At 49.3% G+C, this 140,763-nt stretch overlaps 2 protein-coding genes and 4 long non-coding RNA genes across 14 annotated transcripts; 1 reads left to right on the forward strand and 5 right to left on the reverse strand.

The window, feature by feature from the left end:
• Positions 1-7,091: 7,091 nt before the first annotated feature.
• Positions 7,092-32,722, reverse strand: LOC135278266 (uncharacterized). The gene is made up of 3 exons (XR_010345811.1): positions 32,500-32,722; positions 8,031-8,166; positions 7,092-7,306 (listed from the first exon to the last, which is right to left on the reverse strand). It is a non-coding gene; the product is annotated as an uncharacterized LOC135278266 (long non-coding RNA).
• A 6,862-nt stretch (positions 32,723-39,584) lies between these two features.
• On the forward strand, positions 39,585-110,849 carry LOC135278267 (hydrocephalus-inducing protein-like). 9 transcript variants are annotated; one of them, XM_064384818.1, is made up of 18 exons: positions 80,329-82,310; positions 83,845-83,964; positions 85,968-86,087; positions 87,872-88,005; positions 89,596-89,795; positions 93,392-93,575; positions 94,656-94,755; positions 95,986-96,104; positions 97,233-97,456; positions 99,383-99,450; positions 101,581-101,813; positions 102,611-102,711; positions 103,957-104,092; positions 104,539-104,703; positions 105,581-105,672; positions 106,185-106,347; positions 107,641-107,867; positions 109,730-110,849. In XM_064384818.1, exons 6-18 carry the CDS (start codon positions 93,441-93,443, stop codon positions 110,661-110,663), a joined length of 2,697 nt encoding a protein of 898 aa, XP_064240888.1. In that variant the 5' UTR covers positions 80,329-82,310; positions 83,845-83,964; positions 85,968-86,087; positions 87,872-88,005; positions 89,596-89,795; positions 93,392-93,440; the 3' UTR covers positions 110,664-110,849. The 9 variants fall into 9 exon arrangements, with proteins under 9 accessions (XP_064240885.1, XP_064240888.1, XP_064240891.1 ...); XM_064384821.1 differs by lacking the exon at positions 85,968-86,087; XM_064384817.1 differs by lacking the exon at positions 80,329-82,310 and having other exon boundaries at positions 82,524-83,964.
• LOC135278994 (uncharacterized) lies at positions 47,287-48,238 on the reverse strand. Its single transcript, XR_010346364.1, has 3 exons — positions 48,115-48,238; positions 47,815-48,004; positions 47,287-47,540 (listed from the first exon to the last, which is right to left on the reverse strand). It is a non-coding gene; the product is annotated as an uncharacterized LOC135278994 (long non-coding RNA).
• On the reverse strand, positions 56,830-57,781 carry LOC135309559 (uncharacterized). The gene is made up of 3 exons (XR_010369789.1): positions 57,658-57,781; positions 57,358-57,547; positions 56,830-57,083 (listed from the first exon to the last, which is right to left on the reverse strand). It is a non-coding gene; the product is annotated as an uncharacterized LOC135309559 (long non-coding RNA).
• LOC135278520 (uncharacterized) lies at positions 61,283-62,214 on the reverse strand. The gene is made up of 3 exons (XR_010346002.1): positions 62,101-62,214; positions 61,801-61,990; positions 61,283-61,526 (listed from the first exon to the last, which is right to left on the reverse strand). It is a non-coding gene; the product is annotated as an uncharacterized LOC135278520 (long non-coding RNA).
• Positions 110,850-118,939: 8,090 nt separating the features above from the next.
• On the reverse strand, positions 118,940-122,862 carry LOC135278269 (zinc finger protein 239-like). The gene is made up of 2 exons (XM_064384824.1): positions 122,617-122,862; positions 118,940-121,957 (listed from the first exon to the last, which is right to left on the reverse strand). The coding sequence occupies exon 2, from the start codon at positions 121,911-121,913 to the stop codon at positions 120,951-120,953; it is 963 nt and encodes a 320-aa protein (XP_064240894.1). The 5' UTR covers positions 121,914-121,957; positions 122,617-122,862; the 3' UTR covers positions 118,940-120,950.
• Positions 122,863-140,763: the final 17,901 nt, after the last annotated feature.

The following is a 140,763-nucleotide window of genomic DNA, read 5'->3' on the forward strand; positions in this document are numbered from 1 at the left end:
GTTCAAAGGCCTTCTTCCGTGCTTTACTTCCTCAGTTTTTTATTAGAATTGTCTTTGTAACTGTCCCATGATCAGTTTCCACACATATCCCAATCACAGATACACAGGTTGCCTGTATGTACCTGACACAAAACATAGCTTTGTATTTCACAACATAAAAACTAGGTAAGAAAAAACAATGTTATTATTATAAATAGAAATGGATATAATAAATATATACGTAGTTAAATAATAACAGAAAATAATTTGATACAGAATAAAATAAAATAATAAATTACAGCAACATTTTTACATGTTTTAGGATGTCAGTCCCAGGTGGGCCATGTCAGACATGGTGAGGCTGGGGTGAGCAGCAGGCTGTACAAACAGGGTCAGCCCAAAAGGGGTTCATTCGTCTCTGTGCCCAGACCTCCTAAGGAGACATTCAGCATCAAGATCACTTTGGCAATGCTTCTATCACCTCTTCTCTGCAATGAAAAATAAAAAACCACCCATATGATTAAATCCAAACATCATGTGTTTGGTGCACTTTGACATCTTCCTCCTTAACAGAACTCCAAACTGACTCCAATCACTGCACAAGCCCTGGAGACTTGAAGACAATTGAAGGGAGACAAAGAGCTCCTGAGGGCTTTCTGTGTTTTAATCAGCCCCACGGTGGATTTGGGGCTGGGTCCAGGAGCCTCAGGCACTGAGAGAAGGATGAAGAAGCTGCTCAAGGAGTCAGCAGCAAAACTCCAAGTGCCGTGGAGCATGGCTGGGCCCCACTGAGGGCAGGGAGTGCCAAAGGCTCCCAGGGACTGGTGAGAGCAGATCCTTGAGGCCAGGAGTGCAGGGAGCCCAGGGCTCTGGGCAGGGAACTGCAATGCTGAGCAAGGCCTGGGCTGGCTGGGGGAAGCAGAAAGGCCAAGCCCTGAGCCCAGCCTGGGCCAGCAGGGCCTGTCCCTCACGGGTGGCTCGGGGCTCTCTGTGGGGCAGGGGGATGTGATGGGCAGCAAGGACAAATGCCATCAACCTGCAGCCCCTGCCAGCCTGGCCAGGGAGGCCGAGGGAGAGCCAAAGTGCAGCCCCTGCCAGGAAAGTTCCTGCTGTGGGGCCTCCAGAGGCGCTGCCCGAGCCCAGGGCACAAAGGCCTGGGTGCCTGTGGCCCTGCCAGCCCTGCCCAGCCCTCGGCCATCTGTCCTGCAGGCTGTGCCCCCTGTGCGTGCTGCTCCTGTGCCCTGGCCGGCTGCACTCGCCCATCTTGCTGTGCCCCAGCATTTCTCAGCCAGCGTTTCTGTGCCCTCCCTGGGCTCCCTGCACCCAGCGCTGCTGGCTCCTGGCACACAGAGCCGGCCATGGCCCAGCCTCACGCTGCCACACCTCGAGCACCACAATTCCACCCTGGCAGGGACTTTGCTTTCTCCTCAGCTCCAGGCTGAACCTTCCAAGCTGCACTTTGGGGAGGTTTCCTGCAATTCCCACTCCCAAGGAAAGCTCTGTCTCCTGCTGTTCATGAACAGAGAAGGGCTGGTGGGAGAAGTGCTGGTCAGAGGCTGTTTGGGGCATAGTGATCATGAAATTATTGAGTTTTTAAATATTCTGTAAAAGAAGGAGGGGCATCAATAAATCTTCTACACTGGACTTTTGAGGGCAGACTTTGGCCTGTTGAGGATGAAGATTTGGGAAGCACCAAATCAGGTACTGATTTTTTAAAGAGAAACAGCCCATAAAAACAACGAGTTCCAGGAAGGATGGAAACACTGCAAAAAAGAAATCTTGAAGGAGCAAGAGTAGGCTGTCCCTTTGTGCAGAAAGATGACCCAGAGGGGGAAATGACTGGCCTGGCTGGGCATAGAGCTTTTGCAGGAATTTAGGGGTTAAAAAGAGGGTGCATCACCGGGGTCGGGGCCGGGACTGGACCCTGCGTCGGGACCGGGGTCGGGGTCGGGCCAGGCGGAGCCAAAAGCTGGCGATACCGCCCCAGCGCCTTTGGGCGCCCTTCCTTCCTTCCTTCCGGGAGTGGGTGAGATATTTCCCTTCAGCCATGGGCTGCAGCAGCTCTCCTAGAACAGTCTGGCACTGGTGGGAAGTGAGGGGCAAAATCAGAGAGAACATCACAGGAGAGTAAGCCAGGGCATTTTCTGCCACTGAACCAAACTTCTCTGCCTCCTTCTGTACCTACTGCCTAAGATTCTGAGGGAAAAAATGTATGAATAAAAAACTGTGCTAAGCAAAGTGATCTCCAGCTGATGATGAAAATGTCTGAGATGCTTCAAAGCTACAGAAAAAGAAACATGACAATTTAAAACAAGCTGTACAAGGAATATGGAGTGATTCAGAAGTCTCTTGTAAATCAAAGATCTCACTCTTCTGAATAGATGACTTTCATTAATATTTTTCCTGCATGATTTTAAAATAAATGAATCAGCCTATTAAGATCAAAGAAGGGGAAGGAGGAACTGTGTGCTTCATTTTCTCTGCTATCTATTCAGTTATTAATCCAGTGCAGAAAACAAAATCTTCACAAAACCTACTTGAGACACACACCTTTAGACAAAATTATGTTTTGAATTAGTAGACAATATTCTATTATTAGACACCATGTTTTGATTTTTTTTTTACTTTTGACTTAAAATTTTAGCAGAAATACTTTCAATAACTGAATAAACAAAATTTTAACTAATTCCTAAAAGCTGTTGTCTTGCATAAATAGAAAAAATATTTTTAAAGGATGTTAGTATTTGCGCTCCCTAAAACTTCTCTTTTAATGAAAATTTCAAAGGCCTTCAGTAGAGTCTATCCACAGAACAGTCAAGCAGTTCCAGTATCTGCTTTTCCCTCCATTTGTGGAAATAGATGCCTGGGGACAGCTTCTGTCAAGAGAAAGAAACCTCACCAGCCAGATAAAAGTGGGCAAGCAGGAAGCACATTAGAAGCAGCATCTTGCACTGTGAAAGGAAAGTGCTAAGAGCTGGTCCTCACTTTCTATGGCAGATGATATGCTTGTAAATGAGCATTTGATTAATAGCACCTTATCTCCAGAGAACCTGTCTGGACAAAGAAACAGCTTTCTGCATTGGCAGAGCCTGGACTGCTCTTGTGAAGAAGGCTGGCATCATTGCATTGAAGCAGTGGTTTCGTTTGTGAGCGTTTGCACTGCAGGAGCTCTTGCGCCTCCAGGCAGACTCAACCAGCCTGGATGGGCACCTGCTGCCTGGAGCCTCGCTGGCTGCTGGTACACTGCTCTGGGAACTCTGGGGTGCTCAGCATGCAGGCAGGCCACAGCAAAAGTCTCTGAGCAGCCAGCAGTGTTTAAATGGGAAGAAAATCTCATACCACAGTGCACATGGTGAAAGAGCTGTCCATGTCCCAGTCAGTTGTGCAGCCACTTTCAATTTGGCACCTTTGGAATACAAAGCTGTGGAAATGACATAACAACGACATCTGGATCACAGCCTTTGTGTGCCACTGGCAGTTTTTGGAGGAATCCTTTCTGCCTGCTGCAGTTTGAGCTGCTGAGGCTCTGTGCTCTGAGCCAAGGCAGAGTGCCTCCTGATGCCCCACTGCGGGAGCCCCACCAGCAGCTGCTGCTCCAGCTCAGCAGGACACTGCCTGTGCAGCTTGCTCTGGAGCTTCTGAGCGATTGATTCAGCACCCCACTGCAGTCTTCTTGGAACACAGGAGCTCATTTTATAGCACATAATAGATCTAAGAAATGGGCTGTTGGGAATTCATTAACATTTTAAACTAAAGGGGTTTGCAATGTTGTGAACAGTACCACATGATGTATTTAAAAACCATGTCTGGTTTAAGTTTTCTCTCAGTCCTTTGGAAAAAGCTCCTGATGTCTAGGCAATGAATAGTGAAGTCAGATGACCAAGAGCAACCTTCTCTATTGCTGAAATGAACCAGAAGTATATAATATATGACTAGTCAAGGTGTCTGGCTTTCAAACTGGTACCAACAAGAATTATTCTTGTCCCTTTGGGGGATAGATAACATCATAGCTGAGATTTTTAAATCTATCCCCTGCTCATCTCTCCCTGCAATTTGTGCTGCTCTGGTTTTCTGTCTAGAGCCTTCTGAGCAGAGTCCAGCTCACTCAGCATTAGTCAGTTACTGTCATTCCTGGCTCTCTGGGCTGTGTTTTATCTTGAAATGCATGTGATAAAGGAGATAGTGTGAGCTAACCTATACTTCTCAAGGCTGATAAAGCAAGAGGAAATTCTGTTGAAGGAGGACATGGAAATGTAGCATGCAGATGACAGGCAGAAGACACATTAAATTCCCAGGGTTGTGTGGCCAGTGATGTCTCTCTTTCTCTGACACATCTTCATTTGTTATTTTGCTAGTTGCCCTTCTGACGACAATTTGCTTCTTCATTTTGGTCATTCTCAGGCCTCCTGATGACAGGCACATGAGAAGAGGAGTGCAGAATATTTTTGTTAGCCTCTCTGGACTCCTGGGCACTTTTCAAGGAGGAAAAAGTAATGACAAGTCAGCTATTCTTTTTCATTTTATTTTTTTTTTTCCTTCTGAAAGTGCTGCTTGAACACTGTGAGGAGGAAAAGCAAGCCCCTTGTTTTAATTTCACACACTTATGTGTGCACGCAGGCACACACACCAACCCTCCCAGAAGCAGGAGAGTTATGCCTGCAGGGCTCAGGCTGAGCTGAAGAACAAACTGTTTTAATGAATATTTTGATCAATCTTGCCAAGTTGATTTAGAGTGTGAGTACAGTCTGGGGATTTTTCTCATTAGTAGTGAACTCTATGTTAGAGGAACATGGAGTGGTGAGCTCATTAGCAGCAGCCTGCCTGTGTCTGAAGGCACACACAGTGACAGCATGACACGAGTGACGAGAGACAGGGGCTGTGCTGCTGCATGTTAAAAATATCCCTTGCAGGGCAGCTCTGAAATATCAATTTTACTAACACAGTTCTTACAATCAGTTACCAAGAATTAATAGAAGAGTGAGTTGAGTTGAAAGCATTTCCCTGAAAGGAGATCTGCTGGCTTCTTTGGTGAAGAGTGAAACAAATACTGCAACATCTGCCTTGGATTAGCAGCTTGTCTGCCTCAAAAAGAGGAGCATGCAGCAGATGTGTTGCACAGGAAATCACAGCCATTTCTCTTTACTGAGCAAAGCGTACACAGGATTGCCAGGCTGGCTTTGCCTGTAACACAAACAGCTAGCAAAGCAGCGCTGCAAAGGAATAAATGAACAAAACCGAGGGCAGCAGTAGGAGCAGAGATGAAGCAGGCAGAGCTGTGATGCCACGATGGACTGGCAGCAGCCTCACCTGCCCCTGACTGCAGCCACAGCACAGCAGCAGCTCCAAGGAGCCTGCAGGGGCCAGGACAGAGCAAGCTGCCAGCTGAAAACACCCCTCCTCACCCCCTGAGTGAGTGTCTGCCTCATGGCCCCAAGCATTGCACTTTGTGTCCTCTGTAAAAGCACTTTATGCTCTCTAATGTAACGAGGGAACTTCTGATTGTACATAAAAATGTCCTCTCTTTCTAAATCCTGCTGCACTCTTGACCCAGCGATACCACATGGCAACAAGTTCCAAAGGTTAATGAAAAGTTTTGTAAGAATGTCTTCATGCATTTTAAATCTGTTGCATTTAAATATTTGTGAATACCCTCTTCTTCTTCTGTTGTAGTAAAATTTATATAGAAGTATAGATGCTCTACAATATGCAATTCTTACATATATCTCAGCATTTCTCTTCTGCTATGCTTAAAATAGCCCCAAACTCACCACGAATTGAGTATTTGTTAACACCACTTTTTAAATCTCACTGCCTCTGTCCTGTCCTTGAAACTGGTAGCTCAGAAATCTGTGTCATCCCAAGAAAAGTTCAGCCATCTTCATCACTGGCATCATACATACAGCTGGTTCCTTTTTTTGCTACATCCTAATATTTTTGTCTTGCCTTTCACTGACACTTGGAGCAATATTCAGGGTGTTGCTTTATTTTTTTCTTTCTTTTTTTTCCTAAATAGCTGCTCTGAATTTTGAAATTCCAGGTCTGAATTTATGACAGGAATGCAAAAATTATTTAATCAAGGTTAAGGAAGTGTCCTGATCTTTCTGTTCCAAGATCAATGTGGCAAACAAAGAACAACCTTTATACTTAATGTCAGTGATGAAAATGGTTAAAATACGTGGAAGGATTCTTTCAGAAGTAGTTGCTTGTTTGGGATGACAGCTTGTGAGTCTCAGCTTGTCATTGAAGAGAGACTGAGAAATAAACCCATGTATTTTCCAATTGCCTGCAAATCAAAGGTAGCTCTTGGTCAAACTCAGTTGAGTTGTTTGGATGGCACTGATTTCACACTTCAATTAAATATTTCCTGATCTTTCTAAAATAGTATTTCTTACATTTTAATAATCAAAAATAATTCTTGCTAGTGAGTGTTCCTTGACTATTATTCTCACTTTTTTGTTTTTAATTTAAATAAAATTTTAAAATTTAATAGAAATTTTAAAATGTCACCATTTTCTGGGTTTTTTTCACTGTATAATAATTCTCATTCTCTTTTATCTCTGTTGCTGCATTGTAATACTGTGCAGTTTTGCAATGTTTCACTGCTCATATTATTTGCAATTGTTAATCTCTGAGCAGGTTTTGGTGCAGCTCCATTTCTTGTTCTCCTTGTGACAAATGCCTTCCTCCCCCTCCCCAGCAGGCAGGGGGGTTTCTGGGTGTTATTGGCACTGCATTAGACCTGTTTTGAGAGCACCATAAAAAGTTATGTGCTAGTTTTCAACAGTAAAAAATTTATGCACAGTGGAATAATTTATTTACTGCTAATTGACGTGAAACAATTTGCAATACTTTTTTTTTTATAGTCGAATCAGTAATTATGTTGTAAATAGCCAAATCATCTGCACTAATAACTTAAACATAACTGTATATGCTTTTAATGATCAAAGATTTTTTTTTCATCTAATTTAATCCACTTTGGTTTTAGATACTTACTTGCAAATACAACCAGGTTTAAGAGAATGCACCAGTAATTAATTTTGAGACAGGATCCAAATCATTAGCTTTGATTTATAAGTAAAACTATCTGGGTTTAAGGATATACAGAATAAATCATTTTCTTAATAAAGTGTTTATTTTCTAGAAGAAGCATACAGGATGAATTCTTAGCCTGTGTACTACTCAATGGGAAGTTATCAGTATGGTTTCAGACATGCTCTGCATTCTTCTTTCACCTGTCAGCAGACAAGTTGATGTGTTTGCTCCATACAGCTCTGTCTTTAATCAGGGTGAAAAGATGTAGCTTGACAGAGTGTAATTATTTTAATTGCTGTGGAAAGACAGAGAACTGAATTATAGGAGAAATTTGATTTTCAAGCTTAAGTGTGTTCTAGAACTGAAATAAGATTTCAGACACCTAATGAAATTTTGAGGTCTGAGGGTTGTAGTTTCAGAACTACAATAACTTTTTCTAAAAGGACTCCTCCATTAATGACAATTCTTACACATGTGAACACTTCTAACTTTGGAAAAATTTGGTTTTCAAGCACTTTTAGAGTTTCTGTCATAAAAAATAAAACCAAGCAGCTTGTTCAGCAACCACGCAATCCTTCCATTCTCATTTTTCTACCCTTAAACACTTTCTGTCATGAGTGGACCTATGTTCATTTGACAGTCATGCTAAAATGAAAATAATTTGGATGGCTGCCATCCCTCCACCCCTCCAAGATGTTTTAAATAGTCAGAAAAAAACTAGGAAGCAGTCTTTGGGCTTCAGGTTGCAAACGATCATTGTGGAATGGTGGGACTTTTGATAAACTCTGTGTTTATTTCAGACTGGGACATACTGGAGCTTCACACCCAGGTGTCCCCAAACCCAGGAGCCAGCTGCAGCCCTCCAAGGGCACTTGTGTCACCTCTGTCCATATTCTTGTGCCCTAAATGAATGCCTGTGGCATTCTCATGCTCTGAACGGGATTCCTTCGCCCAGGATTTTCTCCTGGGGAGCTGAAAGGCAGCAAGAGGCCTCAGAAAAAAAGAAAAACAGTTCTTACCTCATTGGCTTCTCCTGTGCTGTGCTCACGTGTGGAATGTGTTTGGAGATTGTTTACCACAGGTGATTGCCTGGCTGGATTCTGGTGTGAGTTGTTCTGACTCTTTGGCCCACCAGTGCCAAACTGTGTCGGGACTCTGGAAAGAGCCATGAGTTTTCATTATTATCTTTTTAGCATTCAGTAAGTATCCTTTCTGTATTCTTTAGTATAGTATAGTATTCTTTAATGTAAAATAGTATCAAAGTAATAAATTAGCCTTCTGATAAGGAGTCCTCCTCATCATTCCTTCCCTGGTTGGCGGCCCTGCATTTACAATAAATGTGCATTTTTTTCACTTTTGGACAGCTTAAAAAATCCACCATTTAAACAAAAGACAACCCTTCTTAAGGCCTTGGTGGCTTTTCCTGCCTGCAAATATTTGTTCTTAGCTCCTGCTCTCACCCTGCCCACAGAGGGCTTGGCCCTCAGCTAGCAGGAGGCTTTGTAGCTCTGTTAGTTGACACCAACAGAAGACACAAAAAGGTGGAGTTTTTTGTCTTTTCTACACTGTTTTTGTGTGAAAAGAGGAGCTCTGGGGATTTGTTGTTTGACATCCTGAGATGCCAGGGAAGGCACCATTTTCAGGCTTTATGGCACATAGTTTAGGCTGTCACTTAGGTCACACAGCTTAGCATTTTCGCAGTCTTTTCCTCTGAGAAAAAAAAATAATTTTGAAATCTCTGCATTCAGAAATAGAAAAGAGAAGCAGAAGAGCACAGAAATCTATCCCAAAGAGTTTATGCCCCTAAGTGACATGGAGTAGGTGAGAAATACTTTTGATTCTCTTTGACACTTTCTCACCAATTTCTTTCATTTATCATCCATTCATGAGAAGACAGGGCCTGATGCTGTGTTAAGGCAGGCTGCACAGAGCAAAGGTTTACTTCTAAGTAAAGTTGACATAATTTAAATAAGTACAGTTGGGAAAAAAAACCCAAAACCCAAACCAAACCAAAACCAGCCAGGTTTTTAGATGCAATAGTTTTGGTTTGGAGGTGGTGTTTTTTTGTGGTGGTTATTTTTTTCCCCACAGAGATATTTCTAATCAATATTACTTATAGATGGGCTGTAATTTCTTTATATATTCCTCCAGACAGATAACAACCACAAAAGTTCTCACATGCCTGGGGGACTATTTCTACAATTCCATGGACTGAAATTGGCTGCAAAAATAATCTTAGAGCCACTTGAGTAATCTTGCACCTGTTACATGATTACTTGTTACAGACTGATGGAAAAGCTAGCACTTTTGCTCAACTTGTCAAGTGACATCTGGAATCCCTGAAGTACTCATTAAAAATCAGTTTCACTGCCAATGCTGCCATATAAAAGTACTTTTTTTTTCTTTTAGAGAAATGGATCATACACCCTGTACATATTACCCAGTCACAGAAAGAGTCACTGCTATAATTATTAGCTTTTCCCTGCGTGAAAACACAGTATGGGACACTGTTTGAGGCACTGGAACTGTCAGTGCCTTTTTGAGTGACACAAATGGAGTAATCTCAGTAGAGGTTTCCATATGTGCTTTGTTTGTGGTGGGAGGCAGGACCATGAATGAGTAAAAACTCAGCAGATGAGGGGTCCTATTAGTGGTTGGTTAAACCCTCTGGAGCCCAGCTGGCAAAGAGAAGGACATTTCTTCATGTAGGTGATTTTCCAAACCAAGCTGCAACAAGCAGACAGGTGCTGGGGTGGTGATGGAAACCCAGTCTCAGAACCTGAGATGGTCTCAGTCACTGGGGGAGGTGTTCACTAATTGCTAGAAAAGGTGCATTGTAACTAATTAAACATTAATCACCCTCTGTTCAGTGCTAAGCAGGGCTGTATCAGAACAACCCCCTTGAAATGAAAGAGTTGTCCTATGACCAATGTACAGAAGTGTTGCCTGTCTTTGCCTTTCCCTGACTCTTCCCCATTCTATTCTGCAGTTCCTAGGGCATGCCTGGCTGAAACTCATCAAGAATTACAATTTTATCAGGCTGAGATAAAGCTCAGTGGAAATGCAGCCCTCGGTGAGCGTGGCAGGGAGCTCCAGGACAGGACACCTGGGCACCGGACCATGAAAGCCTGAGAGGGAACAGCCAGCAAATTACTGCCTCTGCAGGAAGTCTGAAATGTTTCCTTCTATTTCTTTCACATATTAATGCTGCATTGACAGCTGCTCAAGCTTAAAACATCTTTAACTGAAAGGTTAAATGAGAGACATGGGAAGATCCCAAAGAAAAGGTTCATCTCTCTTTATAGTCATGTCATATGGGTTTGTGTTACCCAGTGGCAAGTCTTTCTAGATTCAATTTATTGACAGTGAATACTTGAAGCTTCTTGTATCCCTTACTTCCTTTTATTTGTGCAAGGCTATTCAATACAACATCTGCATCCATGCTTCCTAATAGCTTCATCTGTGGATCTCTCTAAGTGAGGTTTTTTTTGCATTGTAAGATGTACACAAAAGGTTTGTTGTTGATTACACATATAATTTCTTACAAGTCAACACTGCTGTTGTAAAGAGGTTCTATAGCAAAACATATTTTGAACTGTTTTTTTCAGGCACCAACTTTCCTTTCAGTTTAAGACATGGTTTTAATTATAAATAAAATTAAATTAAATTTTGATTATAATGTATAAAATATTTGGGTTTTTTCTTAAAAAACACCCAAACAACAACAAAGGAAAAGCATACACAATCCTTTAGCTTTAATGAATAACTGAATAATATGGGTCAGGAGAGGAGCTTCATGAAATACATATTATAGAAAAATGACTTGCTCTCCCATCCAGGGTCAGAGCAGCCATCTGAGATAATAGAGAATTCCTTTTTTTTTTTTTTTGCCCATGCAAAACTATAAAAGCTAAAGAAAACTGCAAAATAAAGGAAAATCCAACACAAATAATGTTTTAGAGAAAGCCAGAGTTAACACTTTTTCAAAATATCACCCATTTTCCAGTAAGAACCAATAAACTGGTGGTTTTTAAGCCCAGACAGCCAGTTTTGGTGAGACAGCTATGAGAAGTGCCTGGAATCCCACACTCAAGGTGCAGTTCTGTGGGAAATGGATTTGTAAAGAATTCCCAAAACCTGATAGAAAGTTCACATAGTCTTGTACATCTGTATGTAAACACTGAGATAAGGTGTGTTGATTTAGGAAGGCTCTAGAATAGAGATGACATTGTTGAGAGAGAGACTGAACAAGAAATAACTTTTAATAAGTTTCATAAGTTTAATAAGTTTCAAAATATGCCCTTGTGAAAAGACTAGATACTTTAGAGAATTAGAACTGTGAAAGATGGATTGTAGTAGGATCACCTGGGGTAAAAATATAGGTGATTGGTGTTAGAAGTAATAGTGGCATTGTGTGGTAAAAGCTAACAGGCTGAAAAGTGTTTATAAGCATTTTAATTGAGGAAATATGGCCTTCCTAAGTCATCACACCTTAACTCAGTGTTTGCACAGAGATGTACAAGACTGTGTGAGCTTTCTGCCAGGTTTTGAGAATTCTTTATGAATCCACTTCCCACACAGTTCTTGTCTTGTTTTTGCAGTGGAGCAAGAGATAAGACGGGGCTTAGATCTGACCTACAACTTGGGCTTAGGCTGACCTGGGTGAGGCGTGAGGGCAGGGGGAGATGAGAGGTGGCCTGGCTGGAAAAGAACACTGGTACACACAGCATGGAGCCAGGCATGGCTGTGGGGAAGGTCAGAAGGGAAAAGAAATAAAAATAATTACTAGCAGAAATGTGATGGGACAGGAGAGAAAAAACTTCAGGTTTTTGGCAATTCTGGTGCCTGAGGGTGAAGCTGTCAGTGCACCTCAAGATCTGTGCACAGCCAGGACAGAGCTGCTTTGAGTTTCAGCTGTGAAGTACTGTGTGGTGTGCCAGAGTGAACTGGGGAACGGTGGGACAGGGATTTCAGGGAACAAGTACCTGCTCTTTAGGGAGAAGAGCTGAGAGACTGCACCTTAAACCTTCATTTCTCCTTAGTGTGTGTGCAGGGTGATGTGCTGTTCTGTGCACATCTGTGCTGTTCTGTGTTATGGGAACTAATACCATGTTTGCTGTTGGTTTGGAGATTTCATACTGTTCCACCCCCACCCGTCAGAACATTTCATTACATCTCTCAGGCAATAGAAAGGACTTTTAGGATTATTAGGTGAGTCATTATATTACTAGATATGGTTTTGAAAATATGGGCAGAGCTGTCATTTTGTAAGTCTGTCAGATGGCAGGAAACAACAGAGAATAAGGGGAAAACCATCAATTCCTACCTCCATATAGCTCATATTGCTAAACTAGTTACCCCCCACTTGTAACTGGGAATTTAGAAGGGTGAGTATTGCTAAAAAACACCTTGGCACTGCTTACAGCAAACTTCAGCTGCCATTTGAAAGCTGTGGGCAATCCAGGACATCCTACACTGGAAGTTTGGACAGATATCCCAAAAAGCCTTGGGCTTAACACCAAGTTCTGCATTTCCAGTCTGCACTCACTGCTGAATATTTGGATATTTGCAGAGCCTGAGCTACAGTGTCTTTGTAAGTTAAGCAATAAATAAAAATTTAATTCATAATCTTGGTGTATTCTTCAACTCAGAATTAAAATTTTCATGTCTTTTCCACTTGTAGATCTACTTCTACCACAGTCAGTGATGTTATATCACTGCAGAAAGACATCTCTTACAATTGTATTTTACAAGGCAACTGAGTGCCAGTGTCACTATGCAGAGTCCCTTGGCAATTGTAGAGACATCTCCTCCAGAATATGGAAATATTCACTTGTGCATGTGCATTTTCCTGGAAGCTTATCCCCTAGAACTTTTAAATTAGTGCTCTATTCTGATCACCAGGTGTGCAATTTGGCAATGTCCTGTTGTATACATTGAGTGTGAAGGCACACAAGAGAAAATGTGACTCCCCATCCTGTGAAGAAGTTTTCTGTATGTGAGATATTAGGACCTGAGTTAGTTTACACTGACTCAGGGGCAGAACAGAATCCTGTCAGAAGGTGACACAGAATGGATTCTGCAGGGTAAAGCCATTTCCAAAAGATCTGCTCCACATCTTCTCCATACTAAGACTCTGATAGCCGTACATTGCAACACATCTCTCACCACAAGAAGCACTATTTCATTCCAGAAACATTCCATCCCGCACTAAAGGATGGCACTGAGAAACTTCACTGACTGTCCATCTAAATTTCTCTTCTTATTTCACTGTTTTACATGATGGTTTTGGTCTCCTTAATGCCATCTCACAGATTTAGACAAGAATTCTTTTACTCACTAAGAAGTCAAATAAGGGGCTAATTTTTTGCAGGCAGTGCAAAAGATGAATTGTAAACATACACTGGAAATATACACTGGACCAGATATTCCTATCAAAAGCAGATAAACATGAATAGATCCTAGATCAAACAAGGGATTCAGGGTACTTGTGGTTCAGTTGTTTTGGTTTAACTATCAGCTTGTCTACAGGAACAAATCAGCTGTGAATACTAAAAGTTCTTAGCAGAGATTTTTTTTTTTTCTGGGCGTGTGCAATGCTCTAAATTTATTTTTGTCCCTTACCACAATATTTCCTGTAAGTTGACCAGACTGTATCACAGAAACTCCAGGCAGAAAATTGATGAACATCAAAAATCCATAGTTAAAGCCTCTCCCTCAGCTCTGGAGCCACCACACATGCTGTTGATACAGCGTTTTGTAAGGAAGGGGCATGGTACCACCACAGTGATGTTTCCATAACCAAGGTGCAGATGTGAGATGAATGGCCAGGATAAATCCCAAGTTGAAGGAGTGCCTCAAGAGTAAAGTAAACTGCAAATCACCAGGAAAAGAAAGAAAAAATACCCAGGTATGTTCATGCACAGGCACGCACACTGATATTTCTCAAGGTGGACTGGTTTGATAAAAATTATGACCTTTTTTCCTCTACCCTGTTTTATTTTCCAGTACTAAAAATATTGCAGGTGCCTGAGGCGTAAGTCAGAGCAAGCCTCCATTATCACTGCAGAGACTTGGCAACTTTGCTCATTAGGCTTCCTAGGATCTGACTGAGTGACCTTGTTTGGTGGGAAGGCACAGATGGAGTCTGTCAGGAAATCTTGTTCATGTAGCAAGTATTCCTGCTGCTAGATGAGGTTTGCACCTCGTACCAGCGTTCCTAGCCCCAGTGAACAACCACTGTTCCCTCCTCCCACTGTCAGCCCCTTATTTCATGCCACCAGGTACTCCAGCACTTCTTTTTACTGTCAATTACCAAAAAGAAAGAGAACATCTCGCTGTGAGTGTAGGATGATCTTTCTCTCAAAGGCAGTCGTACACCTCACTTCTAGAGAAGCTGATGTTTGCTTTTACATTTGGTTGTGTTACCTGATAGACCCTAAGGCTTTCTTCTGCTGGGAGTCTGTTCCTGAGCTTGAGAAATAATTCTATTATAGGAATGCAGTTTTTTACTAAAGTCATACTCACACAGTTTACAATACAATATAAATAACTAATATATAAGTAATAAATAAAAGGTTTATCTATGAGCCAATTTTAAGTGGTCTAAACTTTCAGGATGTAGCCTATTTAGTTTCAGTGAGGAAATAAAAAGCTGCTTTTAAAGTTCAATCAGCTTCTAAAGGGCAATGCTAAAAATGTGACACCACCTTGGCTCAGTGAATGCCTTTGGGTAAAAGAAGAGGGATACAAGAGTAACTGAAATATTTAAGTAAAATTCAGTGTTGTGACCCTGAACACCAGGACAAAATTCACGTTGTATAAGCCATATTTCTAAGTGCAATAAACCATATCTATAAGTGATATTTTCTAAGTGTTTTGCACTGCTGAAGTACAGTGGCAAAGCTGAGAGTGGTTAGGGACTCCCATTTTTCAGTTCTGCCTTCAGATTTATTTACTAAGTTCCCCATCCAAAGGCAGATGTGAAGACATCATTTCAAAGCAACAGCTTTGCAGATTTTGAAATGATATTCCATCCTGCTTTGCAGATGAAAGAATCAAGCTTGACATCAGAAACTGGGATGGATTTCTAGTGTCTCTTCCCTGACCACTTGGTTCTACAGGCTAGTTCAGGGCTCCCGCACAAAGAATTCTGAGCCTGAATCCAAGGAAAAGCAGCTTTCTGCTGCCTGTGCCTGTCCCTGCAGGAGCGGCTGCTGCAGGGTGCTCTGCAGCACCTGGTGACTTGGATTGCTGAGAAGGAAGGAAGAGAACAGACAGAAGCCACCACATGGCTTTTACTGCTGCCTTTGCACCCCTCATCCCTCTTCTAAAAGCCAGCAAGGCTCTGCAATGGAAAGCCAGCACTGCTCACAGCCTTACTAAGGCTTATAGTGCCTGCTTGTTTGTTTTTAAATACGAAAATTTATCTCATCCCATGGGTGTTTCTGCCAAGTTCTTGGTGCTTCCAAGGTTCCAATACTTTATTAGTTAAAACTCCTCTGTGCTGCTTGCTCCTGTAGGGATTATGAAAAGAAATTAAATTTAGGGCACCAAAGATCATCACAGACAGAGGAATAAAACCTCCCTGCAAGCTTAATTACCACAACAAGATGGGCTGATAACAGATAATATTTTGCTACCTAGTCACCAAAGGTGACTAATTGGGATTTGCATGTTATGAAGACTTTTTAAAGATGTGAGCTGATATTTGTGCCAATTTTGCACGCTGGAGTTCAAAATCAGATTGATTCTTTCTGAGATTGGTAGGTCAGGATTGTCAAGCCCTTCCTTCCACTTGTCCTTGTTCACTGGAGCTATTTTCTTGTGAGCGTGGCTCTGTATGGCAGGGATCAGAGCATTCCATGCCCTGCACTACCATTTCTGCAGGTGCCTGCAGCAATGAAGGAGCAAGCCTTGGCAATTCTCCCTGGTAAGAGTCTGTTCTCGTGGTTAAATGACACAGCCATGGAAGTGGAGCCTCAGATTGCTCCTGCATCTCTGCAGACACACTTGCAGAGAAAATATTCTGGTCCTAGGAAAACACCATTCCCTTCAGCTGACAGGCTCTGCAATGAAAGCCTGGGGGAGCTGGAAGAAGTGAAATTCAGATTGCCTTCATTTTATCAAAATATTTATCAAAATAAAACTACATTTTTTTCCCCTGCAGAAAATTCATGTTTCCATTGCTAGTTGATTTTACCCAATCCATCCTAAACCATCCAGATTTTTTGGTGAGGTGTTGTTTTTCATTACATGCCAATGCAATTTTCCCTGAATAAAAATTCTCCATTTGTACTGTACTATTATTGTTGGGTTTTTACCTAACTTGCTAAATTTAGAAATGGAAACAATCAGCAATGAATAAACTACTCTCAGACAAAAAAAAATACCTAATGCAAGTGCTGTACTTTTTATCTCTATGTTGAGTTTCTCTATTGAGCTATACTTGACAAATACTTGAATTACTGAGATGTTGGTTTCTCAAACACCAAAACAAATTTGCCACTGATTATGGCCACCTAGAATTGTCCTGGAGCAACATTTTGCTTCACAAGGCTGGATTTGCTGCTAACAGTACAAACTTCTTTCCTGTTTATTTGTTGAAATAACTGTGCTTATTTCTGTAAATTGGGATTAGGACTAGTTTATTTCACATCACTAATGGGTAGCTCACAAAATAGCCATTAAATGTTTTCAGATTATTAAAAATACTGAAGGGGAAATCAAAATTTATCACTACATCATTAATTTAACCATAATTCTTTACCTTCCTACAGGCCACTGTCAACACCTTTCAAGCAAGCTCTGAGGGCAAAGTCAATGAGTTGTGTTTTGGAAGGTTTCTGATTTCATTTAAATCCATGCAAATCCAGTGTAACACTATTCAAGTGTATCGATAATAGAAAACTTTCCACTGAAATTAGTTTTATATGTGGGAAAAATACTATTTTTTTTTTTACAAAACTGGTCATCCTTCTTTAAAAAAGCCCAGCCAAAGAAGAACAATGATCTGATTTTCATGGGAAATTTTAACAAAAAGTGATGTAATATTACTTCTCTGTATTCTCATATGGTATATAAAATAATCCTACAGGACTCTGGAGCTTTTTAATGACTGGCAACAGCTCCAATGTCCTTGATATGTGTCATGGCATGGATTATTGCTCAAATCCATGCAAAGCAATTTCCAGTCAAGGGAAACAACTGTCCATTGGTTTGCTCTGATACATTTTCAGAGTATCCCTACAGCCTCCCATGGATGTGCAGCTGCTCAATTACAGCTTAATTGCATGACCCCGTAGGGTGACACCCAAGGAGTGCTCGTGGTACATGGTGACATTCAGAACAAAGCAAAAAAGCAAATACAGTGAAGACTGCAGTTCACACAGGAAGGGAAAGCAGACCATGTGAAAAGAAAGATGTCATTCCATCATACAGTTTTCACACGTTCTTGTTTACAAATCTCTAGGATGTGTGTGTGGCCCTAAAATGCCCACTCTGCCCATCAACTGATCTGAAGACACACAAAAACACTGTTCGTTTCTTATCTACAGGAGAAAGAATAAACCAGAAGAAAACAACCAGTATCTTTCTCACCAAAGCTCCTGGAGAATCTCCTTGTTAAAACCAAGCAAACACCTTTTAGCAAGGCTAGTGTGCTAGACAGCATCACGAGCCACTGGGGAAATTGGAAGGCACCTTCAATCTTCTGGATATTCCAGATTTGGGAATATCTACTGCAACAGAAATTGGCCAAAAGCAGCAATTTTATGGCAGGTATTCAGACCTCACCATACGCTACCAAACACACCTGGTCCAGGGAATAATCCTTTTTGTCACACATAATTGTATTGTGGAGTTACAGGAAATTGGTAGGACAGAGAATTTCTACCCAGCTCCCAGCTCTGTCTCCTATGATGCTTCAAATCAGGTTTAATTATTGCTTTCTTTTTTTTTTTTTTTTCCTGGCAGGATGTTGTGATGGTTTCATGCCAAAAGGTTTGAAGAAAGCTCACTTTTAATGCAGCATTTATGGCATGGCTTTAGGTATTTTACTGCTTACTTGAAACAATATTTGGACATTTTGTTATTCACTTTGGAAAACTATTTTATATACACTTCACACTACATCCATCTTAAGGAGTGTCTTAAAGAAATTACTGTAACTTAAGGAGCCAACAAACAATAGCTATAAAAATGATGTGTGCATAAATAAGACAATGGAGAGCTAAGACAATAATTCCATCAGTCTGTATCATCCTTTTCCAGACCAATGTTTTAAAAGAGCAGCACCTTTTTCTTTGTGACAAGGCTTTTCTCCATGCCTAGTAAGATTCTTCTATGTCCTAGGAGTAACCCATGCAATTTGAAGAAACAGGTGAAAGACAAAAAGATAATATAATGAAAGTCATAGAGTGACAGGGAAAGAAAGAGTCTGTAAAGCAGAGTTGTCATATTACCATAATTTCTGTCACTGATCTAATATAGAACATGGTTCTTCAAAATATTCACCACATTTTCAGTACATGGGCCAGTCCTTCTTTCTTAGTGAACTGGTTTAGGACAAATTAGGGAAAATATCTCCAAAGGAGCCCCTTATAGGAAACAAAACCCTCCGCACCTTCCCCCCTCCCCACCACTGGGTTCGGGAAGAATTTCTTCAGAGGGGAAGTGGAAAAAACTTGTTTATTAAAGAACAACAAAAAAAACACTCCCAGCACAAGAGAAATAGCCCGAGATGGCAACAGATGTTTCACCAGTCCAAGGGGTCGAGCCGTTTCTCTCTTCGCTGCGGAGGGTACGAAGCTTCTCTTGCAGACCCCGGACAGAGCCCCTTGCCCGGTGCCGGTCCGATATCTTCCGGGGGGGAAAAGGGGGGGGGGGGGGGAAAGGGAAGGAAGGGAACAACAGAAACCGGGGAAAGGAGGAAAAAAAATGGTGAAAAAACAAGCGAGCTAAAAAAGCAAGAAAAAAAAGAAAGAGAAGCAAAGCTAGAAGAGCAAGCAAGCAGCCAGCCGGCCAAGCAAGCATGCCAAAAAGCCGAGCCCCCAGGCAGGGCGGGGGGGGGGGGGAAGGACAAAACGATAGACACAACAAACGGAGCAGGGAACAGAAACTACGATTTGGGATAATAAGCATGAAAATGTCCTGTCCCCACGACATTCCACCCCTTATCCCATATCGTGAACATGTTATTGAACAACGTAAACTTTCTTCTCACTTGCTCCAACCTTCCACACTTACACGTTTTCTTTCATTCTTACTTGCTCAGACCTTCGACACTTTCATATTTCCTTCTGTTTCATGTCTGTATGATCTAATGTACAGACAATGGTGGTCACGCTTAACAAACAATGATATCATCCCACAATCAGATCTCCCTGAGGTACGCAACGGGTTGTCCCATCTTTCTGCATTATCCACCAGGTATAACCTGGTCCTTGAGCAAAGACAATCCCACGAATGGGTTTGCCTGTACTCGAGGCAGGATTAATCCATACTGTCTTCCCCAACAAACCTCTGACATGGGCCACTGGGACTTTATCTCCATCTACTATATTGAGGGACTCAGACTGGGCAGGACCTGCTCGGTTGGTGGAACCTCGAGTGTTAACTAACCAGGTGGCCCTGGCTAAATGCTACTCCCAGTTCTTGAGAGACCCCCCACCCAATGCCTTCAAGGTGGTCTTTAACAATCCATTGCATCTCTCCACTTTACCTGCAGCTGGTGCATGGTAGGGGATGTGGTATACCCACTCAATGCCATGTTCCCTAGCCCAGGTGTTAATAAGATTATTTTTAAAATGAGTCCCATTGTCTGACTCAATCCTCTCAGGGGTACCATGCCTCCAAAGGACCTGCTTTTCAAGGCCCAGGATGGTGTTACGGGCGGTAGCATGAGACACAGGGTAGGTTTCCAACCATCCTGTGGTGGCTTCTACCATTGTGAGCACGTAGCGCTTGCCTTGGCGGGTTTGAGGCAGTGTGATGTAATCAATCTGCCAGGCCTCCCCATACTTGTATTTGGACCACCGCCCACCATACCATAGGGGCTTCACTCGCTTGGCCTGTTTGATGGCAGCACACGTCTCACAGTCATGGATAACCTGAGAAACACTGTCCATGGTTAAATCCACCCCTCGGTCTCGTGCCCACTTGTAGGTGGCATCTCTACCCTGATGGCCTGAGGCATCATGGGCCCATCGAGCTAGGAATAACTCTCCCTTGTGTTCCCAATCTAGGTCTATCTTTGACACCCCTATCCTTGCAGCCTGATCTACCTGATGATTGTTTTGCTGCTCTTCATTAGCTCTGCTTCTGGGGACATGGGCATCTACGTGGCGAACCTTCACAGGTAGTTTCTCTAACCTGGTGGCAATATCTTTCCATTCTTCAGCAGCCCAAATTGGCTTTCCTCTACGCTGCCAGTTAGCCCCTTTCCATCTCTCCAGCCAGCCCCACAGCGCATTGGCTACCATCCACGAATCAGTGTAGAGGTAGAGCTTTGGCCACTTCTCTCTTTCAGCAATGTCCAGAGCCAGCTGAACGGCCTTAAGTTCAGCGAGTTGGCTTGATCAACCCTCTCCTTCAGTGGCTTCTGCGACCTGTCGTGTGGGGCTCCATACAGCTGCTTTCCACTTCTGATTCATTCCCACAATGCGGCAAGAACCATCAGTAAAAAGAGCATACCGTGTTTCTTCTGCCGGCAGTTGGTTGTATGGTGGTGCTTCTTCCGCTCGTGTCACTTCTTGTTCTTCTTCATCAGCGAGACCAAAATTCTCACCTTCAGGCCAGTTTGTAATTACTTCCAGAATCCCAGGTCGATTCAGGTTTCCAATACGGGCGCGCTGTGTGATGAGAGCAATCCACTTGCTCCATGTAGCACTGGTGGCATGGTGGGTAGAGGGAGTCTTTCCTCTGAACATCCACCCCAGCACTGGTAGTCGGGGTGCCAGGAGGACTTGTGCCTCCGTGCCAATCACCTCCGAGGCGGCTTGGACTCCTTCATAGGCTGCCAAAATTTCCTTCTCTGTAGGAGTGTAGCTGGCTTCAGACCCTCTATAGCTTCGACTCCAGAATCCTAATGGTTGGCCTCGAGTCTCCCCAGGCACCTTCTGCCAAAGGCTCCAGGACAGGCCATGGTTCCCGGCTGCAGTGTAGAGCACGTTCTTCACATCTGGTCCTGTCCTGACTGGGCCAAGGGCTACAGCATGAGCAATCTCCTGCTTGATCTGGGCAAAGGCTTGCTGCTGTTCAGGGCCCCAGTGGAAATCGTTCTTCTTGCGGGTGACCAGGTAGAGAGGGCTCACAATCTGGCTATACTCCGGAATGTGCATTCTCCAAAACCCTATGGCGCCTAGGAAAGCTTGTGTTTCCTTTTTGCTGGTTGGTGGGGACATAGCTGTGATCTTATTGATGACATCGGTGGGAATCTGACGCCGTCCATCTTACCACTTCACTCCAAGGAACTGGATCTCTCGAGCAGGTCCCTTGACTTTGCTCTTCTTGATGGCAAAGCCGGCTTTCATGAGAATCTGGATTATTTTCTCTCCTTTCTCAAACACTTCTGTTGCCGTTTTCCCCCACACAATGATATCATCGATGTATTGCAGATGTTCTGGAGCCTCACCCTCCTCTAATGCAGTTTGGATCAGTCCATGGCAGATAGTGGGACTGTGTTTCCACCCCTGGGGCAGTCGGTTCCAGGTGTACTGCACGCCCCTCCAGGTGAAAGCAAACTGAGGCCTGCATTCTGCTGCCAGAGGAATGGAGAAAAATGCATTAGCAATATCAATAGTGGCATACCACTTCGCTGCCTTGGACTCCAGCTCGTACTGGAGTTCCAGCATGTCCGGCACAGCAGCGCTCAGTGGTGGAGTCACTTCATTCAAGGCACGATAGTCCACCGTCAATCTCCATTCCCCTTCAGATTTACGCACAGGCCAGATGGGGCTGTTGAAGGGTGAGTGGGTTTTGCTAACCACCCCTTGGCTCTCCAGCTCACGAATCATTTTGTGGATGGGGATCACGGCATCTCGATTCGTTCTATACTGCCGGCGATGCACTGTCGAGGTCGCAATTGGCACGAGCTGCTCTTCTACCCTCAGGAGTCCTACTGCAGATGGGTTTTCTGTCAGTCCAGGCAAGGTGTTCAATTGCTTAACGTTCTCTGCCTCTACAGCAGCTATGCCAAAAGCCCATCTGAGTCCCTTTGGGTCTTTGTAATAACCGTTCCGGAGGAAGTCTATGCCCAGAATACACGGAGCCCCTGGGCCAGTCACAATGGGATGTTTCTTCCACTCCTTCCCAGTCAGGCTCACCTCAGCTTCCACCAGGGTCAATTGTTGTGATCCCCCTGTCACACCAGCAATGGAAACAGGCTCGGCCCCCACATGTCCCGATGGTATTAGAGTACACTGTGCACCAGTATCCACTAAAGCGTCATATTTTTGTGGTTCTGATGTGCCAGGCCATCGGATCCACACCGTCCAAAAGATACGGTTTTCCCATGCCTCTACCTGGCTAGAGGCAGGGCCCCTCTACGCCTGTTTATCCTTCTTTCCTGGGGCATATGTCTTGGAGGTTCCCTCAAGGGGATCAGACATGTCATCATCATCATCATACCTGGCTGTTCGGCTACGGGCAACTGGGGCTGCTTTCCTTTTCTTACCTTCCTTCAATTCACGCACTCGTTGTGCCAGAGCAGCAGTAGGCTTCCCATCCCATTTCCTCATGTTTTCTCCAGACTCACGTAAGAAGAACCACAACTCAGCTCGTGGGGTGTACCTTCTCTCCCCAACAAGGGAACGTCTGCATTGGGTACCAGGGCCTCTAATTTGTACAGCTGAAATTTGGAGGAGGTCTTCCTTAATCTCTTCCCTGAGTTTCTTGCTGCTTTCCTCTATTTTGTCTTCTAGTTCCTGCAGTCGTGTTTCCACAGCTGCAATTCTGGCATGAGTTGGGCCATGTACAGCATCCGCATATGCCCGAAGTTTCTTCGCCATATCGAGTACAGTCTCATATACCTCCTCCCGCTTCATTATTGCTAGCGCAGAAGCATATTCAGGTGGCCCAAGTCGCACCAGTTTCCTCCACATTACAGGTGTGCATGGTACAAAGTCCGGATTCCTAGTTGTTACATCTTCTGAAAAAATGATCTCCACCACTGCCATCTCCCTCAGGCGTTGGATCCCCTGTTCTATGGTCGTCCATCGTGTCTGCTGAACATAGAGGTCATCGGCACACAGATATCTCTGTGCCACGCTGTCCAGGACCCGTTCCCAGAGGCTGTGAGGGCTAGCCCCCCTCATCATGCCTTGGTCGATGACGGGATCATGTGACAGGGATCCCAAATGTCTCGCTTCAGTGCCATCCAGAATGGTAGCCTCCCCTGCCGCATCCCAAAGGCGGACCAGCCAACTAATTATAGATTCGTCGGGCTGTCGCCGATAATCCTTCCTTAGGCCTCGAAGGTCCTTCAGGGAGAAGGAATCAATAGTGGCCTCTGATCTTGTGCCAGTTGCTCTGACTCCTGATTTTATGTCAGGAGGTGTTGAGGGTCCTTCTCCTGCATCGTAATCATCATCATCCTCCACTGGTCGGTCAGTCTTATCTGTACACTTTCCACTTCTTGTACTAGTAGCAACAGCCCTTGGCTGAGGCTCACTGTCTGATTTAACTGCTGGCTTCGAGCTTGGGGTGTTAGCTGCAGCCTGAGTAACTGGGATAGCTGCTGATTTATCTCCCTGTCCCCCTGCCTCTGTTTGCTGCCCTACAGTATCTAGCAGGGTACGATAAGCATATGCCAGGGCCCAGCTCACTGCAAGGATCCTTTTCTCCTTAGGGTTATCCTGGCATTTCCCTTTCAGGTACTTCGCCACCTCAGCCGGGTTCTGAATTTGTTCAGATGGAAAGTCCCAGTCTACCGGATCAGAAAACTCCTTTAAAATTTGGCCCATATCCTCCCATTTCCCACACCACTCAGGACTTTTTACCCTTGGTTGTACCCCTAAATCAGGGGTCTCACCAGCCCCTCTAGAAATTGCAGCCTTCATCTTATATAAACTGCAGACAGTATAGAGCAAGGTTGTTAAATTAAATAACAGAAAGATGGTGTCCTTGGCAGTCAGGGAGAACTGAACATTTTCTAATAGAAATGTAAACAATTCGGAGGAGGAAAAGGAAAGCAAAGGCTGAATAACCTCCTCCCCCATAACAAATTTAACACACAGCCGCAACCACGAATTATACATTCCTGGAACCGATAACAACATTTTTATAAGCCCCTTGCAAAGTATCACACTCAAGCCCAGCCCGATGAATATTCTGGTTAGTGCCCTTCTGCTACAAAAGCTACGTATTAGGGACAATACCGGAGCTATTTCTGGATAAGAAAATAACCCCAGTGACCATAAAGCTATGAAAACTTCAAAGAACTCTAATGACCAGAGATAGAGGCAGGCTTTCACTCCAAATGACATTACAACTTTAAAAGGAGACATACCAATATTCCCACAAACAGTTAAAGCCAAAAAATATTATTAGAGTAAAGCTTTTTCCACTTCGTCCGGTATCCCCGTACGGGCCACCAAATTATTTGAACTGGTTTAGGACAAATTAGGGAAAATATCTCCAAAGGAGCCCCTTATAGGAAACAAAACCCTCCGCACCTTCCCCCCTCCCCACCACTGGGTTCGGGAAGAATTTCTTCAGAGGGGAAGTGGAAAAAACTTGTTTATTAAAGAACAACAAAAAAAACACTCCCAGCACAAGAGAAATAGCCCGAGATGGCAACAGATGTTTCACCAGTCCAAGGGGTCGAGCCGTTTCTCTCTTCGCTGCGGAGGGTACGAAGCTTCTCTTGCAGACCCCGGACAGAGCCCCTTGCCCGGTGCCGGTCCGATATCTTCGGGGGGGAAAAGGGGGGGGGGGGGGGGGGAAAGGGAAGGAAGGGAACAACAGAAACCGGGGAAAGGAGGAAAAAAAATGGCGAAAAAACAAGCGAGCTAAAAAAGCAAGAAAAAAAAGAAAGAGAAGCAAAGCTAGAAGAGCAAGCAAGCAGCCAGCCGGCCAAGCAAGCATGCCAAAAAGCCGAGCCCCCAAGCGGGGGGCGGGGGGGGAAGGACAAAACGATAGACACAACAAACGGAGCAGGGAACAGAAACTACGATTTGGGATAATAAGCATGAAAATGTCCTGTCCCCACGACACTTAGGAAATGTGTTTATTGCTTGTGTAGTTACTACGATTCAAGCACACACTTCAGATGCTTTCCTAAGTGAGATTACAGTAGGAAACAGTAGATTCTAGAGATCTTGCTTCAAGTGTTTCCACTTCTGATTATACCTCTACTCCCTCTCTTAAGAAACCATTATTATTCAGTAATAAATTCCTCCAGAGATTTCTTGGAGGGTTTTTTAAGGATAAATGCTATAGAAGGGCAGATGTGTGCCATGTCAGATGGCTGTAAAAGCATTGCTGGCAGGAACTGAAGTTTAAAACAAGAACTGCATCCTCACATATCACAGGAGAAGACAACGTTTTTGGTATCTGGGCAAGTTCATTTGAAAACTGAGGAAGTTGTTTATGTAAAAAGCACTAAAATACTATAACTGACCACAAAACACACTTTCTCAAGTTAAATGTTCTGAGCTAGCTTCAGATTAAAACAAAATTTCCAACTATTGCTATATGGAATATGACAAACTCAGTGGTGCTGACCACTTCCAATCACCTAAGTGGTGTGGGAAAAACAGAAGGGATCAGGATTTCTTTTTCCAGGTGTCACCCCATACCCTAACTTTGCAAACTCTTCCAACTTTTTAAAATAGAAATGATAATGTGTCTTGTCTATCTCCTTCTCATTCTGCAGCTAAACCAGTTTGATGATCTTACATGTTTTGGCCTCTTTTCTCCTTGCTTGCAGTGTGGAAGGATGGGGATATGTGGTTTCTTTGGGGCATGGAAAGAGCTGACAGAAATGTTTCCTCTCCAGCTTGACCTTATTCCTAGGAATATTCTGTTCCACATCACCTGAGGGACAAGCTGAGTGTCTCTGAGCCCCCAGGGTTTCTGTCTCCTATCAAGCACTGAGAGCACAGCTGAAATTCTGGAGCACAGGCAGCACCAGACACCCCCACACTGCAGTTTGAGTGCTGCTGCACTTTCCTTGGGCAGGATTTGGTACCACAAGAGTGCAGAGTCTGGAAGAGAGACCTGAAGTGCTTACAGCAGGCTGCATTGCTAAACAGCCACTCACATGCCACGAGCCACTGTCTTGTGTTTCCAGTCAGCTGAAATTACAATTCCTGTGCCTGGAACACAAAGGTCTTCAGCACAAGGACAGCAGAACAATCTCACCATGTTCTGGTGGGCTTTCCACAAACCACTTGGCAGTAGCTTTATTCCTTCCTGTGCAAATGTTCAGGTTAACCCCAGCAAGCATGAGCTTTCAGTACCTGCTCTGGGAGTCCATACTACCCATGGAGAAAAGGATTTCTAGTTAAAATTGCACTGTGGGCAGGACACACTCGATTCCCCTCCCTCTGTGCATGGGCTGGAGGAGATGTGGTTTGAACACTTCCAATTCTGGAAACCTACTTAGGGTCCTCAGTCAGAAATCATAAAGCCAGTCCTGAATGCTGCTATTGAAAATAAAATAAAATAAAATAAAATAAAATAAAATAAAATAAAATAAAATAAAATAAAATAAAATAAAATAAAATAAAATAAAATAAAATAAAATAAAATAAAATAAAATAAAATAAAATAAAATAAAATAAAATAAAATAAAATAAGAATCAGGCTGCATGTACGTGCTGAAACGAAAGTTTGCAGTTCTGTCCAGTGACAGAGAACCATGAGAACTCTTATATCAGTTGCATTTGGACAAAGCAGAGGACACTTCTTCCTAGTGATAGAGAAGACATTTGTAGCCTCCATCTGCTGCTGAACACACAAGCCAGGCTTTCAGCCTTTTGCTCTCTGTAGGGAGCTGGTACAAGTCAGTCACCTGGGACTGAGACAGATCAAAGGTCTCCAAGTCTGGAATGCTTTCCAGCACCCTTCAGGGACCAGCACTGAGCCAGCCAGGAGTTAACACACAGTGCTTCCAGCATGTTTGCCATTCCAGGAATCCCTTTTCTTTTGCATGAACACCCATAAACATCCATACCTGTACAGTCTGGCTCTGCCATACCCATTCAGCACTCTGCCTCGTGTTTCCCCAGCCTCTCCCTCAGCTTTTGTGGGCAAAGCACCCTGTGCACCCAGGCGTTCTGCAGAGCCACACTCTGAGCCTGCTGAGCCTGTCAAAACAACTCTGTTGTTGTGGAAGCCAAGAATATGGGTTTTTTTCTCCACTGGGAAAGTCTCAGACACACGAGGTGGTTTCTGAGTTTTAAATTGTACTGGACACAGGAGGTTTTACAGAGGGTCACCCACTATTGATTAAAGAGAACAGCTTGCCTTCCATGCTATAATTCAATCCATTGTTCCTGTACCTCCACTTGCTAGGCCTGTTATTACCTTTTTCCCAACCCTTTTCTACAACATCCTTCTCTCTACAGATCTAATTCAAATACTTTTGCTAATGCCATTATATGATTTTCTTCTGAATAGGGAACATGTTTTGATTAAAAACCTTGACATTATGTTCAGGATAATCTACCAACCAGTTTCTCAGATGACAAGCTGATAGAAGGCAGCATGTATCTAAAGAGTTTACAATCATATCCCTGTGTTATCTTAATTAATGCAGTAAGACCTGTGCATAGAATTCACTCTCTTCATAATATATTGACAGCTGACCTCATTCCTCCATGGCATTTTTAAAATGCATTTATTGTGCTGCAGTGTGAAAACTTAGAGAAACCCTCTATTACAGAGGAAATTCACATATTGTAATATTTACTTATAATAATTAGTCTCAAGGTGTTCTGAAAGATACAACCAAAGGAATAGAATGAGAGTCCATGATGACAACAAATGAGTGTGCTGCAAAACATATGCTTGTGGTATTGATCATGCTTTTCATGCATGAAAGGGAAATAAAGGCCTTCTACATCAACCATTTCTGTTACTATTCCTTTTTTAAAATTTGTTTTCCTCTGGCCAGTGGTTTCAGTTTGGTTAGGATAGAAAGAAACAGAAGAAGAATGAAAGGAAGAGAAGGAAGAGAAGGAAGAGAAGGAAGAGAAGGAAGAGAAGGAAGAGAAGGAAGAGAAGGAAGAGAAGGAAGAAGGAGCTTCTGCTTCTTAATAATTCAATTTTTTTTTTTACTGAGGAGTCCATAGCATTTTCTGGACGAAGGTGACACACACTTTGAATTGTATAAGCAATAAAAACCCATTACTGTGGACCCAGGCAACTCAATTTAAGAGTTGTAAAAATATTTGAATATGAGAAGCTGGAGTGTACTCTTGTTATAATTTATTGATTTGAATAGAGATTTGTGTTTCAAAATGGCCATTCCACTAGCCAAAGTTCTGATCTGACTGCTAACCAAAGCAAACAGAACAAGCAACAGTAAGATGACCTTTTGCTTTGTACTTTGGTGGGTTTTTAGCTTATCCAATTGCCATGTGATCACAAAGAGGCCCCAATTAAGTATAGTTATATCATCTACACAGACTTGGAAAATCTTGTAACTACTGTCTGGTACTAAGAACAGTAAAGACATGAGAGGTTTTGCCACTCTGCTAGACTGTCTGTGAGTCAGATGGTTTGGTGTGGAGCAGGGTGGCACCTCCACAGACAAGGGGCGTGAGTCACCCCTGTGAATGCCCTTGTGGGGCACAGCTGGGAGGGACATTGGCCCAAAGTGGCTTCCCAGGGAGCTCCAGCTGCTCTTCCCTCCAAGCTCAGCAGCAGGATTTCAAGCCTGAGAGCTGTCCTGAGCTGCTCTTTGTGGCCAGGTTTGTTTGTGTGAGGTGGGGCACAGCCTGGCTGCTGATTTCACCAAGTCAGCTTCTTTTCCATCTGTCTCTTGGGGCTGCCCCGCTGCTCTCTCTTGTCCTTCATGCTTCACAGAGGGATGGTTTGGCTATTAAGCCAAAGGCTGGCTCAAAAACTGTGCCTTTCTGTGGAGCATGAAAAGCAGCAGGGAAGAGCAAAGCACCTATGGCTCCTGGGGAAAAGCTGGCAGGGGCTGAGAAGCCAAATCCTCTGTACACTGAAGTTAAATATCTCAGATGGAGTGAAAGGACAGATGGAGCCAGACAGAAAAGCAGTGCCAATGTTGTATAGCACTGAAGTTTAGAAAAGTGATACAAAATTCAGCAAGAATGTGACCAATGTGACTGGAGACATCAAGGGAGGGACAACATTTGAAATCTACATCCTCACTCATACCAGATGCTGTGAGTATCTTGAAGCCAGTATAAATCTGAATTCTTCTACATTGTAACTTCCTAAGGTGTATCATACTATACAAATGTCCTCAGGAATTGAATTGTGATCACATATAGACTGAAAAAAAAAAGAATTATTTTCTCACACCTTGTACCATTCCACAGGAATCAGCAATAATGTGTTATACAAAGAAAAAAAGGAGAGTACACATCTCAGCCAACACCTCGTCCTCCATTTTAATTGCAACAGCCTCCCAGAAGATTTTTTGCTCTTTAAAACTCATCTTTTCATGCAATTCACCACACACTCTTCATATAGCTCTCACCACTCTCTTCTTCGACAGCTTCCTAAACACTTAATACTCCTGACTCTTGACATTTAAGAATCTGTTTTGCTTCAGAAAAATGCCAAATCCACCATACTAATCTCCATTTTACCCACCTCACTGCTCCCTCTCCCACTTATGCTCCAGATGGGCCCAGGAAAATTTTCTCAATGATTTTTATTTTTCCTTTTTAAACTTCCTTATTAAAAAACAACAACAACAACAACAATAACAAAAACAAAAAAAAAACCCCAACCCCCCCCCAAAAAACCCCCAACAAACAAAGAAAAAAACCCAAAAAAAACCAACCAAACAACCCCACCCAACCAATTTTTATACGAAAATCTCAAATTTTCTCCCAATTTTCAAGTCCCAAACAGTGCATGCCAGATACTATTTCTTAGAACTGCATTAAGTTTTCACTGTCACACAGCTATTCTCCAAAGCTGCTGTTCACCTGCTTCTCAACCTTCTACAAGTCTGGGTTTTTCCACAGTGTCCTCATTATTATCTGAATTTCTGAGGCACTGTGATCCTCCTCCAGCAAAGTGCTGAGAGGAAAAGGAAAGGCCAGTGCAGCTGTTCCAGTCTCCTCTCACCCCATTGCCCTGCTGATATTCACACCTTCCTCTCTTCACAAAGGAGACTTTCCAGTCTGGTTTCTTCCAAAACATCATCAGATGGTTGCTTGTGAATACAGGAGGACCCTATGGAAAATCCTATGGGATACACTGCAGTAACAGTTTTGTCTCTTCTGGGATTTTGGAAGCTTTCCCTTGCCACGCAGGAGTTTTTGGTCCATTACAAACACAGTTATGAGGAATATGGGTGAGACTGAAGCTGCCAGAGGTCAGGCAGACTTGTCTCCTGAGTTTCAGACAGAAGGAATCAAGACAGGGACAGAATTCTGAATCATCACCTTTCAGGATGTTTTGGGTTCAATCCATGCCTGAATCCAATCTCTGACCCATTGAACTTCTATTTTCAAACAATAAATCCCCATGACCTACTTCACCACTCTTGCAACCTGCCCAGTAAATCAGGGCAAAATAATAACAGGGAAAAAAAGTGAAAAATGTTACCTCTCAACACTCTCAGCTATTAAGCTGCCTACTACTGAAACTAACACCCAGTCAGGTTGTTAGTAATGCTAAATTATTAGATTTATCTACATTCTCATGCCTACATGTACAACTAATAATACGTGTTTGTATAAATATAATTTCACACACAGACACTCTATATAGGTAAAATAAACATACTCAGAAGGCGTTTTATGCACTGGTTTAAACAAAATATTGAGGTGTGTCAGAGTCAATAGACAGAGGAGAGGGAGCTGTGTTTTATGTTGAGGAAGGATTTGTTCTTCTTTTGTTCCTGGTTATTGTGGGAGCAGTTATTTTTTGTTAGTTCACTTTGATCCTCCATGAAATCAAGTGAAACTTGTGAAAATGAAAACAAAGAATTCTCTACAAGTTTGAACACATTTGGTTGCTTGTGCTTCATTGGCCAAACCAAGTAGTTTTTAATTTTGCTGGTGTTTGCAGGCTTATTTCTATATTCATGTTTTGAAAATACAATGACAAAACCCAATTCACTGGCTGTGAACATTTAATCAAAATTTTGGTTTTCAGAAGCACTTAATCCATGCCTAGAACTTAAAGGTCTCCAGTAGGAATGTGAAGGATCAGGTTTTAAATTACCAAAAAGTAAAACCCAAACTAGGTACCAATAGCACATTGCCAACATTAAATTTTTCACATCTCCCCTTTTAACCAATTTTGTTTTGATACATTGTGGATGAATAAAAGCAGTATTGTGTTTTTTGCAGAGGCTGCTTGCTACTGGACATGCACATGGGGAAAGTGCAAATGATATTTCCCTCATTCATTTTTGAATCACTGTGAATTACACAACTGAACTTTCCGTATTCCAAACATAAACAGACTAAAATGAGCCAAACAATCTCTTTTGGGATGCTCCTCCTCTTTATGAGCTGGTTTTACAGATATACAGGCAGTGTGGTGCTGAGACAGCCACTGGAGGTTTAGGAAACGTTTAGCCAAAAAGTTGAAGAAGGAGAAGCCAAACATCAACTGGCATTTAACTGAAATGTTACAAGGAGATAAGGTTCCATAAAAGAACATTGTTCTGCACTTATCATTATCCTACAGCCTAGAAAAACTAGTAAAAGATACATTAGCATCTAAGGAAGAAAAAGTATTTTTAATTTCCCATTCTCCCTGAAAAAACTAAAATAAAAATCCCTTGCTACTGATAGCTGGAATTGTGATGTAAAAATTGAGAATAGAAACTGCTGAGAAAGCTTATGAGTACCCCTCTAAATACCTGTAAGCCCCAACTATCAGTGTGCAGTTGGAGGGAAAATTTCCCCCACTCTACTCAGCGCTGTATTGCTCATACTTTACCATATTCATTAATAAATAAATTGATTGCTGCTTGAATATTGGCGTAGTCAAGCTTATCATTTATAACACCTGTGATAAACAAAACCCTCCCCCACCAAGGAATCCACAATTTGCTTATAAACTTCCTTCTCCTAAGCAGACAGTCTCGCTGTACCCCATTGCACCCCGGTCGGGTCCGTCCTGGCCACTAGAAAACTCAGACTGAGACTATTTGCTAGGTTCTTTTCCATCCATCTCCCAGGTCAAACAAAAACACCCAAGAATCACCAGCCATAGGAGTTTTTAATGTTGTGCACTGTGCCTCCCCTAATCCCCGGGAGTCACCCCCACCCAATTTTAAGGTGCCCCAGTCCGGTCCGTCCCAGCCACCGGAATACTCACGAAACCCAAGATTCTTGAAACGAAAATCTCGGAGGTAGTCCTTGAACCAGGGGAAAACTCCTCTCACGTCTGGAACGGAGGGGGTTGACTTTCCCGGGAGCTGCAGCAAGCAGAAAGTGTGCGAATTCACCGGCAGCGCTTGACGGAGCACGAACTTCACTTGGCAGCAGCGTCCGTGCGCCCTGCAGACAGCTGAGGTGTGCACCAGCGTGCCCCAATCCCTGCAGGCGATCGGGGCAGGCCCAGGAGCGGCCGTGCCCGACCTCTGCCGCCGGCCGGCAGGGTCACGCTTCGGCTGCTGAAACGCGGGCTCAGCCTCTGAGATTCATTGTAAAGGAAATAAGGAACGACCCCGTGCTGGCTTCTCCGAGCCGCTTTATTTCTGTCCCGCGCCAGGATGGCGCTGCTTGGAATCGGCAGCGTGGCACAGGAGCTGTTCTTTGCTGCGGTGGCAGCAGCGCCGGCGTGAGAAGATGGTGCAGCACTCGCAGGCAGCGGCAGCGCGGCGGTGACAGTCTCTGTCCTGGTGGCGGGGACAGTCTCTCTCCTCACGGCGGGGACAGTCTCTCTCCTCACGGCGGGGACAGTCTCTGTCCTCACGGCGGGGACAGTCTCTCTCCTCACGGCGGGGACAGTCTCTCTCCTCACGGCAGGGACAGTCTCTCTCCTGGCGGCGGGGACAGTCTCTCTCCTCACGGCGCTGGCAGCAGCGGTGCTCGTGTGAGCGATCCCCCTCTCGCCAGGAGCCGTGGCTCACAGGAGGCTCAGCGGTGCCGGCGGCGCGGGCAGGAGCCAGGCGGCCGATGCCCCGCGGGGTGACCTCCTTTCCCGGGCGGAGAGGGGTGCCGGCTGCGGAGGGGGAGCCGGCGGGGCACGGGATCCGGCAGAGCGCGGGAGCCGTGCAGCTGGAAGGGCAGACAGTGGCACAGAGCCGGGAGGCAGAGAAAACAGCGGCTTTTGCGTAAGAGAGAGCGGGAAATCGGGGTGGGGGTTAGGTCAGAAGCTAAGATGGGAAAGGCATAAACCCATAGCAAAGAGAGAAACCCGGAACTGACAGGGAACTTACCAGGCTAGGGGAAAAAACCACTGCAAGTGCCCTGGCTAGACAGGAGGCAAACATAGACTAAACATCTTCAAACTGCCATTCCAGCCAGACAGGGAAAGACCAAACATACTCAAACCCAGTGCAAGAGGAGACCAAACAACCTCAAAAAACCCCACTGCCACAGGCAGAGCTCAGCTGCCCTTGGGGGCTGCAGGAACAGTCAGGAGCCCAAAGAGCCTCCATGGCTGTGCTGAGACCAAGGCTGGAGCAGGGAAATGCAGGGCTGCTGCGGGATGGGGAGGGCATTGAATTCCAGCACACACCTCAGCTCTCTGATGATCCCGGCACCATGCTGGGCCCTGTTTCACACTGGAGCAGAGCAGATGTTGATGGGACAGGAGCCCTGCGGGGCAGTCAGGGACCTGCAGCTTGCAAGGTGCTCTGCTCTCCCTCAGGTGCTCTCGGAGAGATCCAATCCCAGCTGGGCACCTCAGGGCACAAGTGGCACTGCCTGTTCATGGGCACACAGCTGATGGCTGCCTGGAAAGGGGCACAGGTTTTAATACTTGCATATTTCATCATATACAAGCAAACCTTTATTACCTGGGTCACTTGAGTACATTTAAGAAATGGCAAAGTTATCCCATCGGGAACAGGAAATTATTTCCTGGATCTCATGGATTCTTCTACTGATGTCAGGAGAAGAAATACTGATCTTCCCCTCTATTTGAGCCACCAACATTCAGTCTAATATTTCATGACCCCCTCCTTCAGGTGTTTCCAGCTCTCCTGGTTAAATGGCCATGTCTAAGGACATCTCTTCAATTGGAGCAGCTGGATCTATGCCCTTCCCCTTGCTCCCAGATTTCCTCTTGCAGCTGTTTCCTCCAAACAACTCTCTCAAGAAGACCTTTAGAAGGACTTATTATTATTTTGTCCTTTGAGTTGGCCTCCCTGGAGAAATACCAACAAGAGATTCTCAGAGGCTCAAAACAGCCTTTACTGGGAACTTTAGAAAATTAGAGAAATTTTGGCAAAAGGTTTATTGTGACATTGTAGTGTTATAGTTTGTTAATTTAAGATTTTTCTAATTTTGAGATTTCTTAATTAATGTATTCATGAGTGTGGTGGGTTTTATTGTCACTTGAATATTTATATATTTATTTTGTTGTGAGATAGGATTAGGAGAAAAGTAAAGCAGGCTTAAAATTTTAAAAGGTTATAAAGAAAGTGTTAATAAAAGTAACAAAAAGAAAAAAGGGAGTAATGTAAAATACAAAGCTGTGTTTCATGTCAGGTACATACAGGCAACGTGTATATCTGTGATTGTGATATGTGTAGAAACTGACTGTGGGACAGTTATAAAGACAATTCTAATAAATAACTGAGGAAGGAAAGCATGGAAGAAGGCCTTTGAACCTCTCCTTTGTTCACAATTAATCTTTATAAATCTTGATTTAGGAGCATTTGAATTAAAGCTTTAAGGATGTTGCTGTTTGACAGGAATTTTCTGCTTTGAGCTAAAAAGAGTTTTGCAATAATAACCTTTTGAAGTATCATTTTAGAATATTGTTTGTAGTAAGGATCTTTGAAACTATAGCTTTAGAAGATATCAAAAGGAAACATGCTTATCTCGACGCATTAACAAAACAGTGAAAAGCAGCTTAACAAAGGAAGATGAACATCTACCCAAGGATTGATAGTTTCCACCAAGGGAAGCTGGATATCACTGTTATGAGATTTGCAATTAAAAGGTGAACCCATCTGGAATCTGGACCTCACCAGCTGAGAGATTTCTTCCTTCTTTCAGAAGACAGACACCACCATCTGGGGATACTCCTTTCTGGGATACATCCTGAGAAAAACTAAATCATAATAGTGTATAGAATTGTGACATAAAAATTGGGAATGGAAACTGCTGAGAAAACTTATGAGTACCCCTATCAATGCCTGTAAGCCTCAACTATCGGTGTGCAGTTGCAGGGAAAATTTCCCCCACTGTTACCAAGTGCTGTATTGCTCATACTTTACCATATTAATTAATATATTGATTGCTGCCTGAACATTGGTCTAGTCAAGCTTCTCATTTATAACACAATGAGACATAATCCCTGCTGGGATTGCATGGGACATGGGTGCCATTGCTGTGCCCAGGCCGGCTCTGCTGTGCCCGTGGCAGCGCCAGGGGAGTGCCCTGTGCCTGCCCTGAGCCCTGCAGGAGCCTTTCCTTGGCTGTTGTGTGCCCTGCCCAGGGCAGGAGGGCACTGCCGGAGCGGCTTTGGTGGCCCCGGGCACCCGGCCGGGCTGCAGCCGCTGCAGGGGCTCCTGGGGAATGTTGCAGAGCAAAGCTGAAAGCAAACAACAGTTTCTGGAGGGGATTCTGCCCCTGGGCTGTGCTGGGAGCCCAAGGGCAACAGCCCCAAGTGCTGGAGCTCAGTGTCCCTCGGCCAGGCCGTGTTCCCTGGCTCTGCCCTGTCCCTCTCCTGTCCCTGTCCCTGTCTCCTGTCCTTGTCCCTCAGCTCTCCCCTGTCCCTGTCCCCTGTCCCTTGGCTCTGTGGGGTCGGAGGTGGCAGCAGGACCCGGGGCAGCCCTGGGGGAGAACAACCCTGAGCCCCAGCTGGGCCAGTTGCCCCAGTTCCCCCAGGGGTGCCCAGGTCACTCCCAGCATGGGCCCTGTGGCTCCCAGTCACACCCAGTATGATCCCAGTAACTTTCAGTTGCATTCATTACAATCCCAGTATGATCCCAGTCACTCCCAGAATGATCCCAGAATGGTCCCAGGTGTTACCATTCAACCCTAGGATGGTTCCAGCCTCTTCCAGTATGGTTCCACTCACCCCCAGTATCATCTCAGTCACTCCCAGTACTCTCAGTACAATGCCCTTTTCCCCCACTATCATCCCAGTATGGTTCCAGTTACTCCCAGTACCATCCCAGTCACTCCCAGTATATTATTCCAGTAGCTTCCTTTATGATTGCTCTGTGATTCCACTCACTCCTGGCCTCTCCCAGTATATCCCAGTTGCCTGCAGCGTGCTTCCACGCACTCCCAGTTGCTCCCAGTAGCTTCCACCATGATTCCAGTTGCTCATAGCGACTCCCAGTCAACTCCAGCATGATTCCAGTTACTCCCTGTATATCCCAGTTGCCCCAACATAGTCCCAGCTGTTCTCAGCTTGCTCCTAGTGACTTCCAATATGATCCCAGTATGACCCCAGTCACCCTCACTGTGGTCCCAGTTGCTCCAGTATGATCCCAGTTGCTCTCAGTTGCCCCTAGCACTGGCCCAGTCATTCCAAGTGTGATCCCATTCTCCCTCAGCATGGTCCCAGTCAAACCAGTCACCCCCAGTATGGTTACAGACACTCCCAGTATATCCCAGTTGCCCTCAGCATACTCATGGTCCTTTCCAGTCACATCCAGCTAACCCAATATAGTTCCAGTTTCCACCAGTATGATCCCAGTCACTCCCAGTATATCCCAGTTGCTGCCACTATGATCCCTACTGCCCCACTTCTGGTCCTGCTAGGTTCCAGTGTGCTCTGATCCTGCTCCCAGTGGGTCCCAGTCCTGGGTGTGGTGTGTCCCAGTGTATTCTGGTGTGTCCTGGGGTATCTCGGTGTACCCTGGTGTGTCCCAGTGTCCCGGTCCATCCCAGCCTGTCCCAATCCATCCCTGTCCCGGTCCATGCCTGTCCCAGTCCATCCCAGCCTGTCCCAGTCCATGCCTGTCCCAGTCCATCCCAGCCTGTCCCAGTCCATCCCTGTCCCAGTCCATCCCTGTACCAGTCCATCCCTGTCCCAGTCCGTGCCTGTCCCAGTCCATCCCTGTCCCAGTCCATCCCAGCCTGTCCCAGTCCATCCCTGTCCCAGTCCATCCCTGTACCAGTCCATCCCTGTCCCAGTCCATGCCTGTCCCAGTCCATCCCAGCCTGTCCCAGTCCGTGCCTGTCCCAGTCCATGCCTGTCCCAGTCCATCCCAGCCTGTCCCAGTCCGTGCCTGTCCCAGTCCATCCCAGCTTGTCCCAGTCCATCCCAGTCTGTCCCAGTCCATGCCTGTCCCAGTCCATCCCTATCCCAGTCCATGCCTGTCCCAGTCCGTGCCTGTCCCAGTCCGTGCCTGTCCCAGTCCATGCCTGTCCCAGTCCATCCCTGTCCCAGTCCATGCCTGTCCCAGTCCATCCCAGCCTGTCCCAGTCCGTGCCGGTCCCTTCCCAGCCGCCGTTTCCCGGATCCTGCCCCTCCCGCCCCCGGAGCTGCCGCCGGATGCCCCCCAAGGTGCTGCCGGGGCTCGGGGGCTTCGTGTTGGGCTTCGTCTGCTGGGCTGGGGCTCGGCCTCCCCTGCGGGAGAAGGTGAGGGGGGTCCCCGGGGGTCGTGTCCCCCCTCAGAGCGCGTCTGACTCCCCCATGTCCCCCCATGCCGGGGTCACCCCCTTTTCTCTGCCCAGAGCTCCCGACCCAGCTCCTGCTCCCCCTGGGAGGGGCTTTGGGGACTCCCCCGGGGACCCCCTTGAATCCCCATTTTGGGGCACTGGGACCCCCCTGCATCTCCTTCCCCAGTTCCAGGACCCCCTGCACTCCCTTGTCCTGCACCAACACCCCCTGCACCCCCTTTCCCGGGTATCCCCCTCTGCCAGCCCCTGGGTTCCCTGTTTCCATGAGCCCAGGGACCCCCGGACCCCCATTCCTGGCTAGCCCGGGGCACCTCACCCCCAGGCCTCCCTTTGCTGGGAAACCCGGGCTGGGCACGGGGCTCTGCAGCTGCTCTGGGATTTGTGATCCCCCAGAGGAAAGGGAGGGAACAGGAGAGAGAGAGACAAGGGGATCGGCAATCAGGGATCGCAGTCCCAGCTCCCAGTTCTGCTCCGCTGGGGCTGGGACCCGCAGCCACAGGAAAAATGGATCCAGGATCCCAGTTGTCTTAGGTTGCAAATAGGGGAATTCTATTCCTATCTGTTAGAGGTGGGGCACTGATTGTCTGTTCATTGGGCACTTTTCTTAATCTCTTCCACAACCAATCCCCCCCCCCGCCACTTTGTACAAGGGCAGGCAAGGACAGGACAAGGGAGACTGGATCCAAATGGAGACAGATTAGGTTTAGCTAAGGGATTCAGAAAAAAAGACTCTCCTGGAACAGGTTGCCCAGAGAAGGCGTGCATGTCCCGTCCCTGACAGTTGTCAAGGCCGGGCTGCACGGAGCTCCAGACAAGCCGGTCTAGTGCAAGGGCTCCCCAGCCACAGCAGCGGGGTTGCAGCCATGGGATTCTTCAGATCCCTTCCAAGCCCAGCCATGCCACGACTCCATGATTCTGGGATGCTTCCCCTTCTCATCCTCTGGCAGAAAAAGAAACTTGGCCCCAAGTTCCACACTGCAGCCCATGTCTTTTGGCAGCCTGCAACTGTCTCAAGAGAGGATGAAAAGAGATGACATTACTGACACGATTTCCCTTTTCGACTTCAAAATTCAATGCTGCACTCCTGTCCACTCAGGCAAAACTGTCAGAAGAGGCAATTCTTCCCCATGAAATGCTTCGTCTCACCCAAAGAAGAAAGAAGCCACAAGCCAGCACTCTTCTTTATTGCTCCATTGTTTTCTTTGGTTATTTCTCTAATAGGAATGACTTTGGGGTGTGATTTGTTTCTTTCTCTCTTTCGTTCCGCGGGGCACAGAAGCAGCAGCAGCGCTTCTCTCGATGGGTTTTCCGTTCGACTTTCCACTGGCTCCCCATCCCCTTCTCGCTCTCACACTCGCTCTGCTCCCGTCCCGTCCCGTCCGTGTCCCACCTCTCCCGCCCGGCTCACGCCGCGTCCCGCACGGCGCCCCTCGGCGGGGCCGCCCCGTGCCCGCCGCTGCCCGGCCCGCCGTGCTTCCGCCTCCGCCGGGCTCCCTCCGTCCCGCCCGTGGCGCCGCTGGAGGTGCCGCTCGCTCTGCTGCCGGCGGAGCAGCACGGTCTTTCGGCTCCGCCTGGCGCGGGCTCTGGCCCGGCCCCGGCCGAGGCCCCGGCCCCGAAGGAAGCCCCTGCCACGGTTCCGCCCGCAGCCGCCCCGCTGCCGCCCGGCTCCCGGCCCGCCGCCGACAGCGCTGCCGGCAGCTTCCCCGCTCCGAGCTCCGCCGCTCGCCAGCTCGGCCGCCGGCCCCGAGCCGCCGCAGCCCGGGGCGGCTCGGCAAGCAGCAGCGCGCCGGGCGCTCGGCTGCCCCGGGCACAAGAGCGAGAGCGCGGTGCCGCCCGCACGGGCGGAGAAGCCTCGCCCAGAGCAGCTCTGCCGGGAGGGCCGCTGCTGGGCAGCGGCGGCTGCGGCAGCGTTTACTCCGGGACCCGGTAAGAGACGGGGCCGGGTCGGAGCGGGGCGGCGGGCGGCGAGCTGAGCCCGCCGCTGGCCTTGGCTCGCAGGCGGCCATCAAGCGAGCGTGCCGGGAGCGCGTCTGGGAGTGGGCGCGGCCGGTGAGGGAGCGGGGCCCGCGGAGGAGCCGGCGGGGCGAGCCGGGCGGGGCTGAGGCGAGGCCCGGCAGGGCGGCAGGCGGAGGGGAGCGAGCGTGGAGAGAGCGGGGCCCGCGCAGCGTGCCGGGCCGGGCAGTGGCGAGCCGCGGCGGGGCCGGGCAGGGGGCCCAAGGCGCGGCGCAGCATCGGCCCCGCTGTCGGCATCGCGGTCCCCCCGCAGCACAAGGGCGCCCTTGTGGCCCTGGAGCTGGCGCTGCTGTGGAAGGTGTGGCGGCCCGGCTTCCGCGGCGTGGTGCGGCTCCTGGGCTGGTTCGAGGTGCCCGACGGCTTGGCGCTGGTCATGGAGCGTGCGGAGCGCAGTCAGGAGCTCTGGTACTTGCTGGAGGAGCGGGGCTTCCTGACGGAGCCCGTGGCGCGGGGGCTGCTCCGCCCGGTGCTGGAGGCCGTGCGGCCCTGCAGCAGCCGCGGCGTCTACACCGCGACATCAAGGCCGAGAACGTCCTCGTGGACCTGGGCACAGGCGAGGCGAAGCTCATCGACTTCGGGTGCGGCACGATCCTCCAGGACACGTTCTACACCCGGATGTCAGGTGAGCCCAAAGCCGGGCCCAGCCGGGCAGCGGAGGTTCCCCCCTTTGCTGGCAGAGGGGGAACAGGGAGGGAGGGAGGGAGAATCCTTCTTCAGCCAGCTGCAGCCCAGTTGGTTTTCGGCAGGGCAGGGGCTGGCTGTTGTGGAACGGGAGCTGGCTGGGAGGGAGGGAGGGAGCAGCATGGGCCTGATGAGCTGCGCCCGTGTCCCATAGGAATGCCGGAGTACAGCCCAGCGGAGTGGATCCTCTTTGGCTGCTCCCATGGCCAGCCAGCCACCATCTGGTCCCTGGGCATCCTGGTGTACGAGCTGTGCTGTGGGCACCTTCCTTTCCCAAGGAGATGTGGAAAGGCCATTGGATCCACACCATCCAAAAGACCTGGTTTTCCCGTGCCTCTCCCTGGCTAGAGGCAGGGCCCCTTTAGCCGTGGTTATTCTTTCTTTCCTGGGCGTTCATACTAGAGGTACCTTTTAAGGGGATCTGACAGATCATACCCAGCAGCTTGGTCATGGCAGGAGGCTACCTTCACCTTACTGGAACTCCCTCGATTAGTGTTTCCTTCCTTGAGTTGAGTTTTCCCTCCTTGTGCTGCTAAGACAGAAGTGGGTTTCCCATCCCACGTTCCCATGCCTTCCCCATGGTCACTCAGGAAGAAGCACAGGTCAGTTCGTGGGATGTACTCTCACAGTAGCTGGGGGACGTTGGGCTCTGACTTTGGGGCCTGTGACTTGCACTAGTGCTGCATTTATCTTACCTCCTGCCTCATCTCCCTCATTTCCTCTTTAAATTCTTTTCTGAGGTCCTTAACCACAGCACAGACTGCATCAGGCCTGCATGGGGCCATTGATCACACTCTCATTATTTCTAAGCTTGTTGGTGGCAGAGCCCACTGTGTCTCGGTTGGTATGGGCATTAATGGTTGCAGTGAAGGTGGTGTATTGAGATGGCCCCAGATTTGCCAGACTCCACAGCATTTGGGTGCTCTGATTTCATCTTCGATCTCCTTGGTTCTACAGGGGCGACTGCTGCTGGCTGTGGCTGCCCTTGCAGTTCAGCTGGAACCTGGATGGTTGTAATGTCTGTGGGTTTCACTCCTGCACCGTCAGACTCTTCCTCTTTGAGGCAGGGGGAGGGTTTCTCACCAGCTGGGGATGTGTGTGTGCTCCTTCAGCATCTGGCCACCTCCTTGTTTGGGGAAGGGTTTTCTTTTCTGTTCTTCCTTTTCACCTGTAGAATTTCTTGCCAGTGAGTTGCTAATGGCAGGTGATTGCTGGGTGCTTCAGACAAAGGGAGAGCTCTGTTTCTTTGGGAGTTTTCCCTGGGGAAGCAGGAGGAGGGCCAGAGCTACGGTGGGATTTGGGCTGGGGGAAGGGGCTGGGTGCAGCTCCTAGCCCTGTCTTGGCTTTGGAGGAGCACTGTGGGAGCCACTGCTCATGGGGAAAGGAATTCCACTGCTGCTGCAGGAGCCCAGCCCAGAGCTGCTTCCTCTGCCGTGGGGTGAGCCTCTGCTGGTGACAACAGCCACTGAACTGGGACCTTATTAACACCCACCTCAATAAAGGAGACGCCAATCCCCTTCTGCTCGGATGCCTGGGATCCTGAGCTCGGCTCTCCCTGCCCTGATGGGAGCCCCTCACCCCTGCCTGTTAGCTGTACTTAGCCGAAGCAGGAGGCCCGAGGCATCATCTTACAAGGGTAACAAGGCTCTTCTTTTATAGGGCTTTACCTATATGCAACATTGACATACAATTCTTTCAGTCTTAAAGAATAATCTTAAATTTCATTCACGTGAATTTTGACCTCTGTAATATTTGTGTATGATAGATTTGAGTTAACTCTGTTCTGAATCATGTCTTCATAGAATCATAGACTCATGGAATCACTAAGGTTGGGAAAGGTCTGTGAGACCATGGAGTCCCAGCAGTGCTCGATGCCCAGCTTGTCCCCAGCCCAGAGCCCTGAGTGCCACCTGCAGGCCTTCCTGGGACAGCTGCAGGGATGGGCACTGCAAAGCTCCCTGGGCAGCCCCTGCCAAGGCCAGAGCAGCATTTCCCTGGGGAAATTCCTCCTGGTGTCACTTCCATCTCCTTGATGTCATCCTCCACATCTACTTCCATGTCCTCAACCTGCTCTTCCACGTCCACCTCCATCATTTCTTCCTCATTCAGCACCATGTCCACTTCCATCTCCTCCACAGTGTCTCTGTTAGTCTGCAAGAGACAGCACAATCTCACAGTGGGGTTCCTGTCCCACACCATCCATTGCCACGTGGCTGCAGCCTGCTCAAGCAGGCTGCCCCCTCCCTAGAATGGCACTGTACCTCCACTGGCGCAGCAGTGCTCATCCTGCTGGGGTTGGTGCTCCAGAGCAGGCAGCAGGAAAAGCCCAGGCAGCAGCAGCAACAGCTGAGTGCTGCCGGGCAGAGCGCAGAGCGAGCGCCAGCTGAGCGCTGGCAGCAGGCAGAGTGTCTGCTGTGGTGGTTTCCAGGTGCTGGACGTTCCACCTGGAACACTGTGGGAGCTGTGATGTCACAGAAGTTTCAGGGCCGCTCCACACTGGGAGGTGGGCGTGGTGGAATGATGAAATCCTTGAATGGTTTGGCTAGGAAGGGACCCTAAAGATCATCTGGTTCCAAGCTGAGCAGCCTCCCAGCACAGCAGGTTGCTGCGGCCCCTGTCCAAGCTGGCCTTGGATGTTGGTGGGCATGGGGTATGCACAGCCTCTCTGCGCTGGTCCCTGTGTCAGGGACAAGCACCCTGACAGGAAAGAACTTCTTGCCATCATGGAATGGATTCCAGCTCTTGCAGTTTCATCCCATTCCCCCTTGTTCTGTCACTTCAGTTGCTGACAAAGAGTCCTCTCCCACTTCCCTGTGGGTCAGGCTGTTCCTGCAGTGTCACACATGTGGCTGAAGCTGCAGCCAGGAGAGAGAGAAGCCAAGCTGGCAGAGAGAGGAAATGGGGAAAGTGACATGAGAGATGAGAGGAGAAGGAAAAAGTAGAGACATGCAAGGCATTGGGTTGGGTGATTTGTGGCATTCCTGCCTTTTATTAGAGGCCAGGTTCTCTGGTGCACTCAATGACTGTGTGATTGCGGCGTGTCCACAGTGAGCCCGTGTGAGCGAGCTGCACTCCCAGAGGCCGGAGCACACTTGCTTCAAGTGCTGATGAATGAGGCCAGAGATGGGTCTTTGTGTGGAACCCCAAACGCTGTGCATTGCCATGAAGAGGGTCCAGGGCCAGAGAGAAAATGAGGCTGGGGTCTGAGGGTTTCATTCGGGGGGGAGAAGGGGTGAAGCCAGGACCAGCAGGGGAGAAGAGAGAGGAGAACATTCTCTGGAGAGTAGATATAAGGAAAAAATGGCAGTTGAAGTGGGTGATAGCAACAAAACCTGCAGATTGCAAGAGGCTGCAAGTGGCCATGGGTGAGAGCCTTGCATTCAGAGGGGTTTCTCTGTTTCACCTTGGTCCCCTTTGCCCTAAGGTATTACAGTTGCAATGAGAGGCCCCTGGGCCTCCACAAGTGCCCCCTTTTTGTTTTCAAGAATGAAGGCTTCTGCCATGGACTTTTGCAAGCGTTGAGCAAAACTGGATAGAATAACCAAGACAATGAATACAAGAAACAAAGCCCACAAAACAGTCTTGACTAAATCACAGAATCACAGAATCATGAGTTTGGAAGAGACCCCTAAGATCATCAAGTCCAACCTATGCCCTAACATCTCAACTAGACTATAGCACCAAGTGGCATGTCCAGTCTTTTTTTAAACACATCCAGTGATGGTGATTCCACCACCTCCCTGGGAAGACAGTTCCAGTGCTTTATTATTCTTTCAGTGAAAATTTTTTTCCTAATATCTAACCTATACCTTCCCTGACGTAGCTTGAGACTGTGTCCCCTTGTTCTGTCAGTTGCTGCCCGGTGGAAGAGACCGACCCCCACCTGTCTACAACCTCCCTTCAGGAAGTTGTAGAGAGCAATAAGGTCACCTCTAAGCCTCCTCTTCTCCAGGCTAAACAACCCCAGCTCCCTCAAATGTTCCTCGTAGGGCTTGTTTTCCAAGCCCCTCACCAGCCTCGTTGCTCTCCTCTGGACACGCTCAAGTATCTCAATATCCTTCCTAAATTGAGGGGCCCAGAACTGGACACAGTACTCAAGATGTGGCCTCACCAGTGCCGAGTACAGGGGGAGAATGACCTCCCTGCTCCTGCTGCTCACACAAGTCCTAATGCAGGCCAGGATGCCGTTGGCCTTCTTGGCCACCAAGGCACATTGCTGGCTCATATCCAATCGGCTGTCAACCAGCACCCCCAGGTCCCTTTCTGCCTGAACACTATCCAGCCACACCGTCCCCAGCCTGTAACGCTGTAGGGGATTTTTGTGGCCAAAATGCAGAACACGGCACTTAGACTTATTAGACTTCATATTGTTGGACGTAAAGATGAAAGCCAGCCTTTCATGCCCCAGTCTTTCAACAGTCCAGTGAGCCAGTCGTTGTTGCCTTTTGTCTGGATCTTATTGATTTGATCTGTGAGCAGCTGGCCGCTCTGGTATACTGAGTCCCTATGTGAGAAGAGGTTGACATGCGTGGCCATGGGCAAGAAATTGTGGCTTGGCTGTGGAACCACCCATGCGAAGGCATGCGGCATAGTTAGGAGCATCCAGCTTCCTGCTGCAGTGGCAACAAAGGACAGCATCCTTTGACTTTAGCTAATTTAGTAGTGGGTGGAGGCTTGGGTGGCCTGAAAGTAAAGAGATAGGGAGATTGCAATGTGAACCTTAAATTCTGGTCCCACTAAACTTTCTCTTCTGTAAGGCAAGGGTTTGAAGTCAGCTTATTAGAAGAATCAAATATCAAGGCTAGAATACAGTTTTTCCAATTGTTAAGCGGGATATCGCAGTTAGTGGTGTCTGAGCTCTCTTGGTGTTGGTGTGTGTGGTCCACACTGCTTAGGAGATCTTCTTCTGTCCTTCTTCTTCTTTTGCAGGCTGCTGCTGTCTCTCTTAGGCTTTTGTTCTGTTTTTCTGATGGTGGCTGTGGTGTTTGCCTGGCCATTGGCAGAAGAGTTTTATGTTTTTTGCTGGGATGCGTCTTGGGCCTGCTGCTGTAGAGACACAAGCATATCCTCCCTCCCAAGTAATGAATGGGAAAGGGCCCATAATTTCTTTGGATTCAGGGTCTTTGATCAAGACAGGTGGCTTTTCTTTTTATTGGGCTGCCAATTAAATATAAAATGCCTGATGACTGGGGGAGTTGTTCAAAAAGTTGAGCACATCAAGGGCCTTGGCCAGGCTCTCAATGGGAGATACTATGTGGACTCCCTGTCTCTGTTGATCAAGGATCCTTTGGATGGAAGAGTGGGCCCTCTGGACGATGGACTGTCCTGTGGCAGAGTGTGGTATGGCTGTGACATGTTTTGTAGCCCACTGGTCAGAAAATGGTTGGAATCAGTGGGAGGTATAAGCAGGACCATGATCAGTTTTAATTTCCTGTGGAACAGGGGAGGTGGAAAAGGCTAAAAAGTAACGTTTTATAGCATCTTTTGATTTTTCAGCAGCATGGGCAGGGGCAGAAACCGCAGCGTTGTCGGTGTGGATTGAGACGGGGATGTATTTTAGTCTCCCAAAAGGGGCTTGGTGTGTGATGTGTGATTGCCCGATCTGGAGAGTCTTTAGTCCTCTTGGATTGAGTGCAGCTCTGACAGAAGCAAAGGCACGTTGCTGACAATTTGGGCAGGTGGCTGCCATGAATCTTGCCCGATCTTGGGTAATTTTAAAGATGCTGAGCGGTGCAGGAATGTTTTGATGGTAGAAGTGGTGGCGGATCCTAGCCTGGTCAGAAAGATTCCGTAGGGAGGTTTGGACAACCCTTGCTGAGGCATCTGCTCTAACATTGCCTACTATGAACCCAGGAAGGGTGGTATGAGGCCTTGTGTGCATGATATAGCGTGGGTGTTGTCTGTGGGACAAAAGAGAAATGAAAGGGGAAAGCAAATGCTCTAGTTGGGGTTAGAAATGTCTTTGAAAATGGAATTTTCAGCCCGCTGCACTAGGCCATAGACATCTGCCGAATCAGTGATCAAACGAATAGGTTCTCTGAAAGTGGAGAAGATCCTAAGGACTGCAGTCAATTCAGCAATTTGGGCAGGGTGAGGATCCCCTGGCTTGGCTTTTGTCTCTTGAGCAATGCGGAGCCACGGCAGTGCAGAGCAGGGTGGGAAGCTGAGCCCGGAGCCTTTGGAGGCTGCAAGCCTTAAACATCAGCCCCTGCAGCAGCCCAGATGCAGGTGCCACAGTTGCCAAGGCTGTCAAGGCCTTGAGAGCGGGCAGGTGGATTTTGCATCCCTGTGGGCTGATGGCGGCTCTGGAGCCAGGAGTGGCTGTGGCTGCAGCAGGAAGGGTGGCTGAAAGTTTCCTGCCTTGCTTTGCTGGCATGGCTGCAGGGGCCAGTGCAGTGAGAGCCCCCTCTGTGCTGGTGAGAGCTCAGCTCTTGGGGACGCGGCTGTGCCCCAGCCCAGGAGCAGCAGCAGCAGTGGCCAGCGGCAGCAGTGGTGTCAGTGGGACCCCCTGTGCACAGGGAGCCCCAGCCGCGGGGTGGCCGTGGCAGCAGCCCCAGGGAGCTCCAGCCCCGGGATCCCGGAACAAGTGGAAATCCCAACTGTGCAAACGCTGCCCGTGCCCAAAGGAATGACAAAGAGAAGTGAGGTTTTAAAAAGAAGCCGTATTTATTTGCCAAAGATTGCCAAACTCTAGGATTTACAGAACACCTTTCATTACAACAATCCTTATAACAACAACAACAACAATAACAATCTACAGGATTTATTTACATGGGATCCTATGGACTAACAATCTTCAAAACATATTTACAGAGAACTATTAACCTAAGAACATATTTACAAAAATATCCTAACTTTTCAAACATATATACACAGGCGTAATACGTACGGCCATCATCTCCAGCAGTCCTGGAAGGAAGAGAGAAGCAAAGCTGGAGTCTGCTGCCAGCCCTGGGCCCAGCTGGGCTGGGAGCTGGGCCCCAGGAACTGGGACAGGACTGGCAGGGCTGGTGTGGCCCCAGGCAAGTGCAGGGCCGGCCAGGGCTGGTGCTTGTGGCAGCACAATCCAGGCCCCCTGCGGGCAGCGTGTCCCTGAGCGGGGCCATCCAGCCCAGCCCCAGCCTGGCGTCAGGGCAGCCACTGTGTCTGTGGGCATGGCATGGGGAGCATCTGCCTGTCTTACTTGTGGGGCTCCATCTTCATCCAAGGACCATGGGCTCCTCCTCATCCTTCTCATCCACTTCCATCTCCTCGATGTCATCCTCCTCATCAACTTCCATCTCTTCAACCTGCTCTTCCACATCCACCTGCATCCTTTCTTCCTCATCCTGCACCATGTCCACTTGCATCTCCTCCACAGTGTCTCTGTTAGTCTGCAAGAGACAGCACAATGTCAGAGTGGGGTTCCTGTCCCACACCATCCATTCCTACATGGCTGCATCCTGCTCAAGCAGGCTGCCCCCTCCCTGGAATGGCACAGTACCTCGACTGGCGCAGCAGTGCTCATCCTGCTGGGGTTGGTGCTCCAGAGCAGGCAGCAGGAAAAGCCCAGGCAGCAGCAGCAACAGCTGAGTGCTGCCGGGCAGAGCGCAGAGCGAGCGCCAACTGAGCGCTGGCAGCAGGCAGAGTGTCTGCTGTGGTGGTTTCCAGGTGCTGGACGTTCCACCTGGAACACTGTGGGAGCTGTGATGTCACAGAAGTTTCAGGGCCGCTCCACACTGGGAGGTGGGCATGGTGGAATGATGAAATCCTTGAATGGTTTGGCTAGGAAGGGACCCTAAAGATCATCTGGTTGCAAGCTGAGCAGCCTCCCAGCACAGCAGGTTGCTGCGGCCCCTGTCCAAGCTGGCCTTGGATGTTGGTGGGCATGGGGTATGCACAGCCTCTCTGCGCTGGTCCCTGTGTCAGGGACAAGCACCCTGACAGGAAAGAACTTCTTGCCATCATGGAATGGATTCCAGCTCTTGCAGTTTCATCCCATTCCCCCTTGTTCTGTCACTTCAGTTGCTGACAAAGAGTCCTCTCCCACTTCCCTGTGGGTCAGGCTGTTCCTGCAGTGTCACACATGTGGCTGAAGCTGCAGCCAGGAGAGAGAGAAGCCAAGCTGGCAGAGAGAGGAAATGGGGAAAGTGACATGAGAGATGAGAGAAGAAGGAAAAAGTAGAGACATGCAAGGCATTGGGTTGGGTGGGCTGCGGGATTCCTGCCTTTTATTAGAGGCCAGGTTCTCTGGTGCACTCAATGACTGTGTGATTGCGGCGTGTCCACAGTGAGCCCGTGTGAGCGAGCTGCACTCCCAGAGGCCGGAGCACACTTGCTTCAAGTGCTGATGAATGAGGCCAGAGATGGGTCTTTGTGTGGAACCCCAAACGCTGTGCATTGCCATGAAGAGGGTCCAGGGCCAGAGAGAAAATGAGGCTGGGGTCTGAGGGTTTCATTCGGGGGGGAGAAGGGGTGAAGCCAGGACCAGCAGGGGAGAAGAGAGAGGAGAACATTCTCTGGAGAGTAGATATAAGGAAAAAATGGCAGTTGAAGTGGGTGATAGCAACAAAACCTGCAGATTGCAAGAGGCTGCAAGTGGCCATGGGTGAGAGCCTTGCATTCAGAGGGGTTTCTCTGTTTCACCTTGGTCCCCTTTGCCCTAAGGTATTACAGTTCAATGGCAGGCCCCTGGGTCTCCACAACTGCCCCCTTTTTGTTTTCAGGAATGAAGGCTTCTGCCATGGACTTCTGCATGCGTTGAGCAAAACTGGATAGAATAACCAAGACAATGAATACCAGAAACAAAGCCCACAAAACAGTCTTAACTAAAGGTGAAAGCCAGCCTTTCGTGCCCCAGTCTTTCAAAAGTCCAGTGAGCCAGTCGTTGTTGTCTTTCGTCTGGATCTTGTTGATTTGATCTGAGCAGCTGGACGCTCTGGTATACTGAGTCCTTATGTGAGAAGAGGTTGACAAGCGTGGCCATGGGCAAGAAATTGTGGCTTGGCTGTGGAACCACCCATGCGAAGGCATGCGGCATAGTGAGGAGCATCCAGCTTCCTGCTGAAGTGGCAACAAAAGACAGCATCCTTTGACTTTAGCTAATTTAGTAGTGGGTGGAGGCTTGGGTGGCCTGAAAGTAAAGAGATAGGGAGATTGCAATGTGAAACTGAAATTCTGGTCCCACTAAACTTTCTCTTCTGTAAGGCAAGGGTTTGAAGTCAGCTTATTAGAAGAATCCAATATCAAGGCTAGAATACAGTTTTTAGAAATGTTAAGCGATATATCCCGGATAGTGGTGTCTGAGCTCTCTTGGTGTTGGTCTGTGTGGTCCACACTGCTTAGGAGATCTTCTTCTGTCCTTCTTCTTCTTCTTTTCCAGGCTGCTGCTGTCTCTCTTAGGCTTTCATTCTGTTCTTCTGAAGGTGGCCCTGGTGTTTGCCTGGCCATTGGCAGAAGGGTTTGATGTTTTTTGCTGGGATCCATCTTGGGCGTGCTGCTGTAGAGACACAAGCATATCCTCTCCCCCAAGTAATGAATGGGAAAGGGCCCATAATTTGTTTGGATTCAGGGTCTTTGATCAAGACAGGTGGCTTTTCTTTTCACTGGCCTGCAGTGACATGAAATGCAAAATGCCTGATGACTGGGGGAGTTGGCTCCATAAATGAGGTGTTGAAAAAGTTGAGCACATCAAGGGCCTTGGCCAGGCTCTCAATGGGAGATAATATGTGGACTCCCTGTCTCTGTTGATCAAGGATCCTTTGGATGGAAGAGTGGGCCCTCTGGACGATGGACTGTCCTGTGGCAGAGTGTGGTATGGCTGTGACATGTTTTGTAGCCCACTGGTCAGAAAATGGTTGGAATCAGTGGGAGGTATTAGCAGGACCATGATCAGTTTTAATTTCCTGTGGAACAGGGAAGGTGGAAAAGGCTAAAAAGGAACGTTTTATAGCATCTTTTGATTTCTCACCAGCATGGGCAAAGGCGAAAACTGCAGCGTTGTCAGTGTGGATTGAGACGGGGATGTATTTTAGTCTCCCAAAAGGGGCTTGGTGTGTGATGTGAGATTGCCCGATCTGGAGAGTCTTTAGTCCTCTTGGATTGAGTGCAGCTCTGACAGAAGCAAAGGCACGTTGCTGACAATTTGGGCAGGTGTTTGCCATGGATCTTGGGTAATTTTAAAGATGCTGAGCGGTGCAGGAATGTTTTGATGGTGGAAGTGGTGGCGGATCCTAGCCTGTTCAAAAACATTCCGTGGGGAAGATTGGACAACCCTTGCTGAGGCATCTGCTCTAACATTGCCTACTATGAACCCAGGAAGGGTGGTATGAGGCCTTGTGTGCATGATATAGCGTGGGTGTTGTCTGTGGGACAAAAGAGAAATGAAAGGGGAAAGCAAATGCTCTAGTTGGGGTTAGAAATGTCTTTGAAAATGGAATTTTCAGCCCGCTGCACTAGGCCATAGACATCTGCTGAATCAGTGATCAAACGAATAGGTTCTCTGAAAGTGGAGAAGATCCTAAGGACTGCAGTCAATTCAGCAATTTGGGCAGGGTGAGGATCCCCTGGCTTGGCTTTTGTCTCTTGAGCAATGCGGGCCCAGGGCAGTGCAGGGCAGGGTGGGAAGCAGAGCCCGGAGCCTTTGGAGGCTGCAAGCCTTAAACATCAGCCCCTGCAGCAGCCCAGATGCAGGTGCCACAGTTGCCAAGGCTGTCAAGGCCTTGAGAGCGGGCAGGTGGATTTTGCATCCCTGTGGGCTGATGGCGGCTCTGGAGCCAGGAGTGGCTGTGGCTGCAGCAGGAAGGGTGGCTGAAAGTTTCCTGCCTTGCTTTGGTGGCATGGCTGCAGGGGCCAGTGCAGTGAGAGCCCCCTCTGTGCTGGTGAGAGCTCAGCTCTTGGGGACGCGGCTGTGCCCCAGCCCAGGAGCAGCAGCAGCAGTGGCCAGCGGCAGCAGTGGTGTCAGTGGGACCCCCTGTGCACAGGGAGCCCCAGGCGCGGGGTGGCCGTGGCAGCAGCCCCAGGGAGCTCCAGCCCCGGGATCCCGGAACAAGTGGAAATCCCAACTGTGCAAACGCTGCCTGTGCCTCTTGGGTTTTCTTTGGTTGAGGGGATTTCGAGGTACGTTAGAAGTCTCTTTTTCTCTAACTTAGCTGTCGAAGGAAGAGTTGAGAAGTATGTGCTTCACTCTCTTAAGGTTGATTTTTATATTTTGTCTAAAACATTTTTTTGCTGGCCTGCTGAGGTTTGTTCAGCAGGTCAGCTTAAGGTACTCTTTTTGCCTCTTGGGTTGGTGTTATCTTTTATATTAAAACCTGACTATACTATGTTTACAAGAATGTTTTAATACCTATTACTTAAGTTAGATAGTGACTTTCTACTTGAAACCAATATGTGAATGGTAATATCGTCTTTCATACGGATGCTAGCGAGAAGAAAGAGGAAGGACTGGGTACACCCAAATTTTTCTATCTATGTAGATAATACCAAACTCTTTCGTACAAGGTTCAAAACCTCTGTGTACAGTGCTCTAAATGTTTTCCGTTCACTTTGTGATTACTATTACTAGACTATCTAAATTGTTGTGACTTTTAATTCTTGACATAAAGGTGGTAACATGCTTTATGGGTTAAATTCAAAGGCCCAGGGGTCTTTGGCTACATGCCAGGGTCTCTGAACCCCCTGCCAGGGATTTAAAGCCCCCTGGCTGGGGCTGGAATCATTTAGGATGGTCAGGGGGAGGTCCGGGGTTCTGACAGTGCCCAAAGGAATGAGAAAGAGAAGTGAAGTTTTATAAAGAATCATTATTTATTTGCTGAACATCGGCAAACACGAGGATTTACAGAACACATTTCATTACAACAATCCTCATAACAACAACAACAACAATCTACTGTACATATTTCCATGGGATCCTATGGAGTAACAATCTTCAAAACATATTTACAAAGAACTACTAACCTAAGAACATATTTACAAAAATATCCTAACTTTTCAAACATATATACACCGCCGTAATATCTACAGCCATCATCTGCATCAGTCCTGGAAGGAAGAAAGAAGCAAAGCTGGAGTCAGCTGCCAGCACTGGGCCCAGCTGGGCCCCAAGAGCTGGGACAGGGCTGGCAGGGCTGGTGTGGCCCCAGGCAAGTGCAGGGCAGGCCAGGGCTGGTGCTTGTGGCAGCACAATCCAGGCCCCCTGCGGGCAGCGTGTCCCTGAGCGGGGCCATCCAGCCCAGCCCCAGCCTGGCGCCAGGGCAGCCACTGTGTCTGTGGGCAGGGCATGGGGAGCATCTGCCTGTCTTACTTGTGGGGCTCCATCTTCATCCAAGGACCATGGGCTCCTCCTCATCCTTCTCATCCACTTCCATCGCCTCGATGTCATCCTCCTCATCAACTTCCATCTCCTCAACCTGGTCTTCCACGTCCACCTCCATCATCTCTTCCTCATTCAGCACCATGTCCACTTCCATCGCCACCACAGTGTCTCTGTTAGTCTGCAAGAGACAGCACAATGTCACAGTGGGGTTCCTGTCCCACACCATCCATTCCCACATGGCTGCAGCCTGCTCAAGCAGGCTGCCTCCTCCCTGGAATGGCACAGTACCTCGACTGGCGCAGCAGTGCTCATCCTGCTAGGGTTGGTGCTCCAGAGCAGGCAGCAGGAAAAGCCCAGGCAGCAGCAGCAACAGCTGAGTGCTGACGGGCAGAGCGCAGAGCGAGCGCCAACTGAGCGCTGGCAGCAGGCAGAGTGTCTGCTGTGGTGGTTTCCAGGTGCTGGACGTTCCACCTGGAACACTGTGGGAGCTGTGATGTCACAGAAGTTTCAGGGCCGCTCCACACTGGGAGGTGGGCATGGTGGAATGATGAAATCCTTGAATGGTTTGGCTTGGAAGGGACCCTAAAGATCATCTGGTTGCAAGCTGAGCAGCCTCCCAGCACAGCAGGTTGCTGCGGCCCCTGTCCAAGCTGGCCTTGGATGTTGGTGGGCATGGGGTATGCACAGCCTCTCTGCGCTGGTCCCTGTGTCAGGGACAAGCACCCTGACAGGAAAGAACTTCTTGCCATCATGGAATGGATTCCAGCTCTTGCAGTTTCATCCCATTCCCCCTTGTTCTGTCACTTCAGTTGCTGACAAAGAGTCCTCTCCCACTTCCCTGTGGGTCAGGCTGTTCCTGCAGTGTCACACATGTGGCTGAAGCTGCAGCCAGGAGAGAGAGAAGCCAAGCTGGCAGAGAGAGGAAATGGGGAAAGTGACATGAGAGATGAGAGGAGAAGGAAAAAGTAGAGACATGCAAGGCATTGGGTTGGGTGGGCTGCGGGATTCCTGCCTTTTATTAGAGGCCAGGTTCTCTGGTGCACTCAATGACTGTGTGATTGCGGCGTGTCCACAGTGAGCCCGTGTGAGCGAGCTGCACTCCCAGAGGCCGGAGCACACTTGCTTCAAGTGCTGATGAATGAGGCCAGAGATGGGTCTTTGTGTGGAACCCCAAACGCTGTGCATTGCCATGAAGAGGGTCCAGGGCCAGAGAGAAAATGAGGCTGGGGTCTGAGGGTTTCATTCGGGGGGGAGAAGGGGTGAAGCCAGGACCAGCAGGGGAGAAGAGAGAGGAGAACATTCTCTGGAGAGTAGATATAAGGAAAAAATGGCAGTTGAAGTGGGTGATAGCAACAAAACCTGCAGATTGCAAGAGGCTGCAAGTGGCCATGGGTGAGAGCCTTGCATTCAGAAGGGGTTCTCTGTTTCACCTTGGTCCCCTTTGCCCTAAGGTATTACAGTTCAATGGCAGGCCCCTGGGTCTCCACAACTGCCCCCTTTTTGTTTTCAGGAATGAAGGCTTCTGCCATGGACTTCTGCATGCGTTGAGCAAAACTGGATAGAATAACCAAGACAATGAATACCAGAAACAAAGCCCACAAAACAGTCTTAACTAAAGGTGAAAGCCAGCCTTTCATGCCCCAGTCTTTCAAAAGTCCAGTGAGCCAGTCGTTGTTGTCTTTCGTCTGGATCTTGTTGATTTGATCTGAGCAGCTGGACGCTCTGGTATACTGAGTCCTTATGTGAGAAGAGGTTGACAAGCGTGGCCATGGGCAAGAAATTGTGGCTTGGCTGTGGAACCACCCATGCGAAGGCATGCGGCATAGTGAGGAGCATCCAGCTTCCTGCTGAAGTGGCAACAAAAGACAGCATCCTTTGACTTTAGCTAATTTAGTAGTGGGTGGAGGCTTGGGTGGCCTGAAAGTAAAGAGATAGGGAGATTGCAATGTGAAACTGAAATTCTGGTCCCACTAAACTTTCTCTTCTGTAAGGCAAGGGTTTGAAGTCAGCTTATTAGAAGAATCCAATATCAAGGCTAGAATACAGTTTTTAGAAATGTTAAGCGATATATCCCGGATAGTGGTGTCTGAGCTCTCTTGGTGTTGGTCTGTGTGGTCCACACTGCTTAGGAGATCTTCTTCTGTCCTTCTTCTTCTTCTTTTCCAGGCTGCTGCTGTCTCTCTTAGGCTTTCATTCTGTTCTTCTGAAGGTGGCCCTGGTGTTTGCCTGGCCATTGGCAGAAGGGTTTGATGTTTTTTGCTGGGATCCATCTTGGGCGTGCTGCTGTAGAGACACAAGCATATCCTCTCCCCCAAGTAATGAATGGGAAAGGGCCCATAATTTGTTTGGATTCAGGGTCTTTGATCAAGACAGGTGGCTTTTCTTTTCACTGGCCTGCAGTGACATGAAATGCAAAATGCCTGATGACTGGGGGAGTTGGCTCCATAAATGAGGTGTTGAAAAAGTTGAGCACATCAAGGGCCTTGGCCAGGCTCTCAATGGGAGATAATATGTGGACTCCCTGTCTCTGTTGATCAAGGATCCTTTGGATGGAAGAGTGGGCCCTCTGGACTATGGACTGTCCTGTGGCAGAGTGTGGTATGGCTGTGACATGTTTTGTAGCCCACTGGTCAGAAAACGGTTGGAATCAGTGGGAGGTATTAGCAGGACCATGATCAGTTTTAATTTCCTGTGGAACAGGGAAGGTGGAAAAGGCTAAAAAGGAACGTTTTATAGCATCTTTTGATTTCTCACCAGCATGGGCAAAGGCGAAAACTGCAGCGTTGTCGGTGTGGATAGAGACGGGGATGTATTTTAGTCTCCCAAAAGGGGCTTGGTGTGTGATGTGAGATTGCCCGATCTGGAGAGTCTTTAGTCCTCTTGGATTGAGTGCAGTTCTGACAGAAGCAAAGGCACGTTGCTGACAATTTGGGCAGGTGTTTGCCATGGATCTTGGGTAATTTTAAAGATGCTGAGCGGTGCAGGAATGTTTTGATGGTGGAAGTGGTGGCGGATCCTAGCCTGTTCAAAAACATTCCGTGGGGAAGATTGGACAACCCTTGCTGAGGCATCTGCTCTAACATTGCCTACTATGAACCCAGGAAGGGTGGTATGAGGCCTTGTGTGCATGATATAGCGTGGGTGTTGTCTGTGGGACAAAAGAGAAATGAAAGGGGAAAGCAAATGCTCTAGTTGGGGTTAGAAATGTCTTTGAAAATGGAATTTTCAGCCCGCTGCACTAGGCCATAGACATCTGCCGAATCAGTGATCAAACGAATAGGTTCTCTGAAAGTGGAGAAGATCCTAAGGACTGCAGTCAATTCAGCAATTTGGGCAGGGTGAGGATCCCCTGGCTTGGCTTTTGTCTCTTGAGCAATGCGGAGCCACGGCAGTGCAGAGCAGGGTGGGAAGCAGAGCCCGGAGCCTTTGGAGGCTGCAAGCCTTAAACATCAGCCCCTGCAGCAGCCCAGATGCAGGTGCCACAGTTGCCAAGGCTGTCAAGGCCTTGAGAGCGGGCAGGTGGATTTTGCATCCCTGTGGGCTGATGGCGGCTCTGGAGCCAGGAGTGGCTGTGGCTGCAGCAGGAAGGGTGGCTGAAAGTTTCCTGCCTTGCTTTGCTGGCATGGCTGCAGGGGCCAGTGCAGTGAGAGCCCCCTCTGTGCTGGTGAGAGCTCAGCTCTTGGGGACGCGGCTGTGCCCCAGCCCAGGAGCAGCAGCAGCAGTGGCCAGCGGCAGCAGTGGTGTCAGTGGGACCCCCTGTGCACAGGGAGCCCCAGGCGCGGGGTGGCCGTGGCAGCAGCCCCAGGGAGCTCCAGCCCCGGGATCCCGGAACAAGTGGAAATCCCAACTGTGCAAACGCTGCCCGTGCCCAAAGGAATGACAAAGAGAAGTGAGGTTTTAAAAAGAAGCCGTATTTATTTGCCAAAGATTGCCAAACTCTAGGATTTACAGAACACCTTTCATTACAACAATCCTTATAACAACAACAACAACAATAACAATCTACAGGATTTATTTACATGGGATCCTATGGACTAACAATCTTCAAAACATATTTACAGAGAACTATTAACCTAAGAACATATTTACAAAAATATCCTAACTTTTCAAACATATATACACAGGCGTAATACGTACGGCCATCATCTCCAGCAGTCCTGGAAGGAAGAGAGAAGCAAAGCTGGAGTCTGCTGCCAGCCCTGGGCCCAGCTGGGCTGGGAGCTGGGCCCCAGGAACTGGGACAGGACTGGCAGGGCTGGTGTGGCCCCAGGCAAGTGCAGGGCCGGCCAGGGCTGGTGCTTGTGGCAGCACAATCCAGGCCCCCTGCGGGCAGCGTGTCCCTGAGCGGGGCCATCCAGCCCAGCCCCAGCCTGGCGTCAGGGCAGCCACTGTGTCTGTGGGCATGGCATGGGGAGCATCTGCCTGTCTTACTTGTGGGGCTCCATCTTCATCCAAGGACCATGGGCTCCTCCTCATCCTTCTCATCCACTTCCATCTCCTCGATGTCATCCTCCTCATCAACTTCCATCTCTTCAACCTGCTCTTCCACATCCACCTGCATCCTTTCTTCCTCATCCTGCACCATGTCCACTTGCATCTCCTCCACAGTGTCTCTGTTAGTCTGCAAGAGACAGCACAATGTCAGAGTGGGGTTCCTGTCCCACACCATCCATTCCTACATGGCTGCATCCTGCTCAAGCAGGCTGCCCCCTCCCTGGAATGGCACAGTACCTCGACTGGCGCAGCAGTGCTCATCCTGCTGGGGTTGGTGCTCCAGAGCAGGCAGCAGGAAAAGGCCAGGCAGCAGCAGCAACAGCTGAGTGCTGACGGGCAGAGCGCAGAGCGAGCGCCAACTGAGCGCTGGCAGCAGGCAGAGTGTCTGCTGTGGTGGTTTCCAGGTGCTGGACGTTCCACCTGGAACACTGTGGGAGCTGTGATGTCACAGAAGTTTCAGGGCCGCTCCACACTGGGAGGTGGGCATGGTGGAATGATGAAATCCTTGAATGGTTTGGCTAGGAAGGGACCCTAAAGATCATCTGGTTGCAAGCTGAGCAGCCTCCCAGCACAGCAGGTTGCTGCGGCCCCTGTCCAAGCTGGCCTTGGATGTTGGTGGGCATGGGGTATGCACAGCCTCTCTGCGCTGGTCCCTGTGTCAGGGACAAGCACCCTGACAGGAAAGAACTTCTTGCCATCATGGAATGGATTCCAGCTCTTGCAGTTTCATCCCATTCCCCCTTGTTCTGTCACTTCAGTTGCTGACAAAGAGTCCTCTCCCACTTCCCTGTGGGTCAGGCTGTTCCTGCAGTGTCACACATGTGGCTGAAGCTGCAGCCAGGAGAGAGAGAAGCCAAGCTGGCAGAGAGAGGAAATGGGGAAAGTGACATGAGAGATGAGAGAAGAAGGAAAAAGTAGAGACATGCAAGGCATTGGGTTGGGTGGGCTGCGGGATTCATGCCTTTTATTAGAGGCCAGGTTCTCTGGTGCACTCAATGACTGTGTGATTGCGGCGTGTCCACAGTGAGCCCGTGTGAGCGAGCTGCACTCCCAGAGGCCGGAGCACACTTGCTTCAAGTGCTGATGAATGAGGCCAGAGATGGGTCTTTGTGTGGAACCCCAAACGCTGTGCATTGCCATGAAGAGGGTCCAGGGCCAGAGAGAAAATGAGGCTGGGGTCTGAGGGTTTCATTCGGGGGGGAGAAGGGGTGAAGCCAGGACCAGCAGGGGAGAAGAGAGAGGAGAACATTCTCTGGAGAGTAGATATAAGGAAAAAATGGCAGTTGAAGTGGGTGATAGCAACAAAACCTGCGGATTGCAAGAGGCTGCAAGTGGCCATGGGTGAGAGCCTTGCATTCAGAGGGGTTTCTCTGTTTCACCTTGGTCCCCTTTGCCCTAAGGTATTACAGTTCAATGGCAGGCCCCTGGGTCTCCACAACTGCCCCCTTTTTGTTTTCAGGAATGAAGGCTTCTGCCATGGACTTCTGCATGCGTTGAGCAAAACTGGATAGAATAACCAAGACAATGAATACCAGAAACAAAGCCCACAAAACAGTCTTAACTAAAGGTGAAAGCCAGCCTTTCGTGCCCCAGTCTTTCAAAAGTCCAGTGAGCCAGTCGTTGTTGTCTTTCGTCTGGATCTTGTTGATTTGATCTGAGCAGCTGGACGCTCTGGTATACTGAGTCCTTATGTGAGAAGAGGTTGACAAGCGTGGCCATGGGCAAGAAATTGTGGCTTGGCTGTGGAACCACCCATGCGAAGGCATGCGGCATAGTGAGGAGCATCCAGCTTCCTGCTGAAGTGGCAACAAAAGACAGCATCCTTTGACTTTAGCTAATTTAGTAGTGGGTGGAGGCTTGGGTGGCCTGAAAGTAAAGAGATAGGGAGATTGCAATGTGAAACTTAAATTCTGGTCCCACTAAACTTTCTCTTCTGTAAGGCAAGGGTTTGAAGTCAGCTTATTAGAAGAATCCAATATCAAGGCTAGAATACAGTTTTTAGAAATGTTAAGCGATATATCCCGGATAGTGGTGTCTGAGCTCTCTTGGTGTTGGTCTGTGTGGTCCACACTGCTTAGGAGATCTTCTTCTGTCCTTCTTCTTCTTCTTTTCCAGGCTGCTGCTGTCTCTCTTAGGCTTTCATTCTGTTCTTCTGAAGGTGGCCCTGGTGTTTGCCTGGCCATTGGCAGAAGGGTTTGATGTTTTTTGCTGGGATCCATCTTGGGCGTGCTGCTGTAGAGACACAAGCATATCCTCTCCCCCAAGTAATGAATGGGAAAGGGCCCATAATTTGTTTGGATTCAGGGTCTTTGATCAAGACAGGTGGCTTTTCTTTTCACTGGCCTGCAGTGACATGAAATGCAAAATGCCTGATGACTGGGGGAGTTGGCTCCATAAATGAGGTGTTGAAAAAGTTGAGCACATCAAGGGCCTTGGCCAGGCTCTCAATGGGAGATAATATGTGGACTCCCTGTCTCTGTTGATCAAGGATCCTTTGGATGGAAGAGTGGGCCCTCTGGACTATGGACTGTCCTGTGGCAGAGTGTGGTATGGCTGTGACATGTTTTGTAGCCCACTGGTCAGAAAATGGTTGGAATCAGTGGGAGGTATTAGCAGGACCATGATCAGTTTTAATTTCCTGTGGAACAGGGAAGGTGGAAAAGGCTAAAAAGGAACGTTTTATAGCATCTTTTGATTTCTCACCAGCATGGGCAAAGGCGAAAACTGCAGCGTTGTCAGTGTGGATTGAGACGGGGATGTATTTTAGTCTCCCAAAAGGGGCTTGGTGTGTGATGTGAGATTGCCCGATCTGGAGAGTCTTTAGTCCTCTTGGATTGAGTGCAGCTCTGACAGAAGCAAAGGCACGTTGCTGACAATTTGGGCAGGTGTTTGCCATGGATCTTGGGTAATTTTAAAGATGCTGAGCGGTGCAGGAATGTTTTGATGGTGGAAGTGGTGGCGGATCCTAGCCTGTTCAAAAACATTCCGTGGGGAAGATTGGACAACCCTTGCTGAGGCATCTGCTCTAACATTGCCTACTATGAACCCAGGAAGGGTGGTATGAGGCCTTGTGTGCATGATATAGCGTGGGTGTTGTCTGTGGGACAAAAGAGAAATGAAAGGGGAAAGCAAATGCTCTAGTTGGGGTTAGAAATGTCTTTGAAAATGGAATTTTCAGCCCGCTGCACTAGGCCATAGACATCTGCTGAATCAGTGATCAAACGAATAGGTTCTCTGAAAGTGGAGAAGATCCTAAGGACTGCAGTCAATTCAGCAATTTGGGCAGGGTGAGGATCCCCTGGCTTGGCTTTTGTCTCTTGAGCAATGCGGGCCCAGGGCAGTGCAGGGCAGGGTGGGAAGCAGAGCCCGGAGCCTTTGGAGGCTGCAAGCCTTAAACATCAGCCCCTGCAGCAGCCCAGATGCAGGTGCCACAGTTGCCAAGGCTGTCAAGGCCTTGAGAGCGGGCAGGTGGATTTTGCATCCCTGTGGGCTGATGGCGGCTCTGGAGCCAGGAGTGGCTGTGGCTGCAGCAGGAAGGGTGGCTGAAAGTTTCCTGCCTTGCTTTGGTGGCATGGCTGCAGGGGCCAGTGCAGTGAGAGCCCCCTCTGTGCTGGTGAGAGCTCAGCTCTTGGGGACGCGGCTGTGCCCCAGCCCAGGAGCAGCAGCAGCAGTGGCCAGCGGCAGCAGTGGTGTCAGTGGGACCCCCTGTGCACAGGGAGCCCCAGGCGCGGGGTGGCCGTGGCAGCAGCCCCAGGGAGCTCCAGCCCCGGGATCCCGGAACAAGTGGAAATCCCAACTGTGCAAACGCTGCCCGTGCCCAAAGGAATGACAAAGAGAAGTGAGGTTTTAAAAAGAAGCCGTATTTATTTGCCAAAGATTGCCAAACTCTAGGATTTACAGAACACCTTTCATTACAACAATCCTTATAACAACAACAACAACAATAACAATCTACAGGATTTATTTACATGGGATCCTATGGACTAACAATCTTCAAAACATATTTACAGAGAACTACTAACCTAAGAACATATTTACAAAAATCTTCTAACTATTCAAACATATATACACAGGTGTAATACGTACGGCAATCATCTCCAGCAGTCCTGGAAGGAAGAGAGAAGCAAAGCTGGAGTCTGCTGCCAGCCCTGGGCCCAGCTGGGCTGGGAGCTGGGCCCCAGGAACTGGGACAGGACTGGCAGGGCTGGTGTGGCCCCAGGCAAGTGCAGGGCCGGCCAGGGCTGGTGCTTGTGGCAGCACAATCCAGGCCCCCTGCGGGCAGCGTGTCCCTGAGCGGGGCCATCCAGCCCAGCCCCAGCCTGGCGTCAGGGCAGCCACTGTGTCTGTGGGCAGGGCATGGGGAGCATCTGCCTGTCTTACTTGTGGGGCTCCATCTTCATCCAAGGACCATGGGCTCCTCCTCATCCTTCTCATCCACTTCCATCTCCTCGATGTCATCCTCCTCATCAACTTCCATCTCTTCAACCTGCTCTTCCACATCCACCTGCATCCTTTCTTCCTCATCCTGCACCATGTCCACTTGCATCGCCACCACAGTGTCTCTGTTAGTCTGCAAGAGACAGCACAATGTCAGAGTGGGGTTCCTGTCCCACACCATCCATTCCTACATGGCTGCATCCTGCTCAAGCAGGCTGCCCCCTCCCTGGAATGGCACAGTACCTCCACTGGCGCAGCAGTGCTCATCCTGCTGGGGTTGGTGCTCCAGAGCAGGCAGCAGGAAAAGGCCAGGCAGCAGCAGCAACAGCTGAGTGCTGCCGGGCAGAGCGCAGAGCGAGCGCCAACTGAGCGCTGGCAGCAGGCAGAGTGTCTGCTGTGGTGGTTTCCAGGTGCTGGACGTTCCACCTGGAACACTGTGGGAGCTGTGATGTCACAGAAGTTTCAGGGCCGCTCCACACTGGGAGGTGGGCATGGTGGAATGATGAAATCCTTGAATGGTTTGGTTTGGAAGGGACCCTAAAGATCGTCTGGTTCCAAGCTGAGCAGCCTCCCAGCACAGCAGGTTGCTGCGTCCCCTGTCCAAGCTGGCCTTGGATGTTGGTGGGCATGGGGTATGCACAGGCTCTCTGCGCTGGTCCCTGTGTCAGGGACAAGCACCCTGACAGGAAAGAACTTCTTGCCATCATGGAATGGATTCCAGCTCTTGCAGTTTCATCCCATTCCCCCTTGTTCTGTCACTTCAGTTGCTGACAAAGAGTCCTCTCCCATTTCCCTGTGGGTCAGGCTGTTCCTGCAGTGTCACACATGTGGCTGGAGCTGCAGCCAGGAGAGAGAGAAGCCAAGCTGCCAGAGAGAGGCAATGGGGAAAGTGACATGAGAGATGAGAGAAGAAGGAAAAAGTAGAGACATGCAAGGCATTGGGTTGGGTGGGCTGTGGCATTCATGCCTTTTATTAGAGGCCAGGTTCTCTGGTGCACTCAATGACTGTGATTGCGGCGTGTCCACAGTGAGCCCGTGTGAGCGAGCTGCACTCCCAGAGGCCGGAGCACACTTGCTTCAAGTGCTGATGAATGAGGCCAGAGACGGGTCTTTGTGTGGAACTCCAAACGCTGTGCATTGCCATGAAGAGGGTCCAGGGCCAGAGAGAAAATGAGGCTGGGGTCTGAGGGTTTCATTTGGGGGGGAGAAGGGGTGAAGCCAGGACCAGCAGGGGAGAAGAGAGAGGAGAACATTCTCTGGAGAGTAGATATAAGGAAAAAATGGCAGTTGAAGTGGGTGATAGCAACAAAACCTGCGGATTGCAAGAGGCTGCAAGTGGCCATGGGTGAGAGCCTTGCATTCAGAGGGGTTTCTCTGTTTCACCTTGGTCCCCTTTGCCCTAAGGTATTACAGTTGCAATGAGAGGCCCCTGGGCCTCCACAACTGCCCCCTTTTTCAAGAATGAAGGCTTCTGCCATGGACTTTTGCAAGCGTTGAGCAAAACTGGATAGAATAATCAAGACAATGAATACAAGAAACAAAGCCCACAAAACAGTCATGGCTAAAGATGAAAGCCAGCCTTTCATGCCCCAGTCTTTCAAAAGGCCAGTGAGCCAGTCGTTGTTGCCTTTTGTCTGGATCTTATTGATTTGATCTGTGAGCAGCTGGCCGCTCTGGTATACTGAGTCCCTATGTGAGAAGAGGTTGACATGCGTGGCCATGGGCAAGAAATTGTGGCTTGGCTGTGGAACCACCCATGCGAAGGCATGCGGCATAGTTAGGAGCATCCAGCTTCCTTCTGCAGTGGCAAGAAAGGACAGCATCCTTTGACTTTAGCTAATTTAGTAGTGGGAGGAGGCTTGGGTGGCCTGAAAGTATAGAGATAGGGAGATTGCAATGTGAACCTTAAATTCTGGTCCCACTAAACTTTCTCTTCTGTAAGGCAAGGGTTTGAAGTCAGCTTATTAGAAGAATCAAATATCAAGGCTAGAATACAGTTTTTCCAATTGTTAAGCGGTATATCGCAGTTAGTGGTGTCTGAGCTCTCTCGGTGTTGGTCTGTGTGGTCCACACTGCTTAGGAGATCTTCTTCTGTCCTTCTTCTTCTTTTCCAGGCTGCTGCTGTCTCTCTTAGGCTTTTGTTCTGTTTTTCTGATGGTGGCTGTGGTGTTTGCCTGGCCATTGGCAGAAGAGTTTGATGTTTTTTGCTGGGATCCGTCTTGGGCCTGCTGCTTTTGAGACGCAAGCATATCCTCCCTCCCAAGTAATGAATGGGAAAGGGCCCATAATTTGTTTGGATTCAGGGTCTTTGATCAAGACAGGTGGCTTTTCTTTTTATTGGGCTGCCAATTAAATATAAAATGCCTGATGACTGGGGGAGCTGTTGAAAAAGTTGAGCACATCAAGGGCCTTGGCCTCCAATGGGAGATAATATGTGGACTCCCTGTCTCTGTTGATCAAGGATCCTTTGGATGGAAGAGTGGGCCCTCTGGACTATGGACTGTCCTGTGGCAGAGTGTGGTATGGCTGTGACATGTTTTGTAGCCCACTGGTCAGAAAATGGTTGGAATCAGTGGGAGGTATAAGCAGGACCGTAATCAGTTTCAATTTCCTGTGGAACAGGGAAGGTGGAAAAGGCTAAAAAGGAACGTTTTATAGCATCTTTTGATTTCTCACCAGCATGGGCAGGGGCAGAAACCGCAGCGTTGTCGGTGTGGATTGAGACGGGGATGTATTTTAGTCTCCCAAAAGGGGCTTGGTGTGTGATGTGTGATTGCCCGATCTGGAGAGTCTTTAGTCCTCTTGGATTGAGTGCAGCTCTGACAGAAGCAAAGGCACGTTGCTGACCATTTGGGCAGGTGGCTGCCATGAATCTTGCCTGATCTTGGGTAATTTTAAAGATGCTGAGTGGTGCAGGAATGTGTTGATGGTAGAAGTGGTGGCGGATCCTAGCCTGGTCAGAAACATTCCGTAGGCAGGTTTGGAGAAGCATTGCTGAGGCATCTGCTCTAGCATTGCCTACTATAAATGCAGGAAGGGTGGTATGAGACCTTGTGTGCATGATATAGTGTGGGTGTTGTCTGTGGGACAAAAGAGAAATGAAAGGGGAAAGCAAATGCTCTAGTTGGGGTTAGAAATGTCTTTGAAAATGGAATTTTCGGCCCGCTGCACTAGGCCATAGACATCTGCCGAATCAGTGATCAAATGAAGAGGTTCTTTGACAGTGGAGAAGGTCCTAAGGACTGCAGTCAATTCAGCAATTTGGGCAGGGTGAGGATGCCCTGTCTTGGCTTTTGTCTCTTGAGCAATGCGGAGCCAGGGCAGTGCAGATCAGGGTGGGAAGCTGAGCCCGGAGCCATTGGAGGCTGCAAGGCTTAAACATCAGCCCCTGCAGCAGCCCAGATGCAGGTGCCACAGTTGCCAAGGCTGTCAAGGCCTTGAGAGCGGGCAGGTGGATTTTGCATCCCTGTGGGCTGATGGCGGCTCTGGAGCCAGGAGTGGCTGTGGCTGCAGCAGGAAGGGTGGCTGAAAGTTTGCTGCCTTGCTTTGGTGGCATGGCTGCAGGGGCCAGTGCAGTGAGAGCCCCCTCTGTGCTCAACTCTTGGGGACGCGGCTGTGCCCCAGCCCAGGAGCAGCAGCAGTGGCCAGCGGCAGCAGTGGTGTCAGTGGGACCCCCTGTGCACAGGGAGCCCCAGGCGCGGGGTGGCCGTGGCAGCAGCCCCAGGGAGCTCCAGCCCCGGGATCCCGGAACAAGTGGAAATCCCAACTGTGCAAACGCTGCCTGTACCCAAAGGAATGACAAAGAGAAATGAGGTTTTAAAAAGAAGCCGTATTTATTTGCCCAAGATTGCCAAACTCTAGGATTTACAGAACACCTTTCATTACAACAATCCTTATAAGAACAAGAACAACAATAACAATCTACAGGATTTATTTACCTGGGATCCTATGGACTAACAATCTTCAAAACATATTTACAGAGAACTACTAACCTAAGAACATATTTACAAAAATCTTCTAACTATTCAAACATATATACACAGGCGTAATATGTACGGCCCTCATCTCCAGCAGTCCTGGAAGGAAGAAAGAAGCAAAGCTGGAGTCAGCTGCCAGCACTGGGCCCAGCTGGGCCCCAGGAGCTGGGACAGGGCTGGCAGGGCTGGTGTGGCCCCAGACAAGTGCAGGGCAGGCCAAGGCTGGTGCTTGTGGCAGCACAATCCAGGCCCCCTGCGAGCACTGTGTCCCTGAGCGGGGCCATCCAGCCCAGCCCCAGCCTGGCGTCAGGGCAGCCACTGTGTCTGTGGGCAGGGCATGGGAGCATCTGCCTGTCTTACTTGTGGGGCTCCAACTTCATCCAAGGACCATGGGCTCCTCCTCATCCGTCTTGTCCACTTCCATCTCCTCAATGTTCTCCTCTTCATCCACCTCCATGTCCTCGATGTTTTCGTCTGCATCTACATCCATGTCCTCAACCTGCTCTTCCACATCCACCTCCATCATTTCATCCTCCTTCTGCCCCATGTCCACTTGCATCTCCTCCACAGTGTCTCTGTTAGTCTGCAAGAGACAGCACAATGTCACAGTGGGGTTCCTGTCCCACACCATCCATTGCCACGTGGCTGCAGCCTGCTCAAGCACGCTGCCTCCTCCCTGAAATGGCACAGTACCTCCACTGGCGCAGCAGTGCTCATCCTGCTGGGATTGGTGCTCCAGAGCAGGCAGCAGGAAAAGGCCAGGCAGCAGCAGCAACAGCTGAGTGCTGCCGGGCAGAGCGCAGAGCGAGCGCCAACTGAGCGCTGGCAGCAGGCAGAGTGTCTGCTGTGGTGGTTTCCAGGTGCTGGACGTTCCACCTGGAACACTGTGGGAGCTGTGATGTCACAGAAGTTTCAGGGCCGCTCCACACTGGGAGGTGGGCATGGTGGAATGATGAAATCCTTGAATGGTTTGGCTTGGAAGGGACCCTAAAGATCATCTGGTTCCAAGCTGAGCAGCCTCCCAGCACAGCAGGTTGCTGCGGCCCCTGTCCAAGCTGGCCTTGGATGTTGGTGGGCATGGGGTATGCACAGGCTCTCTGCGCTGGTCCCTGTGTCAGGGACAAGCACCCTGACAGGAAAGAACTTCTTGCCATCATGGAATGGATTCCAGCTCTTGCAGTTTCATCCCATTCCCCCTTGTTCTGTCACTTCAGTTGCTGACAAAGAGTCCTCTCCCACTTCCCTGTGGGTCAGGCTGTTCCTGCAGTGTCACACATGTGGCTGAAGCTGCAGCCAGGAGAGAGAGAAGCCAAGCTGCCAGAGAGAGGCAATGGGGAAAGTGACATGAGAGATGAGAGAAGAAGGAAAAAGTAGAGACATGCAAGGCATTGGGTTGGGTGGGCTGTGGCATTCATGCCTTTTATTAGAGGCCAGGTTCTCTGGTGCACTCAATGACTGTGTGATTGCGGCCTGTCCACTGTGAGCCCGTGTGAACGAGCTGCACTCCCAGAGGCCGGAGCACACTTGCTTCAAGTGCTGATGAATGAGGCCAGAGACGGGTCTTTGTGTGGAACTCCAAACGCTGTGCATTGCCATGAAGAGGGTCCAGGGCCAGAGAGAAAATGAGGCTGGGGTCTGAGGGTTTCATTTGGGGGGGAGAAGGGGTGAAGCCAGGACCAGCAGGGGAGAAGAGAGAGGAGAACATTCTCTGGAGAGTAGATATAAGGAAAAAATGGCAGTTGAAGTGGGTGATAGCAACAAAACCTGCGGATTGCAAGAGGCTGCAAGTGGCCATGGGTGAGAGCCTTGCATTCAGAGGGGTTTCTCTGTTTCACCTTGGTCCCCTTTGCCCTAAGGTATTACAGTTGCAATGAGAGGCCCCTGGGCCTCCACAACTGCCCCCCTTTTTGTTCTCAAGAATGAAGGCTTCTGCCATGGACTTTTGCAAGCGTTGAGCAAAACCGGATAGAATAACCAAGACAATGAATACAAGAAACAAAGCCCACAAAACAGTCATGGCTAAAGATGAAAGCCAGCCTTTCATGCCCCAGTCTTTCAAAAGTCCAGTGAGCCAGTCGTTGTTGCCTTTTGTCTGGATCTTATTGATTTGATCTGTGAGCAGCTGGCCGCTCTGGTATACTGAGTCCCTATGTGAGAAGAGGTTGACATGCGTGGCCATGGGCAAGAAATTGTGGCTTGGCTGTGGAACCACCCATGCGAAGGCATGCGGCATAGTTAGGAGCATCCAGCTTCCTGCTGCAGTGGCAAGAAAGGACAGCATCCTTTGACTTTAGCTAATTTAGTAGTGGGAGGAGGCTTGGGTGGCCTGAAAGTAAAGAGATAGGGAGATTGCAATGTGAACCTTAAATTCTGGTCCCACTAAACTTTCTCTTCTGTAAGGCAAGGGTTTGAAGTCAGCTTATTAGAAGAATCAAATATCAAGGCTAGAATACAGTTTTTCCAATTGTTAAGCGGTATATCGCAGTTAGTGGTGTCTGAGCTCTCTCGGTGTTGGTCTGTGTGGTCCACACTGCTTAGGAGATCTTCTTCTGTCCTTCTTCTTCTTTTCCATGCTGCTGCTGTCTCTCTTAGGCTTTTGTTCTGTTTTTCTGATGGTGGCTCTGGTGTTTGCCTGGCCATTGGCAGAAGAGTTTGATGTTTTTTGCTGGGATCCATCTTGGGCCTGCTGCTGTAGAGACACAAGCATATCCTCCCTCCCAAGTAATGAATGGGAAAGGGCCCATAATTTGTTTGGATTCAGGGTCTTTGATCAAGACAGGTGGCTTTTCTTTTTATTGGGCTGCCAATTAAATATAAAATGCCTGATAACTGGGGGAGCTGTTGAAAAAGTTGAGCACATCAAGGGCCTTGGCCTCCAATGGGAGATAATATGTGGACTCCCTGTCTCTGTTGATCAAGGATCCTTTGGATGGAAGAGTGGGCCCTCTGGACTATGGACTGTCCTGTGGCAGAGTGTGGTATGGCTGTGACATGTTTTGTAGCCCACTGGTCAGAAAATGGTTGGAATCAGTGGGAGGTATAAGCAGGACCATGATCAGTTTCAATTTCCTGTGGAACAGGGAAGGTGGAAAAGGCTAAAAAGGAACGTTTTATAGCATCTTTTGATTTTTCAGCAGCATGGGCAGGGGCAGAAACCGCAGCGTTGTCGGTGTGGATTGAGACGGGGATGTATTTTAGTCTCCCAAAAGGGGCTTGGTGTGTGATGTGTGATTGCCCGATCTGGAGAGTCTTTAGTCCTCTTGGATTGAGTGCAGCTCTGACAGAAGCAAAGGCATGTTGCTGACCATTTGGGCAGGTGGCTGCCATGAATCTTGCCTGATCTTGGGTAATTTTAAAGATGCTGAGCGGTGCAGGAATGTGTTGATGGTAGAAGTGGTGGCGGATCCTAGCCTGGTCAGAAACATTCCGTAGGCAGGTTTGGAGAAGCATTGCTGAGACATCTGCTCTAGCATTGCCTACTATAAATGCAGGAAGGGTGGTATGAGACCTTGTGTGCATGATATAGTGTGGGTGTTGTCTGTGGGACAAAAGAGAAATGAAAGGGGAAAGCAAATGCTCTAGTTGGGGTTAGAAATGTCTTTGAAAATGGAATTTTCGGCACGCTGCACTAGGCCATAGACATCTGCCGAATCAGTGATCAAATGAAGAGGTGCTCTGAAAGTGGAGAATGTCCTAAGGACTGCAGTCAATTCAGCAATTTGGGCAGGGTGAGGATGCCCTGGCTTGGCTTTTGTCTCTTGAGCAATGCGGAGCCAGGGCAGTGCAGATCAGGGTGGGAAGCTGAGCCCGGAGCCATTGGAGGCTGCAAGGCTTAAACATCAGCCCCTGCAGCAGCCCAGATGCAGGTGCCACAGTTGCCAAGACTGTCAAGGCCTTGAGAGCGGGCAGGTGGATTTTGCATCCCTGTGGGCTGATGGCGGCTCTGGAGCCAGGAGTGGCTGTGGCTGCAGCAGGAAGGGTGGCTGAAAGTTTGCTGCCTTGCTTTGGTGGCATGGCTGCAGGGGCCAGTGCAGTGAGAGCCCCCTCTGTGCTCAACTCTTGGGGACGCGGCTGTGCCCCAGCCCAGGAGCAGCAGCAGTGGCCAGCGGCAGCAGTGGTGTCAGTGGGACCCCCTGTGCACAGGGAGCCCCAGGCGCGGGGTGGCCGTGGCAGCAGCCCCAGGGAGCTCCAGCCCCGGGATCCCGGAACAAGTGGAAATCCCAACTGTGCAAACGCTGCCTGTACCCAAAGGAATGACAAAGAGAAATGAGGTTTTAAAAAGAAGCCGTATTTATTTGCCCAAGATTGCCAAACTCTAGGATTTACAGAACACCTTTCATTACAACAATCCTTATAAGAACAAGAACAACAATAACAATCTACAGGATTTATTTACCTGGGATCCTATGGACTAACAATCTTCAAAACATATTTACAGAGAACTACTAACCTAAGAACATATTTACAAAAATCTTCTAACTATTCAAACATATATACACAGGCGTAATATGTACGGCCCTCATCTCCAGCAGTCCTGGAAGGAAGAAAGAAGCAAAGCTGGAGTCAGCTGCCAGCACTGGGCCCAGCTGGGCCCCAGGAGCTGGGACAGGGCTGGCAGGGCTGGGGTGGCCCCAGACAAATGCAGGGCCGGCCAGGGCTGGTGCTTGTGGCAGCACAATCCAGGCCCCCTGCGGGCAGCGTGTCCCTGAGCGGGGCCATCCAGCCCAGCCCCAGCCTGGCGTCAGGGCAGCCACTGTGTCTGTGGGCAGGGCATGGGAGCATCTGCCTGTCTTACTTGTGGGGCTCCAACTTCATCCAAGGACCATGGGCTCCTCCTCATCCATCTTGTCCACTTCCATCTCCTCAATGTTCTCCTCTTCATCCACCTCCATGTCCTCGATGTTTTCGTCTGCATCTACATCCATGTCCTCAACCTGCTCTTCCACATCCACCTCCATCATTTCATCCTCCTTCTGCCCCATGTCCACTTGCATCTCCTCCACAGTGTCTCTGGCAGTCTGCAAGAGACAGCACAATGTCACAGTGGGTTTCCTGTCCCACACCATCCATTGCCACGTGGCTGCATCCTGCTCAAGCAGGCTGCCTCCTCCCTGGAATGGCACAGTACCTCCACTGGCGCAGCAGTGCTCATCCTGCTGGGATTGGTGCTCCAGAGCAGGCAGCAGGAAAAGGCCAGGCAGCAGCAGCAACAGCTGAGTGCTGACGGGCAGAGCGCAGAGCGAGCGCCAACTGAGCGCTGGCAGCAGGCAGAGTGTCTGCTGTGGTGGTTTCCAGGTGCTGGACGTTCCACCTGGAACACTGTGGGAGCTGTGATGTCACAGAAGTTTCAGGGCCGCTCCACACTGGGAGGTGGGCATGGTGGAATGATGAAATCCTTGAATGGTTTGGCTTGGAAGGGACCCTAAAGATCATCTGGTTGCAAGCTGAGCAGCCTCCCAGCACAGCAGGTTGCTGCGGCCCCTGTCCAAGCTGGCCTTGGATGTTGGTGGGCATGGGGTATGCACAGGCTCTCTGCGCTGGTCCCTGTGTCAGGGACAAGCACCCTGACAGGAAAGAACTTCTTCCCATCATGGAATGGATTCCAGCTCTTGCAGTTTGATCCCATTCCCCCTTGTTCTGTCACTTCAGTTGCTGACAAAGAGTCCTCTCCCATTTCCCTGTGGGTCAGGCTGTTCCTGCAGTGTCACACATGTGGCTGAAGCTGCAGCCAGGAGAGAGAGAAGCCAAGCTGCCAGAGAGAGGAAATGGGGAAAGTGACATGAGAGATGAGAGAAGAAGGAAAAAGTAGAGACATGCAAGGCATTGGGTTGGGTGGGCTGTGGCATTCGTGCCTTTTATTAGAAGCCAGGTTCTCTGGTGCACTCAATGACTGTGTGATTGCGGCGTGTCCACAGTGAGCCCGTGTGAGCGAGCTGCACTCCCAGAGGCCGGAGCACACTTGCTTCAAGTGCTGATGAATGAGGCCAGAGACGGGTCTTTGTGTGGAACTCGAAACGCTGTGCATTGCCATGAAGAGGGTCCAGGGCCAGAGAGAAAATGAGGCTGGGGTCTGAAGGTTTCATTCGGGGGGGAGAAGGGGTGAAGCCAGGACCAGCAGGGGAGAAGAGAGAGGAGAACATTCTCTGGAGAGTAGATATAAGGAAAAAATGGCAGTTGAAGTGGGTGATAGCAACAAAACCTGCGGATTGCAAGAGGCTGCAAGTGGCCATGGGTGAGAGCCTTGCATTCAGAGGGGTTTCTCTGTTTCACCTTGGTCCCCTTTGCCCTAAGGTATTACAGTTGCAATGAGAGGCCCCTGGGCCTCCACAACTGCCCCCTTTTTCAAGAATGAAGGCTTCTGCCATGGACTTTTGCAAGCGTTGAGCAAAACCGGATAGAATAACCAAGACAATGAATACAAGAAACAAAGCCCACAAAACAGTCATGGCTAAAGATGAAAGCCAGCCTTTCATGCCCCAGTCTTTCAAAAGTCCAGTGAGCCAGTCGTTGTTGCCTTTTGTCTGGATCTTATTGATTTGATCTGTGAGCAGCTGGCCGCTCTGGTATACTGAGTCCCTATGTGAGAAGAGGTTGACATGCGTGGCCATGGGCAAGAAATTGTGGCTTGGCTGTGGAACCACCCATGCGAAGGCATGCGGCATAGTTAGGAGCATCCAGCTTCCTGCTGCAGTGGCAAGAAAGGACAGCATCCTTTGACTTTAGCTAATTTAGTAGTGGGAGGAGGCTTGGGTGGCCTGAAAGTAAAGAGATAGGGAGATTGCAATGTGAACCTTAAATTCTGGTCCCACTAAACTTTCTCTTCTGTAAGGCAAGGGTTTGAAGTCAGCTTATTAGAAGAATCAAATATCAAGGCTAGAATACAGTTTTTCCAATTGTTAAGCGGTATATCGCAGTTAGTGGTGTCTGAGCTCTCTTGGTGTTGGTGTGTGTGGTCCACACTGCTTAGGAGATCTTCTTCTGTCCTTCTTCTTCTTTTCCATGCTGCTGCTGTCTCTCTTAGGCTTTTGTTCTGTTTTTCTGATGGTGGCTCTGGTGTTTGCCTGGCCATTGGCAGAAGAGTTTGATGTTTTTTGCTGGGATCCGTCTTGGGCCTGCTGCTGTAGAGACACAAGCATATCCTCCCTCCCAAGTAATGAATGGGAAAGGGCCCATAATTTGTTTGGATTCAGGGTCTTTGATCAAGACAGGTGGCTTTTCTTTTTATTGGGCTGCCAATTAAATATAAAATGCCTGATAACTGGGGGAGCTGTTGAAAAAGTTGAGCACATCAAGGGCCTTGGCCTCCAATGGGAGATAATATGTGGACTCCCTGTCTCTGTTGATCAAGGATCCTTTGGATGGAAGAGTGGGCCCTCTGGACTATGGACTGTCCTGTGGCAGAGTGTGGTATGGCTGTGACATGTTTTGTAGCCCACTGGTCAGAAAATGGTTGGAATCAGTGGGAGGTATAAGCAGGACCATGATCAGTTTCAATTTCCTGTGGAACAGGGAAGGTGGAAAAGGCTAAAAAGGAACGTTTTATAGCATCTTTTGATTTTTCAGCAGCATGGGCAGGGGCAGAAACCGCAGCGTTGTCGGTGTGGATTGAGACGGGGATGTATTTTAGTCTCCCAAAAGGGGCTTGGTGTGTGATGTGTGATTGCCCGATCTGGAGAGTCTTTAGTCCTCTTGGATTGAGTGCAGCTCTGACAGAAGCAAAGGCATGTTGCTGACCATTTGGGCAGGTGGCTGCCATGAATCTTGCCTGATCTTGGGTAATTTTAAAGATGCTGAGCGGTGCAGGAATGTGTTGATGGTAGAAGTGGTGGCGGATCCTAGCCTGGTCAGAAACATTCCGTAGGCAGGTTTGGAGAAGCATTGCTGAGACATCTGCTCTAGCATTGCCTACTATAAATGCAGGAAGGGTGGTATGAGACCTTGTGTGCATGATATAGTGTGGGTGTTGTCTGTGGGACAAAAGAGAAATGAAAGGGGAAAGCAAATGCTCTAGTTGGGGTTAGAAATGTCTTTGAAAATGGAATTTTCGGCACGCTGCACTAGGCCATAGACATCTGCCGAATCAGTGATCAAATGAAGAGGTGCTCTGAAAGTGGAGAATGTCCTAAGGACTGCAGTCAATTCAGCAATTTGGGCAGGGTGAGGATGCCCTGGCTTGGCTTTTGTCTCTTGAGCAATGCGGAGCCAGGGCAGTGCAGATCAGGGTGGGAAGCTGAGCCCGGAGCCATTGGAGGCTGCAAGGCTTAAACATCAGCCCCTGCAGCAGCCCAGATGCAGGTGCCACAGTTGCCAAGACTGTCAAGGCCTTGAGAGCGGGCAGGTGGATTTTGCATCCCTGTGGGCTGATGGCGGCTCTGGAGCCAGGAGTGGCTGTGGCTGCAGCAGGAAGGGTGGCTGAAAGTTTGCTGCCTTGCTTTGGTGGCATGGCTGCAGGGGCCAGTGCAGTGAGAGCCCCCTCTGTGCTCAACTCTTGGGGACGCGGCTGTGCCCCAGCCCAGGAGCAGCAGCAGTGGCCAGCGGCAGCAGTGGTGTCAGTGGGACCCCCTGTGCACAGGGAGCCCCAGGCGCGGGGTGGCCGTGGCAGCAGCCCCAGGGAGCTCCAGCCCCGGGATCCCGGAACAAGTGGAAATCCCAACTGTGCAAACGCTGCCTGTACCCAAAGGAATGACAAAGAGAAATGAGGTTTTAAAAAGAAGCCGTATTTATTTGCCCAAGATTGCCAAACTCTAGGATTTACAGAACACCTTTCATTACAACAATCCTTATAAGAACAAGAACAACAATAACAATCTACAGGATTTATTTACCTGGGATCCTATGGACTAACAATCTTCAAAACATATTTACAGAGAACTACTAACCTAAGAACATATTTACAAAAATCTTCTAACTATTCAAACATATATACACAGGCGTAATATGTACGGCCCTCATCTCCAGCAGTCCTGGAAGGAAGAAAGAAGCAAAGCTGGAGTCAGCTGCCAGCACTGGGCCCAGCTGGGCCCCAGGAGCTGGGACAGGGCTGGCAGGGCTGGTGTGGCCCCAGACAAATGCAGGGCCGGCCAGGGCTGGTGCTTGTGGCAGCACAATCCAGGCCCCCTGCGGGCAGCGTGTCCCTGAGCGGGGCCATCCAGCCCAGCCCCAGCCTGGCGTCAGGGCAGCCACTGTGTCTGTGGGCAGGGCATGGGAGCATCTGCCTGTCTTACTTGTGGGGCTCCAACTTCATCCAAGGACCATGGGCTCCTCCTCATCCATCTTGTCCACTTCCATCTCCTCAATGTTCTCCTCTTCATCCACCTCCATGTCCTCGATGTTTTCGTCTGCATCTACATCCATGTCCTCAACCTGCTCTTCCACATCCACCTCCATCATTTCATCCTCCTTCTGCCCCATGTCCACTTGCATCTCCTCCACAGTGTCTCTGGCAGTCTGCAAGAGACAGCACAATGTCACAGTGGGTTTCCTGTCCCACACCATCCATTGCCACGTGGCTGCATCCTGCTCAAGCAGGCTGCCTCCTCCCTGGAATGGCACAGTACCTCCACTGGCGCAGCAGTGCTCATCCTGCTGGGATTGGTGCTCCAGAGCAGGCAGCAGGAAAAGGCCAGGCAGCAGCAGCAACAGCTGAGTGCTGCCGGGCAGAGCGCAGAGCGAGCGCCAACTGAGCGCTGGCAGCAGGCAGAGTGTCTGCTGTGGTGGTTTCCAGGTGCTGGACGTTCCACCTGGAACACTGTGGGAGCTGTGATGTCACAGAAGTTTCAGGGCCGCTCCACACTGGGAGGTGGGCATGGTGGAATGATGAAATCCTTGAATGATTTGGCTTGGAAGGGACCCTAAAGATCATCTGGTTCCAAGCTGAGCAGCCTCCCAGCACAGCAGGTTGCTGCGGCCCCTGTCCAAGCTGGCCTTGGATGTTGGTGGGCATGGGGTATGCACAGGCTCTCTGCGCTGGTCCCTGTGTCAGGGACAAGCACCCTGACAGGAAAGAACTTCTTGCCATCATGGAATGGATTCCAGCTCTTGCAGTTTGATCCCATTCCCCCTTGTTCTGTCACTTCAGTTGCTGACAAAGAGTCCTCTCCCATTTCCCTGTGGGTCAGGCTGTTCCTGCAGTGTCACACATGTGGCTGAAGCTGCAGGCAGGAGAGAGAGAAGCCAAGCTGCCAGAGAGAGGAAATGGGGAAAGTGACATGAGAGATGAGAGAAGAAGGAAAAAGTAGAGACATGCAAGGCATTGGGTTGGGTGGGCTGTGGCATTCGTGCCTTTTATTAGAAGCCAGGTTCTCTGGTGCACTCAATGACTGTGTGATTGCGGCGTGTCCACAGTGAGCCCGTGTGAGCGAGCTGCACTCCCAGAGGCCGGAGCACACTTGCTTCAAGTGCTGATGAATGAGGCCAGAGACGGGTCTTTGTGTGGAACTCGAAACGCTGTGCATTGCCATGAAGAGGGTCCAGGGCCAGAGAGAAAATGAGGCTGGGGTCTGAAGGTTTCATTCGGGGGGGAGAAGGGGTGAAGCCAGGACCAGCAGGGGAGAAGAGAGAGGAGAACATTCTCTGGAGAGTAGATATAAGGAAAAAATGGCAGTTGAAGTGGGTGATAGCAACAAAACCTGCGGATTGCAAGAGGCTGCAAGTGGCCATGGGTGAGAGCCTTGCATTCAGAAGGGTTTCTCTGTTTCACCTTGGTCCCCTTTGCCCTAAGGTATTACAGTTGCAATGAGAGGCCCCTGGGCCTCCACAACTGCCCCCCTTTTTGTTCTCAAGAATGAAGGCTTCTGCCATGGACTTTTGCAAGCGTTGAGCAAAACCGGATAGAATAACCAAGACAATGAATACAAGAAACAAAGCCCACAAAACAGTCTTGGCTAAAGATGAAAGCCAGCCTTTCATGCCCCAGTCTTTCAAAAGTCCAGTGAGCCAGTCGTTGTTGCCTTTTGTCTGGATCTTATTGATTTGATCTGTGAGCAGCTGGCCGCTCTGGTATACTGAGTCCCTATGTGAGAAGAGGTTGACATGCGTGGCCATGGGCAAGAAATTGTGGCTTGGCTGTGGAACCACCCATGCGAAGGCATGCAGCATAGTTAGGAGCATCCAGCTTCCTGCTGCAGTGGCAAGAAAGGACAGCATCCTTTGACTTTAGCTAATTTAGTAGTGGGAGGAGGCTTGGGTGGCCTGAAAGTATAGAGATAGGGAGATTGCAATGTGAAACTAAAATTCTGGTCCCACTAAACTTTCTCTTCTGTTAGGCAAGGGTTGAAGTCAGCTTATTAGAAGAATCAAATATCAAGGCTAGAATACAGTTTTTCCAATTGTTAAGCGGTATATCGCAGTTAGTAGTGTCTGAGCTCTCTTGGTGTTGGTCTGTGTGGTCCACACTGCTTAGGAGATCTTCTTCTGTCCTTCTTCTTCTTTTCCAGGCTGCTGCTGTCTCTCTTAGGCTTTTGTTCCGTTTTTCTGATGGTGGCTCTGGTGTTTGCCTGGCCATTGGCAGAAGGGTTTGATGTTTTTTGCTGGGATCCGTCTTGGGCGTGCTGCTGTAGAGACACAAGCATATCCTCTCCCCCAAGTAATGAATGGGAAAGGGCCCATAATTTGTTTGGATTCAGGGTCTTTGATCAAGACAGGTGGCTTTTCTTTTTATTGGGCTGCCAATTAAATCTAAAATGCCTGATGACTGGGGGAGTTGTTCAAAAAGTTGAGCACATCAAGGGCCTTGGCCAGTCTCTCAATGGGAGATAATATGTGGACTCCCTGTCTCTGTTGATCAAGGATCCTTTGGATGGAAGAGTGGGCCCTCTGGACTATGGACTGTCCTGTTGCAGAGTGGATTGAGTGCAGCTCTGACAGAAGCAAAGGCATGTTGCTGACCATTTGGGCAGGTGGCTGCCATGAATCTTGCCTGATCTTGGGTAATTTTAAAGATGCTGAGCGGTGCAGGAATGTGTTGATGGTAGAAGTGGTGGCGGATCCTAGCCTGGTCAGAAACATTCCGTAGGCAGGTTTGGAGAAGCATTGCTGAGGCATCTGCTCTAGCATTGCCTACTATAAATGCAGGAAGGGTGGTATGAGACCTTGTGTGCATGATATAGTGTGGGTGTTGTCTGTGGGACAAAAGAGAAATGAAAGGGGAAAGCAAATGCTCTAGTTGGGGTTAGAAATGTCTTTGAAAATGGAATTTTCGGCCCGCTGCACTAGGTCATAGACATCTGCCGAATCAGTGATCAAATGAAGAGGTTCTTTGAAAGTGGAGAAGGTCCTAAGGACTGCAGTCAATTCAGCAATTTGGGCAGGGTGAGGATGCCCTGTCTTGGCTTTTGTCTCTTGAGCAATGCGGAGCCAGGGCAGTGCAGATCAGGGTGGGAAGCTGAGCCCGGAGCCATTGGAGGCTGCAAGCCTTAAACATCAGCCCCTGCAGCAGCCCAGATGCAGGTGCCACAGTTGCCAAGACTGTCAAGGCCTTGAGAGCGGGCAGGTGGATTTTGCATCCCTGTGGGCTGATGGCGGCTCTGGAGCCAGGAGTGGCTGTGGCTGCAGCAGGAAGGGTGGCTGAAAGTTTCCTGCCTTGCTTTGGTGGCATGGCTGCAGGGGCCAGTGCAGTGAGAGCCCCCTCTGTGCTGGTGACAGCTCAGCTCTTGGGGACGCAGCTGTGCCCCAGCCCAGGAGCAGCAGCAGTGGCCAGCGGCAGCAGTGGTGTCAGTGGGACCCCCTGTGCACAGGGACCCCCAGCCGCGGGGTGGCCGTGGCAGCAGCCCCAGGGAGCTCCAGCCCCGGGATCCCGGAACAAGTGGAAGTCCCAACGGTGCAAACGCTGTCTGTGCCTCTTGGGTTTTCTTTGATTGAGGGGATTTCGAGGTATGTTAAAAGTCTCTTTTTCTCTAACTTAGCTGTCGAAGGAAGAGTTGAGAAGTATGTGCTGCACGCTCTTAAGGTTGATTTTTATGTTTTGTCTAAAACATTTTTTGTCTGGCCTGCTGAGGTTTGTTCAGCAGCTCAGCTTAAGTTACTCTTTTTGCCTCTTGGGTTGGTGTTATCTTTTATATTAAAAAGTGCGTATACTATGTTTACAATAAGGTTTTAATACCTATTACTTATGTTAGATAGTGACTTTCTACTTGAAACCAATTTGTGAATGGCAATATCGTCTTTCATATGGATGCTAGGGAGAAGAAAGAGGAAGGACAGGGCACGCCCAAATTTTTCTATCTATGTAGAGAATTCCAAACTCTTTCGTACCAGGTTCAAAACCTCCATGTACAGTGCTCTAAATGTTTTGTGTTCACTTTGTGATTACTATTTCTAGACTATCTAAATTGTTGTGACTTTTAATTCTTGACATAAAGGTGGTAACTTGCTTTATGAGTTAAATTCAAAGGCCCAGGGGTCTTTGGCTACATGCCAGGGTCTCCGAAGCCCCTGCCAGGGTTTTAAAGCTTCCTGGCTGGGGCTGGAATCATTTAGGATGGTCAGGGGGACATCCAGGGTTCTGACAGTGCCCAAAGGAATGAGAAAGAGAAGTGAAGTTTTATAAAGAATCATTATTTATTTGCTGAACATCGGCAAACACGAGGATTTACAGAACACCTTCCATTACAACAATCCTTATAACAACAACAACAACAATCTACCGCACATATTTCCATGGGATCCTATGGAGTAACAATCTTCAAAACATATTTACAGAGAACTACTAACCTAAGAACATATTTACAAAAATATTCTAACTTTTCAAACATATCTACACAGGCGTAATATGTACGGCCGTCATCTCCAGCAGTCCTGGAAGGAAGGAAGGAAGAAGCAAACTTGCAGTCTGCTGCCAGCACTGGGCCCAGCTGGGCCCCAGGAGCTGGGACAGGGCTGGCAGGGCTGGTGTGGCCCCAGGCAAGTGCAGGGCAGGCCAGGGCTGGTGCTTGTGGCAGCACAATCCAGGCCCTCTGCGGGCAGCGTGTCCCTGAGCGGGGCCATCCAGCCCAGCCCCAGCCTGGCGTCAGGGCAGCCACTGTGTCTGTGGGCAGGGCATGGGGAGCATCCCCGCTGAGCCTGCCCTGGACCAGCCTGAGGCTGTTCCCTCTGCTCCTGTGCCTGTTCCTGGGAGCACAGCCCGAAACCCAGCTGTCCCTCCTGTCAGGGAGTTGTGCAGAGGCAGAAGGGCCCCCTGAGCCTCCTTTTCTCCAGGCTGAGCCCCTTTGCATCTGCCTCAGCCCCTCCTGGGGCTCCAGCCAGGATAGAATCCTGGTGCTGTACGAAGAGCAGTGTACAGACCTGCCATAGTTGCCTTTGTCAGCACATTTTAAACTTTCCTGGCTACAGAAAGGCTCTGCAGCAAACACACGAGTCAAGTCAGCAGGGACAGTGCCAATGTCCTTTGGCAATGCGTGCGGCCCGGCCCGGCCCGTCCCGCGCTCGGTGCCGCAGTTGCCTGGTAACCGCGCCCGGGCCCTCAGCGTCTGTGCCGGCGCCGCGGCCTCAGCGCCAGAGCTCGGCCCTGGCTGCTCGTTCGCAGCCTCGGCGCCTTCAGGCGGCTGCACTCGGCCATTGCCACGGCAGTTGTTGGCACAGCATTGGTTTCTGTCAGTCACTGCTGTCAATTGGCAGAGAATTGGTCTCTGTGAGCGACTCCGGAACTCGCAAAGCATTGGTCTTTGCGAGGGAGTCCTGAATTTCCTTTGAAGGTAAAGATTGACTCAAATTGTACTTTCTGGTTTTGTCCCATCTGTGCTCTGAAAGAGAATGCCACAGGGAGATACAGGATGGTGGCATGTACAGCTGAGGGGATGAACAATAGATGGTCTACTGATGGTGCTTTTTGCTCACTGAACAAATGCAACATTTCCTAAGTACACTAGTTTATAGAGTTTTTCCTGTAGTATTTATTTAAAGTACTTATAGGTGAGTGAGTTCTGTTCAAATTTCAGTGGGTTGTTATGATCTGGTTATTAAAATTATTAAGGAGGTGCCCCTGAATTAAGGTGCAAAATGAGACCATCTGCCAAAGTGGATAGTCTGGATTTTATGTAACAGTAAATGTGAGGAAGAGAGAGGGAGAAAGAAATAGAAAAAGGAGGGGGGGACGGAGGTTGATGGGAAGTGGGCATGAAAGAGAGTGACAGAGACAGATTTAGTAGAAAAGATCACCATTCCATGGATCCCATCCCATCCCATTCAATCCTCTTCTGGTCTTCTCTGTGGTGAGGTTTCGCAAAATGTAAGACTCCAATGGATGAATGCGGATTTGGGCAAGGTGGGACAGCCCAGGTACCTCCCTGGGGAAGGGCAAGTTGGGCTCTGTCTTTTGCTACTTTCAAATAATATACATTGTTAGCACCAGTATATCCTTTGAGTCTGCCACGAATTGGGCAGTGGATTTTCGGATCTGTTGTGTTACTTTGCATGCCATGCAGTCATCTGGTGCAAGGCCTCAGAAATGGCTCTGGGGGCACTTTGGGGGTCTTTGATGGGCTATGACACCCCCTGAGCTGCCCCTGATGGGAATGTCCCCTGGATGTGGCCTTCTGGGGGTGGGGGTTGTAGAGCTGAGCCAGTTTGTGTGAGGGAGGATGGGTGTCCACTGCCCCTTACCAGTGATTGTGCCACAGACCCAAAATTTCCTCCTGCCCCTCTGTTGATGGGAGGTGTGTGTGCAAACCTGGCCTCAGCAGACGAGTCTGTGGCTGTGACTTGCCCAGCCTGAAGGCAGACAGAGCTGATTTTCAGGACAGCTGCTGGCTGTGGCTTTGGTGTGGATCTATTTTTCTCCCTTGGCCTTGTTCACTTCTCCCGAGACCTGAGCTAATGGGGCAATAGTGTCACCTTTATCTTGCCTCAAGTTCCCTTGTGGGGCTGAACTCCCAGTCTCAAGTTCCAGTCAGGAGGCATTTTCAGGGAAGGGTGGGCTTGGGTGCTCTCAGCTTCTTTGTACAGTTTTGTCACAATTGGAAAAAAGTCCTTTGTAGCAATATTTAAGCCATGAGCCATAACATTGCAGTCTCTCCCAAGTCCAGTGAGGAGCAGCTGAGAGAGCAGGGGTTTTTTAGTCTAAAGAAGAGGAGGTCCACTCAAGCTGGTTTTAAGTAATATTTAAGCTACAGCTTTGTCGGTTCTAAGTATTATTAATGTTCAGCTTTTTAGCTCCAGATTTCAGCAAGATCCATTTTTGAATTGCACAAGGGAGCCATCTAGTCCAAATAAAGTCCAACTAGAGGCCTAACAATACTAGCTACTTATGCCAAGCAAGCACTTAGCTACTTTCAAATGATATAAAATGTTTAGCAGCAGTGTATGCCTTGAGTCTGCCACGAATTGGGTTCTGGATTTTCAGAGTTCCATTGTTGCTCCTTCCAGTTTTGCTGAGGCCTTGTTGCTCCTCTGTGACACCCTCCCTTCAGAATGGCTTCTGGATTCCTGAAAAAGACACCGACACCTCGTCTTTTGCTGAGGGAAAGACTGCAGCCTAACACTGTGAGTAGCCAGTGGGGCTGTGCTCAGGCTGGCAAGTGCCCTGGTGTCCCTGGTGTCCCTGCCCCTGTTGTCCAGCAGCGCTGGGAAGCTGCAGAGCCCCTGCCCAGCTCTTTGTGCCGTGCTGCTGTTGGTGGGGGCTGTCCTGGTGCAGTAGGGAACACTGTGTGATGTTTCAGGGACAGCCCAGCGCCTTGCCTGGCTGTGCCACGGGAGCCAAGTGAAACCAATGTGCAGCTGAAGCCCTCAGCATGTGCTTCTGTGCCTGCCCTTTGCCACAGGAATTCCTTCTGTCAGGCTGGGCACTGCCCTGTGCTGCTGTGACCAACCTGCCCTTGGGCACCTGGGCATGTGGGGGGGAGAGCTCAAACTCTGCCCAAAGCCTTGAGAGCCACGGCTGGTCCCAGCCAGAAGAGCTCCCAAAGCAGCAGTTCTCTCTCAGCTCCTGGCTGGGCACAGCTCCAGCCCCGCAGGCAGCACTGCAGTCAGGGCCACAAAGGTCCCTTGATGTCTGGAGCTCACTGGGCTGAAGATGCCCCAGTGCTGAGGCTCTGGCAAGGAGATCCCTGTGTTTTCTTCTCTGGAGGGCTCTGTCAGCCCAGACAGAGAAAACAAATGCTCATTAACAGAGAGAGGAAAAACTTGGACACATTCCTGTGCACCTCCCTCTTGGTACAGCTTTTCTTTCTTGCTTCTCTTGGACTCAGCCAGCAGTGGTGTCTCCTGGCTGTGAGTTGTGAGTGTTGTGCAGGGATGGACTTGGGGCAGTTCTGAGAGCTCCTTCCCACTCTCTGAAAAGGGCATTGCCTCAATGCAGTGAAACGTAAGAGGAAACAAATGGCCAAAGAGCAGAAATCCCCAAACATGTCACATCAGATCACAAAGAGTCTAATGGGACACAGCCATGTGGTTGGAGTGTGTGTATTGCACTCTGTATTATTAATTGATTGGTACTAAGTATTTCAGCAAGTAACTTCCAGGGCTTCCAGAACTGCCCAAGTGGCTGTGATCGCAAATTATTCACCAGAGCCACTTGCTCAAGATAAACCCCTCTGAACAAGCACATTTCTGAGCTTCTTTCTTGCTTAAACTGCAACCCCTTGGACGAGGACACGAGGCTTGACTCCATTTTCATCAGAAGGCTGATTTATTATGTTGTATATTATACTAAAATACTACATTACAACTATACTAAAAGAACAGAGAGAAGAAGATCAGAAGGCTACAAAGACAAGAATAGAATAGGAATGAATAACAAAAACCTGTGACTGCTCACAGCCCTGGCACAGGTGGCTGTGATCGGTCACTGATTGAAAACAATCTACATGAACCAATGGAAGATGCACCCGCGGCATTCCACAGCAGCAGATAGCCATTGTTTACATTTCTTTCCTGAGGCCCTCAGCTCCTCAGGACAGGAAAAATCCTAGCAGAGGCTTTTTCACTAAAAATCCTGGCAACACTTCTTGCTGTTTTTTGTTTTTGTTATTGTTTTTGGTTTGGTTTTTTGTTTGTTTTTTTTTTTGTTTCCTTTCAGCTGCTTCCCTCTAAGTTCCAGCAGGAGAAGTTTCTCAGCACAAAGAAGGAGACCAGCACTGGGGGGAGTATTCTGCCCAGAATTGGCCCATGGATAGACCTGAGCAAGAATGGTCCAAAGGTAGCCTTTTCCTGCTCTTTTCCTTTCTGTTTGATAGCAAGTTTGAAGAGGGTGTGTGCTTGTGACAGGCTTGCCTCCAGCAAAACACCTCAGTGTCCAGGTGCTGTTGTCATTGCAAGCTGCTGGCAGTGGTGGACTGGGAGTCCTGATGTGCACTGAGCCAACACAGATAACCTCTGCTGCAGCTGCTGGGCTGTGCTGGAGTGTGGCTGCCATTGCTAAAACAATGGGGGAAGGCTGGGGACACAAAGGCACAACATTGGCATGTGCCATTCCCCTGCTGAAGGAGCCACCTCTTGCTTTGGTGTGGTCACCATCAAACGCTCGGGGTCACAGGATTCCCTCCACAGTGGCAGCGTTGGCCTTGGAAGGCCGAGGACCTGCAGGAATTCCTTCAGATTTAGCAGAACCAATTGCATTCCTGCTTTGGGTTGGAACAATGTGCTGGACCCTGACAGGGTGTTAGATTTTGCAGGCTGCCAGATGTGCAGGGGAGTAGCCCTGGGCAGAGGGGAATGGATGTGCTTTCTGTGCTCAGTGCCTGCTTAGAGGTGTGTTTCAAGCTGCTTTTGTGGCAGGACTGGCTCAGTAGAAAGCACAGTCCAAAGGGGCAGGTGAGCCAGGTGGGCTGTTGAGCAGGAAATTGGCAGTAAGAGACATGGAACAAAGTGGTTCAGGATTGGCCTGGAGAGGGGCCTTGGGAACACCCCAGGGAAGGGCACAAGTAAGGGACAGTGTGCTGCAGGCACTCCCTTCAGCAGGCTGTGTCTGCCCTGGAATCACAGGAGAGCTGCTGGTGTCTCTGCAGTGACAGTAGTGTGGCTGCAGAAGGCAGACAAAGCAGGGCAGAGTCTTCTCCAAGCAGTGTCTCTGCTCCAGAAGCATTTGCTGCTGTTGTGTCATTCCAGACGTGCCTCTACAATGGCATTAAATAAGATAGCAAGAATGACAAGAAAGCACCCAGTTAAAGCTCATGGGAAAAGGAGATACCAACTCTACTCTTACCCAAGTTGCTGAGGAAATAACTGAACCTTATCCACATTCAGCATTCACCTCATTTGTCCTTTTCCTGACTTCTGTTGTACTTTGTTTTTGCCTTTACCTCTGTTAGAAAGGCAGTAACTTTTAAATGCACAGAAAGAGGAAAAATCATCAAAGCAAAAGAAAACTGTTTATTAGTAACAAATCACTTGAGCCATGTGTGTCTCCTTGCCCCTGGAGAGGAGCAAACACAGCCTCCAACAAAATGGCAATCTTTGTATCCCCTTTGTACCCGGCCGGGACAGTCCCTGTCCCCTTTCCCCTTGGAGGGGCACTCAGGAACTTCCCTTCTCTCTGACCACCAACTTTTGTGTCCCCTCCCCTCTCATCCTCCTTCCTTTTGGTCAGGTCTTCAACCCCGTCCCTCTGCCAGCTCACAGCAACACCCAACAAACCAACCTGAACAAATCCAACCCACAAACAACACACAGAACCAACAAATTCCATCCTTTCACTTCATAACCTTTTGGCTTCATCCAAATGTCACCTCATCTCTGACACCTCCTCTGGTACTGTTCTCGTCATCCTGAGGCCTAAGTTCTAGATCCAAACAGAAATTTGCAGTTGTGTGGGCCTCAGTTTCCCTGTCTCAGAGTAAAGGACATCCCAGAATTGTTTCTCCTAGAGTCTGATGTAAATTTGTGGGTTTTACTTACTGCATGAGTGCTCAGGCCGTGCCCCAGGGGGCACAGGGCTGTGCTTAAGGAAAGTGCTGCCTGGCATTGTGGAGAAGGAAAGCTGGAGAAATCAAAAGAGTAGCTTGGCTTGAACCTGCTGGAAGCTGACCAAGCAGTTCTTGATCAGCTCAGAGCAGAGGTGGGTGAGCCACTGTTTGCCCAGTGTGTCCTGGGCAGATGTGCTCCCCCAGAGTCTGCACTTCACTGGGGGTCAGTGTAAGATTGTCCTTCATGAGCCTTCCTCCCAGCAGCTGAAGCTGTCCCTGCTCTCTCTCGCCTCTCCAGCTGCCGTCAGCTGCCCCGAAACAGAGCTTGTTTCAGGTTTCCCCACCAGAGATGGTGTTTCAGAACTTCGTGGCTCGGGAGGTCTCTGAAATGGTGCTGTCTGTGACGAATAAGGACAAGGTAAGTGCTGGCACCTGGAGCTTGAACCCTGTGCTAGAAGAGGAGAGTGCTGTCATTGTCCAAGTGGGCAGCAAAGCAAGTTATCTGCTGCAGCACATGCAGGACAAAATGTCTCAGCCCCTTGTTCTGCAAGATGATGGGAATCTTTGTGTGTTGGGAATTGTGCCCTGATTTTGGCCATGCATTGATGGTGTCTATCCCAAAGGAGTTTCCTTCTTTTGAAAGCTGTGGATTGATAGGAATGTTGAGGCCTGTACAGTTCTGACCTGCTCTCAAGCTTTGCCTTGAGTCTATAGCACCTCCTGTGTGTCCTTGGTTAATCTTGGCTCCTGGTAGGAATCTCTGCTGCTCTCAGCCTGTTGGGCTCCCTTTGTGCAGCTCACAGTCAAAGCTCAGGGGCTGAGTCTGCTCCACTTGATGCTGGAATCACTTCTCATTAAGGGCATTGGCACTGCAGGAAACGTGTTCTGGAACAGCCCTGGAATCAGAGTGATGTAGCAGAAGCAGTGGGAGCCCTTTAGGTGCCACTTGAGGCTCCTGCTAAGCTTCATCCCGCTCTGCTCAGCTTTTCCAAGAGCAACACGGTGCTCTGCTTTCCCTTTGGAGAGCCACAGCACATGCAAAGCCATGTGCTCCTGGAGGTTTCCACCTTCACTTGAAGAAATTGTGATGGTTTTGCAATTTCCCAAGAGAGTTGAGAGGGGAAAAGTTGAAAAATGTCAGCAGTTGTGTTCCAGTGTAACGAGGAAAACAGAGACCATTGGAATTTCAGTCAGGGCAACTTTTTCTTAGATGAGCCTTGTGCCAAGGGTAGGCTGGTGGGAACAGAAAGGAGGGAGTCCAAATCATCCGGTTTAGACTTGTTGAGATTATTTTGGTGCTCAGGGGTTGGTGATATCAGTGTGCTAGAAAATGCATGTTTGCTGTGTCTGTGAATGCCAGAGGGCAGACCCTGGCCTGTGGCTGCAGGCAGCAATGCCCAGCAGCCCAGCTTGCCTGCACAGGCAGCAAGAAGCCCTGGAGAGCCAAGATTGGCTTTTCATACTGGAAGCACAGTGTCAGTCAGTGCTGGTCATGTTTCTCCAGGCAGAAAATGCCTTTGAAGCCCACAGTCCATAGGCACAGCCTGTCTGTGTTTCTGTCACTTTTGACAAGATGATTGCTCTCATGGTTTTATGATTCTTCCTTGCTGCTTTACTGCCCATTTAAATTCTCTTTGCCATCTCCTTGTTTTAGGGATTGTCTTGTTGTGTTCCTTCTTTGGCTTTTCAGGTTTGCTTTTATTCCCAGTAAGGCCACAGTGTTTGGTCTCCTCTCTTGCTGGTCTGCCTGCATGACTCTATCCCCAGAATGTGCCTACCCAAACGTGATCTGCTAGAAGGGAATTTCTTCCTTCCCCCAGGAGAATGTGCTGGTTTGCTTTCAGGGAGCACATTCCCCCTCTGGAACATGACTGCATGGCTGAGTGCAGGCAGGAGCCAGCAGGTTTTTTGGCCTTGTTGAATGTACAGATGACTTGGTTCAGGTGCTCTGTCTCCATCCTGCTGGTGCTGACCTGCTTGGCCCTTCCTTGCCACCAGGCCCTGCCCCGCTGGCCCTGGCCAAAATGCTGGAGCCAGAGAGAAGGGACTCCAGCTGACCCTTGTGAATGATGTGCCTGCACCTGCTCAGCTGGAAGGGCTTTGGAAAAGGGGTCAAGGAGGGATGTCAGCAGGGCAGGGACAGGTCTCCTGTTGTCCTGTTTGCACAAGTGTCAAAATCATCATTTGATGTCTTTGCTGCAGATTCCTCGGCTGGTGAAGGTGTGCATGGAGAGCTGCCCTTATTTCCAGCTGGCGTGCCCCAGGGGTGTGTACCACACGGTGCCAGCAGGCGCCTCTGCCCCGTGCGCATCCACTTCAGCCCCTAGGAGAACAAGGTGAGCCTGGAGGAGCCCAAGCATAGAATTCTCTGCAAAGCCATTGTTTTCCCTGCACTCTGGGTGCAGCCCATTCCATGCTGGGAGCTTGGCTCCAGGCTGTGGGCAGGCAGCCTGCAGCCAGTCCCAGCTTGGCACGGGCTGCCAGGCACTGCAGCCAGGCCTGACAGGCTCTGCTTCCCCTCCCTGCACATCCCTGAGCATTGCCAAGGGAAGATGCCCAGGGAACAGGATGAAAATGACAGAGGGCTGTTGATAGATGTTGGGCCATCTCTAGGTACAGCGGAAGGGGGTTCATGATGATGAGGAACAAAGAGGTCAGAGAGCTTTCCTCCTTCCCGGCTGGCAAGAGCTTCCCTGCCTCCCCCTGGGCTGGAGCAAGGACGGTGCTTTTTCCCAGCCTCTGCTCTGCAGCCTTGCAGCTGTGCTGTCCCAGAGCGCAAGTGAGCATGGTGCAGCTGCAGGGCCAGGGCAGAGGATGTGCTGTGCCCGTGAGCCCGGCCTGGCACAGGCACAGGCACACTGTTGCCAGGTTTGTAGAAGGTTTTTGGCAGGTTTGTAGAAGGTTTTTGGCGGGTTTTTAGAAGGTTTTTGGTTGGTTTTTAGAAGGTTTTTGGCAGGTTTTCTGAATATTTTGCCGAGTTTTTAGTAGGTTTTTGCCAGGTTTTTTTTTGCTGGGTGCCCTTGGTCAGCAGGAGGTTGCTGAGCTGCAGGGGACTTGGACACCTGCCTGCAGGAGCTGGTGTAGGGCAGGTCCAAGCTGCAGGCAGAGCTGTGAGCCCAGAGCCCATGGCAGTGACGCTGCTGTGCCTCTGTCTTCATGCCTGTCCCTGTGCTTGCTCTGTCAGCTGGCACCCATTGCGTGCCAAAGGTGCTTTTGTGTGCAGGTTTGAACAGCAGTGCTGAGGCCCTGGCAAGTCTGATCTCAGTTCTGGGATCTGGGGGGTCAGTGTTGTGATCTGGGGGCTTGTTCATACAGAAGGGTTTAGGCCGTGGCATGGAAGGGAGGAAGCCTTGCAGGGAAACAAAGACAGGCTCTTTCCAACAGCATGCTAGAAAGCAATGTTAGCACTGTTACCACTGTTCTCCTCCTGACTTGGTTGGAGAGGCAAAGTTGGAGGGGAGTTCTGAGCCAACTATGTTTCTACACCAAGCCAGAGGTGCAGGAGCTCTTTGGGTGCAGCTGTTTTCTCATCTTTTTTTTTTTGCTGCTTTGAGTCAGTTTAACTTTGTCCTATTCTCAAACAGTGGGAATATAGAAAGCTAAAGAGGAATGTCCTGTGTTCCCTAGCTCCATGTTCCTTAGAAGGGACTTAGGAATTACTGAACATCATTAAAATTTAGAGTAAAAATGATGGTGGCCTAGGGCAGTTCTCTGGATGACCAAGTGACAGAAGAGCTTAATGCCACTGAGACAGGTTTTGCAAAGTGCGCTAGTGCCTCTAAAATGTGACATATTAGTAGAGCTTAATGTTCATTTAGGGTGGGATAGGTAAATTGATGCCCTTGAAGAGTTATAGGAAATGGTTTTTCTTCTGCCATGGGGACGGCACTAAATGCCCTGTGCTGAGGCAGTTTCTTTTCCTGCAGGATTATTCCCACGAGCTCACCTGCATCACTACAAGGGGAAGGATAGTGGTGCCAATTCGGGCCATTGCTGCCCGAGCTGTCCTGGACTTCCCTGAGCAGCTGGACTTCTCCACATGTCCAGTCAAGAGCAGCAGCCAGAAGACTCTGCTGCTCCACAACTCTGGGAACCTGGAAGCTCGTTTCCAGCTGAGCACCCAGAGGTGAGGATCTGTCCTTGTGCAAAACACCTTTGAGTGATAACAGGGCTGGGAAAGAGCAACAAAAGGAGCCTGAGCATCCCTGCAGCCCTGGCTGGAAGGGAGCAGGATGGATGGCAGCTGCTCTTGCCTTCAGTGTTCTTAGCAGGATGCAGCCTTTGAGCTTTCTCTGTCCCAGCTTTCCTGGAGGCTGCTGGAACATGTTGGCAGCTGGCTTGCACCCTGCTGAGCACAAGCAGCTCCTGAAATGCTTTCTCAGCACTGTCAGCCAAACAGAGCCATTCTCTGGGAGGCCACAGGCACGTGGCCTTGCAGGGGTCCCTGCATCAGATGCCCAACATGAGCTGTGCTGCAGGCAGCCAGTGCAGTTCCTGTTCCTGAAGCTGATCTGATTTCCCTTGTCAGCGGAGGGCATCAGTCACCTCTTGTGTTCCATGATGAACCTTTGAAAGCCAGTTTAAAATTTCAAACAGAGATTTAAATCTCTGAATAAGGTTGTGCCCCCTTTTCCTTGAGATTTCTTTTTGAATACTCTGAAGTTCCTGTGTTTCTGCTGGTTTTTTCATTTTGGTTTAAGTGTTTGCCAAAAGATCATGAATTCTTCCTTGGGAACTTTCATGAAGGTCGAGCTCCTCTAATGCCTATCAATATACCACATGCCCATGGGTACTTGCACATGGTGTGTAGGAAATATGAGACATTTAGTGAATATTTGAAAAGCAATTGGGCTGATTTAGAAGATAAAAGTATAGAATAACTTTTGGAGGGGACCTCTGGCAATCATCTGAGCAGACACACTGCTCAAAGCAAGAGCAGTGTCTGGGGATTGCCAGGTGCCATTGGGAGATCTGGACCTGCCTTTAGATGCCGTGCAAGGAAACAAACATACAAAGGGCCCTAGTTAAACAGCAGAAGAAAACAGCCTATTAAACCCCTCTCCATACCTTATCTTTTTTGCCTGTCAGTAGTGCGGTAGTGCCTGTCAGGGTGCAGTAGTGATTCATTGAAAGGGTAGATGTAACAGGATGAGAACTATCTTAAGGAACAGCTCACAATTCACAGATAAAAGGCCAAAAATTTAGCTTGCCAGCCCCATCTATTGGCACTGGTATTTTCATTTGGTTATTACAATGTCAGGGATGTCTCCTTCACGGCTCTTCTATCTGTGGGCTCAGGCAACAGCTTAGTGATGTTGGCTGAAATTCAGAGGAGTTAAGTTCAGCTGTAGAGCTTGTGTCCTTGGGTCTTGGGGAGCCAGGTCTGTGTGAGAGATGACTGCTACAGCAGGAACAGAGGAGTCTGGTGGGTACAGCCCGGGGTGGGATGTAGGAGATGCAGGGGCTGATTTGCACTTGGTTTTTCAGTCCTGAAAACTGAGTCCTGAACTGGGCTGGATCCTCTTCTCCTGATAATTTGAAAAGAAGAAGATCCCTTCTTTCTCAGGCAAGCCCTGAAGTCTCCCCCAGGAGTGTTATTGCCATCCTGACATCTGAGGGCAGGAGCATGTAACATGGGGCAGCAGTGGGAATGGAATGGAATGGAATGGAATGGAATGGAATGGAATGGAATGGAATGGAATGGAATGGAATGGAATGGAATGGGATGGAATGTAGTGCTGAAGTGTGGCCAGGGATTCCCTTAACTGGCAGCTTCTCTGTTCCAGTGAAATTTTTGGCAGAAGAATAAGAACAGAATGCTGTGCCTTGCCCAGAGCAGGCACTGATCCCCGAGCCCCAGCAGAGAGCTGCAGCAGCCCTGGCATCACCCCTGGAGCACATGCAGGAGCTCTGGGGCTGCTGGGGCCTTGTCTTTCCTCCCCTCTCTCCAAAGCCTCACATCCAGCACATAAGCACTGCTGTCCTAAGGCTTCTCCCTCAGCCAGCAGGGATGTTCTCACCAGTGATAATGGGAACTGGTCAGGCCCATCATTGCAGCAATACATCCTTCAGGAGCTGAACCTGAAGCAAGTTCATCACTGCTGACATGAACAAAGTTCAGCTTGGCAGATGTTCTCTTTATTTTTGTGTGTGATGCATTCATCACCAAAGTCCCCAGAAGACACTTGGAAGTGACAGATTGAGCAGCAGCAAAGCACCAAGGCCAGGAACTTTTGTTTCCTCAGTGGGGCTGTAGGAGAGCACAAAGGCCAGCAGCTGCTGGGCAGAAGCACATTTCCCCTGAGCTCTCCCTGAGCATCAAAGCAGAGAGTCTTGTGTTTGTCAGGCAAGAGCTGTTCACCTGGTGACCAATCCTGATTGCTGCTGTTAAATCCAAAGTGCACCAACACATCTGCATCATTATTTCCAACACATTGCACAGGGTTTCTCTGCTGGGCCAAGCAAACAGTTACCAGTGTGGGTGACAACCCATAGTCCCAGACTGCATTGCTGGTAAATACACAGAAACCTCCTGTTCTGCTTCCTTGATGTGCTCCTGTTCATGGTGCTTCATTGAGCTGGGATTGGATCCTTCAGACTGGAAATGGCATCCTCCTTTTGGGTTTCCATGTCACTGTATTGCTCTAATGTGCGTTTGCACTCTTTCAGAGTTTTGACTGCTCCCTTTCTTAGCGTAGCTTTCATTGAAGTACTGCTAAAATGTGCCCTTTTTAGGCTCAATCAGGATGTTTTCAAGGTAAAACACACCAAAGAACCACACTGCAAATTCAACAGTTATTATTCCTTGGTCTGTAAAAAAGGATTAATACAACATCACTTTCCAACATCACACATATAGTATTCATTTTAATATTTGCAAAAAGGCAATAATATAATAGGCATTTTTCACAGTGCTGGTAACATGGAGCTGCAACCCAACTCTGTCTCCCCTTCCCAGGGAAGTCCTGCTCCATAATCTTTATCTGCCTCCCCCAGCAGCTCAGTGGGAGGAAAAGCCACTTGAAGTGGCTGGTGGATTCTCCCTCGGTTTTAGCAGAGGCTTTGAGCCAGGAGGTTCCCTTGAGGGATTCTGGCTTTGGAAACCTCTTGCGAGCCTGCAGATATGGAGTAAAACTACCTGCTATGCCAGTGAACAGCAAGTTATCCTGTGATCCCTCTGAGACCCCCAGGGCTTGGGGTCAGCCCTTGCTGGGGAGCGGCTGCTTGTGAGAAATAGCCACTCACTTTTCCTAAGTTTAGAAAGGTTGATTAAACCTTATCAAAAATACAACAGAAGACTGGATAGAGAAGATGTTACGGAAGGATTTTCCCCAGGTGTGCTCGCCCACACAATGGAGGTTTTGCCTTTTAACCCTTTAGCCTCTCCCAAAATTCTGACCATCGACCCCTTCTTCGCTGTCCTGTGGTGGAGTTCACTTCCTCCAATCTTGATTGGAGGTCAGATGTCACCATGGTGACACGCTGACCCTCCCAAATATCCCAACCCCAGCTGTCCCTTGATAACAACTCGGGGTAAAAAACCCTTTTCTTAACCTATAGACATGGTATTTGTCTGTTAATGGTGAGAGTCAGTCGTGGCATTGCTCATCTGTCACACTGCTGCTCCTCCCCAGGTGCTTTGCTCTCCTGCACTCACACTTCTCTCTGCAAATCTGTGGCTTATTAAACGACCTGCTGGCTTTGTGTCTCCTCTGGCTGCAGGCAGAGTCTTTTTGGGCAGTCACAGACAGAGCTGCGGCAGGAAAAATTAATGGAGGAGAAAGAAACAGGGAAAGAGAAGGGCTCTTGTGAAGATCGTGCTGCCAGCCTGAGAGCCCCAGGGGAGATGGCAAAGGTGCACCAGGACCCCATGTTCTCGGATGACGTTTCTTTCATTGAGCCAATGGTAAGTGATAGCTGAGAACCTCATTTTCCTCCTTTTCCTCCTCTCCCTCTTTCTCCTCCCACCCACTGCAACCCTGGCTGTGGTCACGGGGCAGATCCTCAGCTGGCCCCACATGCTGGGAGGGAGGGCATTGAGTTTCTGGTGCAGCTGCAGAGCTGACCTAAAAATGCTAAAATGCTCAAAGCATTTCTGGCCTGGAGGGTCAAGGCAGGGCTGGGAGCCTGACAAAGCCGAGCTCTGCTGCCAGGGCTGGAGCTCAGGGCACTCCGTGCGTGTCCTTGCAGTGTCACAGGGAGCAGTTCTTGTAGGCAGGGGCTGCCCCCACACGTGGGGCTCAGCAGAGGCTGTTGCAGCACTGCCAGCTCACACACTGACCTGAAGCTGGCAATGGTTGGCTGGGAAAAGGAGGCCAAACTCAGCCCAAGGTTAATCCCAGAAATGCCAATGGCCTCCTGTAACCACGCCTTGCACTATTTCTGAGTCTGCCTTCCAGTGCCATCTGTTAGCCTGGACACAAGGCTAGAAGGTTTCACTGGGCCTTTTGAGTTCTCCTGCACACAGGGACAGAAAACCTTTTCCTTTTCTGTTTGTGCAAGCAAACTGCCACGTGCTGCCAGCAGCCAGAGCCCTGATTCTGAGCACTGGCATTGTGAGAGATGATGAATGCCTGGTGTGTGCACAGTGCAAAATCCCTTCTCCCCTTGGAGTAAAGCCCAGAATAATCCCAACCTCTGCTTTCTTTCAAAACAGGTTAAACTAATATTTTTATTTCTGGGGGAGGGGATCATGATCTCTCCTTGTGAAGAGCCACCAGTGCACATTGGCACTTACATCCCAGTGCAGCTGACAGCAGCATGATGTGAGCAAGAGCTTGTGTCAGAGCAGTAGGAAATTGTGGAGAGTGGCAGCTGACCAGCATTGAGAGCTTCCAGCACTGTGTTGAGCTGCCTTTGGAGGGTTTCCTTGGGCTCCTTGTGTTGTTCACTCATCACTGATGCTCTAAACAAAGGCTGACAGGACTATGGTTGAAAACAAGAAATGTGAAGTTTGAAGAGAAATGTTTTGCTGTTTCTGTTGTAGGAGGGAGAAATCGAGCCGGATGGTTTGGCCAAAATTAAGATGACTTTCAAACCCCTGGAAGCAGTGGAGTATCAAAGTGTGGCTTGTTGCAGCATCTCAGGTGCAGCTCCTGTGCCCTGCTTCTCTCCCCCTCAGTGCAGCCATGGTGCAAGCCTGAGCCCACTGGGCTGCCCTGGCAGTGCTGGGAAGAGTCCCTGGCCAGCAGGGCAGTGCTGGCACATCCCCAGTGGCCCTGCAGCTCCCAGGGAGTGTCCCGTGCAAGGCCAGGGCTCAGAGTGCTGTGTCTGGGTTCCTGATCCCAGCACAGCCCAGGCAGTGCAGGGAGAGGTTTTCATGCCATGCCTTTGCTGGCATTTCCTCAAAGGCCAGAGAGCTGCAGAGCAGAGCAGCTTTAGTGAACAAGCACTAAGCCCCTGCAGGCCCCTGGCCTCCAGGATGGCTCCACTGGACATGGATCCATCATCAGGTGGCAGGAGCTGGGTTAGAAATGTGCTCCCTGAGCCTGGATCAGCTCCCACTGGCCAGACACCAGCAGAGCAGAGGTGGCTGAGCCCCACTGAGCCCAGGCTGTTGGTAGAAGGAGCAGCCTTGGCCAGCAGCTGCTTCTCTCCCTGTGTGGGAGCTGTCACCTTGCAGCTCTCAGTCTGTGGAAACAGAGCCCAGTGCTGAGGGTCAGAAGGTGAGGACTTGGGCAACAAAGTCCTGTGCTGCTGGGCCAGGTAGTTTGGTAATTGCCCAGCTCTGGATGAGCTTTGTGCCTTCACTGAATGGATTTCCAAGCTCCTCTAGGTGCATGGGAAGGAAAGCACAGAATCCTAGGATGTTAAGGATGGAGTGGACCTTAAAGATCATCTAGTGCCAAGGCCCCTGCCATGGGCAGGGACACCTCCCCCTAGAGCAGGTAGCTGCAAGCCCCATCCAGCCTGGCTTTGAACACTTGCAGGGCTGGGACTTGCACAACTTCCCTGGGGAACCTGCTCCAGTGTCTCACCACCCTCACAGGAAAAAATATCATCCCAAATATCTAACCTAAATTTCCTTTCCTTCAATTTCTACCCATTACTGCTTGGTCTGCCCCTCCAGGACCCCTGAGATGTTTGAAACTCAGCAAACTGGTGGCTCCAATTGGAAACCAGCCCGAGGAATGGGTTAGGAATTAGAAGTCAGCCCCAAGGGATATCTGTTGAGGGAAGAGAAGGGTCCATATCTTGTCCTGCAGCATCAGGAGCTGGTGGCATCCAGCTCAGAGTCAGGGACTAGCACTGAGGCAGCCTGGAAAAGACAGTGTGACAGAGGGAATGCTTGTACTGAAATGGACATCTCTCCCCAGGCCGTGAGAATAGGCTGCCCCTGCAGCTCAGAGGGGAAGGCCAAGGACCCTTGGTTGAGCTCAGCTGTGACACTCTGGACCTTGGGGACATTTTTGTCAATACCCCCCATGTCTGTGAGGTGAGCAGCAGGGCTGGGGATGGATGCTGATGGCTCCTGAGGCAGCAGCAAGCCTGGTGGAGCTGTGGAATTCCTGCCAAGCTGGGCAGTTGTGAGCAGGGAATATTTGATGTGCTAGTCCAGTCTGGGGGGTCAGAAAGGTGTGTCTGTTGTTCATGAAGGCCCAGCCCCTGCTTTTGGGCAGCCTTCCTTAGGGATCAGCTGGGAGGCTTCCTGCAAAACAAGCCCTTGGCAGGTGCAACCAGCACTGGGTGCAAAAGCTGCATGTTCAGAGGCTTTTGTGGCAGTGCCAGACACAAGGCACCTTTGGACTGGGCTCTGCAGAAGCAGCTGGAACCAACTGGCTGCCTTTGAGCTTCAGTCCACTGCCAACAGCTTCCAGTCAAGGGTCTCCTGCTCATTCCTGGAAGTCCCAGGAAAGCCTTGGGAGTTCTGTCCCTTGCTGACCAGTCCCACACTTCAGCCTTGGTGCATCTCTGGCTCTGGAAAGAGAAAAGTGTTCCTGGGAAAAAAGCAAAGGATTTTTCTACCTATTTGCGTCCACCCCCCAATAGTGTCAAGCTTGTAAAAAACTCATGAAAGAGCAACTGAAAAGAGGCAGGAAATGAGGCACTGCATCAGGGCAAACACTTTCAAAAGCTTGACTGTAGAAGAGAAAGACACCACGAGTTTTCTATACCAAAAGATGGTGCTGTGTGTACATTTTGCTGCTGATGCCTCATTATAAATGTCTTGTTTCCATGGTGTGGGAAAAGGTGAATGAGGTGATGGTGCTGTTGGAGCTGTGCAGGCTGGGGCAGCAGCAGCTCAGTGCTGATTCACTAGGCAGCTGCAATCACCCCACGTTGCTCTCAGGGCCAGGTCTCCATGAGCTGGGTGATGCTGCCCAGAGGTGCACTGCTCTGTGTCCATGGGATAACCCCAGGGTGACTGCAGGTCTGTGCAGCTGCCACTGCTTTGCATGAAAACCCAAAGGCAGAACTTGTCCTCTTGTATCTTCTGACTTCTGCCATTCAGCAGCACAAAGCATCTTCTGCCTTTTGTGGCTGTTCATTGCATCCTTAGACAATAACTCCCAAGAAGGGAAGATTCCACACGAATTTCCACTTTGCTTTCTTGCTGCTGCAGGTGAACCTGATCAACCAAGGAGCTCTTGATGCTCCCTTCAGCTACATCCCTTCGGCCACAAAGGTGGGCTTGGGCTTCAAGTTGGCACCCCAGGAGGGCATCATTGCAGCAGGTGGGAGCCAGACTCTCCAGATCTCCTTCAGTGCCACCGTGTTGGGGAGGTTTGAGGAAGAATTCCGGTTCAGTCTGGCTGGATCTCCTACGCCTGCCATCCTGACCATCAAGTAAGGACCCTGGGAGCTTGGTGGGCACATCTGCAGCTGTCTCTGGGACATGCCCCACCTGCCTCCTGTTGGGGTGGAGCAGAGAGAAAAGGTGTTTGCTGAGGTCTTCATCTCAGCTCTGATGCTGGCATTGCTTTAGTGGGAGGATGCCTCCTGCCCTGTGTGGTACCTGGAGCTGGAATGACTCCTCCCTGCAGGGATCTCCCTCTGCCCTGGGCCATGGCAGGCAGTGGGATGGATCAGCTTTGGGCAGCAGCTGCTCTGGGATGTCCCAGCTGAACAGCCAGCAAGGCCCCCAGGGCTTTGGAGATGGGCCAGCCTGGGGCATTCTGCAGCAGCAGCAGTGCTTTTAAAAACTTCTGTCAATAATCCATGCCAGATGGGCAGCAGCAGCCTCACCTCCCCTCTCATGGCCATGCTGTGGGGGACAAGCTGTGCTCCCTGCTGCTGTGCCCAGAGGGCTCTGGTGCCTCCTGTGCACAGCCAGGAAAGGGCTGATGTGGGAATCAGGGAACTGTGCAGCAGGAACTGTGCCAAGGACTTGGGCATCATCCCCTGGGCTGGTGCCATGGCAAGAGATCATCCTGGCCCAGCACAAGGGACAAGGGGTGATGATAGGGGAGGCAGAGCTCAGTGCTCAGCACCACAGCAGCGCGAGGCCCTGTCCCTGCCAGCCTGAGCCATGTGCTGCTAGGATAATGCAGTGGGAGCAGGAGAGCTGATGCTGGCTGCTCTGCAGCTTTGGAGCTGGGCTGCTGCTCTTGGGAGGCACTGGGGCAAGGCAGTGAAGAAATGAAAGCAATCTGCACTGGATTATGGCAATAAGATAAGGGAGATGGATGAACAAGAACAAGGAAGTTATTACTTAGCAAGAGCAAAGTGGTGAGTAGGTCTGCCCCCAGTGGAGAAAGAATGATGATGGCTTTGTTCTTGGAGGAAAAGTGCTGCTTTTTTATTTTGGAGATCAAGAGGGAACCTTCCACCATCCAATAATTGATTCTCCTCTGTCCCTCCCCTAACTGGTGATGGGATGTTTGTGCATCAGCAGCTTTCTCCTTGAGCAAGGGCAGGTGTCTCTTGTTGAGATGTGTGGAGCAGAGCCAGGGGCAGTGCTGTGAATCCAACAGAAGGCACAGGTCACTGGGCCTGGATTTTTAACCACAAGGCAGAGTGGGCATGAATTGGCATCAGCCATGAAATCAACTGGGGAGTGTTGTGCAGCTTCAAGTGCTGCTTTCAGTGGGTGTTGGTGACTTTTGCAGTGTGTCTGCTGATTTCAAGGACAGGTGAGGTGCTGTGCTAGATTCAGGACCCCCTTGTTTGGTTGTTGAAGCTGTTGCTCTTGGCTGTGCCAGCTGGTGCACTGCTGGCAAGCTGGTCCTTTCCTCTAGGATTCATCTGTCCCCTGTGTAGAAGTGTTGCTGCTCTTTTCAGAGGATGTTTGGGGCTGCCCTGGGTTCATGGCTCAGAACTGTGTCTGTAATGATGGTGTGGGTCAAACTCTGCTGAGAAAGCTCCTCCATGGGAACAGCAGTTCCAGCTAAGAAGTAGCAAAGCAGGAACCTGTGTCTGGCAGGGCTGGTTACAGAAGTTTGTGGGGACACCTTGATGTCCATGCCATTGCAGATGGGGAAACTGAGGCCCGGAGCCATGTCTGGCTGTGTGTTCAGGGTCCTTCATGGGACCAGCAGCATCCCGGGGGCTTTTCCTGCCTGCCCTGTGCCCAGAGCCCATCAGTGGCTGCTGGCTGCTGGCCACTTGGCTTTAGCTGCCTCCTGTGCCCAGGGGCACTGTGCTGAGCACATGGTGTGTGCTGGTTTGAAAGGCACGGTGCCCTGACACCAGGTTTGTGCCCCCGAGCCACGACAGCCGGAGCTTTGCAATTCCTTGAACCAAGGCATTTCCTGCTCTGTCCTCGCCATGCAGGGGCAGCGTCACTGGACCCAGTTTGCACTTCGACCTCCCTGAGCTCGACTTCGGGGACATCTCCTTTGGTGAGTGCTGCCTGGGCTGGGACACAGCGGGAGGGATCTGTGCCTTCCAAGGGAAAAGCATCCCTCCCTCCTGCTCTGCCCCAGCAGCCTCTTCAGGGTGGGAACTGCAGGGCTGCTGGTGCTGCAGGGAGCATTTGGCCATTGTCAGATCAAACAGAAGCAAGGCATAGAAAGTCAGGATTTTCTGGTGTCTGTCCTGCTTGAAAAGACAGATGTCTGCCAAGGAAGGTGGGAATCTTCCTGGAATGGAAAGATGAGCCCCTCCCTCCAAATGATGATACCTTTGAAATTACAGAGCTCAAACGATGGGGAAAGGAATAACAGTTCTTTCCTAGACTATATCAGGAGAGCCCAGAGAACAAGAGCAGATGTTTGCCAGCTGCCAAGTCCCGTTTTTTCCCTTTGGTGCAGTGAGGATCCCAGCAGGAGGAGCTGTGGGCTCTGGCAGGGCAGTGATCCCCTGCCAGCCGGCAGCGGCAGGGAAGGAGGGAAATGCTCCTTTTGCAGAGGGACAGAGGGCAGGGGGATGTGGGCAGTGCCTGAGAGCAGCAGGCAGCAGCGGGGAAGGCAGGCAGGGTGGGTGCCAGGCTGAGTTGCAACCAGGGCAGTGCCGGGGCCAAGCACACAACCTCCCGCAGCAGCACGTGGCCGAGCTCCCATCCCCGAGCGGGAGGAAGGGAAGCTCCGCTCCCTGCCCAGCCTCAGCTCCCACTGCACAGCGCCCACGGCATCACGCCACAGCTGCCAAAAACCCCCAAGGGAAAAGCCCACCCCCAGGGCCAAAACCCCCAAAACCCCTATCCCCCTTCCCAGACCAAGGGGAGCATTCACTACCAAGCCTGAACCCAGAACAAGGAAGGTCATGGACTTTTTAAGGAAACTACTTGCCTTTCCTGAGCTGCTTCTGTCCCCCCCTGCATCACCATGGAGGCACTTGTCAAGTTGCCTTCTTGAAGAAACGAAACAAGAAAGGCAACCAATGGAACTATGGTTCTGAACCAGGAGATTGATCCTGCTGGATCTGCTTTCATTCCTAAGGTCTCTTCAGCTGAAGGCAGCTGTTGTATCTTTGCTTCTTTGGAACTGTTGACTGTTGTCTGCATGCCGTGAGCTCAGTCTCATTGGAGGTTTTGCCATCTGCGTTTGTCCTTGTTGTGCCTCTCTTGCCTCCCTGCTGGAGTCACTGCTGGAGCTGGCAGTGCTCACTGGGATGGGCACAGAGAAGCTCTGGGCTGCACCTGCAGTTGTTTTTTCTCCCCATCTGTGTTCCAGTGCCTCTTGGTGAGCAGGCCTGGGGAGAAATCTCCTCCCCACAGAGCTGCCAGCCCAGCCAGATGTCCACTGCAGAGCAGCTTGTGGCTGCTCTCCGGGCTCTGCAGGACATCCCCACCATGAGTGGCTGCATCTCTGGCTTTCCAGCATGGAAAGCAAATCCCAGAGCTCCAGTGGGGTAAAGCCTTGCAGGCAGCAATCCCAGTGAGCAGCATGGGTGTGATGTTCCCGTTTGTTGGGTGAGGTGGGACCTGGTTCCTCATTGCCAATCTCCAAGCAAGGCTTGGCGTGCCCCCTGTTGAGTGGGCTCTGAGCTGTCTCGTGCTCAGTCTGTTTGGCCCAAACCAAGAGATGCCTTAAAGATCCTGCAGAGAGAAGCTGCATTGGGCTGCTTTGCCTCACGTTCTAGTTCCTGATTCCATCCTCACTTTCTTTTGCTGTAGCTTCTTCTCAATGCTGACTCACTGTTTATCTATCTTGAAAAGGGTGGGAGTGTTGGCAGGCTGAACAGGGAATTTGACAGCTTGAATTCTCAGAGGAAATGCTCGGTCTGGGTGCACACTCATCACTGGGAGATCACTGGTGCTGGTTTGGGGCAGGTGAGGCAGCTCCTCCCCATCGCCAAGAGAGAAGCTTGCAGTGTTCAGCAGGGCTAGGAGTGGGCATTTTCAAGGCTGCAGTCTGCAATCTGTGTCAGAGGGAACTGAGTGACGATTCATTCCTCATGCAGCTTCTGGGTGAGCTGTAGTTCAGATAATCCAGAGCTAAACTCCAGTCCCACTTTCATCGTGCCAGGCCATTCCCAGCAGGAGTCATGCCACAGTGGGAGCCTCAATGGATGTTGGTGTCCTTTCCTAGGCTTTCCCTACACCCAGCGCTGCCGGCTCACTAACAGCTCCCTGGTGCCCGTGACGTTCCAGCTCCGCATGTCGTTCGATGGCACGCAGCCGGCCGTGGACAGCGTCGATCAGATCCGCTGCCACAGTGACCCAGCCTGGAGGAAGGGCATTCACTTCTATGTGGAGCCCCGGGAGTTTACAATCACTCCCAGCAGAGGGACCATCCTGCCCCAGGGACACCAGGACATCCAGGTACGGGCAGAGTGCAGCCAGAGACGCTTCAGCACCAGGGCTGCAGCTGCACTGCAGTGTGGGAGGGCTTTAGCTCTGCTGCAGCTTTGAGCATGGTGTGAGTGAGAGATCTGCACTGCTCTGAGGCCTCTGCCAGCTGCCTTACTCGGGGTGTTCCTCAAGGAGCACTGTTTTCTTTCCAAAATCATATGCTGAGGTCACATACCATATGGTCAAGGCCAGAAGTCACTCTTGTGTTCTTGAGAGCCATTTATTTGATTGCAAGTGGGCAGAGCAAAGATGAGGGCAGAAGGTGGTTGTTAGAGGGATGTCATTGTAGAAAGCAGTTAGCTTTTCTTCTTGGTGTGATTTCCCCTCTCCTGGGGAGCAGAAGGATTTGTGTTCACTGCAGGAATCTCCAGTGGAGACAAAAAACTCTGCAGCCATGAACTGCCCAGCACCTGCTGGGCCACACTTTGCCCTCAGCTTCCTGCTGTAAAGCTGAACTTGTTGTGTTCAAGTCAGATTTCTTCTGCATTTATGTCATTGTAGTCAGATGAGAAATTGGGGCCTTAATTTGAATACAGTGGTGTGTAGAGCTTTAGTCTAATGTTTTAATGTAGCTGAGCTATGCCCTGATAGCAAGGTGTGTTTAACACATCTGCTATTGCCAGAAGGCTTTTGTTGCTTTGAGACTGTGCTCTACACATGGAGCAGCAGCAGAATTAAGACAAAATCTTCCCTCAAGGACTGGAGGATATCACACGTGGATAATGAGCTTTTGTAAGGAAGAATTTCCTGTTCTTCTCTTCCACCAGGTGACCCTGTGTTCCAACTCGGTGATGGAGTTCTACAGGAAGATGCTGGTGGATCTGGAGGGTTTTGGCAAGGGAGTGGCATCATTGGTCATCACAGCCAGGTACCAGCCCTTCCCTGGCCTCCCCCAGCCCCTGCCTTGCCCAGGCTTTGCTGGCTGCAGCTGCCAAGGAGAAGTGCTGGTTCATGAGCTCATGTTGTGCCAGCTGGGCATGAGAAGAGCCAAGCTTGGACAGCAGCCTGTGGTGAAAAGCAGCCCTGCTCCCAGCCCAGCAGGGTCCTGGGCCCTTTTCTGAAGGCACCAGGAATGAGATCATTTCTTGGCCTGGCTTTTGGTGCTTGAGGTGGAACAAATTTCCCCAGGGCCTCCTCTCCTTCTTGCTGCAAGAGGTGGAGTTGTGCTGGGTGCGAGCACCGTGCATTGGTTTGGGACACAGCAAGCAGCCTGCTGAGAGCCAGGCTCTGGTTCTGTTCATGAGGGCACGTGGCAGGGGGGAAGTGGCTGCCAGCAAGAGTGCTGAGGGCAAGGTCTCAGGAGGGGAAAGCAGCCCTTGATGTGGCAGCTCAGCTCTAGATTTTCTCCTTCCCTCTGCTTCCCACTCTGAGCTTGAATGTTCTCAGGGTTGAGAGCAAAAGTGGTTGTTGCTGCAGCAGAATTCCATCCTGCTGTGCTGCTGTGGGTGTCAGTGGAATGCCAGGAGGGATGCAGTTCCCTGGGACTGTTCCCTCTCCCAGGCAGAGCCATCCAGGCAGTGCCTGGGCTGCCATTTTGTCAAGCAGGTGGGCTGGGGACAGTCAGTGCCTGGAGCTGTGGAGGGAAGGAGCCAGGGAGCTGTAGGGCCTGGGAGGGGCTGATCAGCCACTCTGGAGGGCAGCTGGTGTCTCGTGCCCTCCAAGGCTGGGGCAAGCAGCTGAGTTCCCAGGCAGGGCAACAGCACCATGGCAGAGAAGGGAGTCATTTTTCCTGGGCACTGGAGTTGTGTGTTCCTTGAGCCTTAGTGAGCTCTGTTCCTTGTTGGGAAGGCTCCCCTAGAGCTCATGGATCACTGGGAATGTTACAGGAGTCCTTGCAAGCCTTCCTGGGGAAAGGAGGGGCTGAGGCAGCTGTGGGACAAAGTGCTCTGCCTGGGGCACTTGGCAGCCTCTGGGTGCTGCCTCTCAGGGTTTGCCCCTCCTTGACAAGACCTGTTGGAGTGGGAAGATGTAGAAGGCAATTTATCACTGCAGGGCTGTTCAATGTCCATTTGACAGTGACCAGTGTGTTATGCTCCATCTCACAATCTTTGAGGGTAAATGTTCTCCATTCTCTCAGTATCTCTAATTCCCCTGGGCTCATCTCTTTGTCCAGATGTCTCGTTCCCAAGCTGCAAGTGTCCCCCCACGTGCTGCAGTATGATGAGTGCCTCCTGAAGGTGCCATATGAGAAGAAGTTCCTGATTAGGAATCCCAGCCACCTGCCTGGCTGCTACGGGCTCATTGAACAGGTTTGGCATCCCATCCACCTCCCCCTGTCAAATATTATTGAGGAGCTTATTAGGGGAAAAAAGGATTTGGACATGACCTTGCTGGTTTCTATTCAGTCTTAAAGATTTGCTGAGAACAGGATCCTAGCTGAATGTAAACTTGAGGATGCAGTTTAACCTGCTGAGGGAACAGCTTATGTTCTAGTCTTCAGGGTGTTTTCTTGTGGGAGATCTTAGAGGGTTGTGAAAGCTGCTGCATCCACAGACACCAGTGCCTGTGCTGGCAGCCTCCTTGCAGGATCCCCTGGGAATGCTAAGCCTACAATTCTTGCATCTTGTTTGTGCCTTTTACCTTTGTCCTGGGCATTTTTAAACACGTGTGTCAGTTGCTGTTGCGGTGGATGTTAGGGAGTGTAAAGTTTCTTCAGAGGTGCCTCTGAAGCTGCATTTCATTGTGTCTCTTGCAGAAACGCAAGGAGGACGCTGCTGTGCTCTACTCCAGCCCCAGGCCCTGTGGGATTGTCCAGCCTCACAGCACTGCAGAGATCCCAGTGCTGGTGGAAGTGCAGGCGCTGGGCACGCATCGCACCAATGTTCTCATCGGCGTGTTCGGGGATGAGAGAAACCCACTGGTGAGTGCAGGGGAGATGTGTGCCTCTGTGCAGCTGCTCCTGGCAGGCTGCAAAGGGCACAGGGATTCTGCCGGGGAAAACAGGCACAGGCTGCTGTGGAGAAGGCCAGGAGGGATGGGTGGCACAAACAGCTCATGCCTCACGGGTGGTAATCTCAGTGTCTGGCACAGAATGTCGTTGGTCTGAGCTGGAATCCAGGGTCACTTTAGTGCATTACTCTTGAAAATGCTGTTAACTTTGGAAACATCTGTTTGGAAATGGCATCTCTCTGAGCACAAAAGGGGATGTCAGAATACTTCTGGGAACCTTGAGCTTTCTGTCAACGAAAGGAAAGCTGGCATTTGAAGAGTGGTTGCAAGGATTGAAACTTACATTAAAACATAAGGAAATGACAATGACAAATTGCCTGAATGGCACCAAACATCTGAACCTGGGCCATTGTGGCACTGCATGTAAATCAGTGAAGAGGAAGGACAGGCAAGGCAGGCTGTGCCAGGGAGCCTGAGGTTTGACAGAACAGTTGCTTTCAACTCTCAGACTGCTTACCATAAAGAGGAGGGCTTCTCCCCACCAGAGGAACCAGTTGTTTAACTGTCAGCCTGGTCTGAATTCGAGATTTCTTGCAAAGCTTTTACCTTTGGGCCAATAATTTGTAGTTTGAAAGGTTCTCCTACCTTGATCCTTTTAAATTTGGAGGTGAACATGTAATTTGCTTTTTCTTTTTTCTCCAAAAGCCCAGCATTTCAGCTGGAGAGTGGTAGCTGTCCCTAAAGAAATAACTAGAGCAGGGTTGAGCTGTTTAAGGATTTTTAGGTTTCCCTGTAGTGGTTTGCTTTGGGTTTTTTTAAAAATGTTTCTTGCCTGCTTCCTGGGACAGAGAAAACAGTTATGGAGCTCTGGACAGCTGGCAGAAACCTCCCCAAGCCCAAGGCTGATGGAGTCTGGCAGGATCCCAGCACTACAGCCCATGTATGTATGTCTGGATGCATGGAGAATGCCACCTGAGTCCCCTGGGAGTGTTGGAAAATGTCAGCCAAGCCCCCAGCAGTGTCAGGGAAACATTCCTGATAAATACCTGGTGGAGCTGCAGAGTTTCTGCTGTTGGGCCCTGGGGGAGCTGTGCTGGCTGTCACTGCCTGGGTCTGCCCCTGGATGTCTCAAATCTGCCCTTTTTGCTTGCCTTCTCTGTCTTTTCCTCTCCCACTGTGCTTTTTGCATGCCCACAGGGTGTTCATCCCTGCCCTCAGCAGTTCCTCAGTGCAAGCAGTTGCAGCTGCTGCAGCAGCTCAGTGTCATCCCTGGGCTGCCTTTAGAGCAGACCTGCTCCAGCCTGGATTGGGAAGGGCTGGATCCAAGCATTTCTCAGTTCAAGGTGCCAGCAGCCAGCCAGGGGCTGCATCCTGACCAGGAGCTGCTGGTGCAGGTGTCCCTCCCTCCCACTACAGGTCCCACTACAGGTTCACAGTTATCTTCTTTTCCAGAGATGAGCTTCACCCACCTCAATTCACTCCCCATCCACCAAAGGAGATGAGAACATGTTTGGATTGCCCAGTGTCTCGATGGAGGCACTTCAAGGCTGGAAAGCAGGAGGCAGCCACAGCCCTGACTGAAGAGCAGGATTTGACCCAGTCTTCAGGAGTAGAGGTAGATTTTCTTGTACACCTACTGCTTGTGCTGCCTCCCCAGCCTGCCACCAGCAAGTCATGCTCCTGCTGAGCTCCCTTTTTGCTGCCCTGCTGTCCTGTGCCCTGACAGTGGCTGGGCAGCAGGGCCAGTGGCTGGACATGGGGGAGTGGGAGGGAGAAATAGGAGAGTTTTCCTTGGAGAAGCTCACTCAGATCCTACAGGCCTGTGTTGAGTGTGGCATTTTTTGCCTTGTTGCCTTCCCAATGCAAGATGAGGCTTTCATCTGCATCATGATGGGAAGAGCTGCAGCTTCCTTGGCAGAGCAAGCTGGGATGAGTCCTGATCTCCATGTGCCCTCTTCCCAGCCCAGCCAGACTCCCTGTTTGCAGCTCTCTGCTGTCACCCGAGAGCTGCTCTTGCACTGCTGGCCCTGAAGCTGTCTTACAAACTGGGACTTGGCAAAGTGGCTGTCTCTTCCTGCAGGCATAGGGCATGGCTTGTTTTTCAGGTGCCATCACAAGCTCCTGCAAACCCTCACCTCCCAGCAGGCCTGGAGGGATTCAGGTGCTGCGTGGACGCACCGCACACTGCCCTGGAAGCGGAGAAGGGAAGAGGGAATCTGTCTCCCTTGCACACTGTCAGTGTGGCAAGCAGGGCTGGAGCTGCCAGTGCCACTGGTGGCCCTGAGCATTGGCCACAGAGGGGCCTCCCATCCCTGCAGGCCCAGCACAAAGTGCTGCTGGAGCAGCTGGGTGTTGGAGAGGCCGTGCAGGACACGTTGTGGGGCTGCCCAAGGACGCTGTGCAGCACCTATGGAGGGCACTGCTCCCCCTGCAACTCCTCAGGTGGTCCAGAGGAAGGTTTTGCAGGAGCTTTTGCTGTAGCACCTTGAGGGAGCAGCATTTAAATCAGAGAGAGAGGGGAAGAGCCTCAGGAGTCAGATGAGCTGGGATGGGAGTCCTTTGCTCAGCTCCAAGTGCTCTCACTCTGAGTCTCCTCCTTTTCTAAAAGCAGTAAGTTTTGAAACTTTTTCAAGGCAAGTTGTGCATCAGAGAGAATTTCTAGTGCCAGGAGACATCCCAGTTCACTTTCATGTCATGTACTAATGAATGCATTGAGCCGTGAGGATGGGAGAAGATTTTCCCCATGGTCACTGCACTGGTCAGTGACATGGATGCAGGATGAGATCAGGGTGATTCTGGCAGTGTTTGGGGAATAGGCCCCTCTGGCTGCAGCTGCACTTTGCTCCAAGCTGCTCTTCTGCATCCATTTCCATGCTCAACACCTCCATCTCTCCTGTCTTCCATGCAGGCTTCCAGTATCCTGCCAGTGTCAGGTGTGCTGCAGCCAGGAGAGAGCCAGCAGGTCTCCTTGCCCTTCTCTGGCCACCTCAACAGCATCTCCAGTGCCACGGCGCTGTGCCACGTGGAGGGAGGCCCCAGCTCCGAGGTGCTGGTGCCCGGGGAGGCCTCACGTGCCAGCTGCTCCCCGAGCCCCCAGGAGATCAGCTGTGGCTCTGGGGCACCTCTCAGGGAGAGGTGAGTAAGCCTTCCATGGGTTCCTGCTCTCCATGGCTTACTGTCCCTGCAGGGCTTCCCTGCTCCAAGGACTCTGAGCTCAGAGGTGCTGCATAGCAAAGGCCAGAAGCAGCACAGGGATGGCCACTCTTGGCTCCCTGGCTCCCAAGAGAGGAAGCACCTTCTTCTGTTGGGACAGAGCATCTTCTTCTCTAGTTTAGTGGTGAGCCCTCCTGCCTCAGATGCTGCCTTCAGGGAGCCGGGCTCTGGCCCTGCCTTGGCACTGGTGTCTTTAGCTCCATGGTGTTGAGCTGCTTCTTCTTCATCATCTCCCTTCTTCACCAAAACAGTGGGATTGTGGTATGGGCAGGCGTGGGGCACAGACCAAACCTTGGTTTGGGTGCTGGTGCTGCCACAGATGAAGTCCTTGCAGTGCTGATCTGCCAGGGTTCTCCTGATGGTGGAGCAGCAGCCATAAAAGCTCCTGTCCTTGAGGCTCCCCTTCAGCTGCAGCAGTGGGCAAGCACAGGAGAAGCTCTGCTCCAGCAGGGCAGCCCAGCTCAGGACACACAGGCAAAGTGTGAGCTGGGAGTGGAGGCTGCTTAAAGCAAGCCTGTGCATCAGGACTTCCTTCAGGCCAGGCTGAAGTTGGTTTCATGGGGAGGAGAGGGACGAGCCTGCTTCAGATGGTTTCCACGGCAGACAGCAGCAGCTGGCTTGGTCACAGCTGGCTTCCAGCAGGAAATCTGGCTGACAAGAGCCTGTCTTGCAGGAGAGCAGTTCCTGCAGCCTTTACTTTCTGACTGATGGGATTATTCTCATTTAGGATCAGGCTATGAGTTGTTAAAACCGAGGCTCACAAACAGTGACTCTCTAACTCATTAAAGTTAGAAAGTGGTATGTTTATTAACCCCGGCGGGCGGCACCAGAGTCGTCCCTACAAGGCGTGACCGCGCTGTACAAGGTTCTTTGCCCTCTCTTTATTTCCCAGGATCTTACACACAATACATGTGCACAACCCCAGCACCTCCCCTCCCCACTCTGTATTAAAATGAGGTCATTAGTCCTTCACACCTGTGCAATTCTTCTCTGGAATTGGGTCGGTGGTCTCCAATTGGGCCAGTGGTCTCAAGGGATGAAGTCAGGAATGTCTTCATCAGGTCTCTGTGACCCTCTGGCACCATCCAAGGTCCCCTGCTTAGTGACTGATTGACATCAAGCCCAGGTGCTAACCATTGTTCTGCTGGTTTCAAGATGTTCTTCTAACAGTTCACTTACTCCACTTCCTTCTATCAAGAAGCTCATCATGGTAAGCAATACAACAATCAGCTCTGGCTGAAGCATCTCATCATCATTAACCTATGGTCTACCTGTCTAACTGACATCCTGATCAATGTGAATTGCTTCTAAGCCTCAGGTGAAATCCAAACTCATTGAAATCCTGCTTCAGCTCTGCCCAGGGAGAAGGGAGCTGAATGAGCTGAGTAAGAATTGCAGGAGAGATCAGCAGACGTTGGCACTCTGTGCTCTGCTTGAAACTGGGAAGTCCAGAGACAAAGGGCGTTTTCAGGCACAGCGCAGAGAGCTGGTGGATCAGCCTTTGGCAGTGGGCTGGAGGTGTCTGGCTGTGCCTGGAGAGGGAGCTTGCACAGTCAAGCCCTTCTGATGGCAAGGCTCAGGCTTGGCTGGTCCTGGAGGTGCCCTTCCACCACTGCCCTCCCTTGGGATGTTCCCAACCTCTGTGGGTTGAGGAGAATTCACGGAAATGGTCTAGCGCTGCTGCCTGGCCTCAGGGTCAAGGAATGAAGTGCAGGGCCAGCCAGGACGAGTGAGCCCAAGGTTCTGGTGGTGACTCTCAGCCATGTTTTCTGTTTTGTCTGCAGAAGGGAGCTGAAGCGGCCGGCTCCAAAGCTTGAGGAGGAGACAAAAGCCTTGGAGGAGGAAGAGAGGCAGAAGGAGAAAGAGAAGCAGAAGAAAGCAAAGAAGGGTGTCTCTGTGGGGAAGGAACCTCCAAAAGCAGAGAAGGGGAAAACCAAACCCCCAGAGAAGAAGGAAAGCAAGGCCCCAGAGAAGAAGGATACCAAAATCCCAGAGCGGATGGAAACCAAAGCCCCAGACAAGATAGAAACCAAACTCCCAGAAAAGAAAAACAAACATCCAGAAAAGAAGGAAACTAAATTCCCAGAGAGGAAGGAAAGCAAGGCCCCAGAGAAGAAGGACACCAAAGCATTATTAGAGAAGAAGGAAAATAAATTCCTAGAGAAGAAGGAAACCAAAGCTCCAGAGAAGATTGAAAACAAACTCCCAGAAAAGAAATACAAACCTCCAGAAAAGAGGGAATCCAAATTCCCAGAGAAGAAGGAAACCAAAGCTCCAGAGAAGATTGAAAACAAACTCCCAGAAAAGAAATACAAACCTCCAGAAAAGAGGGAATCCAAATTCCCAGAGAAGAAGGAAACCAAAGCTCCAGAGAAGATTGAAAACAAACTACCAGAAAAGAAATACAAACCTCCAGAAAAGAGGGAAATCAAAATCCCAGAGAGGAAGGAAAGCAAAGCACCAGAGAGGAAGGAAGTGAAAATCCTAAAGAAGGAAAGCAAATCTCCAGAGAAGAGAAGCAAACCTCCAGAAAAGAAGGAAACCAAATGCCCAGAGAGGAAGGAAATCAAAATCCCAGAGAAGGAAAGCAAGGCACCAAAAAAGAAGGAACCCAAAGCCCCAAAGAAGGGGGAAGCCAAAGTGCCAGAGAAGAGAGAGACCAAAGCCCCAAAGAAGAAGGAACCCAAAGCCCCAAAGAAGGGGGAAGCCAAAGCCTGAAAGAAGGGAGGAACCAAAATCCCAGAGAACCCAGCTGAGCTGGAGAAGAACTCTTTTTTTTATTCACACAACTTATTTTATACAGTTTGACAAACCTAATGTGCCACTTTAGTTAATAGATTTCTTATTATTAGTTATGCCAGTTATTCTGTTGGATAATAAAATATATTCTACTTGTGCATCAAATCTCTCTGTTGTATTGTTTGTATTGTTACCTATTCTCTTCACTGATTCTCATGGGACAAATCCCTTGTTCTTGCAGGTGCATTTGTTTTTCACCCTCAGAACAGATTGTTCACCAAGTCTCATTCTCAAAATAACTTCACATGGGAACTTGTGACTGCTTAGCTGCCCTTAGAAGAGATGACAGGCCAGTTGTTAATATAGCAGAACAAGGCCTGGTTTCATCAGGCCTTTCTTTTATCATTATTCTACCTGTCTCTGACATCTCCCCCTTTTTGTTCATTTAAAAAAGGCTCCTATGTTCTGATGTTGAAACAGCTCACTCTTGGGAGGGTATGATCTCATGAAGGTTATCACTGGTTATCTGTTAGATGTGAGATAAGATACATGAAAGAGCAATTACAATCAACAAAACTTACCCAATTCTGTCAAGTCATTGACACAGGGTTTTGCAGCATGAGCAAACAAAAGAATAATGTCCAATATCTCTTAGGGAACTGGAAAGAAATGGCCATTGTTTCCAATTAGCTGAGAAGTAGGAGAAGGTCCATTAGCTGGAAATGTTGATCTTGGACATCACTGAATGTCCTCCTGGAGCTGGAACAGGGAAGGACTGAAGAAGGTTGGGAGGAGCACTGTCCCATGATGATGCCATGAGGCTTTTGTTGGCCAATTGCCTCTGTCAGTTTCCAGGCACAGCTGTGTCTTGGCAGTCCTACTCCTGTTCCTGTTCTGGCCACAAAGGCTGCAAGGGGATGAGGTTATTTCTCTTTCCACTGGGCCTCATTGCTTCAGAGCTGATCAGTATCTGATGGAATGAACAGGTGACTGCTTTGAGCTGTTGCTGATAAAACACAGGCATCTCTTCTCCTGAAGTTAATGAATCAATTAGGCTTCCCTGTGGGACACTCCATTGGGATTTAGATGGGATGATCTTTTTTCCAAGTTTCTAATGTAAATATTGCATGATTCAAAATGATTAGTCATCCAAATTTCTCATGTACATATTGCATTATTTGAATGTTCTTAAGGCATTCATTCCTCTTTTTTTTTTTTTTAATGAGATGTATGTCTTTTGTTATGAGTATGAGGAAACATCGTAGCAAAATAATACATGTAGTGGACAAGAAACTTACAGCAATTAGGAATAATTTGGATACAACGATCAGGAATATTTCTAATAGCAGACAAAACTAACAACATAGGTGGAATGAAATAAATAGAAATCTCTGAAATAATGTACCATCATCCCAGAGTCTGCAAACAGCTGACAAACCTCGATTCAGTGGGGACTTGGATAATTATTTCCAGATCATAATTCCCAAGCTCCCTTTAAAAATAGTTCTACTGTCATGTATAGAGGGTCAAATTGCAACGTCAAAGCAACTCAAATCTAGTTTTGATGCAGAAAACATCTGGGTCTGTTGGAAAATTCCCGTCTAGGCAGAGCTAAGGCCTGGCCACCACCCAAGCTCTAAGTGGGAGAGAATTCCCTAAATGTAATTTTAAACAAGGCTCCTAAGAATAGCACTTAGGAGTAAAGGTCTAGGGGTGAAAGACTAATGAACCATCCAATAGCTGTCTCCTCCAGAATTTCCTCAGCATGGAGATGCTTTAAACACAGCAAACTGTTGGAGTGGTTCTGTAATAATAATTGGGACTGCATCTGATTGCTTAGAGTAGATGTCACAATACCATCAGTTTAGAGAAGACTTCTGACAAAGCTGAGATATCATTTCCTGGAACTCTGAAAAATACTTGAAAATCATGAGGCAGCACTGGGTCAAACCATGGAGCCCCAGTGCAGAGCCCAGCTAGAGGGGTAGTCTGGTCTAAGAGATACATGAGCAGCTGGAGAACAAAAGAAGGATCCTGAAATGACACCTGTCTTGTAGATAATTACACCAAAAGATGGTAAAACATATGAAAAGCTGGCTATAAAAACAGGAATACAAACATGAATGTATTTATGACACAAAAAATGCAACAAAGGAAACACTGAACAGCTCACTCATAAAATTTATGATATCTCAGATTAAATAACACTCAAACCTGATATAAATTCCTTTCAACATCAATAGAACTTAACAAGATGCACTCAATAAAACCCAGCCCTAAAAGGATTTCAAATTAATAAACATAATTTCATTATCACCTTAGTAGAACAAAAAGCACTCTCAAGAGAACTCAATCACTATTAATACTGAACATAACTGGATCCATAAAAAGCTGGAATAGATCATTGTTCAAACTAAGTAAAACTGAAACTTAACATTTATAAAATCTACCAAAATTTACTTAATAAAACTTAGCCTTATTCAAGAAGGTAACTGAGCATTACAATATTTGGGCCTTAATTTAACAGAATTCAAATGAACATTCTTAAAAGTTATAGATATGACATGATTTAACTCAGTCTAAGGTTATTAACACAAAAAGACAACTTAAAGGTGAAGAAGTTGTAAGTGAAATAACAGCATGATGGTCTGCTGGAGAAAGTAGCTTCAATGGTCTCCAGACAGTCATGGATCACTGGCTCTCCCATACTCCCACTGAGGAAGGAAGCTGAATTCACAATGTGAGTTACCACAATTTCAACATCATCTTGTTCTACTAGTATAGCTTGGTACATCAGAAACCTCTGTGGGGAGAGCCAATGTCCCCCTTTTGCCTCAAGGACTGCAGACACCGTGTGGGATACCAGCACAGTCATTTTCTGGCCCAGGGTGAATTTGTGTGCTTCCTGGATGTTCACTGCCACTGCTGCAACAGCTCTGAGACACCCTGGCCATCCTTTAGCTGCCGTGTCCAGCTGTTTGGAGAGATAGGCCACTGCTCTCTGATACGGGCCTAAGTTCTGTGCTAATATTCCCAGAGCAATCCCTTGTTTTTCGTGGGAAAACAGGAAAAATGGTTCACTCACGTCTGGAAGTCCTAGAGCTGGAGATGACATGAGGGCCTTCTTTAGTTGGTCGGAGGCTTGGGTTGCTTCTTTTGTCCACTGAAGATCTCTGCTCCCTTCCCTGATCAGGGCATATAGAGGTTTAACAAGTAACCCATAGTTAGAAATCCATAGGCTGCACCACCCTGTCATGCCTGAAAAGGTTCTCAGTTCCTTCACTGTCTGAGGTCTCGGGGTCTGGCATATTGCTTCTTTGCCACCCTGCCCCAAGGTCCTTTGACCAGCACTCACCTCATAACCCAGGTAAATGACTGTTTGCCTCACCATCTGGCCTTTCTTCTGGGATACTCCATAGCCCTGCAGGCCCAAACAGTTTAGGAGGCTTACCGTCCAGTGCACGCGTGTCTCCTGGGTCTGGGTGGCTGTTAGGAGGTCATCCACGTGCTGGAGCAACTGCCCTTCTCCTGGTGGAGGTTCCCAACACTTTAAATCCTTGGCAAGTTGCTCCCCAGATACAGTGGGGGAGTTCTTGTACCCCTGTGGTAATACACACCATGTGAGCTGCTTCCTCCATCCAGTTTGGGGTTCTCCCATTTGAATGCAAAAATTTTCTTTCTGGCTTCATGGAGAGGGAGGCAAAAGAAGGCATCCTTCAAATCTAAAATGGTAAACCAGGTTAGTTCAGGTGAAAAATGAGTTAAAAAGGTATAAGGGTTAGCAACTACTGGATACAATTCTTCAGTTACTTTGTGAACAGCCTTAGGTCTTGTACTAACCTCTATGACCCATCAGGCTTCTTTACTGGCAAAATGGGGGTATTGAAATCAGACTGACACTCTCTTAACAGTCCTATTTGCAAAAAGTTTTCTATGTTTTTGCTAGTCCCTTCTCTGTCTTCCTTCTTTAGGAGGTATCTTTTAACCCTTACTGGTCGTTCCCCTTCCTTGAGCTTAATTTGTATGGGCAATGCATTCTTTGCTCTCCCTGGTATATTAGAAGCCCATACCCCAGGGAATACTTGATCCATTATCTTCTTGAAGTTTTTCTCTTCTTCACTTACAGTTTCAATTTCTTTGGTTATTAACATTAGGCTCAACAGCTCCACATGTTGTTGGTCCTTTACCTCCAAACTAATTTCTCCATTTTTCAATATTGTTTTTGCATCCAGCTGCTCTAGCAGATCCCTGCCCAAAAGTGCAGATGGAGCATTCGGCATATATAAAATCGATGAATCTCCCATTGCTTTCCCAATTAATACTTTAATGGTTTGCAGAAATATGCTCTTTCAGATTGACCAGTAGCCCCCTTTACCATAACATAATCATTTGTTAGAGGTATTAGGGCTTTATTCAACACTAACAATGTTGCCCCTGTCTCCACTACAAATTCCACTTCCTTTTCCTTGTTCCCCAGTTTAACTACAACCAGAGGGTCCCCTAGGGTAGGGCCCTCCTGTCCTCCTCAGTCCTCCTTCACATGAGCAACCACCCTTTCCCTCCACCCCCAACTGCTTTTTCTCTGTTCATCACCTCTTCTTCATTCTGGGCACTGGTTTTTCCAGTGTCCAAATTTCTTGCAAATTGCACATTGATCTTTTCCCAGTCGGGGTGGTCCTTGTCTTGGCAGGTCTTGCTCACGTTTCTCCTTTTCTCCCTCCCTTACTACTGCTACTAATTTCTTCATCTCTGGTTTATATCCTCCCTCCCGATTACTAAACACTCTCCATGCTTCATCCAATAGAGTCTCCAAGTCTCAGCTATTTGGGCTCTGGATCTTCTGAAGTTTCCACCTGATATCTCCTGTGGATTGTCTGAAAAATAAATTTATTAGTTGTTGTATTCCTTCATCCCATCCAGAGTCCAGGGTGGTATATCCCTGCACCGCGTCCCGCAGGTGATCCAAAAATTCAGAAGGTGTTTGAGAGGGACCTTCTTCAACAGCATATAAGGCTGACCAATTTATGGTTGTAGGAATTGCTCATTCTAGTCCTTTCACTAAAAAGTCTTGGTATCTCTTAAGCTGTGCCCATTCATCGGGTTCATTGGGATCCCACATCGGATCCTGAAGGGGAAATACATCTCTGATATCCTATTGTGCTGGTGCACAAGCATCTTCAGCTAAATCCTTGGCTACCTTCAAAGCCAACTGCTTCTCTGTTTCTGTTAAGGCATCAAGTAGTAACTTCATGTCTGCCCAATCAGGTAAATGCTGCTTAGCCATAAACTTTACCCTTTTAGCAACCCCTGTTGGGTCACTCTGATAACCCTTAGCAGTCTTTTCCCAAGCCTCAAAATCCATTGAGAAAAAGGGGACCTTAATCACCCTTGGTTCCCCGTTAGAGGTTATAGCCTGCCTTAAGGGTGCTTGTATGACTCCTTTAGTTTGCTTTCTAGTTGTTTGTGGGGGTGGGTTAAGTCTGGTTTACCTTCTGGCCCTTGATGCTATTGGACCTTGCAGGGAAGGCTCAGGACTTGGTTCAGATTCATCCCATTCCCTATCACTACTAGGCAACGGTGGGTAAAGCCTCCATGGTTCCCTTAATTCAGGAGTTGGTGGGGAAACCCCTCCCTCAATTACTGTTTTTCCCAGGGCAGATGAACCAGAAGTTAGGGGAGGCTAAAGTTGGTGAGGGTTCCAATTTTACTCGTTCCTCTACCCTGCCTCCTTCCTGCTTTCTAGGGGGTGCTAAAAGTGCCTCTACTGTCCCTTGTTCTAAGATCTCTGTTGCATGGAGCACGTGCTACAACACCGTTTCAGCTTTTCCCTGTTAGCTTTATTATCCTTCTCAAGAGCCAATACCAGTGGATCAAATGGAGGCCTAATCCCACAATCCCTTTGCCACCCAGGGTGATTTCAAAGGCTGAAAAACATATCAGCATAAGTCACCTCTTGCCACTTCTGTTCCCGCCTAAGGAAAAGCATGAACTGTAATAGAGTCTCATAGTCCAGTGTACCATTTGCTGGCCACTTCACTCCTCCATCAAGTCTATAGAGTGGCCACCACTAAGTGGAAAGTTTGACAAGTTCCCTTTTAGGTTCACTACCACTACAGCCCACCAGCTCTTTCCAGAGTGTTAAGATACACCCTAAAGGGCTTCCTCTGGGAATCACTTTGCTCTCATTTGCCCCCATGTTTAGGATTTTTCCACAACATCTTTTGATCTTATTCCAATTTTTAAGTTTCAATTGGTATACAAAAATATACTGGCCACACTCAATCTAAGAATTTCCACTGCTTTCTTTAAGGTTCCTGAAACCCCGTTTTCCAACAACTCAAATATTTTACTGCTATCCCGTAACTCTTGACCAATTGCCAACAAAATTTGTATAGTTATCTGGGTAGCCTTTTGTTCCTTTTTATAACAGAGAGACAAATTCCAGCCTTAGGTATTAACCACCTGTACCCTTGCCAGACCCACGAGTCCTGACAGACTGCACACCGAAACACAATCCACAGATCACAGCAGCAATCTTTCCTTGGGCAGGGGAATACCCCTGAACCAGGTTCTCGATTCCTGTGCCTCCTGTTCCTGCTCATATAGTTGCGCTAGCAAACAAAAGGGATAAAACAGCTTGTTAATTAATTTTCTTCTTTCCTCTAAAGAAAGAAAGGATTAGCAGTCCTTCAAATGTAGGGTTCAGAGCAGCAGCTGTTAGGGAAAGAACTTGTAGTTCTACAAAAAAGGGGTGGGAAAACTCCTTTTGATTCAATCTAATGAAACCACACCATGTTGTTAGGTACTCCACCCAAGTTGAAGGTTACTAATAATTTATTAAATCAGGTCCTCTGTTATGCTTTGCTCCGGGTATATTACTATTAAAATACATTAAAAAATTGTAAGCAACTTTTCATACACCATAGCAAATGTGCAGCTGAAAGCAAAGCGTATCTCTTGTCATGCTGTAACCAAAGGACAGATGGAAACCTTGCAAAGTATCAGTCGAGTTTTGGCAGAAATCTGACAATTCCACGCTGCACCAAGAGCTGTGTGAGTCACTACTATAACCCATTCCGAAGCTTTTTGGACTGCTAACCAAATTTCTCTCACCCTTTGATGGAAAATGTTACAGAACATGGAGTTCAGCTGCGTATCAGGGCACCAAAGAAGTCTCTCGGCTACCTCTGCCAGCACTACTTCTGGGCTCTCTGTTTTCTGCATACAACCAAAGCCGCTAAACTGAATTTCCCTTTTCTTGCAGAGACCTGACTCCTAACACTAATAGTTTAGGCTCACAAAAAAGAAACAGACAGGGGTTTTTCACGACCCCAAACACACTCAACAAAAGTTTTAAGAAGGTCCTGCTGAAAATCACACAAACATCGGCCAGGGCACAGCACAAATCCCTCCACAAGAACTAGGGGGGGGGGGGGGGTAAACCATCAGCAGTTTAAAATATTACCACACACAAAAGTGTCAGTGTCCCTCTGCAAGCAGGCAGGGATTTCAAAGATCTTTTACAACTTTAAGCTTACGAAACTCCCAAAAAGACTTACAAACGTTAATAACACAGGCCATATCACTCAAATTATAATGCTCACAACACAAACTCCCACAAACCACAACAAATACAGTGCATCTACAACCTAAACACACAAAATCACCAAACAAACACGGATCCGATTACAACACACACACACACACACAACGCTGGGGGCACAACCAGGATTGTCTGCCACCCACAATGGGACCCTTTGCAGCCCAAAAATTTGAACTAACCACCCAAATGATGAGTCACTGAGGTGCACCTTTAAACTACAAACTGAAACCAGAGCCACCCCTGCTCCAATCCAAATTCACAACACCACAGCCATTGTCTCCACTAGGAGACACGGACTACCAGAGCCCTGGTCCCCACTGCGGCACACGGGTTACCAGACCACTGAGGCGGGACGAATCCCGCGTCCTATTAACTGCTGATATCATAAGGTACCTTTCCCTAAAGAGAAACATACCTTTTGTCCGTGGTTCCAGCAGGTCCTGGTCTTTCCCCACGTAGGCAGCAGGATCACAGCATCCCCCTTCCCAGAAATTCCTGGGTGGGCGCCCAGAGGGGTCCCGGACCCCCACTGGCCACACGGCCAGAGAGTGCAGTATGTCCTGCTGCAGTCACCAAAGTGATTTATTAAAAAAATATGGATATTGATCTAGCACCGATATCCAACTGTGACAGACAAAAACTCTCTAAACAGTTTAAAGTTAGAAAGTGTATGTTTATTGCGATGCCGGGCGGCGTGTGGGATAGCTCCCAAATACACGCTGCAATTTACAGGTGATTACAGAGTCCTGTCATCCATACAACTACTGAATACCCAAAGTACAAACACATATTCATAATTTTGGTACATCCCATTCCCTGTTTCATATGCTAATTAGTTCAAAATCTATTAAGCATGCGTAGTGTGTTCTTTGAAATGGATCGGGATCCCTTTCATGGGGAGGATCCCAAAATGAGGAAGTAAATGAAGTCTTCCTCATTCTGACCTTTCTACCTTTTCAATGCAAATATGACAAATGAACCCTTGGTAGAACTCCCATTCTCTGTCTTCAATTGGTTTCAGAACACAGGAGGCCCACAATTGTCTTATGTTCCTAAAAGCTATCTGTCAGTTTCTATATTCTTCATTATAAACCCAGCTAACCAAACATTGTGTTGACAAGCAAGCCGTTATTAGTTAATTACTAACTCTTAACTTCATCAAGACCTACCTGTTTATTTTCATTAACTCCAATAAAGCTTATCTCTAACTAAAATCTTAGCTCCTCTAAAATGTCTAACTTCCTTAAATTTATGTTTCAAACCTGGCCTCTTGAATTGGTGCTCTTGGGTCTTCCTCTTTAAGATGGGGGTCCCACAAGGTGTGGCCATCGGGGGGTGACTTACGGGGTGCCGGTCGTGCTGTCCTGTCTTGGTTTGGAAAGCCAGGTGTCTGCTAAGGAAGGCAGGAACCTCCCCTGAAATGGAAACACTAAACCCCCTCCCTCTGAATTGCTATAATTCTGACTTAAGGGGCTCTCAGGCAAAGCTATGGAAATACGAGTTCCTTTTTAGGAAAAATGAAAAATATAAATGCAATAGCACAAACCGAAAAAAAAAAAAAAACCACTGACAAAGTCAGAATACAACCTGACACCCTGTGGGTCAGGGTGTTGGCAGCAGTCCCATTGAATGGTGGCTGCAGCCCTCCTGCAGTGACAGGTGTGGCTCTGTTGGAGCAGGGATCCTGGAGAAGGGTGGAGTTTTCCTCTGAAGGTGCAGTGGTGGTGTAGAAGGGCCTGGTCTTCCTCTGGCAATCCAGTGGGAAAAGGTTGATCCTCTGGCAATCCAGTGGGAAAAGGTTGATCCTCTGGCAATCCAGTGGGAAAAGGCTGCTGCAATGTTCCAAACTCAGATTCTATCCAGGAAGAAATGCTTGGCTCCTCCCGCTGGGCAGAGCATCTCCCAGTGGCATGATGTCATTTTATCAGCCATGCAGTAGCACTCAATGGCCCATTAACAGAAGGTAATTAATAATTATTGACAGAAGCTATCTCCTGGAGGGAGGATTGGTTGTGGAAGAGATAAACTGCCCAATGTACAGAAGATAAGTGCCCCACCTCTGACAGATGGCAAACAGAACACACACTTAGCTTGCAATCCAGGACCTGCCCTCACTGGCTGCCCCCAGTCTCCAGAGTCCATGGTGCCCAGGGAGGCTGCAGCTGCCGGTGCCGGGAGCAAACGAGACGGGTCTTGGTTTCAGAAAGCTCCAGAATCCATTTCTTACCCCAAAAGACAGGGAGAAGGCAGGGCCGGGGGGGTTTTATAGGATATCCCAAAGGTGGAGCTGGGGTTTAGGTCAAGGGAGGAGTTCATAGCAACACAAGAAGGGTGAAATCAAATTCCTGCCTCTTAGCAACAGGGGCACTCCACACAGCATGTGTCCCCAAATCCTAAATTGCTCCTCAAACACCTCTGCAATGGTGGGACTATAGACATTTTTAATCAGTTTCTTGCATTTAACCCAGTTTGGGCTGTTTTTAAGGGATAAAGATGAATCAGAAGAAAATCAAGGCCAAACCAAAAGGACAAGCAGCCAGGTGTGTTCCCAAGAGGGAATGTGGGTCACCAGGGCTGTGCCCAGCATGGCTCCTGCAGTGGGGGATGGAGCTGGAGCAGCGCACGAAGCTCTTCCCGCGCTCGGGGCACTCGCAGGCCTTCCCTCACCGGTGCCTCTGTTGGTGTTGGGTCAAGTGAGAGCTCCTGGAGAAGCTCTTCTCACACTGGGGACACTCGTAGGGCCTCTCCCCGGTGTGGATGCGCCGGTGCCTGACGAGGGTGGAGTTGTGCCTGAATCCCTTCCCGCAGTCGGGGCAGCAGAAGGGCCTCTCCTCTGTGTGACTCTGATAGTGCCGGAGGAGATGGGAGCGGATCCGAAACCCCTTCCCACACTTGGAACATTCGTAGGGCCTCTCCCCAGTGTGGATCTTTTGGTGGACAATCAGGCTGGAGAGATGTCTGAATCTCTTCCCACACTCCCCACACTCGTAGGGCCATTCCCCAGTGTGGATCCTCTGGTGCTGGATCAGGGTGGAGCTCTGCCTGAAGCTCTTCCCACATTCCTCACACTCGTGGGGCCTCTCCCCAGTGTGGATGTGCCGGTGCTTGACAAGATGGGAGTTCTGCCTGAAGCCCTGCCCGCAGTCGGGGCAGCGGAAGGGCCTCTCCTCTGTGTGCGTGCGCTGGTGCCTGAGGAGATCAGAGCTGCTCGGAAACCTCTTCCTGCACTGATCACACTCGTAGGGCCATTCTCCAGTGTGGCTCCTCTGGTGCCTGATCAGTTCGGAGTTCCTCCTGAAGCTCTTCCCACACTCCAAGCACTTGTGAGGCTTCTCCCCATCAGCAACCTCCTCACGGACCACCAGCTCCGAGCTCTGGCTCCATCTCCGTCCGCCTTCCCGGCCCAGGCTGGCTCTTTCCCCCTCAGATCCCCGCCATCTGCGTTTGCAGCCCCTCCTCGTGCGGCATCTCCGGGGCTTTTCCTCCCTGTTGGGTTCCTGCGCCGTGGAGCCGCTCAAAACGGCCTCTGCCACGAGGTTCTGCTGTGCTGGGCTGGGAGATGGAGCAGGAGAGAGGGAGGAAGGGGCACTGACTTCCTCCTCACCTGCCTCAGTGTCCAGGGACATCTTCCTCTTCCTCACTGCCTCACAAGAACTGGCAATGGGAAATCCTGATTTGGGGAAAACAAGGGATGAGCACGTTGAGGTTGAAGGTCTCTCTGCCCAAGTCCATCTCTACAAGTCACCAGCGACCTAGGCTCCAGAAAAACCTCCCAAACACCAAGATTCAGCCGTGAAAAAGCCTCCCAGGAGTTCCCCACCCCTGCTCCCTCCCCTTTGGTGTTCAGGGTTCCCCCTGTCCCAGCTGCTGGGGTCACGCTTGCATTGGGGGTCCCCCTTCTCCTCGGTGCCCGCCCTCCCCAGCCTGCTGGCAGTCCCAGCAATCCCAAAAGCTGCCCCCTCTTCGCTCCCCATTCAGGGATGCCGGGGCTTTTTGGGCTCCCTTTTGGGCTCCCTGCTCCCCTCATTCTCTGCTCCGGGCTGCAGGGGCTCCAAGGAGTCCCCCCTGCCCCTCTCCAGCCTCTGCAGGCTCCCGCCCATGGCGGCGCTCCCCCCTCTCTGGGCTCCCCACTTTGGGCTCCTGGGGGACACAGGGCTCTGCTCCTCCAGGCTGCCTCTGCCGCCAGCCGCCACCGCCACCCCCCGATGTCCCCCCGAGGGGCCTTTTCCGCTCAGCCTTGCACTTCTTCATTCTCCTAACATCCCCCCAAAACATCCCAGCCCAGGGACCCCCCGGGATATCTGGGCCGAGCTCCCCCTCCCCGCTCACCTGCGCCATGGGGGGCGATGATCCCACAGGTGGGGGCTGCGAATGCACGGAGGGCTCGACCGCGTGCTTCCTGCTGCTCAGCCTTGATCTGCCTCTGTCCCTCCTCTTCCTCTTCCTGCCCCTTCTCCTATTCCATCCCCCCGCCTCCTCCTAATCCTTCTCCTCCCTAACCACACCTCCTTCTCCTTCTGTGGCTGCTCTCTCTCCGCCTTCCCCCTCCTCTTCCATCTCCCCTCCCACCCTCCTCCTCCCTAATCCCGCCTCCTCCTTCATCCCTGCCCTTGGCTCCCTCCTCCTCCTCCCGCATCAGCAGCGACCCCCTCGCTGCCCCGTTCCCGGAGCCCTCGCAGCCGCGGCAGGAGCGGGGCTGGAGCCGGCACAGCTCGGCACGGGCAGCGCGGGGCTCTCGGCTGCTCCCGGCCGCTGCGGAGAAGGGGGGAAGCCGGCCCGGGCAAAAGGAGAGGCAAACTGCGACAACTGGGGGCCCCACATCCAAACTGGGCCTTGCTGGGGAGCCTGCCTGGGCACTGCCGGCCCTTGGGGCTCCTCTCGGCACAGCCGGGAGGGGGGAACGCACAGAGGGCTGCGGGATCCCAGCGCTGGCAGCACTGCCAGGGACTGGGCTCTGCTGGGATCATACTGGGATCATACTGGGAGTGACTGGGACTGTACTGGGCTTGTTCTGGGATCATACTGGAGTCATACGGGGAGTGAGCAGGAGCCTGCAGAGGCAATTGAGACCATGTTAGGGGCAAATGGGATCTACTGGGAGTGACTGGGATTATGCTGAGGGTGACTGGGAGCAGCTGGGAGCAACTGGGATCATGACAGGAGCAACTGGGAGTGGCTGGCTGCATGCTGGGAGTGACTGGAAACAACTGGGCTTCTACTGGGATCAACTGGGATCACGCTGGAGGTGACTGGGATCATCCTGGCAGTGAGTGCCACTGCACTGAGGCTGACTGGGAGTGCTTGGCAGCAAATGGGATCATACTGGGGAATAATGGGAGGGACTGGCAACATGCTGGACGGGACTGGCATACACTGGGAGATACTGGGAGTGACTGGAACCAAAGGGAGGGTGAAAGAGAGCCACTGGAACCAGGTGGAGCACAACTGGTTCATACTGGCAGGGACTGGGAGCACACTGGGCTCATCTCTGGATCATACTGGGAGGGACTGGACCGATACTGGGAGAATCTGAGAGCGACTGGGAACACACCCTGCACATCATCCCCCATACTGGGCCTGACTGGGAGCAACTGGGATTATACTGGGACCACACTGGGAGGGCTGGCATGTGACTGGGATCCAACTGGAGCTTACTGGGATCATAGTGGGGTCGAAAGGGAGTGACTGGGATCACACTGTGGGCTACTGGGAGCACCTGAGAGAAACTGGGATCACGCTGCAAGCAAACTGGAGGAACTGGGCAGGACTGGATGCATGCTGGAGGCAGCTGGGATATTCTGGGCGTGATTGGGGGATCACACTGGGAGAACTGACACCTTCCTGGGGCACTGGCAGCGCCTGGAAATGACGGCAGACATGCTGGGACAAGGTGGGAGATGTTGGGGGGTTTGTGGATTTTGGGGGGTTTGGATTTTGGGGGTTTTATTGGCGCTTTGGGGGGGGGTGTTCTTCTGGGGGTGTTTGGGGGTTTATTGATTTTTTTTTTATTTTGGAAGGTTTTACTGAGATTTTGTTGGGGTTTTTTTGGGATTCTCAGTAATTCTGGGGGTTTATTGGGATTTCTAGGAGATTTTGAGGCATTTCACTGGAATTGTGGGGGCTTTTAGTGGGATTCATTGGGGATTTGGGGTTTTTTTGAGAATTTTGGTAGCCTTTTTGGGGTTTTGTGGGGTTTTTTGGGTGTTGTCATGATTTCTTTGGGTCTTCGGGGGAGATTTTGTGGGATTTTTATGGTTTTTGGGACATTTTTGGGGGGATTTGCAGGGTTTAATTGGGATTTTCAGGGTTATTGGGATTTCAAAAGATTTTGTGGGCTGTTATTGGGATTCTAGGGTGTTCTAATGGGATTTTGTGATATTTATTTCGGATTTCATTAGTTTTATTGGGACTTTTGGGGCTTTTAAGGAGATTTTAATGCCTCTCAGCCCTTCCGCAAACCCTGGGACAACCCCAAAGGCCCCAGACCCCCAAATCCCCCACAAATTCCACTAAAAATCCCAAATTCCTCAAGAAATTACAATAAGATCCTCCAAAAGCCCAGAGAATCCCACAAAATCCCAGGGAAACCCACTAAAACTCAAAAAAACTCCCCAAAATTTCATTAAACCCCCTGAAAACCAAGCCCCAATAAAATCCCCAAAATCCAAAACTCCCCAAATCCACAAAACCCCCAAAATCCCATAACCCCCCAAAACCCAATAATTCTCTCCAAAACCTCTATAATTCCCCTTAAACTTCCATCAAGTACCCAATAAAGCCCTAAAGAAGCCCCAAGATAATCCCCCAAAACCCTCCTAAAATTCATCAAAATTCCCCAAAATCCCAAAATTGCCCCCCAAAATCCCCCCAGACTCTCTAGGGCCGTCCTGGGTCAGGGGCTCCGGCTGGTGGAACAGGAGCCACCTCAGGGGCCCTCGGAGCTCTGTGGGGAGGGGGCACCATGGGAGACCCCCAGAAACGGGAGGGGGGGGTGGAACCCCTGTTGTGCCCCCTCGCCCCGAAACCCCCAGACCCCGGTTCAGGGGGGGCCTGGGACCCCCCGGGACCCCCAAATCTCCCCCGGGACCCCTCCGGGAGCCCCAACCCCCCCCAAGGTTGGCCCAGGATCACCCTGGACCCCCAAAACCTTCCCGGGACCCTCAGACCCCCCAGTTCTCCACAAAATTGACCCCAGACCCACCTGAGACCCCCCTCAAATCCATCAGACTGCCCCAAATCCCCCTCAGACCCCTCAATCCCCCCCAAACCCTGGGAAATCCCCTCACACTCCGCTAAAGCCCCCCAGATGCACCTCAGAACCCTCCAGAGCCCCCCAGCTCCTCTCACAACCCCCCAAAATCCCCTCAGACCCTCCCAATTCCCCTCAGATCCCCCTAAACCCACCTGAGAACACCCAGACCCTCTCAAGCTGCCACCAAAGATCCCCAAAGCCCCCTCAGACCCACCAAAGCCCCCTCAGACCCCCAAACCCACGGCACACCCCCCTATTTCCCGTCGATCTCCCCAAAATCCCCAATTTCTCCTCAGACCGCCCCAAACCCCCCCAGTTTCCCCTCAGCGCCCTCCTCAGCCGCGCTCGCCTCTGAATCTCCCGCCTCCGCCGCCTGCACGGGCTCCCCAGCCAATAGCGGCGCGCCCCGCCCCGAACCAACCAATGAGAGCGCGGCTCCCCTCAGCAGCGCCCGCCTCCCCGCGGCGCTGCAGCCAATCAGAGGCGAGCCGCAGCGGCGGTGGCGGTGCCGGGCGCTGCAGAGAGCGGGGGGCGGCGCTGGGAGCGGCCGGAGCGCTCCGGGAGCTGCTGAGGCGGCCGGGACAGGGCCGGGAGGGGCTGAGAGGGGATCGGGGGGGCGTGGGAGGGTCCGGGGGGCTGGGGGGGCTTTGGGGAGGGTTCCGGGGTGTGGGGCGGGGTCTGGGGAGGGGTCTTGGCTGGGGGATCGTGAGGTGTCAGGGAGGGTCTGGGGAGGGGTCCTGGGGCACTGTGGGGGGATCTGGGGGTGGGGAGGGGTCCTGAGAGGGGTCTCGAGGGGGGTCCTGGGGGTGCTGGGGGCACTTTGGGGTTCCAGGGTGGTCCTGGGCCAACCTTGGGGGCTTTTCAGGGGGATTTGGGGTTCCCGGGGGAGATCTGGGGATCCTGGGGGTTCCCAGCTCCCCCCCTCCCGTTTTTGGGGGTCTCCCATGGTGCCCCCTCCCCACAGAGCTCCGAGGGCCCCTGAGGTGGCTCCTGTTCCACCGGCCGGTGCCCCTGACCCAGGACAGCCCCAGAGAGTCTGGGGGGATCTGGGGGGCAATTTTGGGGGAATTTTCTGATTTGGGGCATTTTGGGGCAGTTTTGAGGCAGTTTTGGGAGGATTTGGGGGATTATGTTGGGGCTTTTTTAGGGCTTTATTGGGTATTTGATGGAAGTTGAGGGGGAATTATAGAGGTTTTGGAGAGAATTATTGGGTTTTGGGGGGTTATGGGACTTTGACAGTTTTGTGGATTTGGGGAGTTTTGGATTTTGGGAGTTTTATTGGGGTTGGGGGGGTTGATTTTTAAGGGGGTTTAGTGAAATTTTGGGGAGTTTTTTGAGTTTTGGTGGGTTTCACTGGGATTTTGTGGGTTTTTCTGGGGTTTTGGAGGATCTTATTGTAATTTCTTGAGGAATTTGGGATTTTTAGTGGAATTTGTGAGGGATTTGGGCGTCTGGGGCCTTTGGGGTTGTCCCAGGGTTTGCGGAAGGGCTGAGAGGCATCAAAATCTCCTTAAAAGCCCCAAAAGTCCCAATAAAACTCATGAAATCCAAAACAAATCTCACAAAATCCCATTAGAACACCCTAGAATCCAAATAAAAGCTCAAAAAATCTTTTGAAATCTCACTAACCCCCAAAATCCCGATGAAACCCTGCAAATTCCCCTAAAAATGTCCCTTAAATAATAAAAAAAACCCATAAAATCTCCCCCCAACACCCAAACAAATCATGGCAATACCCAAAAAACCCACAAAACCCCAAAAATCCCACGAAAATTCTGAAAAAACCCAAATCCCCAATGAATCCCACTAAAAGCCCCACAATTCCAGTGAAACGCCTCAAAATCTCCTAGAAATCCCAATAAAACTTCCAGAATTTCTGAGAATCCCAGAAAAACAAGGAAAATCCCACTAAAACCTTACAAAATACAAAAATAAAAAATTCAATAAACCCCCAAACACCCCCAGAAGAACACCCCCCCAAAGCGCCAATAAAACCCCCAAAATCCAAACCCCCCAAAAATCCACAAAACCCTCAACATTTCCCACCTTGTCCCAGCATGTCTGCAGTCATTCCCAGGCGCTGCCAGTGGCCCCAGGAAGGTGTCAGTTCTCCCAGTGTGATCCCCCAGTCACGCCCAGAATATCCCAGCTGCCTCCAGCATGCATCCAGTCCTGCCCAGTTCCTCCAGTTTGCTTGCAGCATGATCCCAGTTTCTCTCAGGTGCTCCCAGTAGCCCAAAGTGTGATCCCAGTCACTCCCTTTCGACCCCACTATGATCCCAGTAAGCTCCAGTTGGATCCCAGTCACATGCCAGCCCTCCCAGTGTGGTCCCAGTATAATCCCAGTTGCTCCCAGTCAGGCCCAGTATGGGGGATGATGTGCAGGATGTGTTCCCAGTCACTCTCAGATTCTCCCAGTATTAGTCCAGTCCCTCCCAGTATGATCCAGAGATGAGCCTAGTGTGCTCCCAGTCCCTGCCAGTATGAACCAGTTGTGCTCCACCTGGTTCCAGTGGCTCTCTTTCACCCTCCCTTTGGTTCCAGTCACTCCCAGTATCTCCCAGTGTATCCCAGTTCTCTCCAGCATGTTCCCAGTCCCTCCCATTATTCCCCAGTATGATCCCATTTGCTGCCAAGCACTCCCAGTCAGCCTCAGTGCAGTGGCACTCACTGCCAGGATGATCCCAGTCACCTCCAGCGTGATCCCAGCTGATCCCAGTAGATGCCCAGTTGTTTCCAGTCACTCCCAGCATGCCGCCAGCCACTCCCAGTTGCTCCTGTCATGATCCCAGTTGCTCCCAGCTGCTCCCAGTCACCCTCAGCATAATCCCAGTCACTCCCAGTAGATCCCATTTGCCCCTAACATGGTCTCAATTGCCTCTGCAGGCTCCTGCTCACTACCAGTATGATCCCAGAATGATATCAGTACAAAGCCAGTACAGTCCAAGTATGATTCCAGTATCATCGTCCCAGAACAAACCCAGTAGAGTCCCAGTCACTCCCAGTATGATCCCAGTATGGTCCCAGCAGAGCCCAGTCCCTGGCAGTGCTGCCAGCGCTGGGATCCCGCAGCCCTCTGTGCGTTCCCCGCTCCCGGCTGTGCCGAGAGGAGCCCCAAGGGCCGGCAGTGCCCAGGCAGGCTCCCCAGCAAGGCCCAGTTTGGATGTGGGGCCCCCAGTTGTCGCAGTTTGCCTCTCCTTTTGCCCGGGCCGGCTTCCCCCCTTCTCCGCAGCGGCCGGGAGCAGCCGAGAGCCCCGCGCTGCCCGTGCCGAGCTGTGCCGGCTCCAGCCCCGCTCCTGCCGCGGGCTGCGAGGGCTCCGGGAACGGGGCAGCGAGGGGGTCGCTGCTGCTGCGGGAGGAGGAGGAGGGAGCCAAGGGGAGGGATGAAGGAGGAGGAGGAGGCGGGATTAGGGAGGAGGAGGGTGGGAGGGGAGATGGAAGAGGAGGGGGAAGGCGGAGAGAGAGCAGCCACAGAAGGAGAAGGAGGTGTGGTTAGGGAGGAGAAGGATTAGGAGGAGGCGGGGGGATGGGATAGGAGGAGGGGCAGGAAGAGGAAAAGGAGGGACAGAGGCAGATCAAGGCTGAGCAGCAGGAAGCACGCGGTCGAGCCTTCCATGCATTCGCAGCCCCCACCTGTGGTATCATCGCCCCCATCGCGCAGGTGAGCGGGGAGTGTTATGAATAGAAAATTGTATTTTTTTAGTTTCAGAGTTAAAAAAAAAAAAAAGCAAGTTAAACAGGTCAGACTTCTTTAGGTGTGCTGCCGAAGAAAAGCTCTTCGAATACCTGTTAATGGCCGGTGATTAACTGATTGTTTCCCTGATGCTAGCCGTATGCCAAGGAGATACCAAGGGAAACCCTCCAGGGTAAAGAGAATGAACAGTGACACCAGAGACAACATGCAAATGAGAAATGCAGTGCAACCTGGGTTTTTACAGTTTTACAGTTTTTATAAGAAAAACCCCTAAAATCACGAGCCAATAAGTGACTTAAAGTGACGTCTAAGGATGAGAGCATTGCCCCGTACCTGCTTAAACCTTTTTATTTCTCACCCTAACCTGAAAAGAAACTGATTAAAGAGACCCCCTCGGGTTTCTAAACCAACAAACCAAGGACTCAACGACTCTCCCGTGAGGACAGAGTCCCCAGTTCTGTCTGCAGACCAGCGGACAAAACTGCATCATCCTCCTCCTTCGTGCCACGCCTGGGAGCAGCGGCGGCGAAGGCGCAACCCGTCGATTTCTCCCCGCCTGAGCTGATTCTTCTTAATAAAGGCATTAAAAAGGAGAAAGATCTCCTGCCCATTTATTTCAGCTTGGGGGGCTCGTCCGGGATAGCCACGCCTGAAGAGGACACCAGGACTGGGACGGCCGCCCACCCTGGACCTGCAGGACAGCTGGCTATCAGGACCAGAGAAGATCGGCTTGGGACAGTGACACGGAGCAGCGCTGGATAGGTGAGAATATCTGGCGGCGGGAGAGGGAGGCGAGTGAGTGTGTGTGAGTGAGACGAGAGCCGGCAGCTCGGCCCCTCGAAGCGAGTGAGGACCCCTGAGTACCGCGGTTCCGCACCCCCGCGAGGGGGCCGGCCGGGAACAGGGGGAAGCGAGTGGAACTGGTGATTGAGGCGCCTCCAGAGGGGTAAAGAGGACCCCCCTCCGGGCGTGCGGAGGAAATAGCTGTGTGAGTGGCATGCACCCCACAGGACCCCCCTCCGGGCGTGCGGAGGAAATAGCTGTGTGAGTGGCACGCACCCCAAAGGCTCTGATACAGGTCCTAACGAAGGAAGTTAGGATTTAGGATATCAGGCACTTTGGCTCTGACAGAGGAGGTCAGGCACCCCTCAGAAACCAGGGTTTCGAGGTTTGACTGTTTGAGCCTTGGCAAGGGAAGGCCAAGGTCTCTCTAAGTCCTGACGAAGGAGGTCAGGCAAACCTCAGAGGTCAAGACCTCGAGGATGTTTTTTTTGTATTTTGGTTGTTTGTTGAGTCTTGGCAAGAAAGCCAAGGTCTTAACAAAGTCCTGACGAAAAGGGTCAGTGAAATTGGAGTTTTGGCAGGAGGTCGAGACTTCTTAAATAAGATATATTTCCTTTAGAGAAAAAGACATCTTGTGATTTGTTTAGAGGCAGAAAATAATGGGAGGGTGCGGTAGTAAGAAAAGTGGCCAAAGATTGAAGAATATACCTCCCCACAGTCCCCTAGGTGAACTATTAGAGAAATGGGACTTTATAGAAGGCACAGAAGGATTAGATAAAGTTAAGATGATTCATTACTGTTCAGAAGTGTGGCCAGAATTAGAAGTGCAAGGAGGATGGCCATGGTGTGGGACGAAAGACAAGTGGATGTGTCAGCAGCTGAGTAACTATCTGACGGCCCGAGAAAATAGAGAAGAAGAAAAAGCAAAGGCCAAAGCTAGGATCATGGTTGCTATAGCCAGAGAAAGTGTGGGAGCAAAAAACTCTTTCCTACAGTACGAGGCCACAAAAGAGTGGGGGGGTCCACCACCAGGAGCAGGCAAGGATAGGCCAGTACTGTCAGGGACAGGAGGCATGGAGAGGCCTCGAGTCCCTTTGAGTGAAAGCTGCTGCTATTACTGTGGAGCAACTGGACCACCCCCAGACTGTTTAGCCTAAAGTTGTGAAACCTTTGCTAGCTGATCAAGATAGCAAAGGAAGCAGCTTTAAGACCAGAAGATCTGGTAAAAAGTTTTTTTAAGCAGAAACCACACCCGAGTAGGGAAAAAGAAAAAAAGAACTCATATTTTGTGAAATTTAAAGTTACATCAAGGGATATGGGGGAGTGGTTAATATCTGACGGACAGGTGTTTCTAAACAAAGCACTTGCTAGGATGGTGCTAACAGAACTACATAAATTAACCCACTGGGGAGTCCAAGGACTATGTGATTATTTCCTAAGAAATAACCTGTGCATAAGCGGATATGACGTAGCAAAAACAATTATAAAAGAGTGTTTAACTTGCCAAAAAAGTGAACCAGAATGAAATAGTGAATACCTTAGACTCAGACTGAGGTCCAAATTTTGTGGCCCAAACATTGCAAATTATAATTGAAGCTTCAGGAATAAAGTGGATATTGCATACTCTGTGGCACCCCCAGAGTTCTGGGAGGGTGGAACAAATGAACAAAATTCTCAAAAATAAATTGGCTAAAGTGTTTACCCCTAGCGCTCTTGCGCATCAAAACAAAACCCCGGTCTGATATAAGGATTTCACCTTATAAAATGATTTTTGGACTGCCATTCTTGTTAACACCCTATAGCACAGGAGACTACCTGGAAGGAGAAGAAGCTACAAGGAAATATTTAGAAGTAATTGGAAGAACTCTAGAAGGACTTAGAAAAAGAGGATACCTCCCCCAAACCTCCCCTCTTGATACAAAAGCACACGACATCAACCCAGGAGATTGGGTTTTAATAAAATCCTGGAATTATAGACCATTAATGCCTAAATTTGAAGGCCCCTTTCAGGTACTCCTCATCGCTAATTCGGCCGTGCGAACCAGAGAAAAAGGTTGGACTCACATTACGAGAATTAAAGGGCCAGTCCCACCCCCGAGTATTGGACAAGATTCTTCAGTGTCTCCCTCTGGTATTGGACCAGATTCTACACCACCCTCACACTCTAACTCAGGACAAGATTCAACTGCATCAGGAGTTAATTCAGCTGAGTATACTATTATAAAAGGACCAAATGACTTAAAATAGACATTCAAAAAGACTGATGAACTGCGCAAGAAAAAAGTTTAGAATCATAACATGTCTTGAAGTGTTTTAAGAAATTTGTAAAAGTTAAAAATTGTTAATAAGTAATTCTGGTTAAGTCGGCCCAACTTGGTACCAAAGACCCCAGGTTAATCTTCTCCAGAGTGCTCCCCTAGGAGGGACCAAATTAGCAGGGACAGATCAAGAGAGGTTTAACCAGAGGAACCAGAGACTCTAAAGAACTTGGAGACTTCTTCTCAGTAAAATCCTCAAGAGGCAAGGCCGGGTGGGCAGGCTGTGCAGGATGACCCATACCGGACTCTTGGGAAGGGTAGTAGTGCTGGCTCTGATTGCTGGTGGTGCTCTGGAGAGCCCAGGAGAGCTGTGCAATGAGTACTACCAACCTTTCTATGAGAAAGAAGTAAGCTCCTTGCTGAGAGTCCACAACAATTGTGTTAACCTCTCCCAATTGATCTTTTATCAAGAGAATAAGAAAATATATTGGATGACCCGGAACACCACCACCTTTAGGCAGCCACTCCTGGGAGAGGACCCTGTAGGAGAAACCTGGTGGTGCTTTGAACGTGATGCTACTGAAGCAAACCTGGTAAATCTAGTAAAAAGAAAAAGTATTTCTAAATATTGGGAGGGCACGACAAAAATTAATATCTTTCAGGAAACCCCTAAACACCTGTTTTGGGTCAATGGTACCACAACATCCACTGAATTGCCAAGAGGCTGGTCTAGTGGTAGCATCATTAAAATTATAAAACAAACTGTCTTTATAATACACAAAGAATCTGGATCAAGTTTAAGAGTTCCTATATATGAGGATTTGAGAAAAACAAAACTGAAGAAACAAGATATGTTAAACAAAATTTTGAAACTACAATCAGAATTAGAAGTAATATCTAATCAGACCGCATTGGCTCTTAATCATATTAATGACCAACTCAACCAAACCAAAACAGTAGTTTATCAAATCAAATTAATTGTAGCAGTCATTAGAAACACTTTAAATGAAATAAAAGAACTAGCATATTTACGAAATCAAAAGACTCCTACACTTGATTCCAGTTGGTGGGATAATCTATGGATTTTCAAAAAAAGTTGGAAAACTATAACCTTCACTGTGGGTACACTTGTTAGTATGTTCTTATTTCCATGTTTAACAAAAATAGTGACATCTGCTGTACAGAATAACCTAAGGATCTCTAAAGGAATTAACCTGAAAAAAACAAAAAGGGTAATGAAGTTTAGTAAATATGATCACCCGAGTGCTGAAGAAATGTATTATCAATACAAAAAATATAGGAAATTCTATGTTAATGAGCCAAAAATTATAAGTTGATGCAAGCTTAAGCTTAAGCCTGATCAAAGAAAAAAAAGGGGGGAGCTGTTATGAATAGAAAATTGTATTTTTTTTTTAGTTTCAGAGTTAAAAAAAGCAAGTCAAACTGGTCAGACTTCTTTAGGTGTGCTGCCAAAGAAAAGCCCTTAATCACTCGTTAATGGCCGGTGATTAACTGATTGTTTCCCTGATGCTGGCCACTTGCCAAAAAAAAAGACACCAGGACAGACCCCTCTGAGGTAAAGAAAATAGGAGTGACATCGGATCCAGTATGCAAATAAGAAATGCAGTGCACCTTGGGTTTTTACAGTTTTACAGTTTTTACAAGAAAAACCCCTAAAATCACGAGCCAACAAGTGACTTAAGTGACGTCTAAGGATGGGAGCATAGTCCCGTACCTGCTTGGACCTTTTTATTTCTCACCCTAACCTGAAAAGAAACTGATTAAAGAGACCCCCCCGGCGTTTTAAACCAACAAACCAAGGACTCAACGACTCTCCCGTGAGGACAGAGTCCCCAGCTCTGTCTGCAGACCAGCGGACAAAGCTGCATCATCCTCCTCCTTCGTGCCACGCCTGGGAGCAACGGCGGCGAGGGCGCAACCCGTCGATTTCTCCCCACCTGAGCTGATTCTTCTTAATAAAGGCATTAAAAAAGAGAAAGATCTCCTGCCCATTTATTTCACAAGGTGGGTTAGGCCCGGACGGGCCCTCTCTTCCTGCAGTGCAGCTGCACAGGCGCAGCTGCAGCAGTGCTGCTGCCTCCCCTCATGGCATTTGCAGGAGAGGAGGGAGACGTGTGTGTGTGTGGTATAAAGCCCTGGAAATTGCTGGCAGCTTGTGTCAGGGCAGTGGTGTTGGCAGGGGCAGCCAGGCCTCCTGCAGCTCTGGGGCTCTGGGGCAGCTGCGGCCTTTGGAGCAGGCGCGGCAGGGCCCCGGCTCACATTGCTCCGAGACAGCCCAAAATGGGGAAAGGCATCTGTGGTTTTCTTTTCAAAATTATCCTGCTAGTCAGGTGTATCAGGCCTGGCATGCATCCTTGGCACAAGTTGTTGTCTGTCCTACTACTGAATTTCAACTTGTTAGCAATTTATTGCTTGTCAATATTAATCTCAGGGTGGTTTGAAGGAATTGATTCTGATGTGGAGGGAGTTTTTGTCATCCAATAAGAACCAGACCTTCAGGCCCAGAGGAGCAGAAGCATTGGTGTGAGAGTGTTGGCAAGTGGCATCTATTGTTCTCATTGCCACTTCATCTTGGATTTCTATCATGAGCTTGATAAACGTCACACCTGCTGATTTGAGAGAGAAGGGAATGAAGAAGGCTTGACTCCCATCAGTGGCTTTAAGCATTAATGAGTTTTGGCCTCCTGAGGAGCTGATGTGCTTTGAGTATTTCTTCTTGTAGTTTCTGACTTGTCTAGAGTTTGTTTTTATGGCTTTGTTTTCTTTTGTGTGTTAGAAATGCCTGAGTTCCCAGGTCAGTGAAGTAACTGCTGTCCACTAGAAGAATCAAATATTATCATTAACTCTGCTTGCCCTTAGACAAGCAAGAATGTAGCTCAAAAGTCCAACTCTGTGCACTCAACTCCATAAATACATTCCTTTACAAAAATATTTTGCAGATGAATTTTTGCAGTCATATGTAACTTAATTAAGGTTTTCCAGCATAGGAAGAGATTATAATTTAGTTATGTTTCTTCTCTTCATGAAGCTGCTGTGTTTGTTTTTCCTTTGACATTTGAAATGAGGACACATAATTTCTAAATGTGCTCCTGCTCATGAAGGAAACCTCTACAATATAAGCGATGAGTAACTAGAAATGGGCCACATAGAAATGTGGCAGATTCCCAGAGTTACCTGACTACATTCTCTTGATGCACATGAGCTTGAAAGTAGAAACTGTCTGTCCCAGAGCCACTGACTCAAAGCTTGGGTGTCTGTGTTTGACATTACCCTGTGCTTGGTGTCAAATTATATGTGTGTTTTATGGAATTGAAACACACTCAAATGTTCTCTTAGAGTTCACTCAGAGAAAAATGGTCTCATTTTGTCCTTTAGAGAATACGGAGCCATTGTCTCCTTGGAGCAACGCCAGCGCTACAAGGACGACTTCAATGCAGAGTATGAGGAATATCGGAATTTATATTTTAAGATTGACAAGATCATCAAGAAATTCAGACAATTTCAGGAGCAATGGAAGTCTCTGACTCCAGGCTCCAAAGCTTATCAGGTAAAGAAGGATAAAACCATGAAGCTTTATCATATCAGAGTTTTGGATTCCCTGGAGCTGCTCAGTGAGACAGAGGGAAACTGTGGAACTGGCAAATATGCTCAGACACTGCTTGGGCTGGGTCTGATTTTGGCAAGACCCTGCCCAAAAGCCCCGGTTTGAGCTGTCTATGAAGAAACAGTTGTCCACGAGAGGTGTCCCAAGCAGAGTCTTAGAGCATGGGCTGCTTCTGTTGCCTATGGAGAGGCTTAATTACAGATCTTGGGTGATGCTGGGAGATGGAGATTTGTTTCGCAAACCTCCCAGAAGAGTGGTGGCTCACAGAGAAGAAAATCTCTAGAGTCAGACTGAGTGTGCTTTTACTGTTTTACCAAAGTTTGCATTTTAAGGTGGTAGTGAAACATTCTGATTGGTTTTTTTGGTTGTGTTTTTTTTTTTTTCTTGAAGATGCTGTGTCATCGAATCCTAGCAGATTATCAGCAGTTACAACAGGTACGTGTGACACCAGACCTGCAGGGCCATGGCAACTGCTGAGTCTGCCTCAGGGCTTTCTTAAAGCAAAGGACATCAGATTCTAAACTCTGCAGAAGTGTTTGCATGCCCTGATTTTCTTTTGCTTTCTCCTTCACAGGGTAGCCCCAGCTACTCTGAAATGAGGAGCAGGTGCCAGTACCTCCACAAGAAGCTGGCCCATATTCAGAGCCGCATTTCTGAATTGGACCAGCAGTGAGTGGAGTACTGGCACCAGACATCTGCTTCAGCCTGGTGAAATCTGTGACATCTGGATTTTTTATTTCAATGAGAATATTAGGTTTTAGGATTATTTAAGTTAGTACAGATTCATAGGCTATGTTAGCACTTTGGAGTAGATTATTTCTTAAAAATGTAGGATTAGTTCAAAGAAGTTTAGTAAGTTTAAGAAGTTGAAAGATGATAGTATTGACTATTAACAATAAAGAAATGTCACTATTGGTAATTCCTTCTCTCATTGTTGCTTGTATCATATTTGGATTGGGTTTCTTCTGGTCACTTGTTTTCTTCAAGTCCTAACTTTGTTCATTGAAATAAATTGATCAGTAGAGGGCACTACCTCTACTATGAAGTTGTGCTCATTTTAAGAAAAGATTGTGGCAAATGGACATTCTTTATGATATTATAGAATTCTTTATGGATCTTGTTAATTCAAACTCCTTACCTAAAGTGGTGGGAAGTCTAGAAGTTTGTACAACCCTGTCCCCAAATGACCTTGTTGTGGAGGGTTGCAGAGGAGCTCACATGGGCTGCTCTAAGCTGTCAGCTGAAGCAGCTCCCAGGACTGCTTGTAAATCATGGCCTCCCCTTGCCAGTGAGCAGAGGAATATCCAGTTCTTTTGCGAGTGGTATGTTAAACACATTTACAAGTGTTGGAGGCAAGGTCCTTCAATGGCTTTTAAAGAGAAGTTGGGTTCAAGTGTCCCTATGTAAACACTGTCCCTTGTTTAGCACTTTCAAAACTAGTCTGTAACACCAGTCTTTCTAGAGAGATACAGATGTTGACTCCTGCACAGACCTATGGGGATTTTGAAGACTAGTCCTTTTCCTAAGTTTCCTGCCATTTAATTATTTATTCAGCAGACAAGGTGAAGATGTTACCAACAATGCCATAACCTTGTTTTATGGAGAGATATGAAATTGTCTGAGAGAGGATAATATTTGGGAACAGTCAAAGGTGGCTGGGAATGCCCCTTTCTTCCTTGCAGAGCATTCTACAAATTCCTCCATTGTCTCCAAGCCAACGATGTTGAGTCCCTGTACCTGAGAGCCCTTGGGGTGTTTTGTGATTGAACACCTGAGCTGTTGTTGCCCTTCTGCTCTCCTTCAAGCCAAGTTCAAGAAATGTCACCTCCTACACCCTGAGACTTGGGTCCATTTTTGCCTGGCTCAGGGGTGCTCCTCCAGCTCTGCAGTGCAGCAGCCCCAGGGGCGCTGCCGTGGGGGGCATGGGGTGAATTGTGCTGGGCTGCCTCCCCTGGGCCTGCTGGCTGCTGCTGCTTGACAGAGCGTGCCAGAGTGCTGCTGCCCAGGGTGGGCTGAGACTGAGGACTTTTCATAGTTACCCCTTCATGACATATCTTTCCCTTGATGGGATTTCTTCTAACTCACTCTACACTGCATTAGAAAGTTTTATTTCCATGCTTAACAAATTGAGGCTTCAAATTCTCATCTATATTTTCCCTCCAGTCCCTTATGTGTTGGGGCTGGCTTCCCTTGGGGACAGGTGTATCAATGTATTGATCCCATCCCCTTTTATTGCTGCAGGAGTGCTTAGGAACACTTCAAATGGTCCTTTCCACTTTTCTTTAAGTGCCTTTTTACTCTGCTTTCTGACATAAGACACTGTTCCCAGGTTGATGAGGAAGTGCCTGAGACACTAGGGATGGTCAGAAATTTGTGGAAAGATGAGAGCACTTTCCACAAAGATGATAAAAAGGGACTGAAATTATTCCTATCATAAGACTTTCTCTAGAAAGGATTGGAATTTGTAGTGCCTTCCATAGAGCATTTCCTATGGGCTCACTTTTTTCTTTAGAAGCCACTGGAATTCTGAACCTCAAGAGAGCAAGGGGAAGCACTGGTGGCTATTTCAGTGTGTTTCCCTGGCCACTTTTACTCATTTCTGCTTTTAGACTCTGATTTGTTCTCTCAGCCTTGCTGCTGGGAATGACCTCCAGGGGCTGAGTAGGTCCCATTTAACTGGGAGTGTTTTACATAACTTTTGCAGTTTCAGCTCTGAAATGAGAATCTGTATCTGATGACATTCCAAAAGGACTCAAGGAATCCCAAATCTTAGTAGTTTTTCTTTTATTATTACTTGAGCTAATTATTTAGGCTTCTTGTTTTTGTTGTTGTTGTTGTTTTGGGGGTTTTTTGTGGGTTTTTTTTTTTTTGTGACAAGGAAAAGCCTCTGACCTTGCAGAAAATGGGTCCACTAAACTGTAAAAGGATTGCTGGCTGAACGATGTCATGACATTGTCCTGTGGGAATTGGACAACCTGGCCTGCAGTTTACAGAGTTACTCTGTACTGTCCCCAGAACAAGACAGACCATGTGCTGTCCTCGAACAGATACATCAAGGAAGAAGGAGCATTGTGCCCAGATGAAACCAAATGCCAAGCACATCGTGGGAACCCCTGCAGAGGCTCCGGCTTGGTGGCAGAGGCTGTCACAGCACTGCCAACAGCAACTGTGCAGCCAGAGCTGCAGAATTTGTCACTGCTGGCCTGAAAGTGCCAGCCCTGGATGGAAATGTCAGCAGGAGCTCATGCTCTGCCTCCCCGTGCTGACAAATCCCTGCAATCCCTCCTGCTGTGCTCTGTGGCAGCACTGCCAGAGGAGGCAGAGGATGTGACACATCCTCAGGGACACCTTGGGCTGGCTCTGGGCAGCAGGACCTTCCCTTGGCCCATGCTCACTTCTGCAGACAGCTATGGCCATGAGCCTCAAACACTCCTTGCTTTTTGGGGCAAATCCCTTCAGCTTTGCTCATTTAAGGCTCTGCAAGGGGCCAAAGACTCAACCCTCTTTTTCTGAAAAAGCAGATGGTGGGCAGTTCTTCAGCCCACGGAATTAAAAATAAATTCTTTTGGCCCAAGTAGCCTCCAAGCACATATTTTGGGAAGGAATTACTTTCCCACACATAGTGCACTTTCCCTCTTTTACTGCTAACAAAATCCCAGTGTTTGATGCAAACAGCCCCAGGATATGTTCATGAACAGCCCATCAAATAGCTCACAATCAGCCCCTTGAGAAAAGCAAAGTGTGTTTTCTAATGTAACCAGTTAGTTTGAGTTTTGAATGTTTTGCATTTGCAACTGAGGCCCTGTAAGCAATTCTAATTGTTGTCAGTAGGTGAGATACTTCTGAACAAAGAAATCACTTTTACCTGGCATTTCCTAATGGATAATAGTCATACAAAAGAATGGATGTTTGGAGAGTGTTTTTATAATGTCATATGTTCAAGGTGGGATACACACAGAGTGTACATCTCTCCTTTATACTTTTCTTTTATAAATACATAGTTCCAAGAATTTATAATTTTTACTTGGCAGGAAAGGTCAAAGAATCAGTAGTAAACACCTAGTCAAGCCTCCGTTCTGGCCATCCACAGTCATAGGGTGCTACTTCAAATTATTTTTTTCAGTCAACAGTAGCAGACATAAGCCCCAAGGCACCAACGTGCCCCCTTTCTGTATCATCAGCAATAGAAATCAGTTTTAAATTATCAGAATTTCCAATTCCCAAATATCAAAAATTATGTATTTTCGCATGCAAACTATGATGACTTTTGCTGATGTTTGTAACATTTCACAGGGCCAAAGATGATTTGGATTTCTGAAGTTTTACAAAATAGAGATACAAATGTCATAGAAAGCACAGCAAGGATGAAGGTTTAATCACCCTGAAAAACCCTCTCTTATTGAAGTGTCCATAGAATCACAGCTTGATCCAGAGGGCACTGATAGCACCTTACCCTGTCCATGAGCCATCCTGGAAATGCAGAGCATGACAGCTCCAAGTCTGGTTCTAGTGCCCATTCTTATGCACAATTGTCTCCAAAATCTGCAGCAGCACAAGCCAAGGTGAGGGCAAAGCCCATTCTGAGGATGCCTTGGGGACCCTCTACGCCTGTTCCGAGCGCAAGGGGACAGCAGGTTCTGCCACAGCAGCAGAAATTATATTATGTGTTAGTAAATGCAGCACTTAGAGCAGCAACTAAATAGTCGTATCTCAGAGTTAAATGTTCAATGCAGTACCTAAACCAGTTAACTCCCACCTACACCCCAGACATCCACTTATACCTGCTTGTGTAAATTGTATTTTCCACTCCACTGCCTAGCCCTTCTCTCAGCACAGTCCTCAAGCCCTCAACCAGGCACAAGCC

This window comes from Passer domesticus, chromosome 11 (genome assembly GCF_036417665.1).
Source record: "Passer domesticus isolate bPasDom1 chromosome 11, bPasDom1.hap1, whole genome shotgun sequence".
NCBI lineage: Eukaryota > Metazoa > Chordata > Aves > Passeriformes > Passeridae > Passer > Passer domesticus.

Coding starts and splice junctions, on each gene's coding strand:
- LOC135278267 (XM_064384815.1), top strand. Junction 94,756..95,985: donor GGCTTGTTGCAGCATCTCAG/GTGCAGCTCCTG, acceptor ATCTCTCCCCAG/GCCGTGAGAATAGGCTGCCC. Junction 104,704..105,580: donor GGGATGAGAGAAACCCACTG/GTGAGTGCAGGG, acceptor TTCCTGGGACAG/AGAAAACAGTTATGGAGCTC.
- LOC135278269 (XM_064384824.1), bottom strand. CDS start 121,913: ATGTCCCTGGACACTGAGGCAGGTGAGGAGGAAGTCAGTGCCCCTTCC.